The sequence below is a fragment of the Triticum urartu genome, chromosome 1 (genome assembly GCF_003073215.2).
Source record: "Triticum urartu cultivar G1812 chromosome 1, Tu2.1, whole genome shotgun sequence".
NCBI lineage: Eukaryota > Viridiplantae > Streptophyta > Magnoliopsida > Poales > Poaceae > Triticum > Triticum urartu.
In genome coordinates this window covers 546,156,794-546,300,972 of record NC_053022.1, presented here as the reverse complement: position 1 = coordinate 546,300,972, position 144,179 = coordinate 546,156,794, and the positions used below count along the sequence as shown (strand labels likewise).

Genomic DNA, 144,179 nt, shown 5'->3' with positions numbered 1-144,179 from the left:
TCAGTTTGTTGTTTACACTACAACCTATTTAAATATTTCTTGAAAAATTCCACCAAAATTAGGGGATGTTAGTAGTAATGTATAATTCAACTTTGTGAAAAGACCCATTGATGTTCTTTGAGAAATTTGAGCAAATCATCCTCTTTTGCTCTCTGGCCCAGTTGGGTGTTTTCTACTGGAACCCTAATTATTTTTGCTCTAATGACCATGAGCTTTTTACTGCTTCTAGTACACCCTACCAAACCCTTAAGTCCAGGAGATTGGACCCATTGGAAGATTTTGGTCCAGGAAATAATACCCTTTTCTTTCTGTCCAGAATTGGTTTTCTCAAAGATTTACACTAACAAGTTTCTGGTCTTGACCAACTAACCTTGCCACCATCACCTACACCTAAAGAGACACTGATCTGGAGATTTTGGCCACCCCAAGAGTTGCCTAGATGCCCTTGGCATTCTGTCAAGCACCTTGAGTGCATGGACAGTTTTGGCATGATTTTATTTTAGCACTGTGATCTTGCCCCTCTGGACAAACTAGCATGTCCACTAAGCTCCTAGATGACTCTAACCTAGACCTGTTAATCCCCAGCCCCACCTAGGCCTCCTGGCATGCCTTGGCATTATGTTGAGCACCTGGCGTGCGTGCTCTGGGCGCGACCAGAGCGCGCGTTTTGCACGTGCGTGCGTCCGAGTCGCCGCGTCCCACATCTGCCTCCCCCGCGCCCGTTCTGGTCCCTTCCCGCTCCCAGCGAACGCGCCCCGACTCCTCCCTTGCCGCAGAGCCTCCCTGGCCCCTCCTGGCGCCCCACAGCACCACCACCGCAAGCCGCCACCGCCGCTCCGCCAGCTCTGCCATGGACGGCACCGCCCGAGCCACTCCAGCCCGCCAGCTGCCCTCTGGAACAGCTCGAGCTCACCCACGAGCCCGTCCGCTAGAGCCCGTCGCCGCCACGTCGCCCTACAAGCTACATCGAGGCGGTTCTCCGATCTTATCTCCGGCCGCCGCGGAACCGACGTAGTCGCGCTATAAGAGGAGACCCCGAGCTCGACCAAGCACTCAGGCAACCTCGTACCATCCTCCTAGTGCCCCCATGCCCAGCAATCGACGATGGGAAGCCGTCTTCCTCGTCTCCGGCCAGTTCGGCCGCCGCCACGCTCCGGCTCCATTCGTCGCGAGCAGGCCCTCTCCCGTCCATCCAACGCCACCACCCGACCCCCCCCCCCCTGATCCTGCGGAGCCACCCAAACCCTCAGCCTCGACTGGGAGCCACCGTAGCCCAAACCCCCAGTTACACCCGAAGCCACCTCCGCCGAGGAGCTCGCCGGCGGCGATTCCCTTCGTCCCCGCCAGCCAGCCGACCACCGGAAGGACCGTCCCGGACTGGCGGATCCATCCCCGCCCTCAGAACCCCGCGGGGAGCCGCCGTTCGTCGACGGCGATTGCCGAAGCCCCGCCTCGGCTCGGCCAGAGGAGAAAGAAGAACGCGAGCGACTGGTCAAACCTGACCAGTGGGCCCAAGGGACCCACTGTCAGTGACCCCGAGCCGGCCCGCGCTGGTTTAAGTGGAGACGTAAAACCCAGAGTACGCCTTCTCTGCCCGAAAAACGTATTCTCATTCGAACCATTTTCTTTTTCTGTGTTTATTAAAAACAGATTTTTTGAATAAACTTTGACTGGCTATAACATTTAAAATATAAGTCCAATTGAGTTGATTCTTTTTCTGTTGTTTCTAAAATTTGGTCTAGTTTATTTTCATATTTATTTGGAAGTTTTCCAAACAACTTTTTGTACTGTTTTTAAACTATGTGTTGATTCAAAGTTTCTTAAATAGGATTTTTGGAGAGAGAAGGCAACTTTCAAAAAGTGCACCCCCACTTGCATACTCTTGAAGGCAAGCATTCTGAACCCTGGCATAATATTGTTGTGTGTTGTTTGATACGGTACAACACCATCTTGACACGAAGTATTCGTTATTTTATGTGACGATATGATCATACTCATGAGTGCGCAAATGAAGATTTCTTGCGGTTAAAATTTGATATGCTTGTGATAGTAATCACCCTCTTAAGCCTTTCATGCCCACCGGAAGGAATCCGGGAAAGCCTCTGTCTTGGGTAGACACGAGCTTGTCCCTAGTTTTTCGTCGAGACGGTTATGTCCGGTAAGGCATGGTGGGGTACGATGAGCGGTGATTCCGTCTGATTGGTATGAAATATACTTCTTATGCTTATCATGCAGGTAATGCTTTAACCTCCTGAGTCGACCATAGATCGAGTCTTGTTCCAGTAACTCCCATACTTGTCTCGTACTACCACTTGTCCTTGTCATAGGTAGGGTACGGTTCAGACAGTTGTCAACCCCTTCCTAGCACACACCGTACAAAGAGGCCATGGTGGAAGATACCAGCTGCATTCGGTAGGCATGCCACCTGGTCCGGGGGCATGGGTGTTTCGGTTGGAGCCGAAGGGGGTAGCTCCCCTAGTTTGCGCACGTTATAAAATTTGTGATCCCATGCTAGTCGAGGTTGTAGTCTCCCCACTTAGAGTTTCGCTTAACGGGTGTCGTGGGTGATTCGAGACACCGGTAAAGTTAAGCTGGTGTGTGTGCGTCAGATGTGTTTTCAATTAAAAGACCGTAGACGGAATTAGTCCCAATGGACTAAAGGAATCCGTTGCTCGTGGGTAAACAGTACACCCTCTGCAGAGATTATATCTATTCGAATAGCCGTGTCCATGGTTAAGGACTACAGTCTGGGATGTGTCAAGTATCGGTCTTAGTGTCGGTCTTCGGAGGAACAATTACTAAACCAGAACATGGATCATGACTTGTGACTCAAGATGATTATGATTACTATTATTATGGACTAACCATTTACATTATTTGAATTATTGAGTGTCCTTGGGACGGTTCTACCTCCTGGATGTTCACTGTGATTACTCTCATATAAGCTCTTTATGTGGTGTCGCAGAGACGCCCGACTGTGGCATGCTTGTTATTCATTTACCTTATAAGCCCTTTATGTGGTGTCGCAGAGACGCCCGACTGTGGCATGCTTGTTATTCATTTACCTTATAAGCCCTTTATGTGGTGTCGCAGAGACGCCCGACTGTGGCATGCTTGTTATTCATTTACCTTATAAGCCCTTTATGTGGTGTCGCAGAGACGCCCGACTGTGGCATGCTTGTTATTCATTTACCTTATAAGCCCTTTATGTGGTGTCGCAGAGACGCCCGACTGTGGCATGCTTGTTATTCATTTACCTTATAAGCCCTTTATGTGGTGTCGCAGAGACGCCCGACTGTGGCATGCTTGTTATTCATTTACCTTATAAGCCCTTTATGTGGTGTCGCAGAGACGCCCGACTGTGGCATGCTTGTTATTCATTTACTTTATAAGCCCTTTATGTGGTGTCGTAGAGACGCCCGACTGTCGCATGCTTGATATTCATTTACTCTATAAGCCCTTTATATGGTGTCGCAGAGACGCCCGACTGTGGCATGCTTGTTATTCATTTACTTTATAAGCCCTTTATGTGGTGTCGCTCAGACGCCCGACTAAGGCATGCTTTATATTATTATCCCTTCGAGGCATCGCTTCAGACACCCAATTGGTGCATTCTATTTCTTCTCCTTTATTACATATTCATGTTGTGTATGAATAACCTGCTTGCGTGCATCATGGATGTTTATTTTGTGACTGACGTGAGATCATAGAATATGTCAGAGCACAATTATCAAATGTTTTTATTATAACTGTGTCCATAATGTTTGCGAGTACATTCAAAAGTACTCACTGGCTTGTCCCTGGCTATTGTCTTGGCCAGATTTCTTGCATGGAGAGGAGCGCCGCGATGACAACCCCGGAACCTACGTAATGGTGATAGCAGCCTCGTGAAGATAGGAGTTATCCAGGTCAACTGTTCCTGTGGGAAATGGAGTCCCATAGACGCTGATGATCCGCAAACCGCTTCCGCCATCAACCACTAGAAACCATTTGTTGTACTCATAGGCCAGAATGGTCTTGTACTACATATCTTGTTTTTTTGCTTGGAGTTTCTGTATCAAGTTGGTGCCTCATCAGCTAACAGTAATCCTGGGGCTGGTGAGCACAAGGGCCATTTTCTGGGAAATTAGTATCCTGAAAACCCGGCCCTGACAACCTTGGTATCAGAGCCAGGCTGACCATTGGCTAATCCTATCTTGGCCAGGTCAATAAACCAAGGTAAATCAACCCACCAGACCTTAACCTCACCCCGGCCAAGCTTCTCATGTAAGATAGCCACACAGTGACCCCGACACCTTTTGGCAGTCGGTGCCCAACCTATCAGCCTAGCCTGTCGATCACACGCCAGTGACCGACACCTAAAATGTCTCATTCGCAAGCGTGTGAAGGAAGACTCCGTCCCCTTTTTCTATAAAAAGGGCACGCTAGCCCCAACCCAGCACAGCACAGCCCCTACCCCAAACCGAGCTAAATGCCGGGACCCATTGTTCACAATGAGACCATAGCAACCAACCTTGGAGGTTTTGTGACCATGCTAGCAAACCTCACTCGCCGTGCTTTTGCATTAGAAGAGCCCCCATAATATGTTGTGTACCAAGGGCTCATGAGTGGTGAGAGCCGTCGATTCTAGGCCACTGTGCACGTCTATGGTAGGGGTCTATCGCCAGAACGCTCCTACAGGTTCACCGGAAGGACAACTTCCTTTGAGCCACAGGCCATCCAACTAGCTGCTCGAGAGGCTATAGTTCAACTCCGGCACTTGTCACCAAGAGTTAACTGTCGCTCGTTCTATTACTACCCCAGCCGTGACGGGTATGGTAGGCCACCCCAGGTTGCCAACAGAGATCACGAGACGGATCTTGCATTGTTGCATTTGGTGCACTATGTAAGTGCACTAGAGGAACTATTCGATCAAATCACCCTTGATCTGATCGCAGCCCGTGGAGAACTGGTTCGCTGAGCCCCGGCAAGAAGAGAAGATGAGCCCGACGCCGACAACCCAGTCGTGCTATTCGGACAACCGATCGAGTCCTTGAGGTCTGCCCCGGCCATTGACCAAGGTGCTTTGGTGTCCCCAGAAGTGCTTCGTCGCCTTTTGGGAACACGCTCCAATGGGATCGTGGCCAACAACCCCCGCGATGGTCATCATCGCTACCCCGACCCTGCAGCTCCTCAACCCCCTCCAGCTAACCCCGACGGTGAAACCCGTGGAGAAGCCTCGGCGTCCACAAGGCATGCCCGCTTAAATATAAACAAGGTAGACTATGTCACTCAAGTAGTACCGAGTCGTAGTATGTCCACACCATGTAATTGTGTGATCTTGTATCGCCGTAATTAAATAATGTCTGCTTCTGCGCCCATATTTTAAATAATAGCCATACATGAGTATGTTGGCGCACGATTGCATTTTTAATTCCGGGCGTAGCTTCCAAAAAACCACCCCCGACGACACCCACAGTAATACGTCACTTTTGTGAGATATGTGTATCTGTGGCATTCACCCCGACCCCATAGAGCAGAACCGACAAACTGATGGCCCCTCACCGCGATAGATAACCCAGCCCAGTTGCTATATAAGAGACCACCTCGTGACCTTGCCAGGTATCCCTCATCCTGTGCACAACCCTCACAGCCATTTCCTTGCCATGTCGAGCCCTAGTATTTATCTGAGGACTCCAGATGCAACCCCAGGTAGTTTTGTTAAAATATCATGGGACTTTACCTGCAGTACCATGAGTGCTACCCATCCACCCCAGTACAAGTTGCTCAAATCGAGGATCACCCCTTCCACCTTGAAATATTGGGCAGTAGCGCACATCCCTCCCGCAAACCCAAACCAAGACCCAACGGAAGTCTCCTTCGTGGGGAAATCTATGCCGACTCCGCATATGGCCACAGAAGCTGCTGCGTACAAAGCGCTTGCTCGTCTTCGATTCGCAGTGCCTTATGCCAGTGAACGAGGGTATTATTACTTCCCGAGTCATGCAGCACCCGGAGAAGTAACATCCTTTCCCGGTGGATGAATTGAGAGAGACCCAGTACTGGCCAACCTTTCCCAGTATGTCATCGCTCAAGAGCATCTAACCCAGCGAGTAATGGGTTATCTCTAGAGCCTCGCCGATTTAAATCCTCAGATCGCCATTGGCAGACCACTGAGGCCCGACCAGGAGAGATGCATTCATTGACTAGTCAATCCGCTTCCCCCGATAGAAGAAGAATGTGCCCCAGTACCAGAGACATTTTATCAGGACCCTGTACATTTACCACTTTCATTGTAGACGTCATTGCTATGTTTATTGTCCCAACATTTATTTATGTGTTACAACTTATGTGTGGCATTCTAAATTTGTGCGATGAGTCAAATAATTGGTTTCAATTATTGTGAAGTAGTTTTTACTGCTGTTAATTTTAATTAACTGTCGTCGCTCTCGGTAATTTCGGAAATGAGATTTTTCCCTGAGTTGTTGCGGCATATATCTCTTCACGACATAGATTTTTATTCACGCAGCACCATGACAGCGGACTCACAACCCCAAACCACTCGACCACATGCAGTAATTGCAAACCCGCGTGCACTTGTTGGATCTAACTGATTTTTCCTCCCTAACACACCACAGTCTCTGAAGGAGGAATTGTGGGTAATTATTCGGGTGCAAGTTGCCTCCAGCACACCGACAACAGTTAGCACCCAACACCACACCTAATCCTCGTGATCGCCGCCGCCGCAGAGTGCCAACACTCGAGCGGCAGCATCACGACAATCATCGAGGATCATCGCGCACAAGAGCACGGAGAACCCCAGCAATGTCGCCAACCCTCCGCACACCAGGATCATGTACCAGTCCGGCATCACCTCCGCCATTAGAGCCTCGTCTCGAGCTCCTGCAAACCGAAATGGACGAGAAGGAAGGAGAAGGAGAAGCGAGGCCAGGTGTGAGGAAGAAGAAAGGAGCACCTCAGTCATTTTATAGATCGAGATCGGTGTACGGTGGGCAAAGTCCACCAACGCCGCTCGTCGCTCAATTGCTGGTGTTCGGAGGCGAATCCGCGAGCAGTGCCGACAGCGCACTAGCCCGCGAGGTGAGTGCACGCTGCACCGGCAGCCAGCACGCCACGCACTACCGCGGTACGGCCTAGATGCCCTACGTGCTAGACGTCGCCGGTGGAGAAAGCGCGGGAAAGCACACGAGGGAGAGGAAGAAGAGAGAGCCAGAGGTAGAAGAAGAGACTGACAGTGGGCCCCGGGTCCACCCGTCAGCCAAAGAGAGCACTATGCTCTAGGGTGCGACCAGCGTATTTTAGAAATTTAGAATTTAATTCTAAATTTTCTATAACCAAAAGTAGAAATATCTTGTTTTCCCCCCAACCATGGATTTTTCCACGCAGTGCCAGTATTTCCACACTGTAGTCTTGCACCACTTATTTGCCCACTCACTGTAGCCATGTTTTATTGCGTGAGTGGGGTGGTTATTTTAGTATTATTACTTTGAGATAGTAGGAGTAATTCTTTTCAAAACAGCCCTTAGCAAATCTCGAGAACGAGATTTTTCTTAAGGGGGGTAGTGTTGTAACACCCCAAAAATTTTAACCATGTTTTGTTTATTAAAACTAGCAAAAGGGCTCGTGCGTTGCAACGGGTAACAAAACTGTGGTCTTCAAATCAAGCCATTGACGAGAACATAATAACTCTACGAAACATGCATGTGTGTTGCAACAAGAAAAAACATCACACGCTACTAACCGCATAAGTATGACGCAAGACTCTCTCCCAAAAAGAAAACATCACACGACTTAACACTCCATCCACCCACCCCGGGCGCACACACATAGGCACATGTCCTCCATTTCAACATGCTACCTCACCCATGTTGCCGCTTGTCCTCCTCCCCGTCGTAAAAAAAAGTTTAATGTTGGTGTTGTGATTTACCCAAACGATAAAAACATAAGAAGTAACATACTCTAAAAATAAATAAATAAACAGGATTGAAGCATACACAGTTGCTATACATTGATTTTCTGAAAAATTATGTATTTTGTGGCAATGGAGGAGAAACTCAAAAACCTAAAAAACCTACGGAGAGGCAAATCAATTACATGACTACATATGTGGAGACTCAAGTCGAATCTACAATCGCAGATCCAATTTCATTGCAATAAATAATGCAACCATATCGACATTGGCAGTAATTAAAATCATTTATATGTTCGAGATAAAGATTAGTATCCTATTTGCAATCCACATACCCATACTAAAATATATTATGTTTTCTCATGTTTTTCTTATTATGAGTTAGATTGAAACGGTATATTTTATCTTTATTACATTATATCTAAAGAAAAACATTCGCACTTGATCACCCCCTGTTAGCATTTCTAGATAAATGTTGTGCTGTTAAATCCACATACATACAGTTGAAGATGCTATCATGTGGAGCCGCAGGGTCTCATACAATTGGTGTAATACGGATGGCATTGGCTTGAGGTTAAAATATCATTCAATTTTAATAGGTTTCATACCTTGTATGCTTTTGCACCAACACCATCTAAATCTCTTCGAGCATGATACTTCCGGTCAACCGATACCCACCTGGAAATTGCAATTGCAAATCAGCTAAAGGTAAGTAGTGAAGAAGAAGACATGATGGCAAAATTCTTAAAAATTCAGCAGAGCAGAGACTTGATGGGAATTTTGCCAAAAGTCTTACGTTGCCTTATATGGTTATATTGCCAATTTTCTCAGATTAATCGGCCTTTACCAACAACAGCAACATCGCCAATAAAAAACCCCTGCTCTATCACCAGTACGGAGATGATGAAGGTGCAGGTGACATACATACAACAACCATAAGGATTTACAGGAGGTGTGATGGTACAAATAAAATAATAGGCAAATCATGCATGTACACTAACCCGACAAGCTTAAACTATTGTCTCGATTTGTATGCATCGTGCAGTTCCTGGGTTGAGTGACTGTTGTTGTGCCGCTTAGGGACGATGTTGTACTGGCGTGCTCGCGCGCTTCATCGTCTCCTCTGCCACTCGTTATGGAACGTGGGTTAGTGCTGAGCGCCCCTGGCGCCGATGGTCCATCTTGAGATCGTTGTTGGCCGGAGGCCTCTGTCCGTGTGCCATGGAGGGCCATGCCAGGAGGGGCACCCGCTCAAGGAGTCGCGTCTGCCTTGGATGATCCTGATGCCGTCGCTGCCCTGGGCTGGAGCGCGTCGAAGGTCGTCATCTAATGGGCACAACATCAGTCTCAAGTTTGGAGCGTGCTCTGCCTCCTGCTCGTCTCTGCCTCTACTCGAGGGTAGCGTCGCTGCGCCCCGGTAATTCCAACTTCGATTGGAGAAGTATCCCCGTAATGTTCCCGTCGTCGTCTGCCTCCACCTCTAGTGCGACTCCCGCCTCCTTCGTCGTTCTTCAGTAGCTTCGGCCACCAACGCCAGGATCTCTCCTGTCCTTGTGCACACCATGAGCACAAGAAGGTCCGACCCCGTGCTCGCCTTAGCGGAGGACAGAGCTCCGGGAAGAGCGCGTCATGTCCGACGACGATCGAGATGTGTGCCATCGATGATGCCGCCGAGCACTGGCCTCCAACTGCGGGCACGAAGTCGACGATCTGCCAAGCATCAGGCCCCTCCCCTCTCTTTTGGATCCGGCTGTCGTGGAGGGCTTAAAAAGGAAAAGAAAATAGAAGGAGTCAGGACTTTGAGTCGTATTAGACTGGAGCAAGGCCTAATTTAATGCACTGGTGGGCCGGGTGAAGGCCCAATGAAGAGATCACGTCAGCTGGTCACACAGACCGAACGCAAGGAAATCGAGCGCGGCGAGACAAAATTTAGTACCACCTCGAATATGTTTTAAATACAAACTGAAAGCATACAATCACGGAAAAAAGTGTATTGTGACGGTGAACCCACGGAGTCAATCCGTGCTTTATTATTAGGGTAAGATTTTGCCAAGAAATTAAATTTTCATTTTTTTTGAATTTATCTTTTGATTTCAATACTACTCTTTTCTTTGATATTGTGGAGTTTTCACCCCAAGTGAAAGCTTTTCAAAAGTATTGTTGGACTTGTTTACCCTCTCAAGAAAAACATTTCTTTTATCACTGGATTTATCTGCATAATTATTTTCCCTGAGCCTTATTGCTTTAAAAATGATTTTTCATAAGTTTTGGAGCCTCTTTTGCACTACAACCCTTTGGTAAAATTAGTTATAAGTTTCACCAAAATTCGGAGATATCATGTGATGCTCCCACATTACTTTTATGCAAAAATATCTTTTAGTCATTTGGAGATTTTGAGCTCTACCTCAAGTTTTCAAATCTGGATCAGTTTGTTGTTTGCACTGCAACCTATTTAAATATTTCTTTAAAAAATTCCACCAAAATTAGGGGATGTTAGTAGTAATGTATAATTCAACTTTGTGCAAAGACCCATTGATGTTCTTTGAGAAATTTGAGCAAATCATCCTCTTTTGCTCTCTGGCCCAGTTGGGTGTTTTCTACTGCAACCCTAATTATTTTTGCTCTAATGACCATGAGCTTTTTCTTGCTTCTAGTACACCCTACCAAACCCTTAAGTCCAGGAGATTGGACCCATTGGAAGATTTTTGGTCCAGGAAATAATACCCTTTTCTTTCTGTCCACAATACACTAACAAGTTTCTGGTCTTGACCAACTAACCTTGCCACCATCACCTACACCCAAAGAGACACTGATCTGGAGATTTTGGCCACCCCAAGAGTTGCCTAGATGCCCTTGGCATTCTGTCAAGCACATTGAGTGCATGGACAGTTTTGGCATGATTTTATTTTAGCACTGTGATCTTGCCCCTCTGGACAAACTAGCATGTCCATTAAGCTCCTAGATGACTCTAACCTAGACCTGTTAATCCCCAGCCCCACCCAAGCCTCTTGGCATGCCTGGGCATTATGTCGAGCACCTGGCGTGCGTGCTGTGGGTGCGGCCAGAGCGCGCGTTTTGCACGTGCATGCGTCTGAGTCACCGCATCCCACAGCCGCCTCCCCCACGCCCGTTCTGGTCCCTTCCCGCTCCCAGCCAACGCGCCTCGACTCCTCCCTCGCCGTAGAGCCGCCCTGGCCCCTCCTGGCGCCCCACAGCACCACCACCGCAAGCCGCCACTGCCGCTCTGCCAGCTCTGCCATGGATGGCACCGCCCGAGCCACTCCAGCCCGCCAGCTGCCCTCTGGAACAGCTCGAGCTCACCCACGAGCCCGTCCACTAGCGCCCGTCGCCGCCACGTTGCCCTACAAGCTACAGCGAGGCGGTTCGCCGATCTTATCTCCGGCCGCCACGGGACCGACCTAGTCGCGCTATAAGAGGAGACCCCAAGCTCGACCAAGCACTCAGGCAACCTCGTACCATCCCCCTAGTGCCCCCACGCCAAGCAATCGACGGCGGGAAGCCGTCTTCCTCGTCTCCGGCCAGTTCGGCCGCCGCCACGCTCCGGCTCCGTTCGTCGCGAGCAGGCCCTCTCCCGTCCATCCAACGCCACCACCCGACCCCCTTGATCGTGCGGAGCCACCCAAACCCTCAGCCTCGACCGGGAGCCACCATAGCCCAAACCCCCAATTACACCCGAAGCCACCTCCGCCGCGGAGCTCGCCGCCGGCGACTCCCTTCGTCCCCGCCAGCCAGCCGACCACCGGAAGGACCGTCCCGGACTGGCGGATCCATCCCTGCCCTCAGAACCCCGCGGGGAGCCGCCGTTCGTCGACGGCGATCGCCGGAGCCCCGCCTCGGCTCGGCCAGAGGAGAAAGAAGAACGCGGGCGACTGGTCAAACCTGACCAGTGGGCCCAAGGGACCCACTGTCAGTGACCCCGAGCCGGCCTGCGCTGGTTTAAGTGGAGACGTAAAACCCAGAGTACGCCTTCTCTGCCCGAAAAACGTATTCTCATTCGAACCGTTTTCTTTTTCTGTGTTTATTAAAAACAGATTTTTTGACTAAACTTTGACTAGCTATAACTTTTTAAATATAAGTCCAATTGAGTTGATTCGTTTTCTGTTGTTTCTCAAATTTGGTCTAGTTTATTTTCATATTTATTTGAAAATTTTCCAAACAACTTTTTTGTACTGTTTTTAAACTATGTGTTGATTCAAATTTTCTTAAATAGGATTTTTGGAGAGAGAAGGCAACTTTCAATAAGTGCACCCCCACTTGCATACTCTTGAAGGCAGGCATTCTGAACCCTGGCATAATATTGTTGTGTGTTGTTTGATACGGTACAACACCATCTTGACATGAAGTATTCGTTATTTTATGTGACGATATGATCATACTCATGAGTGCGCAAATGAAGATTTCTTGCGGTTAAAATTTGATATGCTTGTGATAGTAATCACCCTCTTAAGCCTTTCATGCCAGCGGAAGGAATCCGGGAAAGCCTGTGTCTTGTGTAGACACGAGCTTGTTCCTAGTTCTTTGTCGAGACGGTTATGTCCGGTAAGGCATGGTGGGGTACGATGAGCGGTGATTCTGTCTGATTGGTATGAAATATACTTCTTATGCTTATCATGCAAGTAATGCTTTAACCTCCTGAGTCGACCATAGATCGAGTCTTGTTCCAGTAACTGCCATACTTGTCTCATAATACCACTTGTCCCTGTCATAGGTAGGGTACGGTTCAGTCAGTTGTCAACCCCTTCCTAGCACACACTGTACAGAGAGGCCATGGTGGAAGATACCGGCTGCATCCGGTAGGCATGCCACCTAGTCTGGGGGCATGGGTGTTTCGGTTGGAGCCGAAGGGGGTAGCTCCCCTTGTTTGCGCGCGTTATAAATTTTGTGATCCCATGCTAGTCGAGGTTGTAGCCTCCCCACTTAGAGTTTCGCTTAACGGGTGTCGTGGGTGATTCCAGACACCTGTAAAGTTAAGCTGGTGTATGTGGGTCAGGTGTGTTTTCAATTAAAAGACCGTAGATGGAATTAGTCCCGATGGACTAAAGGAATCCGTTGCTCGTGGGTAAAGAGTACACCCTCTGCAGAGATTATATCTATTCGAATAGCCGTGTCCATGGTTAGGACTATAGTCTGGAATGGGTCAAGTGTCCGTCTTAGTGTCGGTCTTCGCAGGAACAATTACTAAACCAGAACATGGATCATGACTTGTGACTCATGATGATTATGATTACTATTGTTATGGACTAACCATTTACATTATTTGAATTATTGAGTGTCCTTGGGACGGTTCTACCTCCTGGATGTTCGCTGTGATTACTCTCATATAAGCCCTTTATGTGGTGTCGTAGAGACGCCCGACTGTGGCATGCTTGTTATTCATTTACTTTATAAGCCCTTTATGTGGTGTCCTAGAGACGCCCGACTGTGGCATGCTTGATATTCATTTACTCTATAAGCCCTTTGTGTGGTGTCGCAGAGACGCCCGACTGTAGCATGTTTGTTATTCATTTACTTTATAAGCCCTTTATGTGGTGTCGCTCAGACGCCCGACTGAGGCATGCTTTATATTATTATCCCTTCGAAGCGTCGCTTCAGACACCCAATCGGTGCATTCTATTTCTTCTCCTTTATTACATATTCATGTTGTGTATGAATAACCTGCTTGCGTGCATCATGGATGTTTATTTTGTGACTCACGTGAGATCATAGAATATTTCAGAGCACGATTATCAAATGTTTTTATTATACATGTGTCCATAATGTTTGCGAGTACATTCAAAAGTACTCACTGGCTTGTCCCTGGCTATTGTCTTGGCCAGGTTTCTTGCGTGGAGAGGAGCGTCGCGATGACAACCCCGGAACCTACGCAATGGTGATAGCAGCCTCGTGAAGATAGGAGTTATCCAGGTCAGCTGTTCCTGTGGGAAATGGAGTCCCATAGACGTTGATGATCCGCAAACCGCTTCCGCCATCAACCACTAGAAACCATTTGTTGTACTCATAGGCCAGAATGGTCTTGTACTAGATATCTTGTTTTTTTTGCTTGGAGTTTCTGTATCAAGTTGGTGCCTCATCAGCTAACAGTAATCCTGGGGCTGGTGAGCACAAGGGCCATTTTCTGGGAAATTAATATCCCAAAAACCCGGTCCTAACACACATCGACCGCTATCCAGCATGCATCTAGAGTATTAAGTTCATAAGAACATAATAACGCATTAGGCAAGATGACATGATGCAGAGGGATAAACTCAAGCAATATGATATAAACCCCATCTTTTTATCCTCGATGGCAACAATACAATACGTGTCAGTTCCCTTTCTGTCACTAGGATCGAGCACCGCAAGATTGAACCCAAGGCTAAGCACTTCTCCCATTACAAGAAAGATCAATCTAGTAGGCCAAACTAAACCGATAATTCGAAGAGACTTGCAAAGATATCAAATCATGCATATAAGAATTTAGAGAAGAACCAAATATTGTTCATAGATAATCTGGATCATAAACCCACAATTCATCGGATCTCGACAAACACACCGCAAAAGAATATTACATCGAATAGATCTCCAAGAACATCGAGGAGAACTTTGTATTGAGAACCAAAGAGAGAGAAGAAGTCATCTAGCTAATAACTATGGACCCGAAGGTCTGTGGTAAACTACTCACACATCATCGGAGAGGCTATGGTGTTGATGTAGAAGCCCTCCGTGATCGAATCCCCCTCCAGCAGATGGCCGGAAAAGGCCCTAGATGGGATCTCATAGGTACAGAAGGTTGTGGCGGTGGAAAAGTGGTTTCGTGGCTCCCCTGGATGTTTTCAGGGTATAAGAGTATATATAGGTGAAAGAAGTAGGCCGGTGGATCTATGAGGGCCCCACGAGGGTGGGGGAGCACCTACCCCCTGGGCGCGCCCTCCTGCCTCATGGCCGCCTCATTGCGTCTCTGACTTCCACTCAAGGTCTCCTGGATTGCGTTTGTTCCAAGAAAGATCCTCGCGAAGGTTTCATTCCGTTTGATATTCCTTTTCTGCGAAACACTAAAATAGGCAAAAAAACAGCAATTTGCATTGGGCCTTCGGTTAATAGGTTAGTCCCAAAAATAATATAAAAGAGCATATTAAAGCCCATTAAACATCCAAAATAGATAATAGAATAGCATGGAACGATGAAAAATTATAGATATGTTGGAGACATATCAGGCCGCCTCCCGCACCACCTCTTTGCTCTATAAATACCCCGAAAATACTAAAACCCTAGGGGAGTCGATGAAACACAATTGCAGCCGCCGCAAGTTCCAGAACCACCAGATCCAATCTAGACACCAACACGGAGGGGTTCATCATCCTCATTGTTGCCTCTCCGATGATGCATGAGTATTCATTATGGACCTACGGGTCCATATTTAGTAGCTAGATGGCTTCCTCTCTCTCTCTCTCTTGATTCTCAATACAATGATCTCTTGGAGATCTATTTGATGTAACACTTTTCGCAGTGTGTTTGTTGGGATCCGATGAACTTTGAGTTTATGATCAGATCTATTTTTATCCATGAAAGTTATTTGAGTTTTCATCTCTTATATGCATGATTACTTATAGCCTCATATTTCTTCTTCGAATCTTTGGCTTAGTTAGGCCGACTAGATTGATTTTTCTTGCCATGGGAAGAGGTGCTTTGTGATGGGTCCGATAGTGCGGTGTTCTTTCCCAGTGAAAGAAGGGGCAGGAAGACACGTATTGATCATTGCTATTAAGGATAAAAAGATGGGGTCTATTCCTACATGAGTAGATATTGACTACATCATGCCATCGTTCTTATTGCCTTACTCCATTTTTCCATGAACTTAATACACTAGATGCATGTTGGATAGCGGTCGATGTGTAGACTAATAGTAGTAGATGCAGGCAGGAGTAGGTCTACTAATCTTGGACGTGATGCCTATATGATGATCATTGCCTGGATATCATCATAATTATTTGAAGTTCTATCAATTGCCCAACAGTAATTTGTTTACCTGCCTTATGCTATTTTTCTCGAGAGAAACCACTAGTGAAATCTACGTCCCTCGGGTCTATTCTTTATCATATTTGCTTTGAGATCTATTTTTATTTGCTTTTGCTTTCTGATCTATTATTCTAAAAACCCAAAAATATCTAGCTGCACTTTTATTTATTTATTTTATTTTGTTTCATCGCGAGATCTATTTATCCAAAATCATACAAACCAATCTATCTTTTACCCGAGAGGGATTGACAACCCCTCTTACGCGTCGAGTTGCAAGTATTTGTTCTTTGTGTGCAGGTACCATTTAGATAGTGTTGCTTGGTTCTCCTACTGGTTTGATAATCTTGGTTTCATAACAGAGGGAAATACCTACTGTAGTTGTGCTGCATCATCCCTTCCTCTTTGGGGAAATACTGACGCGGACACGAGCCATCAAAGACACCCCGAACAAACCCCTCAAAGGATGGTTTTTCATAGTAACAAGTGACAATAAATTTCAGCGCGTAATATAAATGTTTCCTTACCAATTTCCACTTACCAAGAGAGCTTCACTCCCCGGTAACGGCGCCAGAAAAGAGTCGTGATGACCCACAAGTATAGAGGATCAATCATAGTCCTTTCGGTAAGTAATACTGTCGAACCCAACGAGGAGCAAAAGGAAGTGACAAGTGGTTTTCAGCAAGGTATTTTCTGCAATAGCGGTAACAAGTAGTTTGATAGCAAGATAATTTATAACGGACAAGTAACAGTAACAGTAAATAAAGTGCAGCAAGGTAGCCCAATCCTTTTGTGGCAAAGGACATGCCAAAACAGTTTCTTATAATAAGTAAAGAATTCTTGAGGGTACACGGGAATTTCATCTAGAGTCACTTTCATCATGTTGGTTTGATTTGCGTTCACTACTTTGATAATTTGATATGTAGGTGGACCGGTGCTTGGGTGCTGTTCTTACTTGAACAAACATCCCACTTATGATTAATCCCCTCGCAAGCATCTGTAACTACGAGAAAAGTATTAAGATAAAATCTAACCATAGCAATAAACATTTGGATCCAAATCGATCCCTTATGAGCTAGCGCATAAACTAGGGTTTAAGCTTCTGTCACTCTAGCTGAGGGAGTCATGTTCGCTCGTTTTCATTGAGAGAGCCCCAAGAGACAGTACATCACTATTGGGCCAGATTCCTCCTTGTAATGAGCAAGGTCAAGGACTGTCGCGAGGAAGACACAATTTCATTCTTTTGCAAAAATTGCACGGACAAGGGAATCCTCAACGCCATAAGTCACCGTGACATAGCACACTTTGCTGACTTGGCGGCCATAGTATGGAAGTACTGTGCGATGGAAAGTGCTTGCAAAACCCAAACAAAATTCTGGGACCGTCCGGCTCTCACTAAACCCCCCGTCCGAACTAAAAGGGTGTACTCTCGTAAGTCACTCGATCCAATTACAGAGAAACAAAAGCCCACTACATGGCGTAGAACTGTATTGGAGGGATGGCTCAATGGGCCATGCAAAATTCACAGTACAGCGGATACCATGCCAACACACAGCCTTAGAGCATGTTGGATACTCCTGCAAGTGGCCAAGAGCGGCGAGGATATCCTCATCAACAATACAACAAAGCACCATCCCGGGGTAAATAACAATACAGTATTGACAGTCTTTGAGACCTTCGCCTCAAATAATAGGCGCAAGCGAACACTCTGCAGCATTGCCGAAGTCTGCCACATTGCAGGAATAAATCCATGGAACGACACGGCCATAACCTTCAATGCTAGTGACGAACCCCAATTCTGAACAGCCCGAGCACCAGCCGCTTTGGTCCTTAGTCCAATTGTGGACGGCTTCTGGCTTACTAAAGTGCTCATGGATGGTAGCAGCGGATTAAACCCCATCTACGAGGAAACTCTTGGCAAAATGGAAATAGACAAGAGCCGCATTGAGCAAAGCAGCACGACCTTCAGAGGAATCATCCCTAGTCGGGAGGCACGATGTGCGGGAAAAACACACTAGATGTGGTATTCGGCACACCAGAGAATTATAGGTCCGAAGAAATCACATTCCAAGTGGCCCCGTTCAGTAGCGGATACCACGCCATTTTAGGGCGGGAGGCATTCATGATCTTCCAAGCTATGCCCCATTATGGGTACATGAAGATCAAAATGCCCGGGCCCAATGGAATCATCACTCTGGCTAGTGATCCGACATAGCACTCCGCGCAGAAAATAAAACCGCCGCACTAGCCCTCGAGGCGTTATCCGAAGCCCTTGCGGCCGAAGAACTAACTGCGATGCGCTCCACGGTGGATAGGGACGACGTGATACTCGACAAAAGACCCAAATCCACCTCTTTTAAACCAGCGGACAAAATAGTCAAATTCCAGGTCCACCCATCGGACCGTACAAAAACAGCATCCATCGGGGCACAGCTGAACCCCACAACAGACTTCGCACTGCGGGAGTTCTTGTGCGAGAATTGGGACATCTTCGCCTGGCATCCTTCAGACATGCCAGCAATCCCACGCAGGCTGGCCGAGCATAGCCTTAACATTCTAAAGGGGTTCAAGTCGGTCAAGCAAACTCTTCAGCGTTTCTCTGAGCCTAAGCGACAAGCCATGGGAGAAGAGCTAGCCAAGTTACTCGAGGCCGGATTCATTAGAGAAATAAAACATCTGGACTGGCTAGCAAACCTGGTGATGGTACCAAAGAAGGACAAATCCTGGCGCCTGTGTGTCGATTTTAAGGACCTTAACAAGGCTTGCCCCAAGGATCCCTTCCCCCTCCCCCGCATTGATCAAATTATCAATGCTACCACAGGACACGACTCATTGTGTTTCCTCGACGCATACTCCGGATACCATTAAATTAAGATGGCGGAGCCCGATCAGGCCGCAACAGCATTCATCACTCCATACGGCCCCTTCTGTTTTAACACCATGCCTTTTGGGCTCAAAAATGCCGGTGCAACCTATCAACGCATGATTCAGACATGCCTAGAAACACAAATCGGCAAAACAGTGGAGGCATACGTAGACGATGTGGTCATTAAAACAAGACACGTCGAATCCTTAATAGACGACTTGAGGCTCACGTTCGACAATCTCCGAACATATGACATCAATCTCAATCCGGAAAAATGTGTTTTCGGCATGCCCGCTGAAAAGCTCTTGGGCTTCACCGTCTCCAATAGAGGAATTGAAGCAAACCCGGCTAAAATCCGAGCTTTGTCACAGTTGGCTATCCCAACAGACCTCAAGCAAATCCAGAAATTAACTGAATGCGTGGCTGCCTTAAGCCGCTTTATCTCCCGATTGGGAGAAAAGGCACTACCTCTTTATTGCCTTCTTCGACGCACCGAACACTTCGAGTGGACGGATGCGGCCACGGCCGGATTGGAAGAAATAAAAGCCGTATTGGCCACCAACCCAATCTTGGCCGTGCCAAATGTCGGCGAATCAATGATGTTATATATAGCGGCAACACACCAAGTTGTAAGCGCAGTGCTCGTCGTTGAACGAGAGACGAACGGACATAAGTTCCCGCTTCAAAAGCCGGTATACTAAATATCCACCGTCCTAACTCCATGCAAATCACGGTACCCACATTATCAAAAGATAGCATATGTGGTCTTCATGGCATCCCGGAAACTACGACACTACTTTCAAGAGTGTTCAATTATGGTGGCCTCCGAAGTACCACTCAACAACATAATAAATAACCGCGATGCCACGGGCCAGATTGCTAAATGGGCTATCGAGCTCCTCCCGTTCGACATAACATATAAACCACGGCGAGCCATTAAGTCGCAAGTAATGGCTGATTTCATCGCCGAATGGACGAAAGCCGAACTCCCTAAAGAGTATGGCACGTACTCCAATTGGATCATGCACTTTGACGGCTCTAAGATGCTGGCTAGTCTGGGGGCAGGCGTCGTCCTGACATCCCCCACCGGAGATACAGTCCAATACGTACTCTAAATATTATACACAGACTCCAACAATGCAGCAGAATATGAGACCCTGTTGCATGGTCTCCGGATGGCAGTCTCCATGGGAATTCAACGCCTAGAGGTGCGGGGGGATTCGAACCTCCCAATATCTCAAATAAATGGGGACTTTGATGCCAAGGACCCAAAAATGGCGGCTTACCGCAACGCCTTCCTCAAAATGTCAGCTCGGTTCGAGGGCCTCGAATTCCACCATGTGGTCCGAGAAAAAAATCAAGCGGCGGATATCCTCGCTCACATCGGCGCTAAGCGCGACTCTGTCCCACCTAATTTCTTCTTGGAAAGACTGTTTAAGCCATCCGTGGTGTGGGAAGGGGAGACCGGCAAAAACAGACCGGATCCGGACACAACACCAGACCCCGAACACTCTGACGTAATTGGAGGCTCTGCCACCGAAATAACACCTTCGGCCCACGTGATTATGGCTGTCATCGCCACGTGGACAGAACCCTTCTTGGCTTACCTAACTAGGCAAGAACTCCTTGATGACCCAAACGAGGCACGTTGCATTGTGCGGCGGTCTAAAGTCTACAAGGTCCACGAGGGAGAGCTTTATAAGAAAAGCGCTACCGGAGTACTTCAAAGGTGCATCTCCGAAGAGGAAGGACGACAACTTTTGGCAGAAATTCATGCTGGACTTGGCGGCCACCATGCCGTAGCTCGGGCCCTTGTAAGCAAGGCCTTCCGTACAGGTTTTTGCTGGCCGACAGCCCGAGCAGACGCACAGGATCTCGTTCAACGTTGCGTCGGTTGCCAGCTTTTTGCAAACCAAATCCATATGCCACCTACCGCTCTCCAAACAATCCCCATTACTTGGCCCTTTGCGGTCTGGGGGCTTGATATGGTCGAACCCCTTAAAGGGGGAAAAATACCCATTGGTCATGGTGGATAAATTCACCAAATGGATAGAAGCCAAACCAGTTAAACGGCCGAGTCCGGACCAGTGATAGACTTCATATCCGGGGTTGTACACCATTACGGCGTCCCCCATAGCATCATCACCGATAATGGCTCAAACTTTACAGCCGACGATGTAAAAACTTGGTGCGGCAACATGGGCATTAAGCTCGATTATGCCTCTGTCTATCACCAGCAAACTAACGGTCAAGTCAAGCGAGCAAATGGTCTTATCATGAGTGGCATTAAACCCAGATTAGTGCGATCCTTGAAGGACTCAGATACGCACTAGGTGGAGGAGCTTGACTCCGTACTATGGGGGCTGCGGACCACACCGAATCGAACTACCAGATACACACCGTTCTTTATGGTGTACGGCGCAGAGGCGGTACTGCCCTACGACATCATTCATGACTCACCTCGAGTGCGCATGTACGAAGAGAAAGAGGCCGAGCTTGATCGGCAGGACAGTTTGGACGCCCTGGAGGAGGAGCGTGACGTGGCAAAAGCCCGCTCCGCATTCTATCAGCAACAGGCTCGGCGGTATCAAAGCAGAGAAGTACGGGCCAAAACTTATAACATTGGCGAACTCGTTCTACGCCTACCGAAGAAGAAAAAGAACAAGCTCAAGCCCAAATGGGAAGGTCCCTTCATTATTGACAAAGTTCTGACCAGTGGAGCGTACCGTCTGCGGGATGCATCGGACAATCGACTCGAGCCAAACCCATGGAACGCAGCCAGACTCCGAAGGTTCTATGCCTAGTGTCGGACTCGGTGTTCGTCTCCTTACCTCCGTCAATTTTTTATATATCCGTTATCTGTCTTTTCTTTCTTTCTTCCCTTTTTCTTCACGGCCTTAAAAGGTTAAAATGTGTCTTGACTACACAATCTTGACACGCTAGGCATGCTCATTATACCTGGGGGCTTCCTATACAAAAGCTTAATATAACTATGTTCCGGGCTCTATTCCCCCCCGCACATTTGTTACTTTTCCACATGTACCTTTTTCTTCGCCATTATATGCATCGATGTGACTTAAGTTTTGGCCAATATGGGTTGCCTGGCTCTTGTGTTTATGCCCTACGTTCCCGTTAATTCGGCTAGGGCATAAGGGGAGCACCTCTGCGATTGTTACTGTTGGGTTAGCCAGATGTGTACCTCAGACTGGGTGAAGCCGAAAGCTAGCGTTCTTAAGGGAATATTCGATAGGTGAACAAAAGATGACTTTTATTTATTGTAATGCATGCCCCCACATGTTTATATCATGCGTCTCTTTGCACATTAATGAATGTGTACCCCGGGAAAGGAACCCTTAACGGAACTATTCTCCCTGGAAGATGTTTCTTACTATCCATGTAATATAACATAGCTAGTTGGGTACTTGTCTATTCAAGCACTTATGACCCCTACGCCTGGTTTCCACACATACCCCGGTTTTTACATAACTGAGCAAGTATTCAGATACACTACGGACTGTCGGGTCCAGAGGTCGAAGCGAAAAGGTCCGCCATGACAAATGATTTACAATCCGGCTAGGGACAATATATGTCACTTGAAGTACACAGTCACTTAGACTGACTAAATTCTTCTTCTATACAATCCAACAGCCTGTCTAGCCTACAATCCTGTTGGGAATACTTTACGGCTAATTTCACCTAGTCATACACCAAACTGACAGGGATCTCTTTCCCATCAGACCCCACAGGTCCGACCTTAGCCGTGTGGTTCGGGTCAGCCTTGGTATATCGCGTCTTCACCATGGCCCAGGCTTCCCTTGCACCTTGTCGGCAGGCTGATATCTTCCATAATCAGAAGCGCTGCCGCGCTCCCTTGAGCATCTCTACAAGCTCCCCCCATGCCTCCTGGCAGGGAGGCGGATGGCCACAAGGCTTGGGCAATGCCTTGCATCACCTGCCGAACTTGTTCGTGCAGTTGTGAGAGCTCTGGCAGAAGATCGCCCGCAGACCCGGGCATCTCCTCTGCGGGACGACCCGTCAGCATACCTACAGATATAACTCTGTTAGCCGGTTTCTTCGCCGAACTCTATAAAAGTTCGTTCAAGCACTTACTAAAAATGCCGCGTCGAAGCCTCTTATTCTCCTTTACGGAGTCAGCAAGCTGGGCCCGAACATCTTTCAGTTCAACGCCCAGCCGGGTATTGGCATCTTGGAGATCGTTTTTCTCCCGCCTAACCTGCCTAAGCACGCGCTTGCCAGCCTTTAGCTGTCGTTGAGCATGTTGCTCATTCCCTCGCACGACCTCCGGATTCACTCCGGGATCATCTGCATAATCTATTGTTAGATTTGCATGCATGCCGAATACTAATTGGTACATGTCATTCTTTTAGATAGAAACACGTGTTACGAGATGGGGCCTTCTCGAACTCCTTCATTGCGGCAACTGTGGCCCGTAGCTGGGCTTTGCACTCCTCCAGCTCTTGAGATAACTAGGTATTCTTCTCTGTAAGAACCTATGCAAACAATGATCCTTAAATCAGTTGTGCCAACTGTTTCAAGTCTCAGGGGCTACTGATATACATAATTATTAGATTTTCTTACCCGTATATCCTTTACATACTCGTCCGTGGCTCGGGCAAGACCATTTTGAGCAGCTCGGATGTACACGTCTCCTGAGTTGAACGCATCGAAAGCCTCTTGAGAGAAACAAGCATCGCGGAGTATGGCCCATCGACGCCTGTGATTCATGGCACTCTCCACTTTGGAATTCGCACCGGACAGCCTATCCGCATCCTCTATAGGCGGAACATCCGGTGTTGGCCCCACGTTAGCGTCTGCCTCTAAGTCCGGCTCTGGAGCCCGGCTGGTGGAGGCTTGGCCAGCAGGCTCTCCGGATATGGTCCGGCGAGCATTTTTCCTGCCAGGAACCATGGACGTTATTATATTTTAAAAGACGACAACCACAGAGCGGGGTTCTTTTTCATACCTCTCCGACGGCGTCTTAGTCCTGACCGCCTTCCTTTTAAGCCTACCCGGCTTCGGTGCCCCTCGTTGGTGAGTCACTACGGGTTCGGCATGGCGTCCCGAGGGCCTTCCCTGTAAGACACCATATGTGTGCGGTAGGTGCTACCTCTTGAGAACTTGCATTGGTTTTCCCTTGAGGAGGAAAGGGTGATGCAGCAAAGTAGCATAAGTATTTCCCTTAGTTTTTGAGAACCAAGGTATCAATCCAGTAGGAGGCCACGCACGAGTCCCTCGCACCTACACAAACAAATAAATACTCGCAACCAACACGATAAGGGGTTGTCAATCCCTACACGGTCACCTACGAGAGTGAGATCTGATAGATATGATAAGATAATATTTTTGGTATTTTTATGATAAAGAGAAATAAAAGATGCAAAGTAAAATAAATGGCAAAGGAAAAAACTAAGTGTTGGAAGATTAATATAATGGAAAATAGACCCGGGGCCATAGGTTTCACTAGTGGCTTCTCTCAAGATCATAAGTATTTCACGGTGGGTAAACAAATTATTGTTGAGAAATTGACAGAATTGAGCATAGTTATGAGAATATCTAGGTATGATCATCTATATAGGCATATCGTCCGAGACAAGTAGACCGACTCCTGCCTGCATCTACTACTATTACTCCACACGTCGACCGCTATCCAGCATGCATCTAGAGTATTAAGTTCAAGAGAACAGAGTAACACTTTAAGCCAGATGACATGATGTACAGGGATAAACTCATGCAATATGATGTAAACCCCATCTTGTTATCCTCGATGGCAACAATACAATACGTGCCTTGCTGCCCCTACTGTCACTAGGAAAGGACACCGCAAGATTGAACCCAAAGCTAAGCACTTCTCCCATTGCAAGAAAGATCAATCTAGTAGGCCAAACCAAACTGATAATTCAAAGAGACTTGCAAAGATAACCAATCATACATAAAAGAATTTAGAGAAGATTCAAATATTGTTCATAGATAAACTTGATCATAAACCCACAATTCATCGGTCTCAAAAAACACACCGCAAAAGAAGATTACATCGAATAGATCTCCACAAGAGAGCGGGAGAACTTTGTATTGAGATCCAAAAAGAGAGAAGAAGCCATCTAGCTAATAACTATGGACCTATAGGTCTGAGGTAAACTACTCACACTTCATCGGAGGGGCTATGGTGTTGATGTAGAAGCCCTCCGTGATCGATGCCACCCTCCGGCGGAGCTCCGGAAAAGGCCCCGAGATGGGATCTTGTGGATACAGAAAGTTGCGTCGGTGGAATTAGGGTTTTGGCTCCGTATCTGGTAGTTTGGGTGTGACGCCCCCGATTCAATCGTACACTAATCATACACGCAAACGTGTACGATCAAGATCAGGTACTCACGGGAAGATATCACAACACAACTCTACAAATAAAATAAGTCATACAAGCATCATATTACAAGCCAGGGGCCTCGAGGGCTCGAATACAAGAGCTCGATCATAGACGAGTCAGCGGAAGCAACAATATCTGAGTACAGACATAAGTTAAACAAGTTTGCCTTAAGAAGGCTAGCACAAACTGGGATACAGATCGAAAGAGGCCGCAGGCCTCCTGCCTGGGATCCTCCTAAACTTCTCCTGGTCGTCGTCAGCTGGCTGCACGTAGTAGTAGGCACCTCCCGAGAAGTAGTAGTCGTCGTCGACGGTGGCGTCTGGCTCCTGGGCTCCAACATCTAGTTGCGACAACCAGGTAGAAGGGAAAGGGGGAAAAGAGGGAGAAAGCAACCGTGAGTAATCATCCAAAGTACTCGCAAGCAAGGAGCTACACTACATATGCATGGGTATATGTGTAAAGGGCCATATCTGTGGACTGAACTGCAGAATGCCAGAATAAGAGGGGGATAGCTAATCCTGTCGAAGACTACGCTTCTGGCAGCCTCCGTCTTGCAGCATGTAGAAGAGAATAGACTGAAGTCCTCCAAGTAGCATCGCATAGCATAATCCTACCCGGCGATCCTCTCCTCGTCGCCCTGTTAGAGAGCGACCACCGGGTTGTATCTGGCACTTGGAAGGGAGTGTTTTATTAAGTATCCGGTTCTAGTTGTCATAAGGTCAAGGTACCACTCCAAGTCGTCCTGTTACCGAAGATCACGGCTATTCGAATAGATTAACTTCCCTGCAGGGGTGCACCACATAACCCAACACGCTCGATCCCATTTGGCTGGACACACTTTCCTGGGTCATGCCCGGCCTCGGAAGATCAACACGTCGCAGCCCTACCTAGGAACAATAGAGAGGTCAGCACGCCGGTCTAAATCCTATGGCGTACGGGCCTGGGTCCATCGCCCATTGCACACCTGCACGTTGAGAGGGCGGCCGGAAGCAGAACTAGCCCCCTTAATACAAGAGCAGGCTTACGTTCCAATCCGGCGCGCGCCGCTCAATCGCTGACGTCACGAAGGCTTCGGCTGATACCACGACGTCGAGTGCCCATAACTGTCCCCGCGTAGATGGTTAGTGCGTATAGGCCAGTGGCTAGACTCAGATCAAATACCAAGATCTCGTTAAGCATGTTAAGTATCCGCGAACACCGACCAGGGCCAGGCCCACCTCTCTCCTAGGTGGTCTCAACCTGCCGTGTCGCTCCGCCACAAAGTAACAGTTGGGGGTCGTCGGGAACCCAGGCCCACCTCTACCGGGATGGAGCCACCTGCCCCTTCAGCCCCCATCTCCGAACAGTAACACATGTAATGTAATAGTGTAAAGTATATAGTATATGCCCGTGATCACCTCCCGAAGTGATCACGGCCCAGTAGTATAGCATGGCAGACGGACAAGAGTGTAGGGCCACTGATGATAAACTAGCATCCTATACTAAGCATTTAGGATTGCAGGTAAAGGTAACAACAGTAGTAGCAAGGACAGGCTATGCATCAGGATAGGATAACGGAAAGCAGTAACATGCTACACTACTCGAATGCAAGCAGTATAGAGAAGAGTAGGCGATATCTGGTGATCAAGGGGGGGGGGCTTGCGTGATTGCTCTGGCAAGAGAGAGGGGTCGTCAACACCGTAGTCGTACTGGGTAGCAGCGGCGTCGATCTTGGTGTCTAGAGAGATAAGAGGGGGAAGAAACAATAAATATAATGCAAACAAATGCATGACGATGCATGACATGACAAAGCGTGATGCTAGGTGTGCCCTAACACGGTACGAGGTGGTACCGGTGAAGGGGAAAACATCCGGGAAAGTATCCCCGGTGTTTCACGTTTTCGGGCAGAGGAGCCGGAGGGGGAAAGTTGCATGTTTGCTATGCTAGGGATGCGTGGCGGACGAACGGGCTGCGTATCCGGGTTCGTCTCGTCGTTCTGAGCAACTTTCATGTACAAAGTTTTTCCATCCGAGCAACGGTTTATTTTATATTAATTTTAAAAGATTTAAATCAATATTAGGATTTATTTAATTATTTAAATCAACATTATCCAGAACAGTGTTTGCTGACGTCATGTTGACATGGTCAACCTAACATGTGGGTCCCGTTCGTCATTGACTGTTTAGTCTAATTAGGGTTTAACTAATCTAATTACTGTTTAATTAAACTAACTAGTTAATTAGATTAGTTAATTAGGATTAATTAACTTAATTAATTAGTTAATTATTTTAATTATTATTTATTTATTTTTATATTTATTTATTTTTAATTCGTTCTGGGGTGCGGGGCCCGGCTGTCAATGGGCCACAAGCCTTAGCGGGCGCACGGGTGACGGGCGCGCGGGCGTGACCATGAGCACCCGATGGGGCAAGCTCGGGCCCTGGCCTCGGGCGAGACCAGCGGCGCGGCTGCCAGAGCGCGACGAGGCTCGGACCGGGCGGCATCGGTGACGCAAGCGAGTGGGGCGAGCAGATGGGGAAGGAGGCGACAGCGCGGGTCATGGGCAGCGTGCAGGGGCAGCGGTGCAGCAGCAGCGCTCGGCGATGCAAGACGCGGCGCGGGGGCGAGCGAGGGAGTGTGCGAGCAGCAGAAGCCAGCGATGGCGGAGCATAGGCGAGGCACGGTCGCGGCCGCAGGCGACGTGAAGCGGCACAGTCACGGCGACGGGTCGCAGGCGAGGTGCTAGTGCGAGTGGGGGCGCGGGATGTGGTGGCCGAACGCGGGCGCGCGTGGGCAGGCGGCGAGATGCGTGCACGCGGCCGAAGCGCGTGCGGGGCGGTGGTGGCTGCGAGTGGGCGCCGGAGCACGTGCGCGACAGAGAGGAGGGGAAGGCGGTGAGAGGGAAGGAGAAGGGGAGGCCTCACGGGCGATGCAGGGGGAGGCAGTGGGCTCGGGGAGGTGGCCGCAGTGTCGCCGGCGATGGGGGCGGCGGAGGGCGGCGCCGTGCGGGAAGGTGTGGTGTCGGGGCCGAGCGGCGGAAGGCTCGGGGCGGTTCCAGCGGGGAGGAGGTGACGACGACGGCGGTCCGACGAGGAAGCGGCGCCGGCGAGGTAGAAGCGGGGCGACGGGGGTCGCCTGCCCCCGATCCAGATCGGGTCCGAGAGGAGGGGCGCGAGGAGAGAGTGGGGAGAGCGATGGGGTCGTGCGCCCTCTCCTGTGACGGCGCTGGAGGGAGAGGATGGGATCGTGGGGGAAAGTGGGGTGGGGCTCTAGGGTTTCGGGAGCAGTGGGGGGATATGGGCGCGGCTGGTGGGCCGGCCTGGTGGCCTGCTGGGCCGGTTGGCCCAATGGGGGGGGGGCTTCTCTTTTTTTGAGCTTTGTTTTCTGTTTTCAATTTTCTTTACTCTTTTGCACTTTATTTTAAAAGCAAATGCTTTCAGTTACAGATAAAACTTGGTACATAAATGCTAGGCAGTGTAATGAGCTAGCCCAGAAGGTTATGATTTATTTTGAACAATTTACACATTTGTTTAAATTGTAAGGTCCTAATATAATTGATGTTGGTTCAATTTTAACTGGGTTAAAGGCATTTTAAATATTCAAATAATTTTGGTTCTTATATTTTAATTACTTAGAGAATATTTGCAACCCGCTGAACATTTTTATTTTACATGTTGAAGAATTATTAATTTGACTTGCCATTTGAATTTGACTTTGAACTCGATTTGAAACAAGTGAGGTTTGAACAAAAAATATATTAATTATGATGACCTGACATCATCAGTCATAGGATTACTGTAGCTTAATTATCCGGGCGTTACAATTCTCCTCCACTACAAGAAATCTCGTCCCGAGATTTAAGAGGTGGAGTAAAGGAGAAAGTTCTGGTTACGAAATTCTAACGAATCTTCTCGGTCTTGGTTGCTCTTCTCGAAGAAGTTGACCGCTTTCATTGGTGTCTTCATTCCTCTGTTTCAGGTCATCAGGATGAAGCCGTCCTCCTTTCTTCGGAAATTCCGTCGTACTTACGAATAGGTAAGGGGCTACTCTAAAACGATAGAATGGTATAAGGGGAAATCATCTGGGTTATCCTAGGAGTGAACACATGAGTATCTCTATTGTTGAACAAATGAAACACATCAAGAGACAAGTAAGAAGGTACCATAAGAAGTTTAAAGCGGATAGCAATCATTCGTTGCCTGAAACAGAGTGTGAAAGGGGTTCAGAGCAATGGAAATAAGTATTGTGTTTCATACTAGAATTGATGATCTCTCAGAAGGTGGCTCATGAATTACATACGAAGCCAAGCGTGAGGAATTGCTTTGGAAACAGGGGGTGTACAGGAGAGTCAGGTTTCGATCCTGTGGGATTGTGGGTTATTGGCCCACCATGTGGGTTAAAAGTAGGAAGGACGTTGACAACTTGCATGGTCATGATAGCAAGGCATGTCGGAGAATAACATGTCAGTTATGTCGGCAACAGCGTCGGTACCAAGGGCGAGGGATGAAGAGAACCATTTTCCTGCTCGTTGCAACAAGGCGGACCAATAGGCAAAGTTCTCGTCCATCGGTGGCTACCAAAATATCATCAACAATAGTAACAGGGTCTTGCTGACGGAATTGTACACCGAGGTGCTTACATAAGTAGTGAATCTTTACTGCTTAGGTTATATAGATCACAATAAAGGTCAAACAAACCAATGAAAAGGAAAATGTGATCATCAGGTTAAACAGAACAATGGAAAGGAAAATGTGTTTAAACACATATTTCAGGGGTATATCCTTCCCAATGATAAGCAGAGCATGGTATCCATGACAGGTTATAATGTAGAAAACTCTTTGGGTAAGGGGAGAGAAATTTCATGACTTTACCCATACAACGGTGTTTGGATAATTGAGCAAGAAACATTTAGCATTGGGCTTCAAATGTTCTTGTTGAAAATCGGAGTACCACAGACATGCTTTGAGATAGCATTGACATGGTCTTCAAGCAAAGGTCGGACTTGGATATACAAAAGATTCATCAGGAACAACTTATAGAATAAGTCTCACAATTTCCTCATGGAAGAATGGTTAAACTTGCTAAGATGGAAACTATAACAACAGGTCCTCCGGCCGGGTGTGCTAAGCACGACATCTTGGATATAAAAGATGGTAATACTCCAAGGTAAAGAAGAACAAATGTTGGATAGCAAGGAACTCAAGGTATAACACAAAACAGGAACAAGTTTGTGTTGGAGGGAAGGCAATAAAGTTGTCGATGATAACACAATTCATCGAGGGGCAGGGATGGTGTTTCTCATCATGACTTCGATTGATATCCTAGAAGAGCTCAGAATGCTGATGATGATCACAACACAATTGTTGAGATATTTCATGAAGATGTAATCGATCGACGATGGCATCAAGTCAAAGAATGATGAAGCGAATGGCTATTGGAACCACTAGTACAATACAAACTCGGAATCAAGCTTGTTGTTCGAGGTGAAATGACAAGACATGGAAGATCAACGTAAGCTTAGCTCATCGTCAAAAATTGTGCTCTGGGAAGAAAGACCAGGTAGCACAGTTAAAATTTAGCACAAGAATGATATAGCCGATCAGGCTAGGAATGACTTGAAGGATTATTAAACTCATAAGCAACAAAGATTACTTAGAGTTATCGAACCAGAGTGCGGAGTCGATTCACTATTCGGTGTTCTTGGTTGACGACAACCCAGAACCTAGGAACAATTGGATCCGGTGAGTGATAATAGTTTATGAAGAACCCATAAGAAGTTATGATGTCCCATGATATTCTCGAGATACCAGGGGGTAATACTCGACGACGGATCAAAGTAGAGGTTGGACTAGGGTAATGCTCTGCAGAAGACAAGTGCTCAAACTTGCACGAGAAATGGAATCAAGGAGAAACATGGTTGGAATCAAGTCCACAGATACAAGATGAACTTATAACAAGGGGATAATTATTTTAAGAGAAGCTTCCATGATAAGGTATACATCGGGTCCATGGGCATGAACACCGGGTTCAAGGTCGACTCCCACTTCTTCAATGCATAACCTTTCATTTTACTTCTCGCCTTTGATGGAGCTGTAGTGTAGAAATTATATCTGGCAAAACAACAAAAGAGTATGACTCAGGAAAACTTCCTGGTTCATACAGTTTGGGGAAGGCATAGGTTCAATCCATCGGGGCATCTTAGGACCATATACCACAATTTTCAGGAATAAATAACACAAGCTCGATAGTAGAGCATGCGTGAGAAAGCAGATGATATAATTTATCAAAGGCATTATGTATCCAAGGAAAGGATCACAAGCTCATTGAATATGAAGGATTTTGTCGAACAAATCCAACAAAGGATCTGGTGGTCCACAAGGGATCTGATGTGAGCATCGGTACTCAACCAGAGGAAGAAAGAAAGCAAAGGCATCAGATTATATAAACAACTGACTAATTCAAAGCTCAATTGCAAAGGAATTATGATTTACAAAGCAAAGGACCAGAAACAGACGCTCTGGTCAAGGATGGATAAGTTCAATAGACTCAAGGGCACAACCGACGGTAATTGATTGGCGAGAACCAGCTCATGTTTAAAATGGCGTCTGAGCCGAAAGGATGAATTTCAGGATCTAATTGAGGATTGCGAGCATTCGCAACCTATTGAATCAACGGGCTTGAAATGATAATGACAAAGGATGCCAATAATACTACGAGACCTATGAGATTAATCATAATGCAAGCAAGCAAGAATTTCAAGAGTAATAGTCGGATGAGGATTTTCGAAAGATCGAATGGTATTTCAAAGACTTTTGTGAAATACTTGAATCAAATGGGATGAGCGGATACTCGGTAAGAGCGAGGAATTATCCACATTGGTATTCATGTGGCAAGGAACTGCAAGGCAGTATGCTCAAAGTATTCTCGGAACAATGAGAGGAATTCGTGGTATCTTATAATAACAAGGTCACGGGGAATGATTGTACGAATGGCAAGTGTAAGTAGTCATCCATAAGGAATTTTCGAAAGTCGGGAATAACAAAAGTGGTGCGCACAAAGTCTCGAGAGAACATCTGAGAGTAACTTCGGAATCTTCTGGTGTAGTAAACGATCATCGTAATAAGGTTCTCTCCAGGTGGAAGTAGTTACGAGAACCTAGAGTCAGAGTTAGTAAATTCATTTTAACCCGAATAGAAGAGAGATCAGAGTCCCAGAGTACGGATCGAGGAGTAAAAGATCCTAATACCACCCATATGGCGATGTGGGCCCGTAAGCCGCACAACCATGTTAGTAAAAGTTTTTCAATGACTAGACTCGACTTCGGCCAAGGAGTTGGAAAGGGGGATTCCTACAGGCAGTCGGCTCTGATACCAACTTGTGACGCCCCCGATTCAATCGTACACTAATCATACATGCAAATGTGTACGATCAAGATCAGGGACTCACGGGAAGATATCACAACACAACTCTACAAATAAAATAAGTCATACAAGCATCATATTACAAGCCAGGGGCCTCGAGGGCTCGAATACAAGAGCTCGATCATAGACGAGTCAGCGGAAGCAACAATATCTGAGTACAGACATAAGTTAAACAAGTTTGCCTTAAGAAGGCTAGCACAAACTGGGATACAGATCGAAAGAGGCGCAGGCCTCCTGCCTGGGATCCTCCTAAACTACTCCTGGTCGCCGTCAGCGGGTTGCACGTAGTAGTAGGCACCTCCCGAGTAGTAGTAGTAGTCGTCGACGGTGGCGTCTGGCTCCTAGGCTCCAACATCTAGTTGCGACAACCAGGTAGAAGGGAAAGGGGGAAAAGAGGGAGAAAGCAACCGTGAGTAATCATCCAAAGTACTCGCAAGCAAGGAGCTACACTACATATGCATGGGTATATGTGTAAAGGGCCATATCTGTGGACTGAACTGCAGAATGCCAGAATAAGAGGGGGATAGCTAATCCTGTCAAAGACTATGCTTCTGGCAGCCTCCGTCTTGCAGCATGTAGAAGAGAATAGACTGAAGTCCTCCAAGTAGCATCGCATAGCATAATCCTACCCGGCGATCCTCTCCTCGTCGCCCTGTTAGAGAGTGACCACCGGGTTGTATCTGGCACTTGGACGGGTGTGTTTTATTAAGTATTCGGTTCTAGTTATCATAAGGTCAAGGTACCACTCGAAGTCGTCCTATTACCGAAGATCACGGCTATTCGAATAGATTAACTTCTCTGCAGGGGTGCACCACATAACCCAACACGCTCGATCCCATTTGGCCGGACACACTTTCCTGGGTCATGCCCGGCCTCGGAAGATCAACACGTCACAGCCCTACCTAGGCACAATAGAGAGGTCAGCACGCTGGTCTAAATCCTATGGCGCAGGGGTCTGGGCCCATCGCCCATTGCACACCTGCATTTTGCGAGGGCGGCCGGAAGCAGAACTAGCCCCCTTAATACAAGAGCAGGCTTACGTTCCAATCTGGCACGCGCCACTCAGTCGCTGACGTCATGAAGGCTTCGGCTGATACCACGACGTCGAGTGCCCATAACTGTCCCCGCGTAGATGGTTAGTGCATATAGGCCAGTGGCCAGACTCAGATCAAATACCAAGATCTCGTTAAGCGTGTTAAGTATCCGCGAACGCCGACCAAGGCCAGGCCCACCTCTCTCCTAGGTGGTCTCAACCTGCCCTGTCGCTCCGCCACAAAGTAACAGTCGGGGGCCGTCGGGAACCCAGGCCCACCTCTACCGGGATGGAGCCACCTACCCCTTCAGCCCCCATCTCCGAACAGTAACACAGGTAATGTAATAGTGTAAAGTATATAGTATATGCCCGTGATCACCTCCTGAAGTGATCACGGCCCAGTAGTATAGCATGGCAGACGGACAAGAGTGTAGGGCCACTGATGATAAACTAGCGTCCTATACTAAGCATTTAGGATTGCAGGTAAAGGTAACAACAGTAGTAGCAAGGACAGGCTATGCATCAGGATAGGATAACGGAAAGCAGTAACATGCTACACTACTCTAATGCAAGCAGTATAGAGAAGAGTAGGCGATATCTGGTGATCAAGGGGGGGGCTTGCCTGATTGCTGTGTCAAGAGAGAGGGGTCGTCAACACCGTAGTCGTACTGGGTAGCAGCGGCGTCGGTCTCGGTGTCTAGGGAGAGAAGAGGGGGAAGAAACAATAAATATAATGCAAACAAATGCATGACGATGCATGACATGACAAAGCGTGATGCTAGGTGTGCCCTAACGCGGTACGAGGTGGTACCGGTGAAGGGGAAAACATCCGGGAAAGTATCCCCGGTGTTTCACGTTTTCGGGCAGAGGAGCCGGAGGGGGAAAGTTGCGTGTTTGCTATGCTAGGGATGCGTGGCGGACGAATGGGCTGCGTATCCGGGTTCGTCTCGTCGTTTTGAGCAGCTTTCATGTACAAAGTTTTTCCATCCGAGCAACAATTTATTTTATATTAATTTTAAAAGATTTAAATCAATTTTAGGATTTATTTAATTATTTAAATCAACATTATCCAGAACAGTGTTTGCTGACGTCATCATGACGTGAGCATGACGTCAGCAGTTGACCTGGTCAACCTGACATGTGGGTCCCGTTCATCATTGACTATTTAGTCTAATTAGGGTTTAACTAACCTAATTACTGTTTAATTAAACTAACTAGTTAATTAGATTAGTTAATTAGGATTAATTAACTTAATTAATTAATTAATTATTTTAATTATTATTTATTTATTTTTATATTTATTTTATTTTTAATTCGTTCTGGGGTGCGGGGCCCGGCTATCAATGGGCCACAAGCCTTAGCGGGCGCACGGGTGATGGGCGCGCGGGCGTGACCACGAGCACCCGATGGGACAAGCTCGGGCCCTGGCCTTGGGCGAGACCAGCGGCGCGGCTGCCATAGCGCGACGAGGCCCGTACCGGGCGGCATCGGTGAGGCAAGCGAGTGGGGCGAGCAGATGGGGAAGGAGGCGACGGCGCGGGTCACGGGCAGCGTGCAGGGGCAGTGGTGGAGCAGCAGCGCTCGGCGATGCAAGACGCGGCACGAGGGCGAGCGAGGGAGTGCGCGAGCAGTAGAAGCCAACGATGGCGGGGCACGGTCGCGGCCGCAGGCAACGTGAAGCGGCACGGTCGCGGCGACGGGGTCGCAGGCGAGGTGCTAGTGCGAGTGGGGGCGCGGGATGTGGTGGCCGAACGCGGGCGCGCGTGGGCCGGCGGCGAGATGCGTGCACGCGGCCGAAGCGCGTGCGGGGCGGTGGTGGCTGCAAGTGGGCGCCGGAGCGCGTGCGCGACAGAGAGGAGGGGAAGGCGGAGAGAGGGGAGGAGAAGGGGAGGCCTCACGGGCGATGCAGGAGGAGGCAGTGGGCTCGGGGAGGTGGCCGCAGTGTCGCCGGTGATGGGGGCGGCAGAGGGCGGCGCCGTGCGGGAAGGTGCGGTGTCGGGGCCGAGCGGCGGAGGGCTCGGGGCGGTTCCAGCGGGGAGGAGGTGACGACGACGGTGATCCGACGAGGAAGCGGCGGCGGCGAGGTAGAAGCGGGGCGGCGGGGGTCGCCTGCCCCGATCCAGATCGGGTCCGAGAGGAGGGGCGCGAGGAGAGAGTGGGGAGAGCGATGGGGTCGTGCGCCCTCTCCTGTGACGGCGCTGGAGGGAGATGGTGGGATCGTGGGGGGGAGTGGGGTGGGGCTCTAGGGTTTCGGGAGCAGTGGGGGGATATGGGCGCGGCTGGTGGGCCGGCCTGGTGGCCTGCTGGGCCGGTTGGCCTAGTGGATTTTTAGCTTTGTTTTCTGTTTTCAATTTTCTCTACTCTTTTGCACTTTATTTTAAAAGCAAATGCTTTCAGTTACAGATAAAACTTGGTACATAAATGCTAGGCAGTGTAATGAGCTAGCCCAGAAGGTTATGATTTATTTTTGAACAATTTACACATTTGTTTAAATTGAAAGGTCCTAATATAATTGATGTTGGTTCAATTTTAATTGGGTTAAAGGCATTTTAAATATTCAAATAATTTTGGTTCTTATATTTTAGTTACTTAGAGAATATTTGCAACCCACTGAACATTTTTATTTTACATGCTGAAGAATTATTAATTTGACTTGCCATTTGAATTTGACTTTGAACTCGATTTGAAACAAGTGAGGTTTGAAGAAAAAAATTAATTATGATGACCTGACATCATCAGTCGGAGGATTATTGTAGCTTAATTATCCGGGCGTTACATTGGGGTACGTAGGTATATATAGGAGGAAGGAGTACGTCGGTGGAGCAACAGGGGGCCCATGAGGGTGTAGGGCGCGCCCCCCTACCTCGTGGCCTCCTAGTTGATGTCTTGACATGGGGTCCAAGTCATCTGGATCACGTTCGTTCCGAAAATCATGTTCCCAAGGTTTCATTCCGTTTGGACTCTGCTTGATATTCTTTTTCTGCGAAACTCTGAAATAGGCAAAAAAAACAACAATTCTGGGCTAGGCCTCCGGGTAGTAGGTTAGTCCCAAAAATAATATAAAAGTGTATAATAAAGCCCAATAATGTCCAAAACAGAATATAATATAGCATGGAACAACCAAAAATTATAGATACGTTGGAGACGTATCAAGCATCCCCAAGCTTAATTCCTGCTCGTCCTCGAGTAGGTAAATGATAAAAACAGAACTTTTGATGTGGAATGCTACTTGGCATAATTTCAACGTAATTCTTCTTAATTGTGGTATGAATATTCAGATCCGAAAGATTCAAGATAAAAGTTCAATATTCACATAAAAATAATAATACTTCAAGCATACTAACTAAGCAATTATGTCCTCTCAAAATAACATGGCCAAAGAAAGTTCATCCCTACAAAATCATATAGTTTAGTCATGCTCCATTTTCATCACACAATAATGCTCTCATCATGCACAACCCCGATGACAAGCCAAGCAATTGTTTCATACTTTAGTAATCTCAAACTTTTTCAACCTTCACGCAATACATGAGCGTGAGCCGTGGATATAGCACTATGGGTGGAATAGAATATAATGATGGGGGTTATGTGGAGAAGACAAAAAGGGAAAAGTATCACATCAACGAGGCTAATCAATGAACTATGGATATGCCCATCAATTGATGTTAATGCAAGGAGTAGGGATTGCCATGCAACGAATGCACTAGAGCTATAAATATGTGAAAGCTCAACAAAAGAAACTAAGTGGGTGTGCATCCAACTTGCTTGCTCATGAAGACCTAGGGCATTTGAGGAAGCCCGTTGTTGGAATATACAAGCCAAGTTCTATAATGAAAGGTTCCCACTAGTATATGATAGTGACAAAACAAAAGACTCTCTATTATGAAGATTATGGTGCTACTTTGAAGCACAAGTGTGGTAAAAAGGATAGTAACATTGTCCCTTCTCTCTTTTTCTCTCAATTTTTTTTGGGGGGGCCTTCTCCCTTTTTTTATGGCCTTTCTCCTTTTTTATTTTTTTTCCTCACTTGGGACAATGCTCTAGAAAATGATGATCATCACACTTCTATTTATTTACAACTCAATGATTACAACTCGATACTAGAACAAAGTATGACTCTATATGAATGCATCCGGCGGTGTACCGGGGTATGCAATGAACCAAGAGTGACATGTATGAAAGGATTATGAATGGTGGCTTTGCCACAAATACTATGTCAACTACATGATCATGCAAAGCAATATGACAATGATGAACGTGTCATGATAAATGGAACAGTGGAAAGATGCATGGCAATATATCTTGGAATGGCTATGGGAATGCCATAATAGGTAGGTATGGTGTCTGTTTTGAGGAAGATATAAGGAGGTTTATGTGTGAAAGAGCATATCATATCACGGGGTTTGGATGCACCGGCGAAGTTCGCACCAACTCTCAATGTGAGAAAGGGCAATGCACGGTACCGAAGAGGCTAGCAATGATGGAAAGGTGAGAGTGCGTACAATCCATGGACTCAACATTAGTCATAAAGAACTCACATACTTATTGCAAAAATCTACAAGTCATCAAAAACCAAGCACTACGCGCATGCTCCTAGGGGAGTAGATTGGTAGGAAAAGACCATCGCTCGTCCCCGACCGCCACTCATAAGGAGGACACTCAAAGAACACCTCATGTTTCAAATTTGTTACATAACGTTTACCATACGTCCATGCTACGGGACTTGCAAACTTCAACACAATTATTTTTCAAATTCACAACTACTCAACTAGCACAACTTTGATATCACTACCTCCATGTCTCAAAACAATCATCAAGCATCAAACTTCTCTTAGTATTCAACACACTCATAAGATTTTTTTACTAGTCTTGAATACCTAGCATATTAGGATTATTTAAGTAAATTACCATGCTATTTAAGACTCTCAAAATAATCTAAGTGAAGCATGAGATAATAATATTTTCTATAAAACAAAACCACCACCATGCTCTAAAAGATATAAGTGAAGTACTAGAGCAAAAACTATATAACTCAAAAGATATAAGTGAAGCACATAGAGTATTCTAATAATTTCTGAATCATGTGTGTCTCTCTCCAAAGGTGTGTACAGAAAGGATGATTGTGGTAAAACAAAAATCAAAGACTCAAATCATACAAGACGCTCCAAGAAAACCACATATCATGTGGCGAATAAAAATATAGCTCCAAGTAAAGTTACCGATGGAAGTAGACGAAAGAGGGGATGCCTTCCGGGGCATCCCCAAGCTTTGGCTTTTAGGTGTCCTTAGATTATCTTGGGGTGCCATGGGCATCCCCAAGATTAGGTTCTTGCCACTCCTTGTTCCATAATCCATCAAATCTTTCACCCAAAACTTGAAAACTTCACAACACAAAACTTAAAGTAGAAAATCTCGTGAGCTCCGTTAGCGAAAGAAAACAAAACACCACTTCAAGGTACTGTAATGAACTCATTATTTATTTATATTGGTGTTAAACCTACTGTATTCCAACTTCTCTATGGTTTATAAACTGTTTTACTAGCCATAGATTCATTAAAATAAGCAAACAACACACAAAAAACAGAATCTGTCAAAAACAGAACAGTCTGTAGTAATCTGTAGCTAACGCAAGATCTGGAACCCCAAAAATTCTAAAATAAATTTATGGACGTGAGGAATTTATCTATTAATCATATGCAAAAATAATAACTAAATATCACTTCTCAAGTAAAAATGGCAGCAATTCTCGTGAGCGCTAAAGTTTCTGTTTTTTACAGCAAGATTAAAAAGACTTTCCCCAAGTCTTCCCAACGGTTCTACTTGGCACAAACACTAATTAAACACAAAAAACACAACCAAAAAAAAGTCTAGATAAATTATTTATTACTAAACAGGAGCAAAAATCAAGGAATAAAAATAAAATTGGGTTGCCTCCCAACAAGCGCTACCGTTTAACGCCCCTAGCTAGGCATAAAAAGCAAGGATAGATCTAGGTATTGCCATCTTTGGTTTTCAAATTTTTTAGTGGAATCAAGCTCGAATCCGGGAGGTTCTTTACGTTTCCCTTCATATTCAGAAAATTTTAGATCTAAAGAATCCAACCGCTTGTTGCAAAGGGTAATCAACATATTCATGCGGTGAATATTTCCGCTAACACTCTTAAGAGGTTCAAGAGACTTTTGTAAAAGGGACAATTGCATTTTTACCCCTAGTTGGTTCCTACCCACGGGTTTTGCCCTTACTTTTCGAGCTTGCTCAGTTTTTCCCTTACTTTTTCCGTCGTGGTCCCTCGAATGCCCTTTGACCATTTGACCAAAACTTTCAAAAGTCATAACTAATTCATAAGAACTCATAAAATGCAAATAAGATATCAAAATGTTCAGATAAACATTAGCTTTATGTGCATATCATTTGCATTCAGGACAAAAGCACCCTTTAAACAACCTGAGGTAATTAATGTTATTAACATTATTAAAAATAAAAAGGTATAAACCATATTTTTTTCATGAATAAAAATTACATGCAAATGTAGGTGATGTTTTCTGAACATCCAGATATCTTATTTGCATTTTTCTAAGTTCGTATCATCTTGTTACGAATGTTCTAACGACTTTGACCATTATTTAGAAACTTTATAACAAATTGATACGAACTCTGAAAAATGCAAATAAGATATCAGGATGTTCAGAAAGCATCACCTACATTTGCATGTAATTTTTATTCATGAAAATAATATTGTTTCTACCTTCTTATTTTTAATAATGTTAATAACATTAATTACCTCAGATAGTTTAAAGGGTGCTTTAGTCCTGAATGCAAATGATATGCAAATAAAGGTAATGTTTATCTGAACATTTTGATATCTTATTTGCATTTTTCTGAGTTCATATGAATTAGTTATGAATTTTCCAAGTTTTGGTCAAACGGTCAAAGGGCATTCGAGGGACCTCGACGGAAAAAGTAAGGGCAAAACTGAGCAAGCTTGAAAAGTAAGGGCAAAACCCGTGGGTAGGAAACAACTAGGGGAAAAAATGTAATTATCCCTTTGTAAAATCTTAGTTACTTCACAAAAAAATTCAAAAACTTGTGTCTCTTCCTGGGTATGTTGTGGCCCCTTTTGTTGAGGTAGTGTTCCCACTACCCCTCTATGATTTCATGCGCAACACTGGGATCAATTTCAATAAAATTTCCTTTGGCAACACAATCCAAGAGTTGTCTGTGGGACATATTTAGTCCAACGTAAAAACTGCGAAGCAACATTCTAAAATTCACCTCTAAGGTGCAATTACGATAAGATTCCATCATCCTACACCAAGCATCTTTTAAATTTTCTCCTTGTCTTTGTTTAAAGTGAAGAACTTCAAACTCAGGGGACAAAGGAACAGATAGGGGACTAGCCATAACGACAAGCAAACGATCCGACACACAAGAAAACAAGAAACGGGCAAAAAGAGGCGAATAGAGAAAGAGAGGGAGGATGGAGAGAGAGGGCGAACAAAACGGCAAGGGTGAAGTGGGGGAGAGGAAAACGAGAGGCAAATGGCAAATAATGTAATGCGGGAGATAAGGTTTTGTGATGGGTACTTGGTGTGTTGACTTTTGTGTAGACCTCCCCGACAACGGCGCCAGAAATCCTTCTTGCTACCTCTTGAGCACTTGCGTTGGTTTTCCCTTGAAGAGGAAAGGGTGATGCAGCAAAGTAGCGTAAGTATTTCCCTCAGTTTTTGAGAACCAAGGTATCAATCCAGTAGGAGGCCACGCACGAGTCCCTAGCACCTACACAAACAAATAAATCCTCACAACCAACGCGATAAGGGGTTGTCAATCCCTACACGGTCACTTACGAGAGTGAGATCTGATAGATATGATAAGATAATATTTTTGGTATTTTTATGATAAAGAGAAATAAAAGATGCAAAGTAAAATAAATGGCAAAGGAAATAACTAAGTGTTGGAAGATTAATATAATGGAAAATAGACCCCGGGGCTATAGGTTTCACTCGTGGCTTCTCTCAAGAGAATAAGTATTTCACGGTGGGTAAACAAATTACTGTTGAGCAATTGACAAAATTGAGCATAGTTATGAGAATATCTAGGTATGATCATGTATATAGGCATCACGTCTGAGACAAGTAGACCGACTCATGCTTGCATCTACTACTATTACTCCACACATCGACCGCTATCCAGCATGCATCTAGAGTATTAAGTTCAAGAGAACAGAGTAACGCTTTAAGCAAGATGACATGATGTAGAGGGATAAACTCATGCAATATGATGTAAACCCCATCTTGTTATCCTAGATGGCAACAATACAATACGTGCCTTGCTACCCCTACTGTCACTGGGAAAGGACACCGCAAGATTGAACCCAAAGCTAAGAACTTCTCCCATTGCAAGAAAGATCAATCTAGTAGGCCAAACCAAACTGATAATTCTAAGAGACCTGCAAAGATAACCAATCATACATAAAAGAATTCAGAGAAGATTCAAATATTGTTCATAAACCCACAATTCATCGGTCTCAACAAACACACCGCAAAAGAAGATTACATCGAATAGATCTCCACGAGAGAGGGGGAGAACTTTGTATTGAGATCCAAAAAGAGAGAAGAAGCCATCTAGCTAATAACTATGGACTCGTAGGTCTGAGGTAAACTGCTCACACTTCAACGGAGGGGCTATGGTGTTGATGTAGAAGCCCTCCGTGATCCATGCCCCCTCCGGCGGAGCTCCGGAAAAGGCCCCAAGATGGAATCTCGTGGATACAAAAAGTTGCGGCGGTGGAATTAGGGTTTTGGCTCCGTATCTGGTAGTTTGGGGGTACGTAGGTACATATAGGAGGAAGGAGTACGTCGGTGGAGCAACAGGGGGGCCGCGAGGGTGGAGGGCGCGCCCAGGGAGGGTAGGCGCGCCCCCTACCTCGTGGCCTCCTGGTTGATGTCTTGACGTAGGGTCCAAGTCCTGGATCACGTTCGTTCCAAAAATCACGTTCCTGAAGGTTTCATTTCGTTTGGACTCCGTTTGATATTCTTTTTCTACGAAACTCTAAAATAGGCAAAAAAATCAACAATTCTTGGCTGGGCCTCCGGTTAATAGGTTAGTCCCAAAAATAATATAAAAGTGTATAATAAAGCCCAATAATGTCCAAAATAGAATATAATATAGCATGGAACAATCAAAAATTATAGATACATTGGAGACGTATCAGTAGGTGAAGTGCGAAAAAACGATCCTTCTCAGAAGTTGGGACTCCGGTTTAACTTACATGCGATGCAGGGAGCAGTCCAGGATAATCGGCTATGATGGCCACCAAGGCACCGTCACGGCTTAACTGATAGAACGTCCTGTCGATGAGCTCCACAAATGTGTCTGGATCTTCTTCGAGTCCAGGGTCGAGGGCCCGGTCAGGGTCCTGTGGTTGTGGAGACGGGTTGTGGACCTCCCTCACAGCTTTTTGAAGTTCCTGCTATGAAATAGCAAGGTAAATACTTATGACGAAGAATGCGGGAAGGTCTGGTGAGGGAGTCCTGGATTAGGGGGTCTCCGGACAGCCGGACTATATCCTTTGGCCGGACTGTTGGACTATGAAGATACGAGATTGAAGACTTCGTCCCGTGTCCAGATGGGACTCTTCTTGGCGTGGAAGGCAAGCTAGGCAATACGGATATGTATATCTCCTCCTTTGTAACCGACCTTGTGTAACCCTAGCCCCCTCCGGTGTCTATATAAACCGGAGGGTTTTAGTCCGTAGGACAAGATACAATCATACCATAGGCTAGCTTCTAGGGTTTAGCCTCTTTGATCTCGTGGTAGATCAACTCTTCTAATACTCATATCATCAAGAACAATCGAGCAGGACGTAGGGTATTACCTCCATCAAGAGGGCCCGAACCTGGGTAAACATCATGTCCCCTGCCTCATGTTACCATCCGCCTTAGACACACAGTTCGGGACCCCCTACCCGAGATCTGCTGGTTTTGACACCGACATTGGTGCTTTATTGAGAGTTCCACTGTGTCGTCACCATAAGGCTTGATGGCTCCTTCAATCATCGCTAGCGATGCGGTCCAGGGCGAGGTTTTCCTCCCCGGACAGATCTTCGTATTCGGCGGCTTCGCACTGCGGGCCAATTCGCTTGGCCATCTAGAGCAGATCGAGAGCTACGCCCCTGGCCATCAGGTCAGATTTGGAAACTTGAACTACTCGGCCGACATCCGCGGAGACTTGATCTTCGACGGATTCGAGCCCATGTCGGACGCGCCGCGCAGTCACAACGAGCATGACGTAACTCTGTCATCAGATAGTGTTCGCGAGATTGCATCCGCAACTACTCCGGCCGTTAATCCGGAGCAAATCGCGCCATCCGAGGGCGGAGGGATAGACCCCGCCATGGAGGCCGCACTCTCAGTGGCGATAGAGCCAGACACTGACTTCACCCCTTTCAAGAGCCGCGTCGCCGAACCACTGGATTTACCTCCGGCCACGGACTCCGAGCCGCCTACATCCGGGCCCGTCGAATCCGACGGAACGCCGATCATGGAGTTCACCTCTGCGGATATCTTTCAGCACTCACCTTTCGGAGATGTGCTAAATTCATTAAGGTCTCTCTCCCTGTCAGGTGAACCTTGGCCGAACTATGTCCGGCTAGAATGGGATGCGGACGACGAAGAAATTCGCTGCCCACCCACCACCCACTTAGTAGCCACTGTCGACGACTTAACCGACATGCTCGACTTCGACTCCGAAGACATCGACGGTATGGACGATGATGCAGGAGACGAATAGGAACCACCGCCCATAGGGCGCTGGACCACCACTTCATCACATGACGTATGCATGGTGGATACACCCAGAGAGGGCAATGGCAAAGAGACAACGGAGGATGCCCCCTCCAAGCAACCCAAGCGTCGACGTCAGCGGCGCAGCTCTAAGTACCGCCATAGCAAAAACAGTGATAACAGCGCAAGAGGAAATAACAGTCCCGTCAACTCTAGAAGAAACGACGACTGCACCACCCCGGTGGTAGAGCACGATCAAGATGCAAACTGCAAACATAGTACGGATCTGACGTCCGAACACGACGACGCCTAGGATAAGCCTCATCAAACCCCGTCTGGGGAAGAAAACAGTCCGGACGAAGATGCACACATCATCCCGGAAACGCACTCGGAGCAAGAGAACCTCCGCAGAAGGCTTATTGCCACGGCGAGGAGCTTGAAGAAACAGAAGCAAAGGCTCAAGGTCGCACAAGATACGCTCAACAGCAGGTGGAACAAAGTAACAAAGTATGGTGGAAGTTACCATAAAAATAGCTATCCAAAGCGCAAGCTATTACCGGAATTCGACGATGAGGCCTTAGAGCCCATACAGCCGAAGAATGATACGGCCAACCGGCCGGATCCACCACCTTGTGAGCGCGATAGAGCGACTAACAAAGTCGCGCATAAGTCAACACACGATCTACGTGAGAACTTGCGTCAAAAATCCGGCGCGACCAGATCCATCTATGGATCTAGGAAGCGCGCTACGGTACAAAACCAACACTAAATACTACAACCGTCCGAACACCATGGCACATCCCAATACAGGGGTGCCGCACACCCCTTATGTTTCACTGATGAGGTGCTGGATCACGAATTCCCAGAGGGATTCAAACCGGTGAACATAGAGGCATACGACGAGACCACAGACCCTGGAGTCTGGATAGAGGACTTTATCCTCCATATTCATATGGCTCGTGGAGACGATCTCCATGCCATTAAATACTTGCCCCTCAAGCTTAAAGGGTTAGCTCGGCACTGGATGAAAAGCCTCCCCGAAAACTCAATTGGAAGTTGGGAGGAGCTCGAGGACGCTTTTCGGGCCAATTTTCAAGGGACTTATGTCCGACCTCCGGATGCAGACGATTTAAGTCATATAATCCAACAGTACGGAGAGTCTGCCTGAAAGCTTTGGAACAGGTTCCTCACCAAGAAGAACCAAATCGTCGACTGTTTGGACGCTGAAGCCTTAGCAACATTTAAACACAGCGTGCGAGACAAATGGCTCGCCAAACACCTCGGCCAAGAAAAACCGAGAACAATGGCAGCCCTAACAAGCCTCATGACCTGCTTTTGTGTGGGCGAGGACAGTTGGTTGGCCCGTAGCAGCACCAGCGACCCAAGCACATCCGAAGTCAGGGATGGCAATGGTAAACCACGACGCAACAAAAACAAGTGTCGAAATAAAGAAGGTAGCCCAGATAACACGGCGGTAAACGCCGGATTCAGGGGCTCCCAACCAGGTCAGCGGAAAAAGCCTTTCAAAGGCAGCAGAGAAGGACAATCTGGCCTAAACAAAATTCTTGACAAACTCTGTCAGATTCATGGCACCCCAGACAAACCTGCAAATCATACCCACAAAGAATGTTAGGTCTTCAAGCAGGCCGATAAGCTAAACGCCGAACACAAAGGGGAAGAGACACCAAGCGAAGACGAGGATGAACCCCGCCAGCAAAGCGCCGGAGGACAGAAAAAGTTCCCACCAGAGGTTAAAACAGTAAATGTGATCCATGTGACAAAGAGGAGAAGCAAGCATGCACTCCGAGGCACACGCGCCATAGAGCCCGTCACCCCTAGGTTCAACCCCTGGTTGGCCTGCCCGATCACTTTTGATCGTAGGGATCACGAGACAAATATCCGGCACGAAGGACTGACGGCCTTGGTGTTAGACCCAATAATAACTAGGTACCATTTCACACGAGGCCTCATGGACGACGGCAGTGATCTAAATCTGATATATCAGGACACAGTCCGCAAAGTGGGGATAGACCCGACACAAATAAGCCACAGTAATTCTACCTTCAAGGGAGTAATACCAGGCCAAGAGGCCCGCTGTACGGGCTCTCTACTACTAGAGGTGGTATTCGGTTCTCCCGATAACTTCCGAAGTGAAAGGTTAACTTTTCACATCGCCCCATTCCGAAGTGGTTATCAAGCACTACTCGGAAGAACGGTTTTCTCTCGTTTTAACGCAATACCGCATTATGCTTTTCTCAAGCTTAAGATGCCCGGTCCACGTGGCATCATCTCAGTTAGTGGAAATACCGAACGTTTCTTACGTACGGAAGAGGATGCGGCGGCTCTAAAAGCCGCAAACTAGACGGCCTCACCAACCAGAAAAAATGGCAGGTCGTCAAGACCACGGACACGGTTAAACGAATCTGGCGTTCCATCATATATACATGAGATCGGTTCGATGATCAAACCCTCATAAATGACACCAGGGGCTTCCCGCGTGTAATCAGGGCCAGCCCGGCTCAACTTGGCTTCTCTTGAATTTTGATAGTTCATTGATAATAACCAATTCTTCTTTTTGGCATGGCAAATTTCACCTAAGTTCTTTCCTTTTACGGATGACAATCGTGCTACACCCGTCCAGGACACGGCACAATGGAGACACAGGCGCACACGTGCAGCAGGGACCCACCCAAATGTTTCTTTTTAGATTAAGACCCTGCATAAACCTTTTTTATTGTATCTTGTTGCTCACATCCTCCGGATACTCCACACAACCGAGAAGGATGCTGGCGTTATTGGCATGTGGCCACATCAGGATTTTGCACGTACCTGGACACATGGGGTTTCTTATTAAGGGCATTTTTTAGCCCGGTATATGTTATAAAGACCGAACGCCTTAGGGAGTGTTCGGCGTCGCGAGTTTGCCCCTATATGCATCAGCTCTGAATCATGCCTTTGGTCACATGTTGGGTTTTCCCGGCTCCCATGTTTTGGTACCTCACGTTCCGTTATATAGGCTAAGGTAGCACTGGGAGAACTACTGCGATTGTGCCCTGGTTCATCCGGATGAGCACCTCAGTAGAGAAAGCTGAAAACTGACTGTCATGATATAGCGAGAGATTGGTCAACCACTCGATGACTCATCGGAATCTTTGGGATTCCTCCGCATTAACGAAGGGCTGTTTCCCGGCCATGTACGTACGTGTCCCGTATTCGGACGAGCGCAGAAGTACCAGGGGCTATATAGTAGCCCCACTGTCAAACTCCTATGGCTAAGTGAAAGTGTTAAAGCAATATAGTCTGATTGCCTCGTTCGCTGTGCTATCACCTCCTTAACGGACCAAGACGTTGGATCAAGTGTGGATATGCATTTTCTGCGAACACCCCCGCATTATATGCGTGGGGGCGGAAGCCGACGACTGCAAACTTTCAGGTTATATACATATATACATAAACGGCCACACAGGAGGCATCATTGTACTTTCGGGAAAAAGTATAAATACAGCCTTGATAATTCAATAAAACATTGTTTTTACAATGGGAATACATGTCACTAGAACATAATATTCTTCGAGCACTGAGCCTCTATCGAACGAGCGCCTTCAAGAACTTCTTCAAAGTAGTGCTCGGCAGCCACTCGGCCTACGGCCGAACCCTATGTCGCAACAGTGGTGGCCTCCATCTCCGCCCAGTATGTCTTGACACGGGCAAAGGCCATCCACGCACCCTCTATGCATGACGATCTCTTTACAGCATCGATGGGTGGCACAGCACCAAGGAATTGTTGCACTAAACTAAAGTAGCTATTCGGCCTTGGCCCTCCCAGACACAGGTGACCCACAATGGACCTCATGGCAAGTCCGGACAACCTATGGAGCTCGGCCCACTCGGCCATTCGCTCATTCAACAGCAGCGGACGGACTAGAGTGTGAAATTGTGACCAGAACAGCTTTTCCACTTCGGGACCTTTCTGATCCTTGAAGTACTCGGCCGCATCAGCAGCACTTGCAGCCAAATCCACGTAGGCATCCGCGGAACTCCATAGCCGGTCCAGAGGAGCATACTTCGGATCTCTGAACTTAGTCCGCAACAAGAAGGGCTTCCTAGACACGATATCTGCAGCTTGATTCAGCTCCTCCTTCGTCGCTCTAATTTTGGAGCGGGCTTCCTTGGCAGCCACCAGGGCCTTCTCCAGGTCCGTCGCCTTCGCCCGGTTTTCTTCTTCGAGAAGCTGGTAACGGTCAGCGGCATCTTTTAACTCTACAGCCATCTTGGCTATTTTTTCCTTGCTCTCACAATGCGCGGCCTGTTCAGCCCTTAACTCTTCGGCCGCCTTTAGAGCGGCCGCATTGCTACTCCTTGCTTGCTCCTTGGCTCGGGCAAGCTCCGCCCGAAGGGCCTCCACGATGGCAGCTCCATCTGCAGTCACAACATATTAAAGATACTGGCATCATGCTACTCTTATTATGTGACGATCACCAGAGAAATCACTCGCCCTGTGCCTCGTCAAGCCGCTGGTTAACAAGCACGATATCGGCATCAGCTGCATCAAGTTGCCGCTTTAGCTCGGTAAATCCATCAGTTCGGCTAGCCACCGTAGCCTCAGCCACCTGCACATAAAGGCAGTCGAATTATTACCTGGGTATATGATCCTCTGGTTGCCGCCGTTGTCGACGACAACTAGAGTCTCAGGGGCTACTATCTGCATAGGGCACACCTAACGTATGCGGTAGTATCAAAAACATACACTATCTCACGTACCTTGAAGCCTTTCAGCAGACTCATAAAGGCTTCATGCAAACCGCTTTCAGCGGATGAAATCCTTTCAATTACCGTACCCATTAGCGTATGATGCGCTTCCAAGACGGCCGCTTGCCCCAGAAGATCCTTCAGCGCGTCCGACCACACACTGTACGGACCCTTGCTGTCGCTCTCCTTAGGAGCCGGATACTGGGGATTCCGGGTAGCCCAAGGGTTATCCTCTGGCCTTAGTGGATCCGGAGATACCCTTTGCGACGACACTTCAATGTCGCCCGCTTCATGAGGCGGGGTGTCAGGGGGAGGCGTTTTGCTCTCCATCATCTCTGGAATAAGATCCCCCGAAGACGAACTCTGTCGAGAAGGGCTATGATCCGGACAATAATTTATAAGCATCGGTTATTGTCTTCGGAAGTAAGGTAGGATGTTTCCACTATTAAGTACTTTTCGATTACTTACAGCTCGGTAGAGGGCTGATCCCCGCGCGGACATTGTGCGGCAAGAATACCCTTCGAGGCAGGACCCTCTGATGAAGATTTATCCTCCCGTTTGGAAACCTTAGTTTCCGGATCTTCAGAGGTAGTCCTCTTCCTTCCCCGGGGAGAGAGAATGTCAGATTCTTCCCTTTGGTTGTCCTCCCTTGGGGAGGTGCTCATTCCCCCGGCTGGAATAAGTAGCGAGTGAGGCCCGCTTTCGCCCTCTCTATTCCCCCCATCATCTTCCTTCGAGGGCACTGGATAAGGCGCCGGCTCGAGCATCTTGTCCAGTACCGGATTGTCCAAGCCCTCAGGAAGGGGGTCGAACACCTGATCATCATCGCCTTTGTTATCCAGTCCTAGTCAAAGAGCGGCTCTTTAGAATGATGCCATGATAAATAAAAGGACAGTAGGTTCAACATGGGATTACTTACTTGGGCAGCGGGGCGGTTGCAGCTCAGACCCACGTCCTCGGTGGTGTCCGGACACTCTATTTGGGGTCCGAAGAACGATTTGTACATCTCTTCAAGCGTTATGCCGAGGAAATGCTGAATAGCTCGCGGTCCTTCCGGGTTGAATTCCCACATGCGGAGGGGCCGGCATTTGCAAGGCTGAACTCGACGAACTAGCATAACTTGCATTACCATAACCAGACTGAAATCTCTCTCAAAGAGATCTCGGATATGGCTCTGCAGTATTGGCACATCCTTTGCTGGACCCCAGCTCAGCCCCCCGCTGATCCATGACATCAGTTGCGGTGGGGGCCCGAGCGAAAGGTGGGGGCAGCTACCCACTTGGCACTTCGGGGAGCTGTGATGTAAAACCACTCCCGCTGCCACAATTCGGACACCTCTGGGAAGGAACCCTCTAGCCATGGAGCATCGGCGATTTTGCTTATTAAAGCACCTCCGCACGCTGCGTGCCGCCCCTCGATCATCTTCGACTTCACATCGAATGTCTTGAGCCACAGGCCGAAGTGAGGGGTAATGCGGAGGAAGGCCTCACATACGACAATAAATGACGAGATGTGAAGAAGGGAATCCGGGGCCAGATCGTGAAAATCCAACCCATAATAGAACATAAGACCCCTAACAAAGGGATCCAGAGCGAGGCCTAGTCCTCGGAGGAAGTGGGAGATGAACACAACGCTCTCGTTGGGTTCGGGAGTAGGAATGACCTGCCCTCGGGCAGGTAGCCTATGCGAAATTTCAGTGGTCAGATATCTGGTCTCTCTCAACTTCTTGATGTCCTCCTCTATGACGGAGGAAGGCATCCACCGACCTTGAAGGTTGGATCCGGACATAGTTGAAGGTCCGAAGCACCTGACCTGAGCTTTGGGTGTTAGAACTGGAGGCAGGGGAAGGATTCGATTGAGCACAGGAGGGAAAAAATAAAAAAGCATCGTCCCCTTTATAAAGAGGGTGCATATCAAGCGTCCTCCTCGTGGCCGTTTGGGACTTGCCTAAGATCTAGGAGTCATCCCAACATGCACGGTTGGGTTACCCACGTTTGTATTGATGAGAATCCCGTGATAAGGGGGAAACGATCTCTACTTTGACAAGACGTGCCAAGAAAACCGCCTCGCGCTATGTGTGGAGCTGGTTGAGAAAAACGGTTCGAATAATGACTGGGCCATGGCGTGATGACATGCTGTCAAAACGTGTCAGCAGATTAGATTTGTAGTATTATTCTCTCTACAGTGGTATGTGGAACTTATTTTGTAGGGTCGGGCACTATCCTTGTATTCAAAACTCTTCCATGGTGTATGTGTAGGAGGAACCCGCCTTGCAATGCCGAACACAATACTGCGCGCCGGACTCATCGTCATTGAAGCCTGGTTCAGGGGCTACTGAGGGAGTCCTGGATTAGGGGGTCTCCGGACAGCCGGACTATATCCTTTGGCCGGACTGTTGGACTATGAAGATACGAGATTGAAGACTTCGTCCCGTGTCCGGATGGGACTCTACTTGGCGTGGACGGCAACCTAGGCAATATGGATATGTATATCTCCTCCTTTGTAACCGACCTTGTGTAACCCTAGCCCCCTCCAGTGTCTATATAAACTGGAGGGTTTTAGTCTGTAGGACAAGATACAATCATACCATAGGCTAGCTTCTAGGGTTTAGCCTCTTTGATCTCGTGGTAGATCAACTCTTGTAATACTCATATCATCAAGAACAATCGATCAGGACGTAGGGTATTACCTCCATCAAGAGGGCCCGAACCTGGGTAAATATCGTGTCCCCTGCCTCCTGTTACCATCCGCCTTAGACGCACAGTTCGGGACCCCCTACCTGAGATCCGCCGGTTTTGACACCGACATCTGGAATAGAAAGTAGCAGCTCACCCAGTTTGGGGGGTTGTACATGGAGAATCCATCCTGTGGCTTAATGCGGATGAACTCATCTTCCTCTCCTTTATATAAATCGGACAGTATTTTCGCTAGAGCAGCGACGGAGTCCGGTCCCTTATGACTACAGCGGGTGGCATCGTCTTCTCCATTAAAGTGCCACATGGTTGTCCCCGATATTGAAGTGGCTGCACCCCCCGCATTATACATATTGACATAACCTCAATTATTGTCAATCCTGATTTGGCCAGCGTTTTTATCCGGCCCATCAGGTAAAGGACCTCTCTGTTATCTTCCTCCTGGGGGCTCCGAGGGCGCCAGTTGCGGCGTTTCTTAAAAGGGGCATTATTGAACTCAGGAAGGCCCATCCGAATAGGGTCCGGAAGGGGGACGTCATACATATAAAACCACTCCGAAGGCCAGTCTTCGGATGTCTTCTTCGGAGTACCGGACAGGTATCCGGGCCCGGCGATGGGCCATATCTCGGCTCCGCCCACTTGATATATTGACCCCTCCTGTGTACGGGGTACGAGGCAGAATAGCCTCTTCCATAGCTCGAAATGAGCTTCGCAGCCCAAAAATAGCTCGCAAAGGGCGACGTAGCCAGCGATGTGTAATATGGAGGTGGGAGAAAAGTTATGCAGCTGGAGGCCGTAGAACTCCAGGAGCCCGCGAAGGAACGGATGGATTGGAAATCCAAGCCCCCTTAATAAGTAAGGGACAAGGCATACCCGCTTCCCCATGGATGGGTTGGGAAAGCTCTCCGCTTGCTCCCTGCCGTTGTAAGTGGAAAGTCCGGCTCGAACGGGGACCATATACGCTGGAGGGAGAAACCCCTGGGTCTGTAACTCTACTAATTGGCTGTGGGGGACGGAACACTTCTTCCAATTGCTTGGCTTAGGGCTACGGGAGCGAGAGGAGGAGCTGCGATGGCCGGCCATGATGGGATGGACTTCTCCGGGCGCGCTCCGATGGATACTCGCTGTGGGAGGATGGTGTGATCTGAATCTGAGGATCCCCGTCTCTTTAAATAGACGATTTACTCACATGGTTAGGGTGGCAAGTGTAAAAATGCCCCGACTTCTCGCATTCGCTCAGCATGTGGAGGATAGCCATTATTAGGCACAGAAGCCAAGGAGTGCAACATTCATGGGAAGCCGAACACTACTCGACAGGTATTCGGAATTTGGAGAAGAACCCGCCTTGCAATGCCGAAGACAATCTGCGCGCCGGACTCATCGTCATTGAAGCCTGGTTCAGGGGCTACTGAGGGAGTCCTGGATTAGGGGGTCCTCGGACAGCCGGACTATATCCTTTGGCCGGACTGTTGGATTATGAAGATACAAGATTGAAGACTTTGTCCCGTGTCCGGGTGGGACTCTTCTTTGCGTGGAAAGCAAGCTTGGCAATCCGGATATGTAGATCTCCTCCCTTGTAACTGACTCAGTGTAACCCTAGCCCCCTCCGGTGTCTATATGAACCGGAAGGTTTAGTCCATAGGACAGCAACAACCATAATCATAGGCTAGCTTCTAGGGTTTAGCCTCTACGATCTCGTGGTAGATCAACTCTTGTAATACTCATATCATCAAGATCAATCAAGCAGGAAGTAGGGTATTACCTCCATCGAGAGGGCCCGAACCTGGGTAAACATTGTGTCCCCTGCCTCCTGTTACCATCCACCTTAGACGCACTGTTCGGGACCCCCTACCCGAGATCCGCCGGTTTTGACACCGACACTAGCAACTCATCATCTAATAACTACTCCACAATGCATTCCCTAAGGCCAAATACGGTGAAGTGTCATGTAGTCGACGTTCACATGACACCACTAAGGGAATCACAACATACATATCATCAAAATATTGAACACATATCAAGTTCACATGATTACTTGCAACAAGATTTCTCCCATGACCTCAAGAACAAAATTAACTACTCAGAAATGATAATCATGCTCAAGATCAGAGGGGTATTAAATAGCATAATGGATCTTAACATATAATCTTCCACCAAATAAACCATATAGTAAGCAACTACAAGATGTAATTGTTGGAAATATGCCCTAGAGGCAATAATAAATCAGTTATTATTATATTTCCTTGTTCATGATAATTGTTTATTATCCATGCTAGAATTGTATTGATAGGAAACTCAGATACATGTGTGGATACATAGACAACACCATGTCCCTAGTAAGCCTCTAGTTGACTAGCTCGTTGATCAATAGATGGTTACGGTTTCCTGACCATGGACATTGGATGTCATTGATAACGGGATCACATCATTAGGAGAATGATGTGATGGACGAGACCCAATCCTAAGCATAGCACAAGATCGTGTAGTTCGTATGCTAAAGCTTTTCTAATGTCAAGTATCATTTCCTTAGACCATAAGATTGTGCAACTCCCGGATACTGTAGGAGTGCTTTGGGTGTGCCAAGCGTCACAACGTAACTGGGTGGCTATAAAGGTACATTACAGGTATCTCCGAAAGTGTCTGTTGTTGGCGCGAATCGAGACTGGGATTTGTCACTCCGTGTAAACGGAGAGGTATCTCTGGGCCCACTCGGTAGGACATCATCATAATGTGCACAATGTGACCAAGGAGTTGATCACGGGATGATGTGTTACGGAACGAGTAAAGAGACTTTCCGGTAACAAGATTGAACAAGGTATCGGGATACCGACGATCGAATCTCGGGCAAGTATCGTACCGATAGACAAAGGGAATTGTATACGGGATTGATCGAATCCTCGACATCGTGGTTCATCCGATGAGATCATCGTGGAACATGTGGGAGCCAACATGGGTATCCAGATCCCGCTGTTGGTTATTGATCGGAGAACGTCTCGGTCATGTCTGCATGTCTCCCGAACCCGTAGGGTCTACACACTTAAGGTTCGATGACGCTAGGGTTATAAAGGAAGCTTGTATGTGGTTACCGAATGTTGTTCGGAGTCCCGGATGAGATCCCGGACGTCACGAGGAGTTCCGGAATGGTCCGGAGGTAAAGATTTATATATAGGAAGTCCTATTTCGGCCATCGGGACAAGTTTCAGGGTCATCGGTATTGTACCGGGACCACCGGAAGGGTCCCGGGGGCCCACCGGGTGGGGCCACCTATCCCGGAGGGTCCCATGGGCTGAAGTGGGAAGGGATCCAGCCCAAAGTGGGCTGGGGCGCCACTTCCCTTATGGCCCATGCGCCTAGGGTGAAGGGGGAACCCTAAGGAAGAGTCCCAAGGAGGGAAGGCACCTCCTAGGTGCCTTGGGGGGGAGGGAAACCTCCCCTGGCCGCCGCCCCCTAGGAGATTGGATCTCCTAGGGCTGGCGCACACCCCCCCCCTTGGGCTCCCTATATATAGTGAGGGTAGGAGGGCCTCTTGAGACACCCCTTATGCCTTTGGTGCAGCCCCTCCCTCTCTCCTAAGTCCTTCTCCTCTCCCGTGGTGCTTGGCGAAGCCCTGCAGGATTGCCACGCTCCTCCACCACCACCACGCCGTTGTGCTGCTGCTGGATGGAGTCTTCCTCAACCTCTCCCTCTCTCCTTGGTGGATCAAGGCATGGGAGACGCCACCGGGCTGTACGTGTGTTGAACGCGGAGGTGTCGTCCGTTCGGCACTTGGTCATCGGTGATTTGGATCACGACGAGTACGACTCCATCAACCCCGTTCACTTGAACGCTTCCGCTTAGCGATCTACAAGGGTATGTAGATGCACTCTCCTTCCCCTCGTTGCTAGTCTCTCCATAGATAGATCTTGGTGACACGTAGGAAAATTTTGAATTTCTGCTACGTTCCCCAACAGTAATCAACACTACTAGTCACCCACAAGTACCAATCTGAGGTTCCGGTACAAAGATTGAACACAAGAGATGAACTAGGGTTTGAGAGGAGATGGTGTTGTTGAATATGTTGATGGAGATTGGCCTCCCAAAGATGAGAGGGTTTTTGGTGATGACGATGGCTTCATTTTCCCCCTCCGGGAGGAAAGTTCCCTCGGTGGAATCGCTCCGCCGGAGGGCAAAAGTGCTCCTGCCCAAGTTCTACCTCGAGATGGCGGCGCTCCGTCCCGAAAGTCGTCTCCTTATTTTTTTTCTAGGTCAAAGTGACCTATATACCAGAAGATGGGCACCGGAGATGAGCTGGGCTAAGCACATCCCACCAGGGCGCACCTGGGGGGCCTAGCGCACCCTGGTGTCTTGTGCTCACCAGGTGGCCCCTTTCCGATAGTTATTTGCTCCAGTATTTGTTATATATTTCAAAATAATTCTCCATAAATTTTCAGGCCATTTGGAGTTGTGCAGAATAGGTAACTCTGACGTAGCCTTTTCTAGTCCAGAATTCCAGCTGCCGGCATTCTCCCTCTTTGTATAACCCTTGCATATTATGAGAGAAAAGGCATTAGAATTACTCCATGAAGCATTATTATGCATAAAACATTATAATTAACAATAGGAAATCATGATGCAAAATGGACGTATCAGAGGCTTCTCTCTTGAAAGAAAACATACGATGGGTGAACAAATTACTATTGAGCAATTGATAGAAATGCGCATAGTTATGATGATATCCAAGGCAATGATCATGAATATAGGCATCACGTCCACGACAAGTAGACTGACTCATGCATGTATCTACTACTATTACTCAACACATCGACCGATGTCTAGCATGTATCTAGTGTATTAAGTTAACAAGAACGGAGTAACGCCTTAAGCAAGATGACATGATGTACAGGTATAGATCCAATCAATATGGTAAAAACCCCATCTTTTTATTCTTAATGGCAACAATAAAAATACGTGCCTCGCTACCCCTACTAAAAGTGGGCAAGGACACCACAAGATTGAACCCATCACAAAACACCTCTCTCGTTGCAAGAAAAATCAATCTAGTTGGCCAAACCAAATCAATAAATCGGAGAGAAATGCAAAGCTATCTTAATCATGCATAAGAGAGTTCAGAGAAGACTCAAATAATATTCATAGATAATCTGATCATAAACCCACAATTCGTCGGATCTCAACAAACACACCGCAAAAAGAAGATTACATCGAATAGATCTCCAAGAACATCGAGGAAAACATTGTATTGAAGATCAAAGAGAGAGAGAGAGAATAAGCCATCTAGCTACTAGCTATGGACCCATAGTTTTGTGGTACACTACTCACGCATCATCGGAAGGGCGGCAAGGTTGATGTAGAGGCCCTCCGTGATCGAATCCTCCTCCGGCAGAGTACCGGAAAAGGCCCCAAGATGGTATCTCATGAGAACAGAAGCTTGCGGCGGCGGAAAAGTATTTTTGGTGTGCCCTCTGGTGTAGGGGGAATATTTTGGTATTTATGGAGCAAAGATTAGGGTTGGAAGAGCTATGAGGGGCCCACAAGCCTGCCCCCCCCCAAGGGCGCCCCTAGGGCTTTTGGCCTCCTCGTGGGCCTTCTAGCCTCCTCCCAAAGCTTCCTAGGTGTCTTCTGGTCTAAGAAAAATCATCGTAAAGTTTTATTCCGTCTGGACTCCGTTTGGTATTGATTTTTTGTAAAAGATAAAAAACAAGGAAAAACAGCAACTAGCACTTGGCACTGGGTTAATAGGTTAGTCCCAAAAAATGATATAAAATAGCACCAAAATGCATATAAAGCATCCAAGATGGATAATATAGTAGCATGGAACAATAAAAATATATAGATACGTTGGAGACGTATCAACCGGCACCCCCCATATAAGGCCAAATATGGGGCGGATAAGGGGGCACCCGGGCATACTTGCCACGTCGGACCCGACAGCCCGACCCCACCCCAAATTGCATCAAATCCACCAAAGCCTTCCTCCTCCTCCCGTCACCTTCCAACCATTCACGTGCCCGGACCCTCACCGTCCTCCACCCTTGCTCCCAATCCTCACCTTCGGTCCAATCCACCATCGGATATCTCGTCCATCCCGACCCACACCGCCATGACAAAGACGCAGCCCACCTCATCCGTCAGTGGTGTCGATTCGTCGGTTGCGACTTGCAAGGTGGAGAAAGTCTCCCACAAGTTGCGACGACGTCGGCGGTGAGAGAGGGAGGCAGTGGCGGCGTCACGGGGAGGTTTGGACATGGTCAAGCAATTGTCTCTTCCTCCGCGCCCGGATCCCTGCACCCCTTCCTTCTGAGAGCCTACGCGGATTATGTCGTCCGACCGCATTGGGATAGAGGATGATCCAACCGCCGGCTGGGCCATTCTGGAGAGCTTTGCAACCACGCGAATGCCGGCGGTCGATGTGTGTAACTCGCCACAGCTTGTTCAGGCGCGGATGAGCACGGGCTCTGGCAGTGCCCAGGCTGCCCTTGACATGTTTGACAAAATGACCGAACAAGAGTCGGTGCATTTTCTTTGCTCTTGTCCAATCAGATTTTAGCATAGACCACTAGTTCATTTCGCTCATGATGAATGCTTGTAAACTATAATCATGTAGGTGGCGTTCTTGTCGAACATGATCAATGACAATGAAGATTCGACCGAAATGGAGTATGAATTGGAGGCCACCACGCATTTGAAGTTGGGACAACATCCGATCCCAATCCGAGCAAGAAGAAGAAGAAGACCAAGATGCCGAAGGCAAGAGGTCTGACATTCTCAAGATTTGAGGACATCTTGTTGGTCAAAGCTTGGTTGGCCACAACGATGGATCCAATATGCAGCACCGAGCAAAAGGGGAACACCTATTGGACGAAGATTTGGAAGGAGTATCATGATCAAAAGGAGTGTGTGGAGCCGCATCCTATCGTGACCACTCGCAATGTGGCATCTCTCTAACATCATTGGGGGATCATTCAAATGGAAGTGAACAAGTACGTTGGCTACTATTCACAAGTGACCAAATGCCCTCAAAGTGGGATGGGGGTCGCAACTCACGTAAGCTCGATTGCCTCATCTTTTCGTCTATTGCATATGGTTCTTGTGTTTGCATTCTCGTGCTCATACATATACTGTTTGCTAGACGGCGGTGGCGGCCACTTTGTATCACGAGGTGGAGAAGAAGCCATTTGCTTTTAGCCATTGTTGGGTCATATTGAATGGCAAGCCGAAGTGGAACCAACTTGTGGCCGACCTCAAGTCCGCCAAGAAGAGGAATGATGGCTCAAGCTCCAACCAATCAATTGGGTTGGACGATGAAGAGGACGATGTTGTCATGATGAATGGAAAAGCCACCGTGCCAAAGGACAACCGCCAAGTCATGGGAAACAAGTGGGAGAAGGCACGTGGCGCTCGTGATGCCGCGGCTACCAAAATGTCGTCCACATGGACGGGCATTTTTTTGGTGAGGGAAAACTAGAAGGAGGAGAGGTACAAGCTCATGTTGGATGCGCAAAAGGAAAGGATGGAGTGGGACCGGAAGAGGGCAGAGAAGAAGCTGGAAATTGAGAGGGAGAAGATCGAGTTGGAGAAGCAACAAGCGGCGATCAAATGCGAACTCGAGAAGGCCAAGACATTTGGTGACATAGAGCTTGAGAAGGAGAGGTTGCAACTTGCACGGGACGTGGAAGATGCGAGGATCATGTTGGCAGACGAGACCCTCTTGGATGAGCATGCGAAGAAGTGGCTTGCGGACAAGAAGGAGATAACGATCGTAGGGAGTACGAGGCGGCGAGGGTGGCTGTGGCCCGGATGCAAGCGGAGGAGGTGGCCCGAATGCAGGTGGAGCAAGCAGCCCGGCTGCAGGCGGAGGAGACTATCCGGATGCAGGCAGAGCAGGACGAGTAGGACGTATTCCGCCTGGAGCAAGACGCCTTCCGCTCAGAGCAGGCGCCCAGCCAGTGATCTGAGGCCATCCGTCACACTCGGACATTAATTTGATTTTGCCATGTCCGGTTTGTTGAACTATGATTTAATTTGCTTTGTTTCGAACTTTGGCATTCAGACAGTTTGTACCGTATGATCGACCTGCATGGATTTGAGGATCGGAATTTATGGTATGTGAATGTACGGCGCAACATTTGAGGGGTGTTCGGTCAATGCCCGGGCGCGTCTGCGGGCGTTTGAGGAGCCGGATTTGACAAGTCCGGCTGTAGATGGATGTACTTTCTTTGATATGTACACCAAAAGAACGAACGTATCCGGGCCACAGCCATACTTTCTTTTTCTTTTTATTTGCAAAAGAATATACTTTCTTTGATATGTACACCAAAAGAACGAACGTATTCGGCGCCACGGCACCACACTGTCGGATCAGCAATGCAGCCGTGTGCGAGCCGTGGACGTGATGGATGTCACGGTGATGTTATGTGAACAATGGCAGACCTAATGAGGGTACCAAAGTGCGATCTAAACTCTAATATATATACTAATGCTAATCATACAACAATTTAATGCTATTGTGGAGTATTTGCTAGGATTATGATGACATTTAGATCAAATTGTGCTATTTGGCACCCCAAGACAACGATTGGTCTGCCCTGTATGCTATCCTTATATAAGTCTAAATTTTTTTTCTTAAATACGCACGAGTGTGCATACTATATATTAAAGGAAGAGGGGGACAAGAACCCCTCCACGTTGGCGGTTACATGTTACAATGATACATGTGGACCAACTCCGCCGGCATAGCCGGAAACCACTCTAGCCTAACTTCTCCCCTCAGCCCACCTGACTAGCCCTCCGAGGAGAGGCTCTACATTCCCTTTTAAGATGCCAGCTTGCTTCCATGCACGTCCCTCGGTATCAATTCTGTTCGTGAGCACCCTCGAAGAGAGGGGGGCACCATCGAAGACAATCGCGTTTCGGTACTTCCAGATCTCCCATAGCACGAGTAGTAAGATTGCACGCGTGTCCTTCACCCCTTGGCCATGAGTAGATGTGACGGCGCACCAGTCTCACAGCCTCGAGTTCTGGCTCGGCGTCCACTATGGCCTATCAAGTGCTTTGCAAATAATAGACCAAACTTCTCTTGCGCCCAAAAGAAGATGACCGATGGTCTCTTCGTGTTGATTGTAGAAGGGGCATGCGTCTTGGTGATCTAATTCGTGCCTAGCAAGTCTACCGAGGTCCAACATCTATTATGCATCACAAGCCAAAGAAAGAACCTGCAAGATAGTGGGGCCTTGGACTTCCATGTAAATTCTGCTGTTGGCTCCACCTCCCGTCCTACGAATTTGGCCTCGTATGCTGATTTCGTGGAGTAGTCCCTGTTGGCCTCCCAGTTCCACCTGATGTGATCCGTCTCCTTCGGCATGAGCATTGTACTGGTCACCTGGCCCCATAGGAGCATGTACTCGTTTAACTGTTGGCCCGTGAGGTTGGGCCCAATGTCCAAGGCTCATTCACCCGTTGAGACTGCCTGGTAGACTGTCCGAGATGTCCGCGCGCTGGGTGCAACAATGGCGTTTTTTAACGGGGCCATGTCCTGGACCGTAAAGCCTGCAAGCCACCGGTCTTCCTAGAAGCGAGTGCTCATGCCATTTCCAATCACAGCTTTTGCCGCAGCCCTGAAGAGCTGCCTTGATTCCTTTGGGACTTTCATTTGAAACTCAGCCCACGAACGGGATTGATCAGTACGTTGGAACCATAGCCATCGGGCTTGAATGGCGATGTTCAGCCACCGGAGATTTGGAAGGACCAAGCCTCCCGCCCACTTTGGCGTGCACACGGCCTCCAAGGCCACCCTGCATTGTCCACCATTCGCGCTGTCACGCACACACCAAAGGAAGCCTCGACATATTTTCACCATGGTCGTGAGTACTTTCTGAGGAATGTCAAGTGCCATCATAGCATGTATCGGGGTGGCACAAAGGACCGATTTGATCAGTAGTAAGCGGCCACTCTTTGGCATGGAGGATGCCCTCCAAGTTGGCAGCTTTCGCGCAAGGCAATCCACATGTCTCATGAGCTGAGCCAACGTTTGATTTCTTATCGTTAGCGGGAGGCCGAGGTATTTGCAAGGATACGAGCCCGTCGGACATCCCAGGATTTCCTCCACCCTTTCCATTTCAACTGAAGTGCAGCGAATTAGCAATGCCATGCTCTTAGAGAGGTTTACCACAAGACCCGATGCCTCACCGAAGCTATGGAGGATCCAAGCACTGGCCCGCAAATCAGCGTCATTTGGTTTGATAAAGAGCATCACGTCGTCAGCAAACATCGAGAGCTGTTGTTGCATCCCTGATCTTGCCAACGGTGACAGGATAGCACGGGATGCCGCCAGCTGAAACATTTTGTGTAGCGGCTCCATAGCTAAGATGAAAAGCATCGGCGAGAGAGGTGCTCCTTGCCTCATACCCCTGGCATTGTATATGGGCCTGCCGGGATGCCCGTTCACCATAATCCACATAGATGAGGTGGCCAAGAGTCCACAAACCCACTCCATCCACTTCGCGCCAAAGCCCATCGTCCGTAGGACCTCAAGGAGGAAAGGCCATTGGACCGTGTCGAAGGCCTTCGTGATGTCAAGCTTGAGCATCACCGTGGGTTCCCAAAGGGCATGGAGCCGACGTGCCATGCATTGGACCAACATGAAGTTATCGTGGATCGACCATCCTGTGATGAAAACGCTCTGGTGAATGCCCACAAGTGTGGACAGCTCGGTAGCCAACCTGACGGCCATTGCCTTGTCAAATATCTTTATTGCCCCATGCATGAGGCTGACCGGTCGGAAGTCCCTAAGATCCACCGCTCCCTTGATCTTGGGAAGGAGTGTAATATATAGTCTGCTGATATACCGCTCCGTTTGTCTGAAGCAAGCAAGTAATACTGTTCTTATCCAATGCTCACTAATGTTAATATATATGCATTCATTCTTGTATGGCAGCCGAAACCTAGTACTACAGGGGCTCAGGAAGAACTGGAAATGCATTACCAGAAGAAGAAAAACGAGTTGTTCGATGTGCTCGTGGAGTTGACAAGGACAGGCACGTACCCAAGTCTCTCCTGGAAAGGCTTCCAAGTTAATCGCCTGATGACTCAGCTCTCTGCGCATGTGGAGCCTAGGCCTCATGACTCTTACTGGTATATATAGTCAGTCTCAAACATTCGTTTTATCGTTTTTCTTTCCTATTTATCTTTTTAAGAGCTTATTATTGTCGTCACTTGCAGGCGCAGTTATCGGTTTGATGCCAGACTCAGTGACTTCACAATTTCATACTTATTTATATATTATTTATATATGGAATACTTTTGGGAACCCAAAAAGAAAGAAGATGGCGTGACAAGCAACAACAGTGAAGCCAAGATCCTCCCTGACGGCAACAAAGACCCAAATAATCACATGAACTAGTACCACTTATGTAATACTATGACGTTCTATCCTAGTTAGATTGATTTCCATTGTTTTGCTAATGTACTGGCTCTCTCCATCTTGGGAAAGAGCCGGCGGAGGTTAGATGCTGATAGACTCTGAAACTCGATTTTCCAGTGTGGTTTTCTGTAGCTCAGGCTACATGATACCTTTTACCTTTGCCATCTATTTATGCATCGTGATTCGTGCAAACGCATTTGTCTTCTTTATTTCTCTCAAACGACACAACATATGAACTTCAAATTTTGCAGAACAACAATACATTCTAACTACAATCTGGGAAAAAACTTTCAGATGTTTATGCATTTTAAATACTTAAAATAATACCTTTAGTCAAACAAAATATCATTTTGTATATTTATATCAGACCAAAAAATCTGAAAGTTTTTTCACACATTGACGTTCTAATATTTGTTCGGTCTGCAAAGTTTCAAGTTCATATGTTGTTTCATTTTAGAGAAACAAAAAAGAAAGATCTTCTTGCTGTAAGTTAATTGAAGAGTACTGATCTCAAAGCAAGGCTGAGGGTTGAGGATAAGAGGTTTCATGTAGTCTGAGCTACAAAGAAACTTTGCGATGAAGTTCTAATTTGTGGAAAGATGTAGATTGGTCGTATTGACAGTCCTGGAGACATATGGAATTCTCCACATGATTTGCATCGCTGAGGCAGGAAGGATACAAAACATACCTTCCGCACATGAAACCCAACATAATGCATCCCTACTCTTTTGAAGCAAAAGAAAAAAAGGAAAAAACTGGTCATAACCTAAGCTGTAAAGGGAAAATAACGCTAACTTTTTTTTAGATTAACTAGATTTCATTACTGTGCAAGATGCACTCAGGTGATACGTGAAACCAAACTTACATAATTCCTGGCTAACTCCCTCTTCTTATTGCCAATGTTTCCACTATTTGAGGGTTCGTGATGTACCTGAAGATGATCGTCGAGGCGCCAAGATACACTCCATCACGATCCCTGCAAATCGCAGCCACATCTCCATATCTTCCCTGAGTTGATACAGCTGCATCCACATTAATTTTTGCACACCCCGCGTCAGGAGGCAGCCACCATGAGGGCCTCGGTGCAGCCAGCACCAACGGTTTTGGAGCACTATTGTTGACAATCTGAAGCCCAGACAAAAAGCTCATGATGAAGCCATGGGTCGCATGGGGAGACTGAAATATGTCCTCGTGGATGGCCTTCCTCCTAGCTCCCCATATTGCACATGCGGTCAGGACCAAACGAGCAAAGGTCAGCCTCTAGTATTTCATATAGAGCAAAGAGCCACTCCTTTGGACTTCCTTCCATGTGATCAATGATCTTCTCGACTAACTCCTCAACCGCAAGGGCCCGGCCTCTCCTTGACATGGGACAAGTGAGGAGAGCGTGCATCCATGTACCCCGTGCACCACACAAACAACAAGTATCCTCGTCGGCCGTATTATGGTGGTTGAGTACTTCTCCGGTAGGCATCGATTGCCTTGCTAAGCGGCAGACAAACATATGAAGTTTCAAGGGCACCCGAATATGCCACATTGCACTCGATTGTTTGTTCTCCTTAACACTGGAAGTGCCTTCGTTCTCCTGGAGCCAATCCTTCCTACTAAGCTTCGTTTGCATAATCATGCGGTAAGCTGAACTGACGGTAAAATTACCTCGATTCTCTTCATGCCATGCCCAGAAATCCGAAACTATCCGTGTACACAGGGGGTATCTTCAAGATCCCATTCACATCAAAAGGAGTAAACATAGACCGAACCAACACTTCGTTCCATTGTGCCCTTGTTGCATCAATAAGTTCAGCAACTTTCTCAACTGGGTTAGGAACTAGAGACGTGATGGGTCGCTTGAAATTGTCTCACGGAATCCAGTTGTGCAACCATATGTTAATAGTTTCACCATCAACAGAAATGGATAACGGTGACGGTAGTATCAAGTCTCATAAGACTACCCATAGTAGGTAGTAACTTAGACTAGTAACATGCATATATTACTAATCTATGTTACTACCTTTATAGTGAGGAGTAATATATATGTGGTATCATATAACACTTTATTTATTAGGTTGTAGACTCATCTTGTTTTTGTATGTGTGGTGTTACCTATAGTATGGATAAAACTAGCTATGCTACTTAAATCAATTGTCAAAACAAATTTACTGAGTTGGATCATATGTTACCACTGAAGTTACTCCAATGTGTAGTCTAAGCCAACGAGTGGGCTGTTGGTTTTCTCGCGGCCTTCTGTACATTTGTACATTTGGACACATTCGTCGCGCTCGCTCCAGCAGCTCACACACACACACACAAAGCCCACCCGGCGCCGAAGCAACACGCGCACCTGCCGCTTGCCATGTCGTCCGCCGCGCCGGCGCCGGAGGAGCAGCCGCCACGCCCTGTGCGTTTCGGCATCATGGGATGCGCCTCTATCGCGCGCAAGCTCGCGCGGGCCATGCTGCTCGCCGCGCCCGCCTGCGCCGTGACCGCCGTCGGCAGCCGCTCCGAGGCCAAGGCCCGCCTCTTCGCCGCCGACAACGGCCTCCCCGCGGAAGCGCGCCTGCACGGCTCCTACGAGGCGCTCCTCGACGACCCGGGCGTCGACGCCGTCTACCTCCCGCTCCCCACCAGCCTCCACGTCCAGTGGGCCACCGCCGCCGCCGCGCGGGGCAAGCACGTGCTCCTCGAGAAGCCCACCGCGCTCTGCGCCGCCGACCTCGACGCCATCCTCGCCGCCTGCGACGCCAGTGGCGTCCAGTTCATGGACTCCACCATGTGGATGCACCACCCCCGCACCGCCAAGATGCACGAGCTCCTCCCCGCCGACGTCGGCGACGTCAGAGTTGTGAGTTTTTCAAACTGATTTCTTGCGATAATAATTTTGCTCTCCAACTATCTAGAGAAATATACTACTATCCTTGTTGATGTGGTCCATTGCATTTGTGTTCTAGCCGGCCTAGATGGAGATACATTACCAATAATTTGTGGATCTTGTCAGGTTGCCTTAATATTCTATTGCATCTGCTTAAGCGCCAAAAGATTCTCTAGATAACTCTGAACTAGTTGCAGTTTGTCGTAGTATCCAGCCAACAAGGGCTAGTTAATTGCCTCTTGGTAACAAAAAAACTGAATTTGGTCTGTGAGATGATTTTGCCTTTTGAACAATGTGATTTTTTTGTCAGACATGGTGGTGGAAGATAAAATGATTTAGTTCCAAAATCTCTGTGCGAGGGGGTATCACTTACTGAGCAAAATTACATTGCAAAGTACTAATCTCGTTTGTTTGTAGCCACTTAATGTTCTTAAACTTCCCTGCAACAATTCTTACTAAAAATCATTTAAATATGGGATCTGGTATGAGAACAAATGCTTATTGACAATGAGCAAGCACACTGACAACATAAATCATGATAAAAATTGGGAGGATGCTCATAACATCAGAAAGGAAAATGACAAACTGACAGTGCGCAAAAACCAAAGACATGAAATAAAAAAATATGGAAACGTTATTAGGCAAGATAGGACAGCTACCTTCACATGATTACCTGATCTAGCTGCCAAATTGACCAGGATGAAAGTGCAGTGAATCATATTGTGTTTCTAGCACTTGATACCATATCATCTTACTTGAGGTGTAGGCTCTGTTCAATTTTCTCCTTCCCCCGAACTATGCGTAAGTTCTTTTCTCGTCGAATCCTATGTATTAGACAATTGATAAGGCTGTTATTAAGCAAAGCACGTCAACTAGCTTTCGATATATCAGTTGCCTAATTATTGAGTTCAGTGAAGATGAGTGACATTTTGTTGCTAGCAATTGGAACTAACCCGTCATTGTGTACCTCAAAACCAATTTGGCGGAGCCTTGATTAATAATTGAATATAGCATCTACCTGTCCTTGCTTAGTTTACTTGAAGGGGACAATGATGTCTTGTTTCCTGTTTCTTGGACTTCTCTCTTGATTGAGCTGTAGATTTTTGTTCATTCTGAGTTGTCCTCTACAACTCCTTGAAAGTCATTATCATGACCATCAATTTAAGATTAGCCAGTACAAATATTACGGTGACCAGGTTCCACGATGACTGTTTCCATTCAGTAGCAGTGTGATGTTACCTTTGTTGATGTAACTTCATAACTCTGGGCAGAACATATAGCAACAGCACCGATGTGGTTCCTGGTTTATGGCAGGGAGAAGTTTTGGTAAGGCCACAGGACCCTATAGCACATAATGGATTCCAAAATGCTTATGAAATGATCTATTTCCCATTCTGTGCGCCTCAAGTGTTTCGCCACTGCAGTGTGATGTTTCCTTCCTTGATAGAACTTCACAGCTGTTTGCATTCAGTTAAACGTGGACACTTCTACGGTTGTCACAGTTAGTGAAAATAAATCAAATGTTTTTTTGTTCTGTTGCTGCAGGTGAACAGTCTGTTCAGCTTCCGAGCAAACGAAGATTTCCTCCAGAATGACATCAGGGTAAAGCCAGACCTCGACGCCCTGGGCGCGCTCGGCGACGCCGGGTGGTACTGCATCCGCGCGATCCTGTGGGCCGTCGACTACGAGCTCCCGAAGAACGTGATCGCGCTTCCTGAGCCTGTCAAGAACCAAGCCGGCGTGCTCATCGCCTGTGGCGCGACGCTCTACTGGGCCGACGGCAAGATGGCCACCTTCCACTGCTCGTTCCTCACCAACCTCACCATGGACCTGACCGTCGTCGGCACGGACGGTACTCTCCACGTCACCGACTTCATCATCCCGTATGAAGAGAAGTCCGGCCCGTTCAGCGTGGCCTCCAAGTCGAACTTCGCCGAGCTCAGCAACGGATGGGTTCCGCAGCCGAGCAAGCACGTTGTCATGACAGACCTGCCACAGGAGGCCCTGATGGTCCAGGAGTTCTGCAGGCTGGTGCAGGGCATCAGAGACGCCGGCGCCAAGCCTGAGAACAAGTGGCCGGCCATCACCCGGAAGACGCAGGTTGTGCTGGATGCAGTGAAGACTTCCATTGACAACGGATTTGGGTCTGTCGATGTTGTGAGCTAAAATACAACACGCAGCTGGTCGTATGTCTTCCAAGCCATGGCGCATAGCTGGCCATTCCTGTGATCTTCCAGGCCATGGAGTGTAGGTTGTATGTTTGCTCAAATCGTACTTGTACGCAGCGCAAAACTGCTTATATTGGAATAATAACTCGAATGATTCTTGTCATATTATGAACACACAGTTGAATGGCATATTATTATGGATTTATTGTGTGATATACTGGCAATATGGATGTGACACCCACGATGATCGGTTATTGCCCAACGGGGACGAAACCCATCGGGTTTTGCCTTCCCAAACTCATCCCCACGAGAAAATCGTAAACCCGTCCGCGTCCCCATCACCGTGCGCGGGGCTAGTTTTCCGCCCGTCCCCTAAACCCATCGGGTTTCGGGGAACCCACGGGAAACCCATAAGAAAATCAAAATATTTAAACAAACATAGTGACAACAAAGAATAACATTTCAGCAGCAAAACAAGCACATTTCAGCAGCATAACTTGATCAAATTTCAACAAAAAAATATAGTAGATGGTTCAACAGATATATAGAGTGTATTTCGGCATCATGATACCACATTTCAGCAACAAAGATGATCATATTTCAGCAACAAAGATGGTCAGATTTCAGTTCCATGGCTACTAGAACTGAACCTCAAAGAAGATTGGCTCAATGTTTTACCATTGCTATGGACCTTCTTCATAGTACAAGCCGCCAAATGAATATGAAGATGCTTTGTCCCATTCTTTGATTCCCCTCCAAGTTTCTTCTTACAATGAAGACATTGTGCCTTCCATCTCCCATGGACCTTCACTTTCTTGAAATCAACCCAAACAATTGATGTGAGCTATCTCTTGGAACCAACTGCATGTCCTTCCTCAGCCCCATCCTCCTCTTCATGCTCAACCCAACTGCATTTCGCGGGTACTGCTGGGTTTCGGGTTCGGGGACTACCGAAACGGGTGTAAACCCACGAAACGTGTCGGGTTGTATAATGTGCCCAACAACAGCCCCGCGGGGATGAAAAGATGTCCATCCCCGTCCCCTAATAGGGTAAAAACCCACGGGGACGCGGGTTTCGGGGCCCCGTTGCCATCTTGAGTCACGTACGCTGGGATGTGGGGAATTTCTGATTTGATGGTCTTGAGGAGGAAGAAAGTGTTCAGGGAGAGAGGGGGTTCAGCTTAGCTGTTTACACATCACACGCACACCCATTGCCCCTCCAGCCGGTGATATGCTCTTAGGCCCGTCTTCTTTGCCCGCTTGCGTTCCCTCCTCTCCTTGCCATTTGCTTCCTGCGCCTAGAAGGTTGTGGCAGGATGTAGTTCAATAGTTCATCTTGAACTCAGGATTTGTGGATTTTAGGTTTCTCTCTAATGTTGCTTGAGGAAAGGCTTTGCGATGTGATGGATGCAGTTCACAGGCGCAATCATCTAGTGGATTTGGACACATAAACCGAACTACCAAAATGCCTTACATTAGTGTACAAAGGTAGTATACCCAAAGATGATCGGGATTAATTCAGTCGCTTAACGATATGCGTTTCACCCTAGCCAGACACATGGCGGCTAGGGTTTATATCCAGATACAAGGAAATGAGCTCTATCTGCTCCGATCCATTGCTTGTATATAGCCTAAAAGTTGGTAAAAGTAAAGAAATGAACTGAAAAGTAAAGTATAGAGCTACAACGTTCATTGTCGGAATTTAAACAGGGCGGGTGAATCTCAGGAGCACCGTAAATTGGTAAGCAGCCATTGGATGGGAATCGGATGGCTGAGGTGAGCCGCAGATGGCGCGCTCGATGGAGGTGTTAAAATCTTCTCCAGATCCAGATTAAACAGAGCAAGTATTGATTTCGTCATACATGCTTCAGGGCCTAGCACTAGCAGCAGTGAAAGCTTCCATGGAAAATGGATTGAAATCGGATTTATTGTATAATACTTGGCGTGAAGAGGGTCCAACTCCTAGCTAGGAGAAAGGAGAGGGGAGCAACACCTACATGAAGAGAGATTACAAGAGGGACACGGTGATTGGGAGAGGTTTCGCGAGGTCGGCGGTGTGGGAGAGGGAGGTCCAAGGGGGTGCCTCATTGCCACGGCAGCTCGGTTGATCAATCTTGAAATGGTCAAACATGGACAGGTCATGAGAACATCGCAGAGTTATACACGGTCACCTCAACTCAAAGCCATTTTTTCCCACTTGGTGACCATTATGCCTCAGCTCCCTGTCTCAGATCAGGTTTTTCCTGATTTAAGTTGGTATACTTAACCACATAATTTAGTTTGAAGGAGTATACATTTTTATCATAATATAATTACTTAACCACATCATTTAGTTGGTATACTTAACCAGTATTTTGTTATCAGTTGTAATATATATCTCTGATTCAGTAATGTCTCAAGTTATATCCGGTCACTTTATTTATACCAAACATTTATATTTATTTATTTTATTTTCATGATACAACAATTTTAAGGAGTATACATTTTATTATTTACTTAGTATAGTTAATCACATAATTTTATTAGTATATTAATCAGTGTTGTTTGATGTATCTACGATAACTTTGTATACTTCAAGTTCAATGGTGTCGCTGAAATTATCTTCGAAACATTTTTGTGACAATTACACAAATTATATCATGCACACATACATTTTTTGTATGTGATTATGTTCATGTATATTTTAGTTCCATTAAATATCATAATAGAGGTTTCTAAACAATAATGTCCAATGTCCAACTAATATCTTAATAGTGAATTCTGGTGTATTATTAGATTTGTATATTCATAGAACATTGTAGTATAAATTGTACTAAGAGTAAAGTAATGTACTGCACAACTCAACAATTTGGTGTTGGGATTTGGCAAGTAAACTACACTGAAAAGACGTATGAAGTAAACCTGCTTAACAAGAGTTATGTGGTGTTCCTTGTGAATATGCTTGTGTGGCTATATTTAGGGCCAAGGAATGGCATGAGATTATGTTGATGATTTCTTCAAGTTCGAAACTTACTGGAAAGCATATGAACACATGATATACCCTTTTCCACATGAACCTAAGTGGGTTAAGCCATCCAGACCAGATATCGAACCACCAGGGTACATTGCTCAGCCATAAATGTCAAAGTAAATTGGAACAAAAGGGCCTAAGGAGAGTGGTACTACGTATGCAAGAGAAAAGAAATAACATTACGGTGTGAAAATTGCAAGGAACTTGGCCACGATGTCAAGGGATCCAACAAGCCACTCAAAGCATATCTTTGCTCTTATGGTTAGAAAACATGTGATAAGCACTCTCTTTTCCTTTAGAAGCAATTACATTACTAACTTGCTGTAGTTATTTTACCACTAAAAACCTATTTTACTCTACAATGCAAGCCTTTGGCAACAAGGACATATGGGAGCAACGTGTTGGGGAACGTAATACAAAATAAAATTTACTATACATACGGACATGCATGGGAACACTATGAAGAAGCATGGATAGATCAACCTCACCAACACAATGCAGCGAAGATGGTGTTTATGTTGATGAAGATTTACAGATTACTGCATCTACGTATTACCTCCCAGGCGCGAGAATTTTCCTGACTGAGAGTCAAAAGCACGACCGCTCTATGGTATCCACCCGTCCCGTATCAATGATTTGGCTGCACTTTAAAGAGACACCAAAGAAGTAGAGGAACAACAGCCTAGCAATGTATCGATCGAACCAAGAGAGAGAGAGAGAGAGAGAGAGAGAGCTTGCGTAGGGGGCGTCTCTTTTGGACGTGTGTGTTTGGAGGGGGCGCACCTACCATCTATTATATGGTTGGGGAGCGCGGCTTGGAGAGGGGTTGCCCCCTCCTAGGGTTGGCATACCAAGGGGAGGAGGGTCCTCCCAGGATCGCCTCTCATATGAAGCATCTTCTTGGCTTGGCCCCCAAAGCTTGGGGGTGCATTACCACTTATGGGCCCTATAGCCCATGTGGTTGCTTCCCCTTAGGCTAGCTAAGGGTGCATCCCACTTTGGAACATTATGGAAACTTCAATAGTCTCCCAAATATCTTTTAGGACCTTACGAGACACTCCCGGATTCACCTGGACATTCTCGAAACCCCTCGGAACATTTCCGAAAGGGGTAATTAGTTTTGTGTTCACGGTTGGATCCCACCCGTTTGTTTTTTCCCAAGCGTGTTTGCTTCTCTTATGCTTTTGCCCTTTGGCCGTTTGAACGTCACTTTTAAAACTTCATAACAAATTCATATAACTCGGAAAAATAAGATATCAAAATGATCAGAAAGAGATCACCTATATGTGCATCTCATTTGCATTCATGACAACAGTCTTGTTTAAGCCACATGAGGTTACTAATATTATTAATGTTATTAAACCTAAAAAGTTATGAACAACACTTGTGTCATGAATGTGTTTAACCTGGCTAATGGCGCTAAACGGGTGCCACACCATCTTAAAAATCCCTTTCCTTGTGTGCTCGAGTCATCAAGGCAACCTTGGACGTGCTAAATGATGAAGCCAGGCTTGAGCACGGTACCATATGCAATAGAAATTAAAGTCCTTAAACTGGGTTTAATCACGAGGGTGGGAATGGCGTGGACATTGATATTTGTGAGTTAATTGCATAAAGGTACCACAACTGTGGCTAGTTACTGAATTAGTACTAGCTTTGAATTTTTATGCAAATCAGTACCGGTTTCGATCCAACCATTATGTTCTACAGCTCGATCATAAGCTTCACTTAATTTGAGCTCGCTCGAATTTTCATATGAGTTGAGCTGAGCCAACTCCAACTCGCTCGAGCTCGACTCGTTTGCAGCCCTAACTGTGGCTAGTTAACGAATTAGTACTGGTTTTGAATTTTTATGCAAATCAGTACCGATTTTGGTCCAACCATCACATATTGGACTGATCCTCATTTGATCACATTTTGACAGATAAACCTGACAGATGGGCCCCATTGGCCAGGGATGATGTGGCAAAAAAACGCGTAGACATATAGTTGACTCATCGCTCTCACACTTCCTTTTATTTTCTTCCAACTGAGGCATGCCAGCGCTGCCGCCGCCCAACCTTGCCGGCCAATCAGTGCCGCTGCTGCCCCTGTTTTTCGTGCCTACCAACGTCGCCCAGCCGACCAGTGTCGCCGCTAGCCCCATTTCCCGTCGACCAGCGCAACCCAACGTTGATTCGGAGCACCGAGTAGCAGCGATGGAGCAGACCGTTGATGACGGGTTAGAGTGGGCCAGCGCGGGGACATAGCCGAGACGTGCGTGCTGGCGGAGACGCGGGCCGTCGTGCCGCCGCCGCCACAAACAGCTTGTGCGGACGCCAACAAATAGTCGTCGGTCGGTTCCTCATCTACCACGATGGTCGCCTTGGTGTTCGCCTCCCCAAGCTCTGCAAGGCCTCGGGAATTTTGGCGAGCACCCTGCATGCGCCAACCAACGAAGATGCAAAGCGCGAGAGCCTTTGCAGCTCCATCGAGTCGTACCGCGTGCACCGATGCTAAGCCATGCCGCCTGTTAGATAATAACGAGATAAAAGAGACACGAGAGCATACAGATTTTTATATGGAAACCTTCGCGGGAGAAAACCACGGACGCATGAAGGCGCAATCACTATGAGGAGGAGTATTACAAGCACGAGACGACAGGCCGTCTGAGGTGCGACTACATGGGGTATATATGAGGGGCAACACATAGGAGTCCTTATAGGACAAGTAAACGAGTTGTACTCATACGCGTCGGTACCAACGCAAAAGGCCCACACCGTATGTACTATGTCTAGTCTAATACGGTACTAGAATTTGGATCACAATTTAACAATCTCCACCTTGAGCCAAATTCCCTCCATTAGTCGAAGAAAGTGAATAACTCCATCCAAATCAGCTTAAACACCTTGTGCGTCAAAGTCCATAGGACTAGTGAGAAATACCAACTAAGCATGAGCAAAGCTCAAACTTATTGGTCGGAACTGGCTTTGTCATCATATCAGCTGGATTATCATGAGTACTTATCTTGCATACCTTCAAATCGCCTTCAGCAACAACGTCTCGAATATAATGAAATCTGACATCAATGTGCTTTGTCCTCTCATAATACATTGGATGCTTTGTAATATATATAGCACTTTGACTGTCACTAAATATGGCAGGGCAAGATGAATCTCCACAAAGCTCAGAATACAAACCTCTCAACCAGATAGCTTCTTTGCATGCCTCAGAAATAGCCATATACTCGGCATCAGCAGTGGAACAAGCCACAATAGACTGCAAAGTTGCTCTCCAACTCACAGCACAACCACCAATGCTGAAAACATAACCTGTGAGTGATCTTCTCTTATCCAAATCACCAGCAAAATCAGAATCAACAAAACCAACAAGTGATCATCTCTAGTTTTCCCAAACTGTAAATAAGCATTAGAAGTACCACGCAGGTATCTGAAAATCCACTGAACTGTTTTCCAATGCTCTTTTCCAGGATTAGCCATGTATCTACTGACAACACTCAATGCATAAAATAAATCCGGACGAGAACAAACCATGGCATACATAAGTGAACCAACTGCACTCGAATAGGGAACTCTAGACATGTACTCAATATCTGCATCTGACTTAGGACATAAAGCTGATGATAATTTGAAGTGTGCAGCTAACGGAGTACTTACTGGCTTGGCATTATGCATATTAAAACGACGAAGAACTTTATCAATATATCCCTTCTGACTTAGATACACTTTTCCAGACGGTCTATCTCTGGATATTTCCATGCCAAGTATTTTCTTTGCTGCACCCAAATCTTTCATCTCAAATTCATTACTCAATTGCTTCTTTAGTTCATCAATATCTGACATACTCTTTGCAGCAATTAGCATATCATCAACATAAAGGAGCAAATAAATAGTTGAACCTTTGACAGTTTTCAAGTAAACACAACTATCATAATTAGACCTTTTGAAACCTTAAGAGAGCATAAAGGTGTCAAATCTCTTGTACCACTGTCTCGGGGATTGCTTCAATCCATAAAAAGATTTCTTTAACTTACAGACAAGCTTTTCTTTTCCAGGAATAACAAAACCTTCAGGTTGTTCCATATAAATATCCTCTTCTAATTCTCCATGTAAAAATGCAGTTTTAACATCCAATTGTTCAAGCTCAAGATCATGCATGGCAACAATACTAAGTAAAGTGTGAATAGAGCTATGCTTCACAACAGGAGAAAAGACTTCGTTATAGTCAATACCTGAAATCTGACTGTAACCTTTAGCAACTAACCTTGCTTTATATCTTGTCTCATCATTTGGAGAAACACCTTCTTTCTTTTTGAAAACCCACTTGCAACGAATAGGTTTCTTCTCTCTAGGTAATTTTACTAAAACCCAAGTGCCATTCTTTTCAAGTGATTCCATCTCATCATGCATAGCGGTCATCCACTTATTACTATCACCAGAAATAATAGCCTTGGAATATGAAGAAGGTTCGGCATTACCTTCAATTTCTTCTGCAACAGATAAAGCAAAAGAAACAATATTGCACTCTTCAATTAACCTGTCCGGTTTATTAATACCCCGCCTGACTCTGTCACGTGCGAGATTCCAACTGGGTGGAACAATAGGCTGATTTGGAGTGGGAGTGACATTATCATCATCAACGACGGGTTCATCATGTGCATCAACAATTTCATTACCAGATGTATCACCTGAATCAATAACATGCTCCACCTGAACAGTAGGCTGCTGAATAGGAGGCTGTTGTTCACTCTCAACAGGAACATTAGTAGATGAAACATCATGTAACATAGAAGATTCATTAAAGATAACATTTCTGCTAATAACAACCTTCTGGGTTTCAGGATTCCATAATTTAAAACCTTTAACACCAGACTTATAACCAAGAAAGATGCACTTAACAGCCCTAGGCTCCAATTTTCCATTATCAACATGAGCATAAGCAGTGCAACCAAAAACTCTCAACTGTGAATAATCAGCAGGTGAACCAGACCATACCTCAATTGGAGTTTTCTTATTAAGAGCAATAGATGGTGAACAATTAATGAGATAACAAGCAGTGGAAGCGGCCTCAGCCCAAAAACGCCTATGCAAACCTGCATTGGACAACATGCAACGGGCTCTGGAAATAATGGTCCTGTTCATGCGCTCAGCAACACCGTTTTGTTGAGGAGTATAAGGAACGGTGTAGTGTCTGACAATGCCTTCAGACTTGCAATAATTCTTAAATTGCTTAGAACAGAATTCCATACCATTATCAGTGCGAAGTATTTTTACCTTCTTTTCAGTTTGTCTCTCAATCATAATCTTCCACTCCCTAAAAACTAAGAATGCTTCATATTTATGCTTCAAGAAATAAGGCCAAACTTTTCTCGAATAATCATCAATAATAGTCAACATGTAACTAGCACCACCTAGTGACTTTCTGCGAGATGGTCTCCATAAATCAGAATGCACATAATCAAGAATACCTTCAGTTGTATGGGTCGAAGTATTGAACTTCACCCTCTTGTGTTTGCCGAAGATACAATGCTTACAAAATTTCAGTTTACCAGGTTCATATCCATCAAGAAGACCTCTCTTTTTTAACTCTGCTAAACCAAGTTCACTCATATGTCCAAGACGCATATGCCAAAGGTTAGCAGCATCACAATCAGAATTCTTTGAAACAACCGGAGTAGCGTTACCTGAAACGGTAGAACCTCGAAGGTAATAAAGACCATTGGTCGAACTTAAGTCACCTTTCATCACAACAAGGGAGCCTTTGGTGACCTTCAAAACACTATCTCCACCTGAATACTTGTACCCCTTTGCATCAAGGGCACTCATAGAAATAAGATTTCTCTTCATCTTCGGAATATACCGAACATCTGTCAAAGTTCTGATTATGCCATCAAACATCTTGATTCGAATAGAACCTATGCCTTCAATCTTGCATGGTGAATTATCAAAACCCAAAACAGAACCAGCAGAAGTTGTGGAATCAAAAGTATTAAACCAATCTCTATGTGGACACATATGAAAAGTGCATGCAGTGTCAAGTACCCACTCATCATTGGTCTCAGCACATCCAGCAATAACGACAAGAGCATCATCGGAACTATCATCACGAGCAACGTTAGCAGAATTTTCACCTTGTTTGTTACCTTTCCTCTTTCCTTGTTCTGCAACTTGAAACACTCAGAGATGTCATGACTGTCTCTCTTGCAATACCTGCAATACTTCTTGTCTCTAGATTGCGACCGGCCCCTGTAGCCGTTCTTACTTTTGCCTCTGTTTCCATTATGTGAATTCTTCTCCTTTGTCCTGCCACGAACAGATAATCCCTCGGCTTGGGATGAACTTGAACCATCATGAGGCACCATTAATTTCATCTTCTCCTTAGAGTTCAAAGCTTCATAAACTTCATTAAGTGTGAGAGTATCACGACTGTATAATATGGTGTCTCGAAAATTGGTATAAGAACTTGGCAGTGAACAAAGTAACATTAGAGCAGTATCTTCCTCTTCATACTTAACCTCCATTGCAGCTAGATCAGATATAATCTCCTTAAATTCTGAAATATGATTCAAAACATTACCTCCCTCGGGTAACCTGTGCAGGAATAATTTTTGCTTCAGATGCATCTTGCTGGTGAGATATTTAGTCATGCAAATCCCTTCCAGCTTTAACCATAGAGCAGCGGCAGTTTTTTCGCTCAAAACCTCCTGCAAAATATTATTATGCAAATGGAGTTGAATTTGTGACAAAACCTTACAATTAATTCTTTTCTCCTCAGCAGTCCAGTCCTCAATTCGGTTTTTCCCAAAACTATCCAGTGCTACATTATAGTCGGCCTGTGCCAACAACGCCCGCATCTTGACTTGTCATAGGGTAAACCTTGTGTCACGGTCCAACAGCGGAAAATCATACTTCATGGATGCCATGAGTTGATAAACTGTGCACAAAGTAGTACAAGTCGGAAGTAAAAAATTTTAGATAGAATTAATTCGCGGGACAAAGAACCAGAAGAATAGCACCTGGTAGCTTTCTGGCGTAGATGTAGCGACTGGAGTTGGAAACACAGGAGCCCGAACTAGCAGGCTCTTGTCTTCACGTGAAGAGAACCCAACTCATACTCTGTAGATGAAAATTGGCTTCGATCGTGGGAAGTACTAGGAGCACTAGCGATTAATTAAAAACGCGTGAGTAGTAGCAGCAGCAACGCGTAATCTCCTCGGAACTTGAAGCCGTACGTGGAGAGGCAGCCGAACTCGGCGACTTGCTGATTTGCTTTGGAGCCTCGGGACTTGAAGCTTGCACCGATCAATCTCAACTTGATCTGGACACGGGCGATTGCTTCGATCTTCAAGTGGAGTTAGTGGCGGCTGATAGTTGTTTACCTCGGGACTTGAAGCGACCAACACCTGTAACTCGGCGGAACGGCCAGGGACGGCTCGATTGATGTAGTAGCAGCGGCAGCTCACGCACCAGCGACGCTGCGTGTGCCTGACGGCAGCGGATTTCGATCGGCTCAGCTGAAATCTTGTCGAACTCGGCTTCCTGCTAGGGCGGTGTAGCAGAAATCGATCCGGACGGATCGCCTGGCCGGCGTGCGGCGGTGCACGCGGACGAAACCCTAATCTCTCGATCTCAAATCTCGTATCTGTAACCTCAGCTCTGATATCACTTGTTAGATAATAACGAGATAAAAGAGACACGAGAGCACACAGATTTTTACGTGGAAACCCTTGCGGGAGAAAACCACGGACGCACGAAGGCGCAATCACTATGAGGAGGAGTATTACAAGCACGAGACGACAGGCCGTCTGAGGTGCGACTACATGGGGTATATATGAGGGGCAACACATATGAGTCCTTGTAGGACAAGTAAACGAGTTGTATTCGTACGCGTCGGTACCAACGCAAAAGGCCCACACCGTATGTACTACGTCTAGTCCAATACGGTACTAGAATTTGGATCACAATTTAACACCGCCACATCTGCTCCAGGCTCCCGCCGTGCACGAGCTCCGGCCATCCAACACACGCACGCATGGAGCAACAGGCAGAAGCGGTGGTTGGGACAACGCAGGCGAGGCCACAGACGCGGGTCAACTGTGATGCATTGGTTGTGTTGGTACTACGGGTGCTGGCCGATGATGCCATGAATACGTTTGTGCGGCGCAGGTGGAGTTCAGGCGGTGAGGTACTGCCTGAACTCATGTGGAGTTCAGGCGCTGATGATGCCATGAGATCGTATCGGTGCTGTGGGTGCGTGCAAGGATACGATCTCATGTCTCATGTGTTTCTTGTAGACGTGTTTTTTTGCCACATCAGCCCCGACCAATGGGCCCTAATGATTAGGTTTCCTGTCAAAACGTGATTAAATAGGGATCAGTGCAATGTGTGCTGGTTGGACCCAAAAGACGGTGTACGTACCTTTATGCAATTATAACTCCATGGCTCCATCAAAACAAATACTCCCATGTCCCAGCCATCAAAGCAGAGTAAACCAGTCGCACCAAAGCAATAGAACCGACAACACATAATAGCACCTCCCATGTCCCAACAAGCCTCTCTTTGCAAAGATCATTCCTTTCGAGTTTGGACGGCAGATGGGGATGGTGATGCTACTGGGGGTCGTTCCCTTGTTAATTGGTATGTGGTGTGCCGGCCAAAGGATTTGGGTGGCCTTGGCATCCTTGATTCCGAGCGTTTTGGGAGGGGCCTTCATCTCGGCTGGCCATGGTTACGGTGGACTGCCCCGGACCGGCCTTGGCATGGTTCTGAGCTTCCTTGTGATGCCATTGACATGGACCTTTTTCGTGTGGCAACCAAGATTGAGGTGGGCTATGGGATGAAGATAAGTTTCGGGTTTGATCATTAGTTGCATGGTTGCACCTCTAAGAGATCGCTCCTTCCCTGTTTGCTATTGCTCGGCGCAAACGTCTCACTGTTTTTCAAGCTCTTCGCAATAATCGTTGGATACGGACCTTTGGAATTTTCTCTCCGACTATTCAAATTTGTGAGTTTCTTGGCCTATGGATTTCTCTTCAAGATGTGCATCTTGACCCGGCTACTCCGATGCCATCACTTGGACGGCTTCTATGTATGGTATCTACTCTGCGGCTTCAGCCTATAGGTTGCAATTTGAAGGTAAGTCGACTCCTTTGAGGCACACAAGATTTGGGAGGCCAAAGTTGAGCCAGAGTGCAAGTTGTTTGTTTGGCTCCTCCTTTACCGGAAAGCGCTAACCACAGATCGTCTGGCTGTCCGTGGTTGGCCTCACGAGGAGGTTGGCAGTCTATGTAACACTGAATTTGAAACAAACGAGCATCTCTCTCGGGGATACCTTTTTGTCCGAAGCGTTTGGGGTACCATTGCTGGCTGGTCCACGATCTTGCCAAGCTCGGCCCCGGTTTTTTCCACACTCGAGGACTGGGTGGAACAGAAATGTTGAGGCTTTGGACTCGTCGAGGCGGAAGCATTTTGGCAAGGTGCTCATTTATGTGTTGTGGCATGTATGGAAGGAGAGGAATCCGAAGATTTTCCATAATGCTTCTCTGTAGGTGTTAGATGTTGCTTACCTCGTCAAGGAGGGCCTTGTCCAGTTGGGTTTAGCTATGGCAAATGAAATGTAAATTCTAGGGCTTTTTTGTCTTGTAAATATCGTTTGACACTTCTTATTTTCCCCTATCTATATGAAGTCTGGCAAAGCGCCTGCCTTTTATCTAAATAAAACTCCCCAAGAAAATCCCAGCCAGCCATGGATGATGTTGCTCGAGCTAGGCAGTGAACTCTGACAAACCAATGTTTGCGCTACTACTTGACATTTTCCAAATGTACTACTATCTATTACTAGCATTCCCAAATCAACTAGCAAGACTTGAATTAATAAATTAAGAACATACAAGAGCTAAAGTTAACCTATACTTGAATAAAGGGACAAGGACATCAACTCATATCAACATCAAATTCATTCCCTCCCGCTCTCGGATGAAATTCATCAGTCACTGTCCTCATAATACACGGGGCAAGATGCAATAAACTGATTCTCACCTAAATTGAACTTGTATTAATAAACTAAGCACTCTTTCCTTTGATATGTCACTACAGGTGATGAGAATGGGGGTTGGACTGATTGAGTTTGTTTTTCAGCTTGCTTGTCTGCATATTGTCTATTAGCTTCATAGTTGAGTGGCCAATACCCTCATGCTTGGAATAATTGAGCTCGTTCTTCGGCTTGTCTTCCCGCAAATTTTATATCACCTTTATGGTTGAATGGATAAAATCCTCCAAGTATCTCCTGCCTAGATAGAAATATCAGAAACTCTGCCTATTAAGAATTCTAACATGGTAGTGGTTCACACGTGTATGCAGTGGGGATGGATCCAAGGAGCAAGGGGCTCCTTTTTTGCAAGGGCATGCTGGCCATAGGTTTATTGCTCATGTTATTGTAATGATAAGCTAATTAATTAATTAACTCTGACAATGACACAAACGAACTGCTCTGACAGTAGCTAGCTTAGTTTAGCTTTCATCTGATCGATAGTGTGTAAGGTCTGGGCCGTCTCCAGGAATTTGAGGCCCCGGAACGAATCACAAAATGGGGCCCTAAAATTTAAAAAAACTATAGAACTTAAGAACTATCCCCAAAATACAGCATAGCTTTATAAGAAATACCTCACAAGAAAGCATACAAAAATCTACTGGCTGCACAATATATGTAGAACTGAAACTATCTAACAAACTAGATTAAACATGACAAAAAGATACAAATAATATTAATGGATACAAAAGAATACTAAATTAATAGCTTGCTTCATCTGTGCCTCCCCACATGTGTAGACACCATCTTCATCTTATTTTTCTGTAAGATGAATTCATCAATTTGAGTCTAATACATACATATACACGGTGATTTTCAAATTCAATATAAATTCAATTTCAAAGGCATCAATTTAGAAATCAACTTATACAGCATCCAAGTTCAAATCTTGTCTCGGACCAATAAATTACCCAAGATTAGTGGCCAAGGCAACGAGCATTGTGGTTATTTCTCGGCTTTGTAGGTGCTGGCAAGTCCTGGACGTAGCGTTGGCATGGCCAACGCCCGTAGGTAGAAAGCACGATGGCTGGGGCGGCCGGGGAGCACTGCCGGGAAACGGTGCGGTGGCGCCAGCGCAGAGCAGCTAGCGGGTGGGGCTGGTGTAGAGGAGAGCGGCCAGCGGTCTGCAGCAGACCAGCAGTCATCGATTCGTTGCACCGGAGCATGGGAGAAGATGCGAGAGAGGCGGCGCGCGCGTGGGTGGGACTGGGGGCGGGGCTGGGGAGGGTCGACGCCCTAGGGCTCGGTGCGCAAATTATGCAGAACATCGTCGAACCATCGATACTTGGAGGCGTCCGGGACAAAACTGAAGCGCAGTAACTCTGACTTTCTCTTCGATCGGGGGCCCCTGGTTTTTGGGGGCCCCGTGCGGTCGGCCACTTTGGCCCTCCTTGTCGACGGGCCAGTAAGGTCAGCCATATGAAGATCGTACAAGGAACAAATACTTGTGGGACAATCACAAATGAATTTCTTCATGTTCAAGTGTGTATGCTGAGAAGTTGTTTGAACGAAATGAATTATTCACAAATTCTTGCTACAATTGTTTACAAAGTTCATTTTTCATTATAATCTCATAATCATGGTGGCATCCTCACCGCCTCAACGAGAAAGTAACCAAATCTATCAGATACGGACAGATACATGCGACCAGTCTCAGGAGAGTTTCCAGCAAAGCAATTATTAACCTACTACTGATTCAAGAGTGAGGTGTGTCACTCAGCGTTATTCGGCATCAGGGTCTCAAACTTAGACAGATCCTTACTTGCGCCCCCAAGCTCACTACTATTCACTTCCTCCACATGCTCCGGTGCCCTAATCAAAACAAGCACGATGATGTGTCAGTGACTATTGTGATGAAGACGGTGGAAATATATCTAGGATTTGTTGGCATTTTCTATTTTTTCCCATGAGAAAGACAGTGCAACAAATAGTTGCTACATTGTGATTTCTGACGGATATCGCCACAAATGTGGGAGATCAATTGTTTAGTGCAAATGCCTTTGACTCGCATTGGCGACTTGAACTTGTAAGAATGCGGTGTACTAGGTGTAATTGTGTGCTGGATGCAGTGCTGAACTCCTGTTCATAACTCGCCGATCAATGGATGGTGCTCTGTTTTTTTTTCTCTTCATGCTTCTTGACTGGGCAAGAATACCAAAATGTTGCAGGTTACAGCACGACACGAGCATCGCGTAGAAGAACGGCTTGGCCCCCAGCTACTACCCGATGACCAGCAGGTTGCGACAAAGGCTCTCGAGGATGAGTTACACCCGCAGGCGGACGGGTGCGCCAGGATCCGTACATGCGGCGGTGGACGGACCGGAGGACCCAGAGGAACGGGTGCCCGCTGCCCTCCAGCCCCGCGGCAGCTTCGTCATCTGATCGGCATCGACGCTGTTATGTGATGCAAAGGATGTGTACAGAGTGGAGCACGTTGTTGACGAGGAGCGCGTCGGCCAATGTGGAGCTCCCTGATTGCCTGACGGGGGTGGCTTGCTCGGTGGAGTAGAGTGACTGGAAATGTGGAACCATGGAGGCTCATCTTTCAGAAAGACACAAGTTTAACAGCAGGTTATATGCAGAGGCAGCAGCAGGATGGAGAGGGTCATTACGCACTAATGAATTGGTCAATCAAGCTAGATTGTGCGTAAATGAAAAAATGGCATATTCAGAGTACTACTGTATGTTCCAGCAGAAGCATATATTCACATAATGGACCCAATTCTATGCAAGAGGCACAACACCAACGTCCAGGGGCAACTTTGGCTTTAATTACTCAGGGGTTACTTTCTGGACTTATATAAATATACATCATCAGCTATCCTTTCTTGGAAGAATGATGAGAAGCAGAGACGAGGATGCAGAGCTCACTCAGGCCCTATCTTTCGACTTGCTTAAGAGCATCTCCAACAGCCGCGCTAAACTAGCGTCGCGCCGCAAATTAGGCCGTTTTAGAGTGCGCGCAACGCGGCGGGTCGCTCCAGCGGGCGCGCAAAAACGGCGCGCGCGCTATAACGGGTTGGGCGCGCGGTTAAAAACACTTACCCGCGCGGCGTATTTCGGGCGCCAGCTACAGCGCACGGCACACTCGAGCACTCGCGCCGCACTCTCTCCTCTCCTCATCCTATGCCCCGCGCGCGCCGGCGCCGGCGCCCTGCCACCCACCTATGGACGCGCACACCGGCGCCCCGCTCACCCTGCTGTACAGCCGCGACCCCCCCCCTCCCCCGCCGCCGCCGGAAACCCTAGCGCGGGAAGCGCTGGCGTCGCCACCGCCGGAGCTCCGCCGAGCGTCGGCCTCGCGCGCAGCCTCTTCTTGCCGCCGCGGATGAGCACGGCGCCGGGTGGCGTCGCGCCGGCGCCGTCCCGTGCCGCCGCCGCACCGTCGAAGAAGGTCCCCAATGCGTCGCGGACGAAGAAGGGCAAAATATCCGCGAAGAAAAACAAGGCGGCGGACGGCTCCGGCACCACGAAGGCGAGGGGAAAGAAGCTTGCAGGGCGTTCGACGGCCGCGGCGGCTACCAAAGCGCCGGCGAGCTCACTCGTTGAGCCGGCCGCCGACGCGCACCACGTGTTCGACGAAATGCCCCCAAGGTGAAAAAATTTCCAACTTTTCTTTTCTTCTTATTTTTTCAATGCATCATCATCACATATAGATAGCTTATTTGCATTGTTCAAAAAACTTTGTAGTCTCAACGATGATGCATACATGTCCACTATGGGTGTTGGGTCCAACAATTCGCATTGGTCTCAAACCAATGACATCCATTTCGAAGACCATGAGTTTGAGGTGGATGAGGAGGGTGAGGGAATTGTTGAGGCGCCGAAAGAAAGAGCGGGCAATTACTCAACCAACGATGACAAGTTACTATGCCATACTTATTTGCAAGTGTCGAGGGATCCATCCATTGGAGGAGATCAAAGTAGAGACGCGTATTGGGGGCGAATGAAAGAACACTTTGATGCTCACAACTTGAGTGGAATTGACCGCTCCGAGAGATCACTTCGGTCCCGATGGTCGAAAATCAACTCGGATTGTCAAAAATGGGCGGCCGTACAAAAGGCAGTTGACAAGATTAACCCAAGTGACACAAATGAGGATGATCGAGTAAGTGGCATCTCATATATGTTCATCATACTTGTTTTTGGTGACCGAAGTGCTAACTTGTTTTGTTTTTCTTGTAGAACAACATTGCACAAAACTTGTTCAAAGAAGAGATAAGGACAACCAAGAAGGGGAAGATCAAGAAAGGCAGGGTCTTTACCTTGCCTCATTGCTATGAAGTGTTAAAGGATGATGAGAAATGGAAGAAGCGTGATGGTTTGGAGGATTTGCATTTGAGCAACAAACGGAAGCGAGCAATTGAGATGAATGATGAGGAGGAGGATGATGCATCAAGTGATGACGGCAAGAGAAGCCCCACACCCAACTCGGTTTCATACTCGAAGCCAAAACGACCGGATGGGTGCAAGAAAGACAAAACCGAAAAGAAGAAGAGAAAAGGAGATGATGAGCTCAAAATGCTATGGAAGCTATTGTGAAGGCAAGGGTCGAAGCCAATGAGGTGAGGAAAATGGCAAGGAACCAAGATGCCGTGGCCGAGGAGAGGAGGTTGGCGGCCAAGGAGAGAAAGGTGGCTTTGGAGGAGAGGAAAGTGAGCAACGAGGAGGGAGCTAAGTTGTTGGAATGGGAGAAGCACTTGTTATTCTTGGACACATCTAACCTCAATGCGGCGCAAAAAGAGTATGTCAATCTTGCCCAACAAGAAGTCTTGATTCAAAAAAAAGCCTTGGTTCGTGCAATGGGTGGCGGTGGCCTCGGCGCCATGGGTGGCGGTGGCTTCGGCGCCATGGGTGGCGGTGGCCTCGGCGCCATGAGAGGCATGGGTGCACCTCCGGCCGCCATGGGAGGCATGGGTGGCTTTGGAGCACCCTCCGACGCTATGGCCGCCATGGGAGGCATGAGTTTTGCTTCTCTCATGGGAGGCATGGGTGCAATGTCTTTCGATGTGCCTTCTCACACACATTCCCATGAAGATGCCGTTGAAGATCTTGCCAACACCGTCGGAGCTTCACATGATGCGGTACGTGATGCGGTGCGTGATGAGGAGAGGGAGGAAGATTCATCTTCGGAGGCGGAAGAGTCGTCTTTGGAAGATGAGGACGAAGACGAAGACGAGGAAGATGAAGATTGATGTGTCTTTCATATCTTGAACTTTAGTTTGCATTTGAACTTGGTTGGATGAACTTGTGGGCATGATTTTGAACTTGTGGGCATGAACTTTTATTCATCAACTTGTTTGTGTCAAATTTCACATGTTCATTTTTGTCCAAAATATTATATATGCAAAATACCCGGCGAGTCGCGCACGCTGTATTTTTGCGCTCTGCTGGAGCGGCGCGCGCGCTGCATTATAGCGCAGCTGCTGGAGCCAGCGCAGGCGGGCGCGCAAAACCAGCCGCAGCGCGCGCGGTAAACATGTTTTTTGCGCGCGGCGCTTAGCGCGGCTGTTGAAGATGCTCTAACACAAGTACAACATGCCGCATCAGCAGTCCCTCACACGGCGACAGGTAACTACTCTACATAGCAGAGCAATTTTCAACAACTCAATGATAGACGGCGACTTTATCTTCCAAATCCAGATTAGTGTCGAGGATCCCTGGGTCTAGAGAATTGTCCCTCATGTGATTTTTCGGCCCATGCTACGAGATCGCCTCCCAGTTATATTGGTCGCACAGGTGCACGACCTGTTAGCAGCTCCAACAGCACAACGCCATAACTGTGTGTCAGATTTCTCACCAACCATCATGGTGTACGCATATTCTGATCAAATGACAAGAGCTGGATCAGCCCTTTGTACATCAGCAAACCAGTAAAAATTCCTGAATAAATGACAGTAAGGCAGGGCCAAAAATCCATTGGAGCTGAGTAAGGCAGGGCAAATCCATTGGACCAGTAAAACAGAACTACAGCAACTGCTCTTTCATAACTCATACGTAGAATGGAGCTCTTAACAACAATCTACAGTAGGATTTACTTACTGGTTGGTCAGCTGCGATGTACTTACAATGGTGTATGTAAACTGGAAGGTGATCTTGCAGACGCGATGGTGCGGACTGACCATGTTTCATCATCACAATGTAGTTCTTGCTTGAAGAACCGAAGTTCTTTCTGATTGACAACTCATGCATTTCCTGTACTAACCAACAAACTGGAAGAAGTTCATATACAAATTTGATCGACAATCATGTACACTGGAGACTGGACACCCTATCGCCACATCAAGAAGTTTAATTCAGTATAAATCGGTAAAAAGCTTGATCGAACCAACCGTTATAGAAATGCTCTCATGTATCACCCGGCAAGTTTACTCTCTACACTATATCTTAGCTATTACTTCAGGTAATCAGTACCCAAGCAGAGTAAAAAATTGGTGGGGTGGTAAATCCAAATTCAAAACTGATGCATTATAGTGGTAGAGATATTGATATACACATAAGACAGAACAGGAGACTGCAATGATCAAGTAGTGCTGTAGTTTTGTAGCACAAAAAGAAGTGAACAATCCGGTGATCCAAGTCTGAAGCCAGAGGCTCAATACAGAACTTAAGAAATTAGAACAGTAAGATATAGTGGATTATTAGGTTCAGTCACACAGGTCTGAGAATACAGGGAGTAGACAGTCAAATGCAAAGAACTTTGAAGCTCCCCTCCAGCTGATTTTCCAATTGCATACCAATAGAGTTTAGGCTCTGTGGCCTGTGCGGCCTGTGCTTGTGACGAGGCAAAGGAAGGAAGATGATGTAAGAAGAACAAACCTCAACACACGAACGGGGCAGAGGAAGCAATCCATCGCCGCAGACAGAACGAAACCACAGGCGACCGAGAGGTTAGGGGTTCAGTGAGATCCAAACGGTAATTCACTGCATATGAAGAAAGTAACATTTTATCAACACTATTTGGTCTAAACTCTGAAGTGATTCAGTAACAAAGAATATGCTAATGGCGCACTACCAAAATCTCTTATACCACTTGGATATTACAAGGAATAACCAGTGGTTGTAGTACACACTTCACAGAAAATGGCAATATGGGCATATGCATCCAAACGACCATTGTTAGAAAGAAGCATATATACACATGCAAGCGGGCAAACGACGTACAAACAATTGCATGGATACACACGGACAGAGACGGAAAAAAGGTAACGACCTGATCCCATGGCAGCATTTCTGTCATCTGTGTCGTCTAAAGAAACGAGCGGGACTGCAGCAGCTAGCTCACTGGAAAAAGAATAGTCACATCCAACTTAGATATAAGCACAGACGACACACGTGGACAGAAGAAGATCAAGGGCTAGAAGAATCACCAACCTGTAAACCCAGGCAGCAAGTTGCAGCAAGATCATTACCTGCAAGTAAGAAACTGGAGCACCAGAGCACCCAGATTAGTAGAAAATCTAAGAGAAAGGAACTAAAATAATGAGCTCCAGAGAACAACGGTCAAGAAAAAATCAGTCTAGTTACTAGACGTTACTTTGCGTAAATTATTAGAACTGAAGAAATGGAAATAAATCTTCAGGATGTTCAATATATCATGTATGCCTCAAATAGTATAATAATGTAGAAGTAACTACAACCGAGAGGAGCACAACACAAACCATAGGATAGAAGATGAGCTGCGACCAATCATCCAAAACCATGGACATCATAAGTCAAATTAGTAGAAGCAGGACTCAAAATATGCAAATCCAAGTGTATCTGTGGTAGAAAGTAGGGCATAAAAAATAACACTATGATTCCATGGTGTTCCCACCTAGAGCAATGAATCACACATAGTTTGGGGAAAATTATCCCATCTAGGAGACATCAGCCATAAATACTTGCTGATTGATGCTGTTCCAATTCATAATACGAATGCATGCCTCATAAATATCTGTAGGTCATCATCTCAAAAAAGTATCTTTGGGTGGTAATACCCAGGGGATCCTTCATGGACAAGTGGAAGTCAAAACTACAAACAATTCAGAATATCTAGACGCAGTTTAAGGAAGAAGAGAGAGACGGGGTCTACCGTTTATTCACTGTAATCTATATATCCTCTAAAATGATCTGCATTATAAGGCTGCTTTAAAACTGAAGGAAGAAGCAATTAAGATGAAAATGCATTAGAACCATTTTGACCCAATTGATGCATCAAGTAGTGTTCAGACTTCAGAGAACGCGGAAAATGAATATATAAGCATCTAAAAGTTAGGATCTAAACGCTCTTCTATTTCTTTACAGAGGGAGTATATACCAATGAAAAAGGAATCCGTTCTCTGTGGGAGAAAAAAAAGCTCTGCCGTTTCAGCAGCAGAGTCACCCCTTTCCTGCTGCACCGAAATAGACCAAGAGCTTCTGAAGAGAAGGGAATGGCAGAGTTAGGATCTCTGTCTCTCTATGGCGAGGCATTTCATCGAGCAGAGAGATATGGAAGTCCAGCACACAATATATCAAGTCACAAGTGATTGATCGCCGTAATTAGATATGAAAGCATGAATTCTGTGTTATTCAAATTGGATAAGCACATGAAGTAAATAAAATGTTGGTAAATCATTCTTTGGTTCTATACCTGCTGACTGTCACAGATGTTGGATCATGTAATAGTCCAGATGACTGTCAAAGATGAGTACCTGCTATCCAGAATCATCAATAAGCTACTATTAAAAGGGTGCATTATTGAAGACAGACCAACACGTGAATGGTAGTATCAGACTCGCACAAAATTGTTGCATACCAGATGGATTACAAAAGATGAAAAGAAAAACAGTTCCACATAACTTTTACCACAAAGGTTTCAGCTACTAAAATCTGAAGAAACTACCTCCAGAAATTCCCCCTCGCCCCCGTATTACACCCAGCAGTATAATCTCAAGTGCAATCTCCTAATACAAAACAGAAGCAGATTCGACAGTAATCATATTAACCAGCTTAACTATGCATGGAACATGCAGCTTGGTCTCAATTCAAGAGATTGGCATTCAACTGACAAGCATCAACTTCAGGAAAAACAACTACAGCCTTAGACCCTTGCCCTGGATCTCTTCATCTTATCACCACTTGATTTCTTCCCCCTGCTCTTCTTCTCTTCCTTGTCAGCTATAAGGGCAGCAGGAGTGCTTTCCCCATCAAAAAGGATTTCACCATCATCAGAATCACCCTTCAGGCTCTTCTTCTTCTTCCCTTTATTCTTCTTGCTGCCAACATCCTCCACCTCCTTGGGTGCTTGCTTGTCCTTACTTTTCTTGTTGCTGGCTTCCTTCGATGCATGCTCACTCTTCTTACCCTTCTTTTCTGCAGGACTGGCATCATCCTCCACCTCCTTGTCCAATGCACGCTTCTTATCCTTGCCCTTTTTTGGGGTCTTCAGGTCTTCACCAGCAGAAAGCTCCTCAACCGACTCCTTCTTCCTCCTCTTCTCAGTCGCCTCTGGGGCTTCTTCCATCACAGCATCTTCAGTCTGATCCTTCTTGTTCCTTTTCCTCTTGTACTTCAAACCTTCAGCTCCACCATTGGCATCTTTCAGCGCCTTCATCTTCTTGTCCTTGCGCTTGCTGCCAGTCCCAACTTCTGCAGCATCGATGACCTCTCCGGCACCAACTCCTGCTTCCAAACGCGCAACCGGAGCCTCAATCTTCATGCCCAACTCCGGCACAACCTGGTAAATTGGCAGGGCAACCGAATCCACAGCCTTCAAATGCAGAGCCCTCACGTTTTCCCACTTCTTGGGCACCTTCTCCACGGCGGCCTCCACTGCCGCCATCACATTGTCAACAATCTCCTCCTCCTCCATGTCCAGCCTGCCCACCTTGATCCCCGAGCAGGTCCCGGTCCGCAGGTACAGGAAAGTGGAGCTGAGGACCTTGCGGACCTGCTCCGGCCAGCCGGCGCGGGTGAAGTCGACGGCGATGGGGGCCTTCTTGGTGGAGTAGAAGGACTTGCCGAGGAGGCGGGGCAGCATGGGGAGCAGGGCGCGGTCGGCGAGGAAGAGGTCGTAGGAGGCGGCGAAGCGGCGGCGCGACTCGTAGGGGCGGTAGTCGGTGCGCAGGGCGGAGAAGGGGACGACCTCCGAGACGGGCAGCTTGAGGGACCTGGCGGCGTCGAGGATGGCGGCGGCGGCGGGGGAGCCGGAGCCGGCGCGGTCGTCGGAGATGACGCAGACGGAGGCGGCCGAGTGGGCGACGACGGGGTGCGGGAGCGGGAGCAGGTGCGGCTTGGTGGTGGGCTTGGGCGGGACGCGGCGGAGCGAGAGCTGGAGCACGACGAGGTCGTCGCGCTCGTCGGCGAGCAGGTTCGGCGGCGCCTCGGCCGCGCGCTGCCGCATCCACTTGGTGAGGGACGCCACGGCGCTGGCCGCCGTCGCGCGCGGCACCTCGTGCGCCGCCTTGTCCTTCAGCTGCGGCTGCGGCGGCGGCGACATGGCAGCGGCTGTGGCGGCGGTTTAGGGTTTAGAGTGGCGGCGGGAGAAAGACGAGAGGAGGACGGGAGGAGCCGGGCTGCGATGCGAGACCTTATTATATGTGAGACGAGACTGCACCTTACGCGGCCCATCCTGCGGGAATGGCCCAGCCCAATTGCCCAAAGGTCGTTCGGACGTACCATTAGCTAGCCCAGCCCATTTTGTTAGCCCCCTTTCCGATCGAGAAGCCTCTCGCTCTCCTCCTTCGCTGGCCGGCTTCATCCATCCGCCCGCGCCCGCGCCGTCCCTCGCTCCGGCGTGAAGAGTTCTCAAGGGAACCGCGCAGACTCCACCATTGTGAGTGTCTCATCTCCTGGCGTCATGAGCTTTGGTGGGCGAATCTGTGCATGGCATTGGGCTCGCACCTGACCTGTTCGATGAAATGCGCATGATGTCTGCACCTTGCTTGACTTGTGCCGCCTTGTGTCACCTGCAGTGTTGGTGCTTTGCAAGCGCCGGCATCAACATCTGGATCCTCAAGTGCTTGGGAAATGAGTGCGGGTGAGGACGCGTCTTTCCGATTCATCTCCTATGCAATGCTCATGTCATGCATGTAGTGGGTTCATGCTCACTCTTGTTACATTTAGATATCTGGCGGTGGCCAACAAATTTGTGCTCCGTCAGCGTGTTACCCGTCATCTACCCCATCACTAACTTGACATCATAGATCGTATACCAGCCGCTGCATAACCTTGTGACTTCTCACAGGCGGCGCGTTTGGTGGAAACAGGGGAGCGAGGCCTGTACCTCCTGAAAAAGGTGTATTCCCCCTCGATCACTTGCATGAGTGCGACCTGGTAAGTTGCGATCACTCTTGTTTTTCTCGTAGGGGTGTAATGTTTAGCAAGTGTTATATGAGAGTTGCCTGTTCAAACAGGAGAAGAAGGACTATCTTGCTTGCCTGAAATCGACAGGAGCTCAGTCTGAAAAATGCCGGATGTTCTCGAAGAAATACTTGGAATGTAGGATGGAGAGGTTACCATGCTTATCCCTCTGTACTAATTTCAGAACTACTGTACTGTAGTGATGTAGCTGACTCAACCTGTTTTTATTTCGCACATCCACCAATTTATGTGTAATGATTTAGGGTGCACTTGCCTCGAAAGCAAACTTAATATTGACCTCACCAGGCAAGGACAGGTGTTTGGTACTTCAACAAAAAATTAACTTTGCCAAGCAAGCTAGCATGGGCAAGAAAATCTTGCCACAGTAGAAATACAGTTTATTTATTGCCGCAACATCATGTCCTGAACCGTTTTTAGTAGTTGAGTGAGGAAACAGTTTATTGCTTCATTAGCCTACAGCAAACCAAGCCTGGACTCCTTACATGTTTGGTTATTTGCCTCCTCTGGCGCAACACATGTGTAATGTGCTATATCCAGGTTTGTCTACTTGTTTTAGCCTTCTAGGAGATGTTTAGTGCTTGCAGTAGTCGATATTTCTTATGAATGTTATAAGCTCAAGTTCTGACTTGCATTGTGAAGGGTTCTTGCCAACTTTGACATCTGAAATTCACTGTTCAGGCTCATAAGCAAGATGCTTTTCATTTTTCATTTTTGGTTTGATGCTGCTCTATCTAGTAGGATTTCTAATCACGATATTCTTTTGCAATCCAGGAACCTGATGGCAAAGCAGGATATGTCGGAGCTTGGGTTCAGTAACACAGACGTTGTGGTTACACCTTCCGAGAAGAACAGCAAACTGGAGAGCCCAACAAGTGATTCAAAAGAGAAGAAATAGCTGTTCAATTTGCAAGTTCCTTATCTGACGGTTAACATCATTCGGTACTTCAACACAAGTTTTGGGAAGCACTGCCTCCAGAAATTAAGGAGTACCTCCGTCTTAAGGGCAAAATGGTAACCATGAGAGTATGTAATTCCTTGGATTAAGATTAAATAAAAAAGAAAAATAACTTACTTACTAGTGTTGCTGAACCTAATAATCATGAGTTGCGGAGGTGACCAGACCACCGACAGGCTCGAGAGCGTTCCTAAAATCAGCACCTTCCGTTCATGGTTGATTGTTTTTTTTAAGAAATATCTAAATTTCCTATGGCATGTATTTTCAGCGGCATAATAAAGTCTGGTAGAAACTGATGGTAACCCCTAAACAATGACACGATAATACGGCAGGCCACCATGCCTCTTCATGGTGGCTGGTACTGGAATTGATGTGCTAACTGCTTATAATTTTGTATCGAGGAAACATGTTATCCGTGGTCTCTCTGCAGTTATTTTTTGACCCCGTCGGTCCGATGCTTTTCCTTGCTCCTGTAAATCTGTTTCAGCCACATTCGATGATATTTCCATTTTGGGGGTGAAAATATCTGTCGTGTTTTTTTATATCTTGGCGAAAATCAAATCTCCTAGCTGTACCAAATAATATTTCCATTTATTGGGTTTGGACTTGTGTACTCTATCAGAACTAGAGTATAAATACCACCAGATTTCATAAGGAGCAGCTCAATGATCCAACCATTAGTCAATACTCTACATCCTTCTCAATGATCCAACCATTAATCAATACTTGTCATTTAGTAGCATAGTTTTCTAATCCGGAAGGTTGTAAGTGACAGATTAAAAATGAGCACGTTGATTAAGCCCAAGTTTACTGCCAGCAAGGCACAAGCTTCATTTACAGAGGAAGCACACCACACCCAAAACACAAAGTAGCACAAACAAATTCACTTCACTTTATTTACAGAGGAAGCATGTTGATCGTTTTGCTGCACCTGACTGGGCTGATTAGTTCCATGCAGCATGCAGCAAGATCACAATCACTCTGACAGTCGAAATTAACCTACTGTCTGTACAGAAACTAAATGTTGGTACTGCTCTTGCTACCTCATCTGACAGACGCACCGATCATTGTCAGATCAAGCCACACCAGATAAGCTCCAGATCAGAGCTGTCCCAGAGCTAGGATTTGCACATGCAGATCTAAGTAATGCAGAACGATACTTTTTTAGAGAAAAGGCCTTGGCCCGACTTTATAAATAAAGCCACACGGCAGCGTCACAGACCCGAATAACCCAAACAGTTAGCGAAACACCGCGAATTCAGCGAACGAAAGCCTGGAGCAGGCGAAAGAAGTTTCAGAACGATACATGGCACCCAGCCATACCCGGCGCGCAGGCCGGAAGGGGAAAGGAGACTACCACCAAAGAGACAGAACCACCGCAGCAAAGATCATCCGTTTGGGCCCAGCCCTGAGAAGAAGGATGCCGAAGCCCGAATTTTGGCGATGAGCACGTCCAGGGCATCCCGATCGTCTTCTTTAGTCAATAATCTCCACTGCTGCAATATGATACAAGATTTGAGAAGAACGTCAGCAGGTTTAGATGGAAAGATATGTTCAATAGTAAATTTGTTCCTAATAGTCCAAAGAGCCCAACATAAGGCACCCAATCCAACCCAGAACACCCTCTTGGTGATCCCAACCAGAACCTTGGCTAGGGTCCTAAGCTCAGAGAAGGACGAGGGATTCCAAGAGACCTGAAGCCATGAACTGACACAGTTCCAAACGAACTTAGCCAGGACACAATGGAAAAAGATATGATCCATGTTTTCCAAAGCACCACAGAGGTGACAAAATTCCGATCCCGGACCATTGCGCTTGTGAATCTGGTCAGCCGCAGGAAGCCGGCCTCTGAAAGCTTGCCAAAGAAATATCTTAATCTTAGGAGGCACTTTGGACTTCCAGATATTAGAGAATCTATTCGAGGGGGTACCTCCGATTAGCCTAGAGTAAAGTGACTTGACCGAAAATCTGCCAGAAGATGAATGAGGCCAAACAATAGAATCCGGAGCCTCCGAGAGCACAAGGAAGAGGGCAGAAAGACTTTGCCAATCCTCCAACTCTTCAGGAGACAGGGAGCGGCGAAAAGTCAGGTCCCAATTATTATCCGCCACCTCTGCGATGGAGATGTCCGGCTTAGGACAGTAAGAAAACAAAACCGGGAACTGAGCAGCCAGAGGAGCATCCCCACACCACCAATCCCGCCAAAAACAAACAGACCTACCATTGCCCACGATAAATTTAACATGCTCCAAAAAAATTGGTCTGACTTTGACAAGGTTCTTCCAGAATTGAGACCCTCGTCTAGCAGAAGCAAACAAGGGGCTAGATTGAGGGAAATACTTGGCCTTGATGATAGAGTACCAAAGAGAATCAGCCCCAGTAGTCATAATTTTCCACCACCACTTAATTAATAAGCATTTGTTCATCACCAACGTATTAATAATGCCTAACCCCCCAAGGTTCTTAGGCCGACACATAAGCTGCCACTTGACTAGTCTATATTTCCGCTTATTATCCGCCGTATTCCAATAAAATGCACCTCTGTGTTTGTCAAAGCCAGCGTGAGTGCCAGCCGATAGGAGATAAAAGCCCATAAGGAACATAGGAAGGGATGAAAGACAGGAGTTGATTAAGGCCACCTTGCCAGCGTTAGTATTGTATCTGCCGCGCCAAGGAAGGACCCTGTTCCCCACTTTAGCGACAGCCGGGGCAAAGTCCTTAGCAAGAAGTTTAAGAGGGGAAATTGGGAGGCCCAAATATTTGAATGGAAAGGAACCTAAAGAGCAGTTAAGAAGCCTGGCCACACGCAAGGCTTCCGCATCATCAACACCAGTAACTAGAACCTCACTCTTGGAGAAGTTAATCTTCAAGCCAGAGACCGCTTCAAAGCAAAGAAGGATGAATTTCAAATTGGCAATACACGCATCATCCAGCTCAACCATAATGATCGTATCGTCGACATACTGAAGGTGAGAAACCCCTTCTGGAATTAGATGAGAGACCACCGGACTTATGTGACCACATTGAGCCGCCCTCATGAGGATACAGGAAAAGGCATCAGCCACAAAGTTAAAAAGAACAGGGGAAGCAGGATCCCCTTGACGAAGACCCCTGCCATTGGCAAAAAAATTGCTAATATGCCCATTCACCGACACGGCAGTGTGGTCCCCAGTGACCAACTGCATGATACAATGCACGTAAGCTCCATCAAAACCTTTCGCGAGCAGGACCTGCTTCAGAAAAGACCAACTGACCGAGTCGTATGCTTTCTCGAAATCTAACTTAAGAATAATCGCTTTAGAGCTCCGAGAGTGCAGATCATGCACAATTTCGTGCAAGGAAAGAATACCATCTAAAATAAAACGACCCTTAATGAAAGCAGATTGGAAGGGGCTAATAACTCTATGAGCAACAGGAGAAAGGCGGTTAGCAAAGCCCTTAGCCGGGAATTTGGCAAAATTATTAATCAGAGCAATAGGACGAAATTGAGAGATTAAATCAGCCCCCTTGACCTTGGGAATCAGAGTAATGACGGCGTAGTTCAAGCGGGAAATATCGATATAACCAAGGCAAAAGCCCTGTATGACACTGCAAACCAGCTGCTTTAACTGAGGCCAGAATTTTCGGAAGAAAGGGATAGAAAAGCCGTCAGGCCCGGAGGCCGCATTCGGGTTAGCAGAGTTAACAATGTCCCAGATTTCCTGATCAGATAGGGGGATCATCAACGAGGCGTTGTCCTCGGCCGAAACTTTTAAACCCATGTTCCAGAGAGAAGGGGAGATCGAGAAGCCCGAAGGAGGTTTCGCCCCAAGCAAAGAAGAGAAGAAGTCCCGCACGTGATCCATAATAACAAATTGGTCCGAAGACCGCGCACCATTGATGATGAGATTGTTGATGCCACAACGCCTCCTCCGACCGTTCGCTATGGCAAAAAAATAGGCAGTGGGGGAATCACCTTTAACCGTCCAATTGAGCGTACCCCGCTGACGCCAATACACCTCAGCTTGATGGTGCAACTGCAGTAAGGCAGCCTCGAGGTTATACCTCACAGACCACCCATCCTCGGATAGTCCAGCAGAGTCGACAGTCAAGTCTAGGGCCGAGATTTGGGTCTCGAGAAACTCTTTGGAGCGGCGCTCCTCCGCCACGCGATTCCGAGACCAGCCTCTAAGAAACTTACGCATATTGTAGGAGCAAGAGTGCCAATCATCCAGAGGACCGAAAGAGCGCGAATTAGAGGAGAGCAGGTGGGATATCTTCACGGCTAACATATCACAAAAATCATCAACGAGAAGCCAAGAGGCATCAAATTGAAATCTGGCCGGGGGTCTAAGGTTAACAGAGCCATCGTCAACAATTAGAGGGGTATGGTCAGAACCGACAATACATTTGGCACCAAGGGAAGCCCTAGGAAAGAGGGAGTCCCACCTAGGACATATGAAAACTCTATCCAGAACAGATCTAATAGGGATAGCCTGGTGATTGGACCAAGTAAAGCGGGCTCCAACCCGGGGAAGTTCACGAATAGCATTGGAGCTAATAAACTCGTTAAAAGCATTCGCCAAAGGCCAAGAGAAAATATCGTTGCTTTTATCAGAAGGGTAGCGAAGGAGATTAAAATCACCTCCGATAACCATCGGGAGGTTACAAGATTCGATCTTCACAAAAAGTTCGTTAAGAAACAAAGAAGCAATAGAGTGGTCAGCAGGCCCATATACCACGATTACCTCCATGAGCGTATTCAGCGCTTTAAGACAGAGTACAGCACTAACCCAAAAGATCCCATGGTCATAGGCAACAACATCAAAAATGCCCTTATTTGAACCTATCAAGATCCCACCCGAGTGGCCCGAGGAAGGTAAGACATGCCAGTCAAATCTATCCATACCCACGATAGCAGAAAGTTCATTAGGGGAAAATGATTCCTTAAAAGTTTCAACCAACCCCACGAAGTCAATAAGGTTCGAGCGGATCATATGTCTAATTTGGTCACGACGCCCCCTAGCGCCGAACCCTCTAATATTCCAAAATAAAGCTTTCATTTATATGAAAGATTCTTAATGCGGAGACTAGACCTGCTAGGAGCCGCGCAGGTTTTAACTCTTTTAGAAGTGCCCCTCCTGGAGGAACAGGGCTGGGGCTGGCCATAACCAGCACCCACACCCGCCTCCGGACCTAAAGGATTGATAGAAACAGTAGCGTCAGAGGCAACGGCCTCTTTGGCTTTAGCAATGGCCGCCTGAGCCACCTCGTTAGCCCGAATACTTGTAAGAAGAGAACTAGGAGAACCAACATTAGGATCAACCACCACTCCCACATCCGACATGACTTTAAAAAGATGATTATCTGAGAGAGTAGGTAAAACCAGGCGAACCGGAGAAGAACCAACGGACTGAGAGGGATGAGTACCTGGGGTAGGAAGATCCTTCGCGACAGCCCGCTTTTCCGCCCGCTCCAGAACAGATCCACCCGAGTTGGCCACCCTCCGGCCTTTCCGAGCCGTAGACACCGGCGACCGAATCGCCTGCGCCCGCGGCAAGGGGGAGGCTGAAGATGGACCAGAGCGAGACATGGACCCGAGATCCTTGTCGAGACAACGGCAGACACCGGTAGTGGATTGTTTAGATCCCAGAGAATTCCTGCTCTTAGCTGAGAATTTGCGCACCGAGGATTTCTTCTTCCGCTGAGACTAGGCACCCACCGCATCACGCTCAGGGGAGGCAGGCAGATCCTCAATCCCGGAGCGAGTGGGGGAGATCGGGCAAGCCGGGAGGTTGGAGCAAGCACCAGACATGGGGGTAGCCGACACTGGCGGGATCTTCAGAGAAGCATCATCAGGAGCATCCACCATGGAATCAGAAGGAGGGATCGCCAAAGCCTCCCGAGGGCCAGCACCAGAGGGAGCTTGAGACTGGAACAGTTCCCTTTCAGACTCAGCCAAGCCATCCCATTCAGATTGGGTGAAACGGAGATTGGAGCCATCACTCTGGTTGTTCCCACCCATCTATCCATCCCCGTCCTTATCGTGTTTATCCGAGGGATTAGAAGGAGGAGAAGGGGGAGGAGGGGGTTGATAGGCAGCCGCCCCCTCCACCCGCACCCTGGGCCTGATACCGTTGGGAGAGGGGGAAATGTCGACCGAACCATGAACACGACCCGGATCCAGACACCAAATCTTCATCCTAGCGGGGCCAACCTTATTCAGAGATTCCATATCCACCTCCACGGGCTTCCCAATAAGAACCCCCACCGCCATGAGAAAGGCAGATGAGCGGAGTCCAGCTGGTAAATCATCAATTAGAACCCAGACCTGAGAAAGAGGGCCAACCGCCGTACCATTACAAGATGTCGGCTTGACCGAGACGACCAGTTGGTTGAGGGGAAGGTAAAGCTAGTGCAGGAAGCAATCATCCGCAGAAACTCCTTGGAAGGGAACACGACTGAAAACTCATGATCAGAAATCTGGGCCACTTGCCAATCCCATCCAGCCTCATCCAAGATCCGGAGCCCATTGAGTAAGGTCTGGGGAGAGATCTTCTGGTCCTTCACCGAAACAATAGCAGCATTCAAAAGCGAGGGGGCCACCTCCAGAGTAGGCAGATCGGAATCAAAAGCAAAGAAGGCACAACCAGGGAGGCCAGTGCCAAACTGGAGGAGCGAGGGAGGTTTTAGTCTATTAGAGCAGTTGACCGTGAGGTGCCCCTCAGATCGGCAAATCAGGCAGAACGGGGGGTTGGTACAACGAGATTGAAAGTGGTTGGGTTGGTGGCAGGCGAAGCAGGTGAGCGCCGAAGAGTTGCTGTTGGAGGCAGATGAAGGGCGGGGATGCGGAAGGGGAGGAGGAGGAGGCAGGATCCCGTCCCCCACCACCGGAGGGGAGGAAGATCCAGGGAAGGGGCCGGAGGGGCGCCGCGCCGGCCCCATGAATGACCGAGGCGGCGGACGGGACCCCATGCCCGCACCATCCGGACGAGGGGGAGGGAGGAAACGCCCCGGGGCAGGCGCGCCACGCCCCGCGCCAGGCACAGGCAAGGATCCCGAAGAGGAAGAACCCCCACCACCAGAGGCCGCCACCACATCCCATGGATCCACCACAGGAGGAGGAGAAGGACCAGACCCAGGACGCGGAGGGCCAGAACCAGGGGCGCGTCCCCGCTCCGAGCGCTGCGACCACTCCGGACCCGCAGTCCAGGCCGCACGTTCCCGAGCCGCCTGCTCGCGGGCCGCCTGCTCCGCCTCCAGCTTGGAGCGAAGCTTGGCCTCGAACTCCAGATCCACCGCCGACGCAGGTGACGCCTCGCGCGGCCGCTTACTGCCCGACACGGCCTCGCACGACGAGCCCCGAGATTTGTCCATGGAGAGCACCGCAGTAAAGGAGAGGAGAAGGGGGGAGGGCTAGATCTGACGAGACGGCGGATGGGAAAGCGGTGGCGGCGCAGATCTGCAGCGGAAGCCGGAAACCCTAGCAAAGGGCGAAATGAGCCATGAGGGATCCATAAGTAGCCGGTCGAAGCCGTGCCCACCTGGGCCCGGCGGGTTGAATGGGCCAACGAAGAGGAGGGAGGAGGCAGCACAACGGGTATCCTAACTGGGCCAGTAGAAATTAGAGGGGGAAAATCGACGATGGACGAGAGAGGGGAAAGAGAGGGCCTACCTGGTGGGACAATAGCGAGAGGCCCAACAAGCCCACCAGAGGGCGCATCCAGCGGCCCACTAGCCAATGAAGCGGCCACCAGATCTAGGTCAAGCATCATCGGCGGCACCAACCGTCCCGGGAGCACCGCCGCCGGCGGCGCAGCAGACGGGGAAGCACCACCGGAGGAAGAGGATGATGGGGAGCCACCAAGCACCCCATCAAGAGCGGCGCCCAGAATCCCCGAACTAGAAGAGGCAGCCGAGCACTTACCGAACTTGCACCGACGACGAGAAACCCGGATCCAGCCAGCATCGGGCTCCGCAGTCGCCAGAGGCCGTCCCCTCCCACCAGGAGCAAACTTGCGGGGACGGGGCGCAGGAGGAAGGGCCACCTGCCGCCCCGGATCCGCCGGCGAGCAGCGCGGGGAGGGAGGAGCAGACCACGGCTCATCCTCAACGGAGGCGAGAGCCCAAAAGCGAGATCCCAATGCGGGCAGAGAAGAGGGAGGAGGGGAAGACAGCACCGACACGCGGGCAGGGGAAAGGGGGAGGGTCGCATCAGCGGGGGGAGGGGAAGACGCCCGGGCCGCCACCGGCGACGGGGAGGGGGATGGAGGGGTGGGGGTGGATGGAGAGTGCCTCGGGCGAGAGGGGGAGAAGGGAGAGCCATTGCCCCAATTTGATCGCAGTTGGTCTTTGCTATCCCCCAGAACGATACTCCCAGTCCCAGATAAATGCTATTCATGCTGTGAAAGTTTGCAGGTAAAAAATTAGCCCAAAACAGACGAGGCTATAATTCATCAAGCAACTTTTCCTACCATCACCATCCCGTCAGTAGGCGTGGCATTCATGTACTACGATATATTGTGCACGACTGAATCATCTCTGCATGCAAATGCAACCAAAGTAAGAAAAATAAAGGCCGACTATTGACGGACCCTTGGCATATCACCTGGTCTCCAAATTGCGCCTCACAGGCTTGTAGCAATAACAGCTACGGCGATGTGCAGACACACTGGACAAGGTCAGAGTCAAATTCTTTGACTTGCTACACAGCCTTAATTAACCTACTGACTTCAGAAACTAAACACCCTGTCAATGCTCTTGCTATATACTACTGCCTTATCCGGCAAATGCGCCAATCATTTGCCAGATCAAGGAACACAAGCGAAACTCCAGGCTACAGCCAAACAGAGCGAACAGCGCCCTACTACAGACCAACCAGTAGCAAACTCTCCCGTTGCAGCACAACCTTGATCAACATTCAGCATTAGCACCATCGCCGGTCCTCAACTCACCATCTGCTCACAGCGCCTCCGCGCCATGTTCCATCACCGCTTCCTCAGTGCCTGAGCAAAAAAGAACAAACTGTAGGTTTACATTGGGCAACACTTGGTGAATCGCTTAAGAGGAGAACGTTGGAAGAAGCAGAATAGCTGAGGTAAGATACTACGGCTTAATACGAACCACACACAAGACATGGGAAAACAACCTTCAGAGCTCTTTTACCCATGTCCCATGGTCCAGCACTCGCTTAAGGTGATTCCTTACCATTGTAATTTGCAGTACAAAAGTAAATACATAGCCACACCAAGGCATGTAAACATTCAGAAATGGATCATAGAAGAATTTAGAAATCATCAGAGAGATGGTGGCGTCATGCCACAAGACTTCAGTATACCAAATTTCTAACTTAAGTCAAGAGAAACATACTCAGGGATCTCAGTAGTGACAATCAACAAAACATGTGTGTCATGTACCATTCCAGAAAGACTGATTACTTGCATATGGCACACGCCTTGTAGGACTGAGATAAGGACACGTGAGAAGCTCAAACTATCTAAAAAATATGGTTGCCTTGTCTCTAATTGATCTTGTGAAGCTTATATCACATCAAACAGTTCCTGAGCACAAGCTATTTTTGCAGTTTGAATGGCAACACCCCTGAGCAATTTTTTGCGCAATTATAGTCCCATGAGAAATTAATCGAGCTCACCAGTTCAATATATGCTCACATACACAAGAGATGCATTAGTGGTAGAATTGTTGATTTTATTTGCAACCATATCATCTATGCTTCCTTATCTTAATCGATTAAGAGGAAAACACGGGAAGAAGCAGAATAGTTGAGGTAAAATACTATGGCTTAAAACAACCTTCAGAGCCCTTCTGGACATGGTACAATTGGTAATATTGACCGCAAGGCGCAAGCATTCGCTTTTATATGTTTAGCCTTGTAATTTGCAGTACAGGGGTAAATACACAAGACACATGTAAACATTCAGTTCAAAGAGGGCATGTAAACATCCAGAAATGAATCATGGAAGAAGTTGAGGGTCATAAGAGAAATGGTAGTGTTATGTTGCGGGGCTTCATAAGTTACAGAGAAGTATTACTAATTTTCTAATTTCAGTCAAGAAAAACATACTCAGGGATCTCAGTAGCGACAAGCAACAAACTACGTGTCCTCTGTCATTCTAGAAAGGCTGATTACTTGCATTTGGCATATGCCATGCAGGACTGGGGTAAGGACAGGTGAGCAGCTCAAACTATCTAAATAACATGTTTGCCTTGCCTCTAATTGATCTTGAGAAGCTTATTTCAAATCAAAAAAATCCTGAGCACAAACTATTTTGCAATTTGAATGGCAACACCATTGAGCAATTTTTGGGGGAATAGTAGTCCCTTGAGAAATTAATCAAGGTCGCCCCTTCAATCCATGCTCACATACACAGGAGATTCATTAGTGGTAGAATTGTTCAAGTTTTTATTTGCCACAATACCATCCATGCTACCTTATATCTATCTGGAATCAACATGGCAGAATAAATATGTAGGTGTAAAGATGACCAAAGGGATTTTGCTAGCTACCTCATTATATCCAACAAAAGAATAGCAGACAAGCTAAGTCCCGCTAACTGGAATAAATCTTTCCAAGGTGGAAAAATCCAATGATGCACACAATTTTAAATTTGTATTCCTTCTCACAAGGTCCGTCTCTGTAGTGTAAAGTAGTACTCCTTACTTGCTGTCTAACTGCTGAAAATATATGCCCATGTAGACACATTACAAGGTGATTTGGAAATGGCATTGCCATACAAATGACCACCCTATGCAGAAATCATTTCATTAGCATGTAGGTGCAACTAGCATATTTCTTTCCTTTCTTAATTACACCACCGAAGGAGCTCTCCTAGAACAAGTAGCTAAAGCATAATCAGCAGTCTTAGCCGACCCAGGTTCGAATCTCCAAAAGCATAAACGTTGTAGTGCGCGTGAATAGCTGTAATGAAGCATAAAAATATGTCTTTTTTACACAAGCCACAAAAGATGTCCTTCTTCATCGAAACTTGGTGCACGCACATATAATGTCCGGATTTACACGCGAGATTTTTTCTCAATTTTTTTTAACTTTTTAAAATGTGTATTTAGACAATTGGTGCATATACACCTATGAGTCAAAGTGAATTTCCGCTATCATGTACGTAGTTCTGTCCTCTGACAGCAAAATGTACACTATCTAGACAACAAACCAATTTTTTTTCAGTGGAAATAAATAGTTTCTCTACAACAAACGTAAAACTATTTATTTCTCTATAACAAACTGACATGTACAAAAGGTGTGACAGCGACCTCTCCCTACGGGTATTGAGACACAGTGCGACATTAAACAACGGCCGTATTGCTCCCATTAAACAATGCCGCGCCAATCACGAGACCGAGACGTGTGGTGCTGATTACGGGGGGCATCTACCGCCCGGTTCCAAACGTTTGCTCCCCCTCAAGCACTCGCTTTATATTTTTGCCACTGGAATTTGCAGTGCAAGAGCAAATACATAGCCACACAAAGGAATGTAAACATCCAATTCCAATAAGGCATGTAAACGTTTAGAAATGAATCATGGAAGAACTTACAGATCATAAGAGAAACTGTAGCATCACTCACGTTGTGGGACTTTATAAATCACCTAGTAGTATACCAATTTTCTAAATCAAATTAAGAGAAACATACTCAGGGACATCAGTAGAGACAACCAACAAACTACATGTGTCCTCTGCTATTCTAGAAAGACTGGTCACTTGCATTTATCACAAGCCTTGCAGAACTGGTATAAGGACAGGCGAGAAGCTCAAACTACCTTTAAAAACATGGTTGCCTTGCCTCTAATTTATTGAGAAGCTTATTACAAATCCAACAAATTCTAAGCACAAGAGATTTTTGCAATTTGAATGGCAACAACCATTGTGCAATTTTGGGGGGAATAGTAGTCCCCTGAGAAATTAATCAAGCTCACCCCTTCAATCATACATAGGAGACGCATTAGTGGTACAATTGTTCAGGTTTTTATTAGCAACCATACAATCTATGCCTTCTTATATATATATATCTAAAATCAACGTCGCACAATAAATATGTAGGTTAAAAATGACCAAAAAGGACTTCGCTGCCTCATTATATACATCAAAAGAAAAGCAGACAAGGTAAGTCCTGCTAACTGGAATCAATGTTTCCAAGGATGAACATAATTTCAAACTTGTATGGTTGTATTCCTTCTCCATTAGCTTGACAAAAAAATTGCTTCTGCAAAATAATTGTTGTGATCTTAGTGTTTTGTTCGAGTTCACAATGTCTCAAAAAAGGTGCATGTAGTGTTTAAGATCCTTTCTCTTGTCTGATTACCTTAAAGTAGCACTTAGGACAGGCTGAAAAATAAATTACAACCATGTTCCATAGCTTGATCAGCTTTGCAAAAGTACAGAAGTAACAACTACCAAACATGTACACAAGAATTAGTGATCACAATAACTAACTATCAAACATCAAGATGTAAGATAACTGTGGAAGACAAGGGAATAACTAGGAAGCAACAGAAGGTTTACCACTTGGTACTGTCGGTGACGACAACGATGATGGATAGTTGCTATATTCATGGTCATCCACTGTGTAAGCACAAACTCTCTCAAATTGTAATGTTCTGATGTCCAACGTGCATAAGCCTGGCCCAAGCAATGAGTTCCCCCAGTGATTCAGGACCAAGTACTTCCCTATTGAACGTCTGAGCACATACCCAGAGCCCGGTGAGGGTGAGATTATCTTCTCCTTCTGCCAATGGCTGGAACCCCCACCATTGTTTCTCCAAATAGTATACACGCGGTCAGATGTGTCATGTCCACGGACAAGCATCCCAGGCCTGCCTTCTCCTGCCTCCACCATAATTATATCAAGACCCGATGCACATTCGAATTCGGATGGGGGGTCAGCAATGGAGAACTCCATCCTCTGGGTGTCGAGCACCAATATTTTCATTTTGTACTCGAACATTGTACTCTGGGCGTGCGACAGCCAGTAAAAGCAGCCATATGCGTATTGGCGCCAGTAGAAGAGAGTCTTCTCTGCCGACAAAGCACTGCAGCTGTGGGATGCAATGGCTCGCCATTGTCTGGTGCTGGAAGAGAAGACAAAGGCAATGAGCTTAGCTTCACACTGCACCATACACATGACTCTGAATGATGTCTCTTCCGTATCTGCTGCTGCCTCGTCTTCATCACCGGAAATCAGGAAAGCCTCTCTCAAGAATGGTTCCTCCACCGTAGCAGCTAGGTGGTGAGGGATTGGTGGAAGCAGAAAGGTATCGCCGGTGCAGGGGGTCGCACACCGCCATGGCTCCACAAAAATATCCTCGGGGGCCGAGGAGGACGCGGCCGTCGCGGATGTCCTGGATGAACCAGCAGGTAGTGGGGGCTGGGGAAGGGACGAAGGAGAAGGTGAAGTCGGCGGCGAGGGCAACGGCGCCGGCTACTGACGCGGAGGGGTGAGGCGGCTCAGCGGGGTGGAAACCGGTGTTTGTACTGAGGAAGCCGAGCAGGGGCGGGGCGTGGAGCTTGCGGTACTGGCGGAGGAAGGAGCGGTCGGCCACGACGCGGCGGAAGGAGACGCAGGCGGCGGAGGCGCGGAGGAGGTCGGTTGGGGTGGGCAGGTGGAGGAAGATTTGAGCCAGGAGCTCGTCGGGGATCGGCAGAGAGGCCGTGGCCTGTGGGCCATGCCGCCGCGGATGAGTAGGGGGCTGGCAGCTGCGCTCGAGGATGGCAGATTCCAGGCGGTGGGCCGCCGCGTTGCCGCCCATCCCGGCGCCGGCGGTGAGAGAGAAACCCTAGTCTGCTGGTCTCGGCTGTGGACTGCGCGAGGGAGGGATTTTGGAGGAACAAACAAGACGGGAGGCGCTTATGACCGGAATTTGGACATTTTGAAGGGCCCTTTGGCGAATGTACAAGGTTCCATTTCATCCCGTTCCTACAAGTTTGTGCTTTTTTTCCCCTCAAATATGCACGAGTGTGCATATCATATATACTGGTATTATAAAAGAAAGGAGATAAGAAACCCCGTCACAAGTAATTTACATGCTATGATTGCAGTGCAAATCACACCTTACTCCACACGTTACAAAACTCTGGGGACTACTCACTATGTGCCTACTCTACGCCGCTACAAGAAGACGTCTAACTCTTCTCGCAACACACGTGCTTGTTGCCAAATCCTACATGTAGTCGCTCTACGGCGCAGTATCTGTTGTTGTCACGGTGTCACTCCATCAAATACTATGGCGTTCTGATGCTTCTACATCTTCCATGTGCTAAGGAGACAAATGATGCGCACCATCTTCTCCTGGCGGCCCTGATGCCCCTTCCTAGTGCGCCACTCCAACAATGACTCTCTCACTTGTGACGCGCCTTGTACCATGCCTAAGGCCGAAATGACCTTGGTCCACACTTTTCGAGCAAAGACGTAATCAATGAGGAAATGGTCGATTGTCTCTCCGTGTTGGTCACAGAACAAACATGAGACTTGATGCAGGAGGCCTCTGCACGCCAATCTATCTGGAGTCCAACATCGGTTCTTGATTGCAAGCCATGTGAAGAAAAGACATCTAAGTGGAGCTCGCGATTTCCATGTGAACGAAGCGGTGGGCGATACTCCATAGCCGCAAATTTTGTTGCATAGGACGATTTGGCAGAGTAGTGGCCTTCTTTCTCCCAAGACCAAATAATACGGTGTCTCTTCTGATAAACGAGATGAACCGTCGCAACCAAAGGCCAAATGGTCATATACTAACCCATAATTTCCACGTCCATTAATGGCACAACATCCCGTGCCCATCTGCCCTCGGTTGGGGCTTTGAAGATAGTACATGAGCTCTTCGTGTGATTGGAAACTCGTTCATACGCTTGCGGTGCTAGCTCCTGAATTCGAAAGCCATTGAGCCATCGGTCCTCCCAAAACAGTGTGTCACATCCATCGCCCATCTCAGCTCGAGCTGCCGCTTGGAATATTTGCTTTTCTTCTTTCGGAACCGAGAAGATGAACTCAAACCAAGGCCTACTCCAATCCGCCCATTGCAACCATAGCCATTTGGCCTGCAGAGCCACATTCATCCAGCGCATATCGAGCACACTGAGGCCACCAGCCCACTTTGGCCTACAAACTATCTCCCAGGACACAACACACTTGCCCCTTCCAGCCTCAGCCTTGCCGCACTAAAAAAACCTGTGACAGATCTTAACCAATGTTGCAATTGTCTTCAGAGGGAGGTCCATGGCAAGCATCGAGTGAATCGGGATCACATAGAGGACTGACTGTACCAACAACTGCCTACTGCTCTGCGGTAGCGTTGCCGCTTTCCAGTGAGGCAAGCACACGGCAAGGTGACCTACGACGCCCTTAAACTGAGCCACCATTTGCTTCCTATGGATAATAGTAGACCGAGATACTTGCATGGGAAAGTCATGCCAGAACAGCCAAGTGTTCCACATACCAAGCTCATCTCCTCCTGAGAGCAGCGGATCGGGATGGCTGCACTCTTTTTCATGTTGATAAAATGAAAAAAAAACATTACTCTTGAAGAATGAAGTTTCCTATGAAATAATGAATTAGTGGCATCGATATAACTCTTGAAGAAGAAAAGGGAAATGAAAAATAGACAAAAAAAGTTCCTTTTTTTCAAAGGTGAATTAATTAGTGGCATTGGTTTTACACTTCAAGAAAAAAAGTAAAGCAAATAATGACAATATTTACACACAATTTACACATAAATTGCATTTTTTAATAATACGCAATAAATAAATAATAGTGAAATTTTCATGAACAGTTCTTGAATGAATCAGTGGCACTGGTATTACCCTTAAAGAAAACAAAATGCGAAAACATCACTCAACTTTGCACTTGTATTGGATTTCTTTTTATGCAAAGAATACTCATATAATAATGCAATTTTCACACATATTGTATATTATTTGTGTGTAAACGTTTACAGTGACCTAACATCTCAAAAATACCCACAAAATTAAAACATCAACTAACAAAGAAAAGGGAAAAAGAAAAGAGAAACACGTAAAAATAGAAAACAGAAAAAAGATAAAGGGTGAGAGGAGAAGGGTAGGAGTCAGATGGGCTAGATAGAGGCAGCCTGTGAAGGAATTGACTGACCCAAAAAATGGTTCGGTAAAAAAAATCAGCCCAAAACAAGACTACACCACACACAACAGAGAAAAAAAAACATGAATCTTTAAGCAACAATCAACGTTCAGAAAATCGATTGACCCAAATTCAATTCACAGAGGATTTACATATAGCTAAAGTGTTTTTAAATGTTGATGCAGACTTGGCATTCATTTTTAACGGATATACTTTACATCATGAGTTTTTTTTAGAAAACCCAATGGCTGTCTTCTGTTCCATAATTCTTGTCGCGGTATTAGTTTAAATTGAACTAAAATCATGACAAGAATTATGAAACGGAGGAAGTACTTTGGTTTACCAATTCCATGTAGATAATGTCCTCTAATTATGTGTTTCTAATTATACGAGCATTTGTTACACCAGATGAGTATAGCATATGGCTCACTGTGTGACATGTTTCTTTTGTCATCAGTAGATGGCATGGAGAATACAACTATACAAGAACATGTAGTTTCCTCTACTAGTATTTTGTAGATGCTCATGCCAAGAAATCATCTGTTCTTTTGCCATGTGATTCTGTATATATGTTATCAACTATCAAGCAAGGTGCAAGTGCAACCAATCACAAGCAGAGTAGAGTAGATGGCATAAGATTCCGATAACTTCTGTCAGAAAACTGACATTCATTCATACAATATCCTGTCTTTGAGAGGGAGAGGGAGAGTGTGTCATGTGTGTCACTGACGAAATGAGTGCTTCTTCTAGCTAGCAGACACACGGGGAGGTGCAGGTGCGATTGCAGCAGCGATATGGATTTTTTTTCAAAAAGGGGGATTCCTCGGTCTCTACATCAGAACGATGCATACAACCATATTTATTAAAAATAGTAAATAAGGTTTAACAAGGTCTTAAAGTCTGCAGACAAAAAGAGCGGCAAGCTCACCAAGAGCCTCCATGCCAAAACAGAAAGTCTAAGAAGCCACAACCGGCTGGCAAATTAACAGATAGGTAAACTAATCGCCTATCCTATTACATGACCGCCATCCAAACCGGTTGAAGATATCCCGCGCTACCATCTCCCACCGGACAGATCCAGTAACCAAGCGCTTCCTGGCCTCCGTCGGAGTGAGTAAGGACCATATACGGATCAGCGCAGTAGCCCGAAATAAAACCTGCAAAAAATGAATAGTTGTTGTTCTGTTAAAAGCCAAATCATTTCTGCAGTTCCAAATTGCCCATAACAACGCACAAACTCCTACACGAATGTGTCTAGCTGTTTCGGAGTCTATCCCAGCAAGCCACGTCCCGAATAACGTGTTGTTCGAATTCGGGGGAGTAATGTTAAAGGCAATTTGCACAGAGCGCCACAAGCCTCGTGCCAACGGGCAGTCAAAGAAGAGGTGCTTAATGGTCTCCTCCCGATCACAGAAACTACACCTAGTAGAACCTGTCCAGTTACGCTTAACTAGATTGTCCTTTGTTAAAATTACTTGTTTATGTACAAACCACATAAACACTTTAATCTTTAAGGGGACCTTAACTTTCCAAACCTCTTTGGAACTAGGAATCACACTTGAGTTAATGATATCAATATACATCGATTTAACTGTGAACTCCCCAGATCTAGTAAGCTTCCACCACAACTGATCGGGCTGAGGATTTAACTGAACCCCCATCAATCTCTGAACCAAGTGAAGCCATGCTTCCCATCGGTCCCCCACAAGCACCCTCCTAAACTGAATGTTGAGCGGAATGGACTGCAGAACCGTGGCAACAAGAGCCTCACGGCGCTGAACAATACGATAAAGGGACGGATACTGGGTCGCCAAAGGCTCATCGCCAAGCCACGTATCCTCCCAAAATCGAGTGTCATTACCATTCCCGACAATACGTCTAGTTCTGTTAAAGAAGGTAGCTTTGATTCTCATGAGCCCCTTCCAGAACAGCGAATCATTTGGTCTCATAGTGACCTGGGACAGGGTCTTGGACTGTAAATATTTACTGCGTAAGATCTGTGCCCATATTGCCTCCGTCTCAAGTGCCAACTTATACAACCACTTACCGAGCAAGCATCTATTCTTGACTTCTAGATTTTCAATACCAAGCCCCCCCTGGTCCTTTGGTTGACAGATAATATCCCATTTGGCCAGTTGGTATTTTCTCTTAAGTTCATCACTCTGCCAAAAGAATCGGGATCGATAGAAGTCCAGCCGTTTCCTAACCCCAACTGGGACGACCTCAAAGAAGGATAAGAGGAACATAGGTAAACTCGTGAGCACCGAGTTAATAAGGATCAACCGGCCTCCATACGACATGAGTTTTCCTTCCAGCAACTCAGTTTCTTCTCAAACCGATCCTCTATGCACTTCCACTCGCTGTTTGTTAGCTTACGATGGTGAATGGGAATACCTAGATACGTAAAAGGTAGAGCCCCAACTTCACACCAAACAATTGTCTATATGCCTCTTGTTCATCTTTGGCTCTACCAAAGCAGAACAGCTCGCTTTTATGGAAATTAATCTTAAGCCCCGTCAATTGTTCAAATAAGCATAACACTAACTTCATGTTTCTCGCTTTGCCAAATCGTGTTCCATATAAAGATGATAGTATCATCAGCGTACTGCAGGATGGACACACCACCATCTACCAAATGAGGCACCAAGCCACCCACCTGACCGGCCTCTTTTGCCCTTCCTATCAGGATTGCCAACATGTCCACCACAATATTGAATAATATTGGAGACATAGGATCGCCTTGTCTCAATCCCTTATGCGTTTGGAAATAATGACCTATATCATCATTCACTTTGATTCTAACACTCCCTTTTTGCGTGAATGCTTCCACCTGGCATCGCCAAGCTTCATCAAAGCCCTTCATGCGCAAGGCCTGTTGAAGGAACGGCCATTTGACTTTATCATATGCCTTCTCAAAATCCACTTTGAAAATAACCCCATCAAGTTTTTTCATGTGGATCTCATGGAGCGTTTCATGAAGGACCACAACCCCTTCCAGGATGTTCCTGTCCGGCATGAAAGCCGTTTGAGTAGGCTGTACCACGGCGTGCGCAATCTGTGTTAGCCTATTCGTCCCAACCTTGGTAAAAATTTTGAAACTGACATTCAGAAGGCATATAGGCCGAAATTGCTCGATTCTCACGGCCTCTGTTTTCTTAGGAAGCAGGGTTATTGTTCCAAAATTAAGCTGGAAAAGCTGCAAATGTCCCGAGAACAAATCATGGAACATCGGCAACAGGTCCCCTTTAATAATATGCCAGCATTTCTTATAAAACTCAGCCGGGAAACCATCCGGACCGGGTGCCTTATTATTTTTCATCTGGGAAACGGCCTCGAAAACCTCCTTTTTCGAAAAAGGGTCGGTTAATATATCGTTCTCCACCGCAGTGAGTTGAGGTACATCTTCGATTCTAGACTCATCCAGAGACACATAGTTCTCCTCTGGTGGTCCGAACAATCGTTTGTAGTATTCGGTAATGTAAAGCTTCAAATTATCCTGCCCGATAATCGTACCCTCATCTTGTTCTAGCTGGAAGATTCTCTTCTTCCTATGTTTGCCATTTGCAATCATATGGAAGAATTGAGTGTTCGCGTCCCCCTCGACCACTCTTCGAACCTTGGCCCGCAGAACCCACTTTAGCTCTTCTTCCCGAAGTAGTTCTTTCAACCTCTTCTCAGCGTCAAGCTTAGTATGAAGCTCGGTGGCTGGCAACACCGTGGTTTCTGCTTTTACATCTAAGGACTGAATGAGGGCAAGGAGCCGTTCCTTTTCAACCCTATATATCCCACTTAAATGTTTAGCCCATCCACGTAGGAAACTTCTCAGATGCCTAATCTTATTCTGCCAGCGCTTAAGCGCATTCCTACCGCCTGCTTCCTTAGCCCACTCTCTGGCTACGAGATCCAGGAAGCCTTCTCTTTCAAACCACGCAAGCTCGAATGAGAACAAATTCTTGTTGCCCGAGTAGGTAGCCCCACCAGAGTCAAGAAAAAGAGGCGTGTGATCAGAAATCCCGCGAGAGAGAGCCTGAACAGTTACTAAGGAAAACTTATGTTCCCATGCGACACTTGCGAGTACCCTATCCAGCTTCTCAAACGTTGGATTTGGCATGGCATTGGCCCAAGTAAACTTCCTACCTAAAAGCTCAATCTCTCTCAGATCCAAGCTTTCAATGATAGTGTTGAACATAAACGACCATCTCCCGTCAAAATTATCATTGTTCTTCTCATCACGCCTCCTAATAATGTTGAAATCACCCCCAACGAGAATGGGGAGCTGCTCAGAACCACAAACTCTAACTAGGTCGGCCAGGAAGTCCAGTTTGAATTCTGCCTGCGCGGCGCCATACACCGCCACCAAAGCCCAGTCAAAACCGTCGACCTTGGATCGCACCCTGAATTTTACAGCAAAATCTCCCATGACCACACTTCGAACTTCGAGAGACTCGCATCGAACACCAAGTAAGATCCCTCCCGATCTCCCTCACGGCGGCAGACAATGCCAGTCAAACTCAATACCCCCCGATAGAGTGTTAAGAAAGTGTGGTGAGAAATTTGCTCTACCAGTTTCCGACAACGCAATAAAATCCAATCGATGCTCGACGGATGCATCTGCAAGAAATCGTCTTTTAGCCAAGTCCTTAAGACCTCTGCTATTCCAAAAGATTCCTCTCATATCTCGTCGTGGAATTTTTTAGCAGTGCGGATCCTAGCACTCCTACGCACAGCAGACGTTGGGTAAATCTTGCGCTTCCATGTGCGCTTAGGGCCGGTCCTCGCATCTACCCGGTCCTCACTCCCCGCTACAGGGGGACCAACAACATCCATCTCTACACTCTCATTCTCCTCCTCCTGCTCCGGGAGGGGAGGTGCGAGATCGGCACAAAAATCATCGAGCACCCGAACTCCCAAGGCATCAATCTCGGAATCATTCATGGGTTTGACGGCAGCTAAGTTTCGAATCATATCTAAAGCCCTCTCGACTTCTAGATCTAGCAAATCATTGATGGAGTTAGAAATTTCACCCTCATTATTACCTAGTGAAATCCCTAGTTGGTTCGCATTATCAACAATCTCATCATTCGAAAAATGCAATATGGAATTAGAAGTATTGACCGACATACCAGTAGTGACCTGGACGTCACGAAGCTTGGCCGCCCTCACGGCGCACCGTTGCTGCATGTCGTCCACCTCCGGACGGCCCTGAAGACGGCAGCTCACCCGTCGGCCCTCGGATGCCTGGTCCGGAATCCCGCCGAACTGTATAACCTCCTCCCGAGTGAAGTTGCCCGGGGATTGACCGCCTGTCACCCCCCGAACAAGCAGCTGTTCCCCACGGTTGTGGGAGGGCACCGAGTGAGCTGATGGGGAACCAAAGGCCACCTGCCCCCGCTCCCCATCCACCCCAGACCTTCGGTCAGGAGTAATCACCGGCGCCAACGGTGGGGCAGTCCCCCTGGGCGCGGAAGGTGAGGGTGAAGAGGGTCCCGAGGCCACCCGCCCCAAGCTCCCTCCATAGGCCGGTCCGGCCACCTGCAGATCGGCCCAACGACCGGTGAAGAGGGCGCCGAGGCCACCCGCCCTGACCCCCCTCCCGAAGGTATCTCCACCCTCACGGTCTCATCGACCTGAGCGAGAGGAGAAGGGGGCGCCGAGACCACCTGCCTCGACCCCCCTGCACAGCTCGGAACCACCACCTGAAGTTCCGCTGTCTGAACACAATCCGGCGAAATCTCTATCTCCGGAATCTCCTCCGCGCTAGACTCCTCCACGCCCGGGCCCTCAAAGTCCAAAGCGGGTAGAGAGTGCTCAAAATCATCAAAAGACTCCACTCGCTCGCTCCAAAGCATGGGAGGTGCAGTAGCAGGCTCAATAGATCCAAACCTCAGAGTGGTCGACGGCACTGAAGCAGAAGGCGCCGTCCCATTTACGGTCGTCTGATCAACAGACCCCGGTCCCTTGGACAACTCTCGTCCAGGATCAGCGGCCGGAGTCTCCTTAGCTCCTGCACTCTCATCATCCTCGTGCATATCAACATCAGTGGCAGTAGGTGCCTTAGCAAACAAGTTGACATCCTCAAACTCAATCTTAAGGTTGTAAACCTGGCCTCGATAAGCCCACTTGACCACATCAGGCACAAACTCAATGTCCAAAATACTGACCAGTAAGCGAGCAACCCCATGAGCTCTAGTAAAGGCCATATCCACACGGTCAGGCTTTCCCACCATGATGCCCAAACTCGCAACTACCCTAGCATCCTGCATAGGTTTGGAAGGAGCTCCCGAAAACCGTAACCAAGCCTGGGTAAGAGGTGTACCCTGAGGTTCAATCAACTTCCACTCATGGAACTCAAGAATGCCCTCAGTACCTGGCACTTTGCACATCCCGAAACTCAAGAGCCTCTGTAAATCCTCCACTGTCGGGAACTCAACCCTGAACAAGTTCGCCTCTAGACTGACAAGCTCCCAGTGGAAATCCCCTGGGGCCAGCTCCCGGAGCCGCTGCACAATCTGGGTCTCAGATACTTCTCCTTTAGTTACTTTAACAATCCCAGTTGTCACACACTGAACCTCATCAGTAACCTCCCTCTCGGTCGGAGACTCAAAGAATGTGAGCTCAGCACAGTACACTCCATACATCATAAGGTTCGGTACCTGCTCCCTCATAAGCGGACAAACCCCCGACTGATGGGCTGGCTTGCCACACGTATCGCATAAAACAGCCACACACTCAGCAATGAAATGGCCCTTATCTCCACAACGGTAACATAACATCCTTTCTTTCTTGCACGCATACTTGGCCGCTCTGTCTTCTACGGACATAGACCCAATATCTCCATTAGCAGGGACCACCACGTCAGCCAGTGCCGTCACCACCTCCATAGCCCGGCAAGACAACTCAGGTTCCACAGTAACCTCGCCAACAGGTGTCTGGTCCACAGTAACAGGATGCTGTCGTGGACGGTAGCGGCCACCATGGCCACCTCGGCCGCCACGGTTACCACGGAAACCACCGCGGTTACGATGAGCCGGTCCAGACGCCCCTTCGACGAAACCGCCCGTTGGTCCCAGGAAGGGCCTCTCAGCCGAGCCATCGCTCTGCCCGGCATACCCCCGTCCACCACCCGTAGACGAGGATCCCCGGTGTTGTCCCTCTCCATACGCATTATACCCATCATCACCCCACTGTCCACGAGGCGCCGATTGAACATCTCCACTAGCAGAAACCTGCAGCGCTTGTGCCTGCTGCAAAACCGGCCCTGTCGAGTTGTGCGCCTGCTTCGCCACGAAGTGCGGCGGTCTAGCCCCGGCCTGAATCGCCAACGGTCGCTGGCCATTAGAGGCTGGAGGGGGCGGCCTTGGGGTCGGCACACCGCGGCCCGCGACAGCCACAGGGTTCGGCACCGGCGGCCGAGGTCCACCTCGACCCGCAGTAGGCTGTGGCAACACCGGCGTGGTTGGTCGTGCACCGGCAGCACCAAACCCGCGGCCAGCAGAGCCAGCCCCACGCGCGGCACCAACTAGAGGCGGTCTTGGGCCGCCTACGTCCGGCGCCGCACGGCCGGTTCCAGCGCCCGGAAGCGATGGCGCACCGCCCCGGCCAGCCCCGAGCGGCCCACCCGCGCCGCCGCGACCCGTCCCCGCAGGCATACCACTACCGCCGCGGCCACCTCCGGCCGACAACGTTGGCCCTCCATGACTGTCAGCGCCCGGAGCGGCAGGCATGGCAGGGGGGACTCCTCGACCGGCCATGCCGCGGAGAGGGGGGATGCGCCTGGCACGCCCCGCACCACGATCAGAGAAACTCGGTCGACGCCCAGCACCGCAAACCCTAGGTCTTTCCGATCGAATCCACAAAGGAGAAACGTCGATGCATGGGGGTGTAGACGTATGTGCCTGGTCACACCGGGCCTCATACCCGGCGACCATAGGCCCAGCAACGGTCAGGCCCGGTTCACTCAGAACCGGCCCATCCCCATGCAAACCGAAATCGCGGCCCAAGAGCGCGTTCAAACGCGCCTCCCGCATGCCTGCGATCCCGATCGGCCGCCCCGCCGGCGACTGCGCCGTGGCCGTCGCCGATCTCCGGGATGCAGCACCAGAATGACTCGATCTCTTCTTCCTCTCAACTTTAATCCACGAATCCGGCCGAATCAAGTCAAAAACGGTGAGGTTTGGAAGGCTAACCTTCGGAAGGGGTCCTTTCCATGGCCGGACAGCCGTCGCCGCCGTTCTCCAATGTACGACGCGACGCACCATCTCCTTTCTATTGTCCGCGTGTAGCCCAACCCTCGCCGGATCGTCCACCGGCAGGATCCTGTCCACCGTAGAGGCAACCTCATCCTCATCATAGCCTGAATGAAATAACTCACAGAATAGATCAGATGGCGTCGGCGTTGGCGGAGAGGATGCCGGCTCATCCCCATCCTCGTCCGCCTCGTCGTCTTCCGATCCGGCCAGCGCCCAGAACCGGCCACCAACCCGTTGATGAGCCACCGGCCCCAAGGACCGAGTTCCGGTGATCGCCGCACCGCATCCCGCGGGGTATCCCGCCTTGTCGCCATCCATCCCTCTCGGTTTTCCATGAAGCCTCGTATCCGTCAGGTCAATCAGCTCCGGTCTCTTCGGACGAAGATCCACCTGCACATAGTCACCAACCAGCACGTTAAATCCATCAATCTTGAAACGATGCCCTACCTCGATCGAGTCGCCGTCCGGCCAGAAGTCGCCGGCAAGGATGTCATTCTCCAAATCGAAGAGAACCAGCCAACGCGAATGAGGAGTAAAACGGACGCGGCCTTCAATCCAGATCGCAGGAACCGTCTCGGCGCAGAAATGAACACGCCATTGCATGAATTTCCCCTGGCCCCGCCCGATCTCAGCTCGTGATCCCGCCTCCGTCGCCTTTTCGCCCGACGCGAGGTCGGCCGGCGATGGCGGGGCGTCCGCCGGGACGCCGCCCGGCTCCGCCTCGAGATCCCTCATCCCCGCCGGCCCTTGTGGAAGGGATGGATGGGATGTCGCCCTTGTGGAAGGGCGTCCTCTGCTTGACACTGTTCGCCGCATGGCGGGCGCAGGTCGAATTCAGGGCAAAGACTTCGCCATCGCGGCGCCTGCTTGACTGCAACCAGCGCTGCCCTTGCAGCGGCCGGAGCTACCTCGACGGCCCTTACCACCATGCCGAGGCGCAACCACGCGACCCCATGCTTGCCACGGTGAGGCCCTTCGCACCAGGTGGCGACTATGACTATGTGCCCGTGGGCGCGGCGCTAGGCAGCGTCGACGCGGGCGGGAAGGCGTCGTGCCTGCCTCTCGCCAGGGAGGTCGGCGTTAGGGCGGCGGCCGGCGGGGGAGCCAACTTCATCGTCTCGCCGCTGTCCATCAACGCGGCGCTCGCGCTGGTGGCCGCCGGCACGCGGGGAGAGACGCGCGGCGAGCTCCTGGCGTTCCTCGGGTCGGCGTCGCTCGACGACCTGCACGGCGCGCCGGCCACGGAGCTGGCGCGCAAGCTCAGCGGCCTGGCGCAGACGTCCTTCGCCTGCGGCGTGTGGGTCGACCGGAGGCAGGCGCTGCAGCCTGAGTTCGTGGCCACCGCCGCGTCGAGCTACACCGGCCGCCACCGCGGAACCCGTGGATTTCGTCCAGGGCGCCGAGCAGGCGAGGCGGCGAGTGAACGCCTTCGTCGAGGGCGCGACCAGCAACCGCATCCGCGACGTCCTCCCTCCACGGTCGGTCGGCTCGTCCACGGTCGTCGTCCTCGCCAACGCGCTCTACTTCAAGGGGGCGTGGTCCACCACTCGACCAAGTCGGCGACCTTCGTCGGGCCGTTCCATGTCCCGGACGGCACCACCGTGCGCGTGCCGTTCATGACGACGGGCCGGTTCGAGTTCAAGCAGCACATCGCCGTCTACCCGGGCTTCAGGGCCCTCAAGCTGCCCTATCACAACGACGGCGACCACGCCGCCGCCGCATTCTAGTGACTGGGAGTGGGTATAAAGAATTATGGTGACTGCAGTCTCCAGTGGCAATATACCATCCAACTTGATAACTGCAATATTGTCCTCAGTGTGACAAGAATCATTTGAGTTAGTTCAGCAAGTAGTTTTGGGCCACGTGTCCAAGTATAAAGGCCACTTCTTTTGCTGGCTTCTTGAAATACCTAATAAGTATTCTCTCCATCCCATAATATAAGACGATTTTTCATATTACACTAGTGTCAAAAAAGATCTCACATTATAGGACGGAGGAAGTAGCTAATAGGTTTTAAGAATAAATTTTGATTGAGCTTATAGAATAAGCTGAATAAAGGACACCTTATTCTAAAAGTCTAAAAAAGCCACCAAAAAACTGGTCCTAAATGGTTCGAGACAACATATGATCTATACGCCATATCGTGTGGAAGACGTGTTACTGGAATGGCCAGTTACGTGCTGCATTAAGCTGGCGACTTCGACCGATTTGAATCCATTGTCAATGGAGAAAGTACCCAAGCTTTCGCTGCTGTCTGTCAGGCCCTGAAGCGCATCTGACGAAATCAACACTTCCCCTGTTTAGTCTGAAAGAAGATTTTGACACCTCCATTGAGGGCGCCATCTCCGACTTGCCTTAGGCGTCTAATTCCCATCCAACGGTTGCTTACCAGTTCGTCGAGGAGTTACGACGCTCCTCAGCCTTTCACCGTGCATTTCCGAAAAAAGCGCTTTATTACTTAAAAGGTTTAAGTATTACACTCGGCCTCTGCATAATTAAGATACACATAATCAACAAAATTCTCATGACAAGCGAAAATAAAATAGGAAGGCGAAATACAAAGAAAAATGTATATCTGTATAGCGCATAAACCGTCGATAGCCCAATCCTAAGATCATGCTACCACCCATGTTGGGTAAAAATATCCCTCGTCGTAGCTTTTAATTGTGTACACATCTCCGTAAACAGGCCTCGATTCTTCACTTGTTGTAGAGTCCCGATACATCTGTAGATAACCTGCATAAGCGAAGTACTTTTATCGTTAAAAATCTTATCATTTCTACATAGTCAAAACGATCAAATCACGGCAAGCGCTCTCACCCTAAGTAGAATTCTAAACCTGTGATCAATCCCATATAACTAGTTGTCAAATATATTAGCAACACTACAAGGAGGATACAAGCCAAAAGCTATTTTGATGGCTGGCCTTATAGAACAAGACAATTTACATTGAAAGAACAAATGTTTTATTGTCTCATCATGTGGAAAAAATACACATTACGTATTTCTATGTCAATTCCTTTTAATAAGGTTATCTTTAATAACAATGACTCCGCCGTGCATGGGACGGCTCTGCTGGATTCACCTGCCCTGTTTAAATTCCGACAACGAACTATGCTTTTACTTTTCAGATCACATTTCCTTACTTTTACCAACTTTCCGGCTATACAAGCCACGGATGTGAGCAGGTAGAACACATGTCCCTATATCCGGGTATAAAGCCTAACTGCCATGTTCTGGCTGGCGTGAAACTTGTATCCTTCAAGCGATACGAATCATTCATGATAGTCCTGGTATTTTGCTATTTCGTGCTGGAATTTTGTCTACTTTAGCCTAGTCCAATAGCAGTTTTAAAAATTCTTAATGAATCCTAGAGGCCCACGCAGCTCATTCGTGCATGGCAAGAGATGGAACTAAAATTTAGTCCCACATTGTTAGTTTAGAGGGAGTTGGACCTTTTTATAAGGGAGGTTCTTTCCCCACTAGTATGAGCATGAGAACAAAAGGGGCATCCATGCGCGCTTCTCCTCCGCCCGCCTCGTCACGGCGCGGGAAAAGATTTTTGCGAAAGTGGAGTTCGAATGCGAACGGTGCAGCCCTTCGGCTGCTGGCTGTTCGCTTTATCTCCATCTCTTCGTTTCACCTCCCGTCGTTGCCCTCTCACCTCCTTCTTTTGCGCCTATAAAGGGGAGGTCGCTCCTCCCAGAGAGACGCACCAGAACCTTTCTTTCTCTCGCTGCTACGTTCTTCCCCATCCCTGCTTGCGGCGTGCACCACGTGTCGGGACAGTAGGCCTCCGAAACCGCACCTTTTGAGTCATGTACGGGAAAAGGGTGATGATGTTTTTGGGGAGCGCTCAGCGCGACTACTGACTTCTTCGTCACGGATGCCCCGGACTCCGACGACTTCTTCCCCGACGTTGACGACCTTCTCGGCGACATTGCTGGCGACGACACCAACCCCAAGTCCAATGCTACTGCTGCTGCTGTCCCGTACGTGTTCTTGCTCTTTCTGTTAAAAGTTCTCTCGCAGTTCTTTGCTTTAGTGTTTGTCCTACATATGTTAGGTTCTACGCTATCTATGCAACCTGTTCTACTATCTGCTTTAAACATGTTTGGTTGCAGTTCATACTAGATGACTGATGGCGCGCGTTGCTGCGTCCGTCTCTTTTATTGTGGAATGTTAGGGTTTGATGCCATTACATGGAGTATTTTATCTCGATGCTAATGCAATAGTAATATTATATATAATTTTGCTTAATCTCATTTACCTAAAACTTAAAACAGTAGTATTGTATATAAATTTATGTAATTTCAATCTACCTGAAAGTTAATGCAATAGTAGTACTATCAACAAGGCAAGGAGAGAATTCTGGACATGCAACATGAACACCAAGAATTCTCCTCTCCCTCTCCTAATACGGAAGCAAGCATGACAGAGTCTATTTTTATGCAGAGAATCAGTCTGCTAAGCATACCATGCATGTGGAATTTCCGCAACAGCTGTTGCAACAACGTCACAACAGACCCTGATAAGCTTTGGTCACCTCATCACACACCCTCTTTCCAGTAGAAATTATTATGATTTTGGATCGAAGCTATGCAAGACCTGAAAATTAGCATGAATCTCATAAAAGAATATCTACTAACACAGAATCTGCGCAAATCTTGGTATTTCACTTGTTATTGGATGCAACGTCATGAACCCTATGGAATACTGGTTCGGCTATCTTGGTACCAGTTTATGTAGTGCTTCCTCAAGACGGGAAAAGGGTACTAAAAGATACTGAAATGAATTTCTCCAAAAGAAAAACAATTGAAACACGTATGAGCATGTAAAAATTGTCAATATTGTGGACCCTTTGGGCATGGTCGAGTGAAACTAAGAATTCCACTGCCAATGACAATTACTATAGAAAAAATAGATCCTCTAGAGATGAAAATATAGCAACTACGGTCATGTACGTGCAGATGAAATCGCTTCCAAATCTTGCTTATAAATACCATGAAACAAGAAAGCATCACTACATTTGGAAATTCAATAATTTCAAGCACAGAGGACTCGTCTTATTTCACCAATAATATCACTTGAATATTTAGACTGGTTACACAAAAATAATCATCTATACAGAAGAAGGAAAGCTTCTATAGCGTCAAACGCTTAGGTAACAAAACAGGGAGATAAATGACTTACAGTCAGTGTTTAGCATTAACGTGGAAACTCTCCGGCGCCATTTCTGTCATGGGAGTATATTAAATAAAAGAGGAGCACGTTAACAACAAAATAACCTTTCTTCGGAACTTGTCCACTTCAATCAGAAGAAGTTGCATTCATCTGCAGTTCTGCACACTACAAGTCTATAAGGCAAAAGGTACTTTAAATACACACATTGGAGCTTGATCATGCTAATTTCAGAGAGACCATGCAGCTAGTTTGATAAATTGAAACCACTTATTTATGGCCAACTACTGAGACTGTGATGAGCATATAAAGATACATAGTTTTCAATAAGAAATTGTAAAAAGGTTATTCAGATGTATATATAGGGCTCCGGAGGACCTTAAGTCCATCAATTCAAGCATCCACACCAGTTCAGTTGCCTACCATGTCTTCTTTAGAGCCACTGATAGCAAGATAGATGAAATTTATTCTTGTGATCTGTGTTGGTTGTCTTGTAAACTACTAAAAAGATGATGACATCAGAGAGGCAAAGTTTAGTCATGAACATGAGTATTAACATGGATAATTTTCACGAGGGATAAATTACCTAAAGTGTCCCGTCTAGGCACTGACATCATATTTGCACATTACCTGGAATTGACATCAGAGAGGCAAAGTTTAGTCATGAATAGTGAGTATTAACATCATATTTCCACCGTCACCACTGACGCCATGAGCCGCCTTCACAGGAAACCAATGAACCATAAGAAAGGGAGGAACCTGAACAGATAGGGCAGCAAATCAATTTATACCTTGGATTTGGCAGAGTTGTGCACTGCACGGGAATAGAGATTAGCAGCAGCAGAAAGAACAAGTAGTCCTCAAGAAATAAAGGAGAAGGAGGTGAGCCGGCAGTAACGTCCACCACTACCGACGGGAAGGAGGCCCGGGAAATATTAGAAATATATGGGCTCATGAAATACATTATACTCGTACAAACATAACCTTATATTAATCAATAATCAATGAAAACCTCATATATACTTTGGTAAAAATATAAAGTTGACATATACGTACAAATTAGCTTGGCATGTAAATAGAACCAATCCATAATGCCAAGACGGATAATAAGCCGGAGCAAAAGTAAACATGAAACAGGAGACATAAATTGTCACTATAGATTGTATAATCTTCACATGCCTCTCTACCGAAAGGGCCACCATGTTCCGCAACAAAGAAGAATTAGGCGGGCCTAGTGCACCTAGACATTTCTTGTATGGAGTACATCACATTCACTGAGAAGACTGCTAACAAGGATTTCATTTCGTTAGGAAATCAAATAAACAATATCCTAAATACCATACAAGCAACTCAAGGGATTGAGTCAGCAAAATGGGCTGTCTTTGGTGGAATTCAGTAGAATAATAAGAATGTCTTTAAACAAGTATAACTGAATTCAATTTATATTATCAGTGGAACACTTGACTTCTTCATTTTACATACTCAAGTTTAATACTGATTATTTGTCGGGCTGTCCTCGATTTCCATCCACTGTAGTCAGGCTTCGCGTGTACTCATGGCACCTCTCCCAAGGCCTCTGACACAACCACCTATGATTTTTTTTAATGTCTCATAAACTGGATCATGATTCTAAAACATGATTACAACCATAGAAGGTAAATGGAGTTGCACTTGGTCAAACATTACAAAGTTAATTATATGAAAGCGATGTGAAGACTTACCACGACATCGGCTACAATATCAATTGAAATTTTGTTGATTCAGTGGACGCATAGCAATCACCGGCACTTGAAGGTGCAGCGTCATCTAGCTTTCACTTAATCTGATAAAGAAAAAACACGTGAGAACTAAACTAAAGATGCAATATAAAGAATGATATAATTTGTACACGCATGCTCTTCACATTACCACTACAGTAGGTTCACAAGAAAAGAAAACGCATATCACCCACTATAAGAAGAGGAAATTACCACTATTGTAGGCCGCCTTTTTATGCTCAACAATTTCTTTCCAGTCCTTCAGAAATTGTTGTGTTCGCCATCCACATGTTTCCAGTAGTAATAAGTAACAGTAGGCACAATTACATATTCGAGAAAATATTATTGAAGTTCAATATGTACCTTATTATAAGTCAATTTTGATAGAGGCATATGACAATGATCTACATTATTGGCATTTTTACCCACTACTGTCCTCCAGATATCAAAAATCAACAGATTGCCTCTAACCATGCATAGCAAGATTATCTATTTATCTGCATTAAGCAATAGAGAGCTCTCATTTTTAGGTGAACAGTTTATGCGAATAGCATATCCTAGCTGCAATGCAGATGTTTCAGGCAAAAAAAATTATTGGCACATAAGAGGAAAACACATATTTGAGAATTGCTTATGCTAGCAACAACAAAGATCTATGTGTTTTTTCTCAATCATCTTACAACTTGGAAATACTAATTGTCATTGATGCATCCTATTAGCAACAAAATTTTGCATCATGAGCCCTACAGCTTGGGATGGGCCTAAACTTGTCAATTATATGTACACATGCCCAAGTAAATTCAAGCCAATGTTATACAGTAATCTTTCTCCTTTTCATACTTAAGACCATAGGAAATAGAAACATAAAAGAAATATAAAAAAACACAATACAGAGAGACAAGTACCTTTCACGGGACACTTGACTGTCCTGGTATATAAAAATCTTCATCATTGTCATCGTCGTCTTCAATCCGTTTAACATAATCTTCTAAGTTCTGCAATAACCAACAGCATGACAGGGTTAGAAATAATTTCAAATGCAAGTTTGCACATGCATGTACATATGAAAGTTGACATAGAGGATTACTCTGAAAGTGATTGATTTGATGAGTTCTTTGTCTTCTTCATCTAGTTCTGTTACTGTTTTTTCCTCCTGTAACCGCACACAAAATGACCAATATTAGAGAGAATTTTTTTTAAGAAAATGATGCCACAGGACCACCATGCGTGCTACATATTACCCAAAATGTGAAGCGCTACACTAAAACTTTTATGAAATATATAGAGAAAACAAAGTATGTGAGATCTTTCCTTTTGATGAGCGGAATGCTTCAAAATTTCATGCATCTGGTCAACGGAGACTCCAACATGTCTAGACTGTATACAGCACAATAAAACAATGTCAATAGTCAATAAAGTCAAAATTTCATGTGCATGTACAAGTACAGGTTAACTGAACTTAAAAGAATGACAAGATGCCTAGATCGTACTTTCACCGACGGCATCTCTTCCAAAGCGGCAAGTATGTCCATGTCTTGCTTTGAATACATTGCTTTGTTCTCCAGTGCTCTCATTGCATCTCCCATCTCCCCCACTTCTTGCTTTCTATTCTCTTTATCCACAACCTGAACAATGGAAAATAAACCAATATTATGATTAAATTGAAGCAAGCGTGATGTACCTACAAGGCTGCAACTCTGCAAGGGGGCGCGTGCTCTGGCATCAAGAAAGGTGGGTTGTGGCTCGAAAATCCTATAGATCCTTCACCCACATCCTCTCCCCTAGTGCTGCAGCTTCAGGGGAAAAGACAGGAGAAGGAAGTCGGCGGCGGCTGAGGGAAGACGAAGGAGTCGTTCCACCACCGATAGGGGCGATCAAGGACTGCTACGCCATGGCATGTGAGCCGAAGGAGATGGCGAAGATAGCGACGCAACCTGTATCGCAGGCGAGTGGATGAGAAAAGAGAGAGATGAGAAGTCTGGGTGGAATACCTAGCAGACGAAGGAAATACCAATAGGCAGCGGCGGCCTGGAGAGTCTAGGCGGCGGGGAGACGGCAGCGGCGAGCGACTCCCGTCTGCGGCGGCGGCGGCGGCTGCTCGTTCGTGCAGTCGCCTAGACCACTGTTGTCGTGCGAGCGAACCACGCAACTGTCAACCGATAAAGCAGCAGTGCACATGTGGAGGAGGCGGCTGGAGCGGTGCTGGTAGGCCGGGGAAGAGCGGCGGCCGAGGAGAAGAGGTAACCGATCTGAACGCGGAAGGAGGAGCCACGCACTTTTTTTATAGATGTGTGCGTATGGTCTGTTCTTTTCCAGATGACTTGGGCCAAGCCCATTTGCCCAAGTTTACGACATACGTCTGAATTTGTTACCGGAGCAGCGGCCCATTAAAGTGCAGCGCTCGGTGCTCTGCGGAAAAGCCCATGCGGAATTGGAATGGCAAAATGTTAATGGTCTGAGAGAGCTTGATTAGTGCTCAGTTTTAATATATCTAAATATGAAGATGTTATTTACCTTCTCTCTGTCAGATTGTATGACTATTTTTTATCCATGTTATATTAGTCATGCTTTATTTAATATTTTTATTCATAAAATCATTTGGTAAATTGCTCATATTTTCAACATTTCGTGTTCAAATCCACTGGTAGTTGTTAGACAAACCAGTTGAGCCCGTCAACTGCATCCATCACACCGCTAAGCCCGACCCCCTCGAGTCACTTCCCCAGGCCGTGATTTGTAAACCATAAAATAAAGTCAAATGTTGACTAATCAAGCGCCAACTTCATCAAGGTGGTAAATACATTTGCAACCTGCCATACTTACTTGGCTAGCTTGCTAGCTAGGAGAAAATGTTCATGGTTCGTAAGTGAGATGGCAGGTCAATCTCCAACAACGGTGAGCAGGAGCCCCACTACGCATATCCTTTGTCTCCAAATCAAGAAGTACACACGCCCGATTGCGTACCCGCAATACAAATACAACCACGTCTCCGTCCATGGCTTAGGATTGGGTGAGAGGCGGTCACGGCAGAAGGACATGGCGGCAGGTGTGACGGGCTGGACCACAGTCAGGCGAGGTTCGTTATAGGTGGAGAGGTAGGCGAGGATGCAAGGAGCCGCCTCTAGGGTAACGCGATGCATGGATAAAGGGCGGGCTTAGGATGTCACGGCGGAGGTACTTGCAGAGGGCAGCGCAGCGGACAATGGTGAAAACGTCGGTGCGTGCCACGATCTTGAGGAGGAGATCGGCTGGGGGCGTGAACACTGAGGCAATCTCTGGCGCCGGCTCCTGCGTCGGCACACATACGTTGTTCCGTCGGTGTTTCCCTGGCGCCATGGTTCGTGTGCCTTTGAGTACGTAGAGGCACTATCTGTCGTGGTTCTAAATCTAACAGTAGAATGGAGGGTCGGAATAGGAATGTAGAGGCAAGATCCTAGCTATGGAGGAATTGTACACGCGAGTTTTACGAGTTCAGGCCCTTCTCGGAGGAAGTAACAGCCCTACGTCTCGAAGCCGAGAGGCGGTCGACTGGATTATATGCGTGTGAGTTACAGGAGGTGCGAACCCTTGTCCCAGAGGAGGGGGTGACTTATATAGAGTGCGCCAGAACCCCAGCTCCCCTCCGTTACACAGGGTTCAATGTTCATAAAGAGATAGCGTTATAGGTAACGTCTGTAATAAAGTGCTACGAATGATTATTAAATATATGAGTAAATGCCCGACCGTTGTTGTGCAGAACGGCTTTAGGTCTTCTTGTACGTCGAGTGGTCTTTTACATGGTCGAGTGGTTGAATAGTCGAGTGACTCAAAGAAGTAGTCTCCGAGTGAATGGTAGGTCGAGTGGATTGCACTCGACGCCTTTATTGGGTCCACTTTGTTTACTCTTGAACTTCTTTGCTTCTAGGGCAAGGACCTTAGGTAGGGCGTATAGGTCAGGCCTATTACCCTCCCCCAGGTCTATGTCCTTATCATTAGCCCCCGAATGGATTGAGGTCTGAGTGAAAAGAAGGTTGAAGTTGATCTTGCCTTGACTCTTTTCTTTCTCAAGAATTCATCTATGAATGGAGGCCAGTGTTGGAACTTTCGGCTTCGTTTCAGTCGCCTTGATCGATTCAGCAATTACCGATTGGTTTTTATAATGTCGCATGTCGAGTGTCATCTTTGATGCGAAATCTTTGGCGTGATCAATTGCCGAGGATCCCGGATTTCGCGGGATTCGAAATTTCGGTAGGAGCGCGCCAAACGGAACGTGCCGTGGTAAGCGGAGTGGATAGATAGGGCGTTTTGATTTCCGCATCACCTTTTTCGCCACGTATCCCGCGCGTGACTGTTTGAGGGATTTGACAGGATCGCCCGGACCCACGCGTCAGCCACTCGGAAGTGGGCCTTTAAAAGCGACGAGACCGATGCGTCCGCACTGTGCGTGCCCATTCTCCTTCTTCTTTCTCTTGCTCCTTCACCCCATCCGGCTTCTCCGCTCTCGACGCCACCGCTTCGCCGCCATGGGGAAGGAGAGAACGGCAGCGCTGGAACGCGCGAAGAAGGCGACAGGGGCGGCGAAAAGCAGGAAGACGAATCGGGGGTCTTCATCGCGCTCGGGGCTGCCGTCGGGTTGGATCCAGGGAGATTGGATCCGATCTTCGCTTCGACAGGAGGACTTGGACGATACTGCCGAGTTAGGGCTGATCGTCCACAAGTCTGCGCGGCTGCCGGAGGGGGAAACGGAACCGCAACCGCGACCAGGTGAGTGCGTTCTGCTCGCCACCCATGTCGACCGCGGCTTCTCGCTTCCTTCCTCCACACCCCTTCTTTCGGGGTTTCTTGAATTTCTTTGGGGCCCAACTCCATCATTTTACTCCCAACACCATCACGTATCTTGCCGCGCTCGTATCCATGTGTGAGAATTTCCTGGGGTGTCGACCGCACTGGGGTCTTTTCAAGCACATCTTTACCATTCGCTCCCAAACAGTGAAGAAAGTGAACTCGAACGACGAGAAAACCCATGTTATCCAGATGTGTGGGGGTCTGGGTATTCAGAAGAGGAAAAGAAGTTCTTTTCCCTCGATGACTCTTCCGGAGTCGGTCAGGGGCTGGCAGTCGACCTGGTTCTACTGCCAGGACATCATGACGCCAGGCCAGTCGACTGGACTTCCCCCTCTCTCTTTTGATCATGTTCAAACTCCATCTTCGTTGAAAGTGACTGCCGCGGAGAAGGCGGAGACATGCATGCTCGTCGAGAGAGTGGTTCAGTTGATCAACCAAGGTGTCACTGGCATGGATCTACTAGAGGTGTTCCTCAGTCGGCGCATCCAAGCACTCCAAGCTCGTGACCACTCCATGTGGATGTACTCCGGGGCTGGTGACACCACTCGGGTTCATCCGGAGGAGGTGGCGGCCAAAACAGTGGCCTAGTGGCTGAGGGGTATCACCGAGAACAAGGACAACCCCAGGGGCGCCAGGAGAGTCAACCCTTTCAGCGACAGAAACCGACCAGACAAGGTTTGGCCCTTTCAACTCAGCTTTTAGACGTGTTTTCCGACTGTTTGTTGATCCGACTGACTTGCAGTCGTGTAGCGCCCCGAGACCGATGTGCCAGGTGTCCTCCAGTTATTCGCTGTTGTTGCCTTGTCATTGCTTGCGTGTCATGCATTGCATATCATGTCATCATGTGCATTTCATTTGCATACATGTTCGTCTCATGCATCCGAGCTTTTTCCCGTTGTCCGTTTTGCATTCCGGCGCTCCGTTCTCCTCCGGTGGTCATTTTTACCTTCTTCTCGTGTGTGGGGATTAAACATTTCCGGATTGGACCGAGACTTGCCAAGCGACCTTGGATTACTACCGGTAGATCGCCTGTCAAGTTCCGTACCATTTGGACTTCGTTTGATGCTCCAACGGTTAACCGAGGGACCGTGAAGGCCTCGTGTGTGTTGCAGCCCAACACCCCTCCAAAGTGGCCCAAAACCCACCTAAACCTCCTCCATCATCTCGGTCGTTCGATCACGATCGCGTGGCCGAAAACCGTACCTCATTTGGACTCTCCTAGCTCCCTCTACCTATATATATGTGATCCCTTCCAAAATTCGCGGATGAAACCCTAGCCTTCCTCTACCTCGCGCCCGGACAAAAACCCCCGCGCCACCGGACATGTCCGCGCCGCCGCGCCGGACCAATCGGGTCTCGCCACGTCAGCGCTGCCACCCTCTCTCTCCTCCCGCACCGCGCCCGGCCCGCCGGGGCCCGGATCGGGCCCCCCGAGCCCATCTCGTCGCCGCCGCCTGCCCGAGGCGACCACCACCTACCTCGTCGCATCCTTGCTCATCCCTGCCGCCTCGGGAGCTCGCCGCCGTCTCCAACCTCGCGGCCTCGCCCACCGGCAACCGCCGCCGCCGCGCGAGCTCGCCGGCGCCCGCTCGCCGCCCGGCCGATTCTCCGCCACCACCGCTCCTTCCCGCCGGCGCCGCCCTTCGCCGGTGCGGCCCCGCCGCCGCCACCGAGGCTCCCCGCCGCCAAGTCGCCGGAGCTCCACCGTGCCTCGCCGGAGAGCGCCTCGTCTCGCCGGAGCCCGTCCCGGCCGGATCCACTCGGGGTGGATCAGATCCACCCATTCATCCATCCAAACATGCATCTCCCGATCCGGATCTCGCCATCCCGCTCCGTCCGGTCCCGTTGACTTTTCGTGGAGGTATAATTTCACTAAGTCCCCGAGATTGCCAGATTCAAATGCCCATGTTCATCATGCCGTAACTTTGCATCCGTAGCTTCGTTTTGTGCGTGTAGCATATCAAAATGTTCGTCTCAGAGAGTACATAATTTCATCTCATCGCATCATTTTCATTTGAGCTCATCTTGATGCCCGAAATGCTGTTGGAAGAGTGCTATTTGAGTTAATTGTCAGATCTGCTGCATCAAATAGCTATTTGTCATTTTTGCCATGTTTAATGTGTGCAGGATATGCTCATGAGCTCTACATGTGTTTTGTTATATGCTTTGCCATCTTTCCAGAGGTTCTATCCATGTATTTTTGTGATGTGTGTGGTGACTAGCACAAGATTGCAAAGTGGTGCATTCGTTAATGCTGATTTCAGGGACTTAGCAATTCCACTAAGTCCTTGATCTGTTTTTATCAATATGCCATATGTTCATGTTGTTTCCTAGTGATCCGTGCCTCTTTTGAGGATGATCAGTAAGGATGATTTGTTAATCTTGTGGTGCTCTATCCATCCATGTCTTTGTTTGCAATTATGGAGCAACCTAGATTGAGTCAATCGAGCTCTACTTTTGCTATTTCGTGAATCTGGGCAGATTGTCTACTTGTTAGCGATTTTGCCAAGGATGTTGTAGTTGATCCATGCATGCTATGTTGTTGTTCTTGCCATGTCTAGCTTATATTATGTGTATTCTTAACGGGTGTATGCTTAGTTTGTCATGCCTTGCTCTGTAGTAAGTACATCGAGCTTGTAAACATGCCTACTCGTTAACAGATTTCCATGTTAATGCCTTGCTCCGTAGTAAGTACATCGAGCTTGTAAACATGCCTACTCGTTAACAGATTTGCATGCTCCAGTTTTTCACTAAGTCTGTGATCTGTTTAAGTTTTTGCCATGTTCACATGCTTGCAATTGTATTTTCTGATCCCTTTTGTCTCAAGGTCACTAAGGTACTTTTGTTAAGCTCTTTGAGTAGCTCCATGCCATGCCTTGCTTTGCCATGTTAAGTTCCTGTAGCATATTGTTTTATTGCTCAAAAGTGTGCTACCTGATCTGAAATTGCAGACAAGTGTTAATTTCACATAGTCTGAAATCTGTCTACCAATTGCACTTTTTCCATGCTTGTTTGAACCTGTTAATGGATGAATTGGCCGTAGCTCAGTGTTCATCTTTTGTTAAGCATCATGAGTGGATCCCTGCCATGTATTTTGTTGCCATGTTTGGGTGCTGTAGCATAATTATCTTGTTGCATTTAGATGGCTACTTGCTGTATATCGCAGACCGGTGCCATATTTGTTTTGCTTGCCATTTCCAAACCGTGCCTCCGATTCCGGCGATCTTTATATCGATTTCAACCAAAATCACCTCACCTTTCCGGAGGCACACTTGGATTTCCAAGTTGAGGCCAGGTCCAATCATTCCTTTGCAAATCATGCATATGCATCGCATACCGCATCCCGCATATCATACCATGTTCATGTGTTGGTTGTTTACTATGTTGTGTGCTTCTTTACGGTGTTTGCTTCTTCGGGTTGATTCCGGTAACGTCGTGATTGTGAGGACCCGTTCGAATACGTCCGTTTGTCTTCTTCATGGACTCATTCTTCTTCCTTGCGGGATTTCAGGCAAGATGATCATACCCTCGAAATCACTTCTATCTTTGCTTGCTAGATGCTCGCTCTTTTGCTATGCCTATGCTGCGATACCTACCACTTGCTTATCATGCCTCCCATATTGTTGAACCAAGCCTCTAACCCACCTTGTCCAAGCAAACTGTTGTTTGGCTATGTTACCGCTTTGCTCAGCCCCTCTTATAGCGTTGTTAGTTGCAGGTGAAGATTGAAGTTTGTTCCTTGTTGGAACATGGAGATGTTGTTCCTTGTTGGAACATGTTTACTTGTTGGGATATCACAATATATCTTATTTAATTAATGCATCTATATACTTGGTAAAGTATGGAAGGCTCGGGCTTATGCCTGGTGTTTTGTTCCACTCTTGCCGCCCTAGTTTTCCATCATATCGATGTTATGTTCCCGGATTTTGCGTTCCTTACGCGGTTGGGTAAATAATGGGAACCCCTTGACAGTTCGCCTTGAATAAAAGTCCTCCAGCAATGCCCAACATTGGTTTTACCATTCGCCCCCTAGCCTTTTCTTTTCCCTTGGGAGTCGCGCTCCTGAGGGTCATCATTATTTTAACCCCCCCCCCCCCGGGCCAGTGCTCCTCTGAGTGTTGGTCCAAACTAGAGCTGTCGTGGAATTGTCACGGCAGATGTCCTTAGTGTCAGGACTTAGTCGCGAGGCCAACGCATCTATGTGGTAGCTTGAGAGGGGTTGAGCGGAACGAGAGACGCGATGTTTTTACTCAGGTTCGACCCCTCATGGTGGAGGTAAAAGCCTACATCCTGCTTCATTGATATTGATGATGATGATCACAGTTACAAGAGTGCTCTATCTCGAGAGCTATTGTCTAAACCTAACTTGTCCAACTTGTGGAACTTGTGAATCTCGTCCCCTTTGGGGAGCCCTGCCCCTCCTTATATATGTTAGAGGGGCGGGTTACATGTAGAGTCCTATTAGGATTAGGACTAGTCTATCTCTAATACAAACCGGATATAAGTCCAGGTCTTAACTCGTTGTAGGACAAATATTCCTCATGCCTTTCCCCTTAAACCGGCCCACCGTTAAACATGAACCGGCCTTCTGGGCCTTGGGCCTTGTCATCCGTTTGTCCCGCATGCCGGATCACCAGCGAGTCATAAAATCAGGTGGGTTACTTGTAAACCGCCAGGTCAGGGCGGGTCGCCAGTAACTCGCCAAGTGTCAGCGGGGTCTTCAGATAAACCGCCAAGTCCGGCTGGGTTAACTTCCGGCCGGTTTACACCACGGGGTATATCCCCGACATTAGCCCCCAAGGTTTAGCTTGGATTTATTCATGGTAAACTTATACTGCAAAATAAACACAAGAACAAATTTGACAGGTTATGCTCCGGGTTAAGAATTTTTGTAAACCGGTACCTGATCATCCTTAAGTCCTTGTTATTTCCTCCTTCTGGGAAATCCGGGTCAACAGACCAGCTTCATAATCAATTTGCCGACATTGGTTTCTCACAGAGAAATCTTGTGAAGAATAATCCACTTGAGTCGGCTTCCAAAGCACTGGTTTAAGAAATATGGGTCTTGAAATACTTATCTGATATTCAGCCGGCTTGAAGATGTAAAACTTGCCGGTTTAATATTACCAAACTGGTCGGTTTATAAATATTGATGGCACCGGGTCATGTAATTGATCTTCCTGATTTGCTCAAAACTGATAACATGAAGATGTTCCTCCTTATATATGCATAATACATGTAGCCCCCAAGTCTTAAGAGGACAACATAGTGATAACTTAAGACTTGCTCCAATAAGTGTTTCAACCTTGAAGAAATCCGGTTTGTTCATCTCAATCATATAAACTGAATACTCCATATATGTAGCCCCCAAGTGCCGGGTTGTCATGCTTGCAGCAACCTGGGACTTGTAATTGCTTATAAAACTTCAATCAGTGTAACCCCCAAGGGCCGGGTCATTATGCAATAATGAGCAGGGACTTTGTAAATATAAGCATGTAGATTTTAGCAGTGATGTGTAGCCCCCAAGGACCGGCTCAGTAAGATAATATTGAGTTGGGACTTGATATGTACTTCAATGAAAATAACATCATATGATATAACCCCCATCATGGGGCTTGAATCCACATCCACAGGGTTAAGAGCCTTGTGCTTTATCAACTGAGCAATGTACCCTTTAATATAATGGATAAAAAGCTTTGTACCTTGAATTGTTGATAGGAGCAATTGGTAGCCCCCAAGGGCCGGCTCATTATAATATGATGAGTCGGGTCTTTAATAAGACTAGTAAAAATGACTTTGCATTAGCCCCCAAGTATCATGGTGCATGCTTGCAGCGACATGATACTTGTGTATTGGATGTAATCCCAACTTGAATAATGTAGCCCCCAAGTGCCGGGTTGTAAGCCTGCAGCGACTTGGGACTATTCCTTCCATTGCAGAATAAATCATATCCATTGATAAAATAATAGTCATTGCGCTAAAGCGACTTTGAAAACCTCAGTAATACTGGTTATTAATAACCATAAAAATCCAGCCATGTTGGCTATTCAAAATAACATAATCCAGTGAAAACCTTATTCATTCAATATCATAATGAAAATTCAGCCAAACTTGGCTATTTGAATAATATAACCCAATGGTTTATAAGCGCATGATTCCAATGGCGCAATCCAAATATATATATACTGGCGACTTATAGTCCAAAGCCAGGACGGTTTAACAAACCTGTTTCTGCATACAACAAGTTTAAAGTGTCCTGGCGGTTTACCGCCGGACGGGTCATAATGCCCAACATATAACCCGGGTTTATAACCAAGGCTGCACTTAAGAATAATCAAATATGAAATAGATCATACCTGTGACATTGAATCACATTGTTGATTTTACCAACTTTTTGTAGTAAGGGTGATAACCCAAATCTTGAGTACTGATAACTCCTTCCATATTGTGCCGGTTTATGATAAAACCGTGCCGGGTTGTAATAAACGCCGGTTTAACCACATATAATACTGGCGACTCATAGTCAAACCAGACCGGGCTGATAGTCTCCGGATTATAACTTGATCGTGTACTGACAACTTGTAGTTGAAAGCCGAGCTGGGTTGATAAACACCAGTTTACTCCATAATAGGATGGTAACAGAAAATCAAACCGGGCAGATAGCCTCCAGATTAAGATTTGACCGTGTTCAGTCAATTTGTAATTTGATAGTCGAACCGGTTTAAGAATTGTCGGTTTAAAAACGCAACAAAAGAAATATTTATCAAAACAAAATTTCAAGCAAAGGCAATGACAAAACCGTTTTGCAAAAAGAAGCTTATTTGAGCCGATCAGATGGCGTTACCATGGTCGGACACGACCAAGCTCCCGATAGGTGTAGCTATGGTTCAAGTCAGCCAGGTCCCCAAATGAAACCGTGGCATTTATGCCGATCAAGTGGCATGGCAATGGTTCGGGTTCGACCAAGCCCCCAAGTGATTCTGTGGCCTTAGGCCGATCAAGAGGCATGACTGGTTCAGACGTGACCAAGTCCCCAAGTGATCTGGTGGCTCTCGCCTATCAAGAGGTATTGCATTGGTTCAGACACGACCAAGCCCCCAAGTGATATAACATGATGCTTTTGAAAAGCTAACTCAAGGGGTAAACCGGAGGCCCCTTTAGAACAACTCCGTGTAACCACACATGATGTAAAAGAACAGAAACCCCGCTTTATGAAGCAGAAGCCCCCATGTGATCAATAATATCTCAGGCCAGTAAGGCGGGATACCCATGCTTGAACCGCGCATCATGGCAGCAGGTCCTCTTTGGCAATTTTTAACTTTTTGCAAGAGATAAATTTTTCTTGAACCGGGATCTTGAACCGGATATTGAGAGCTTCAAAGCTTTGTGGGAGACATCTTTCCCTTGAACCGGATTTTAAACCGGAATCTTCATTTTCAGCCGAAAAATTTTCTGACGGCCTTTAAACTCGAACTTGCGAGAAGTTAATTCCTTTTTGAACCGGACATTGTTAAACCGGATTTGAGCGCTCCAGAGCTTTGTGGGAGAACAGATTTCCCTTGTACCGGATTGTAAACCGGAATCCTTTTCTGATGACCCGAAACTTCTTCATTGAGCCGGGATTTTGTGACTGTCATATACTTTCTAATCCGGAAATCTTCTGACAGCACGATGTGAATCCGGGACCGGGTTATCTTTCCCTCCAACATATTGGGGTTCTTGACTTCACTGAAAACCGGCAACGTTTGCTAAGTCATATCATTGTAGCCCCCAAGTCTCAAGGTGACTCGAGGAGTTGGCTTGAGATTCTCCATATTTGACCGTGATATAAACTGGCATAACTTGTATATCATTGGCGCTGATAGCCCGATGTGAATCCACAGAAGGTTGAGGTGACTGCGGCGGGTTATAAATGATCACGTATGAGCTATGTCAGCAATTCGGCCAATGGTTCCTTCCAACTGGCGATTTGAAGTTAACCAAACTGTAGTGGTGGCGACTTGTGCGCCTACCCATTGAACCATCCAGTGCAGACGGCGGCTGATAATATATGATAATTTACCTCCAATTTGTTGGAAGAAAACCGGGCTTCCCAAGTAGTGACTTGCTCATAGTCAATAAACAGTTCATCCAGACAAGTGCGGCCCGGTATGTTGTTGTAGACCAGGCCGCAAGAGACGGATGACAAGGACGACCGCAACATCAAAGGCAGTTCGGACAGATGAGTCGGCCGCGGCATTGTAAGCTGGTGCGACGGGGAAGATCGGCACCGGTGTCGTAAACCGGCTCGGACGGGCGAGTTAATCGCGGGCGCGGTCCCGGCAAGCTGATGTAAACCGGGCCACAGGGACGGCGACCTTCTCACGTTCATTCATCGGGTGGTAGGACACGGACGAAACGCCAGTGCAGAACATTGCTAGCACGTGCTCCGTGCCCGTAACATAGCGCCTCATTTGTAATGAACAATTGTCCTGCATAAACAGTATTGCAGACCAAGGTAAAGATAAACTGCTCTTTGATAAAAATAATATGTGCTAATAAAATATATTTCATACGGGTATCACCTGATGTGTTTAGGCCGAAAATAACCCGCCATGAAGTTGATGATAACTGTATGAAGCTGAAATTAATCACGGGTGAATCGGCCGCAGTGTGGTAAACCGGTGCGGACGGGTGAGTCGGCCGTGATGTTTGTAAACCGGCGCGGACAATGAGTCGGCCGCATGCGTGGACGGATGTAAATCGAACAGCGGGGGCGGCGATTTGCATGTGTATCCGTCGAGCAGCATGGCCCGAAAGAACTCCACTGTGAAACTATGCTGGCACGCGCTCCATGTCCGCGGTATAACAATACATTTGTCATAAATAATTATCCTGCATAAAAACATTGCAGCAAAGATAAATTGTTTTTTGACAAAAAACAACATGTGCTAATAAATCAAACTTGGATGGATATCACCTGATTTGTTTAGATGACGGATGACCGTTCAACGCGACAGAGACAGTTTAGACAGAACCCCGGTGGCTCAACACAGCAGAGGCGGCTCAATGCGGTAGAAACAGTGCTCCCGGCGGCTCGGACAGATGCGTCGGCCGCGGCATTGTAAGCCGGTGCAGATGGGTGAGTCGGTCACAAGCACGGTCTCGGTTAGTCAAAGTAGTCCGGGCCGAAGGGCGGCGACTTGCGCGCATCCGTCAGGCGCAATGTTGCCAGTACATGCTCCGTACTTGTGGTATAAACCACATTTGCAATGAACAATTATCCTGCGTTCAAAAACTACAGCAGAGCAGAGTAGTTGTTTCTTAAAGAATACTTAACAAAATATATAGGATAAATATCACCTGATTTTAGGCGACGGATGATCACCATACGGCGTCCGTAGATAATCAAGATTTTTTTTGCGTTGATCCTTTCAAGGTGCAGCGGGGGAGACCCCATCACTGCTCATGGCGCAGCTTAGCGGGTCAACGACGCGGGTCAACAAAGGAGCCCGAGCCCGTGGAGAATCTGCTTTGTCTCTTTCACTGCGCGCAGAATCTGCATGTGATTTGCTTTGTCTCTTTCGGTTGCCACAATACACTCTTCCACTACATGATGTTTCTCCTTGAACCATGTGGAAGTATACGCTTTGATTCAGCTAGTTTTCCTTGGACCGTGACTTCCCTTGCCTAGACTACCTAGACTGCCAGCGGCTTGGAGTCAGATACGGAGCAAGGTGGGTCACGGATCGTGGGTGGCTCTCCAAGTCGTAGCAAGTTTGACTCATGCACGCCCGGCTCTCCCTTGACTTCGTGAGGAGCGCTGGGCGCAGTGGGCTCAAACCGGCCCCCGGCGAGTTGAAGCGGAGCTGACTTGAGGCGCGGCTGCTGCCATGTAGTGGTGGCTCGAAGGTGACACCGACGAGGTGAAGCGGTGCTGTCGGCGGGTCAATGGCCAAGGCAAACCGGGCGGCACGGGGCGCTGTTGCAGCTATAGTGAAGGCGGAAACCACAGCGATTGATTACTCTGAGTCCCCGTTCTTCTCCGGGTCATGGTTGTTTTGACTTTTCCTTCTATGACCAGGTCTCGATGAACATGGCTAGCAGATTGCGGATCGCTTAGTGCAAGTACTATTTGATTCCTTGGATTTCTGCAGCTAGATTGAACAATCATCACTAGCCTTCATCCGTACTGATGTGGACGTGGACCCAAAAAGATCAGCAATCTGATTCAATTGCGAGTTTCTCGATCCCTGAGAAAGATCCCTTCAAGAACTCAACACCACCGTGCGCAGGCCCCACGATGGGCGCCAACTGTCGTGAAATTGTCACGGCAGATGTCCTTAGTGTCAGAACTTAGTCGCGAGGCCAATGCATCTATGTGGTAGCTTGAGAGGGGTTGAGCGGGATGAGAGACGCGATGTTTTTACCCAGGTTCGGCCCCTCACGGTGGAGGTAAAATCGTACATCCTGCTTCATTGATATTGATGATGATGATCACGGTTACAAGAGTGCTCTATCTCGAGAGCTATTGTCTAAACCTAACTTGTCCAACTTGTGAATCTCGTCCCCTTTGGGGAGCCCTGCCCCTTCTTATATATGTTAGAGGGGCGGGTTACATGTAGAGTCCGATTAGGATTATGACTAGTCTATCTCTAATACAAACCGGATATAAGTCCAGGTCTTAACTCGTTGTAGGACAAATATTCCTGATGCCTTTCCCGTTAAACCGGCCCACCGTTAAACGTGAACCGGCCTTCTGGGCCTTGGGCCTTGTCATCCGTCTGTCCCGCACGCCGGATCACCAGTGAGTCATAAAATCAGGTGGGTTACTTGTAAACCGCCAGGTCAGGGCGGGTCGACAGTAACTCGCCAAGTGTCAGCGGGGTCTTCAGATAAACCGCCAAGTCCGGCCGGGTTAACTTCCGGCTGGTTTACACCGCGGGGTATATCCCCGACAAGAGCCCCTTGCAGCGCCACCTCGGGGAAACTCGAGGGCTAGTTTTAGTTGTACGGACTGCTCATCTGAGTGTGCCCTGAGAACGAGATATGTGCAGCTCCTATCGGGATTTGTCGGCACATTCGGGCGGTGTTGCTGGATTTGTTTTACCATTGTCGAAATGTCTTGTAACCGGGATTCCGAGTCTGATCGGGTCTTCTCGCTAGAAGGAATATCCTTCGTTGACCGTGAGAGCTTGTGATGGGCTAAGTTGGGACACCCCTGCAGGGATTTGAACTTTCGAAAGCCGTGCCTGCGGTTATGGGCAGATGGGAATTTGTTAATGTCTGGTTGTAGAAAACCTGAAGTTGACCTTAATTAAAATGCATCAACCGCGTGTGTAACCGTGATGGTCTCTTTCTGGCGGAGTCCGGGAAGTGAACACGGTGTTGGAGTTATGCTTGACGTAGGTTGTTATAGGATCACTTCTTGATCATAGTTCTTCGTTCGTGCTTTGCCTTCTCTTCTCTCTCTCTTTTGCGAACAGGTTAGCCACCATATATGCTAGTCGCTTGCTGCAACTCCACCTCATACCTTTACCTTACCCATAAGCTTAAATAGTCTTGATCGCGAGGGTGCGAGATTGCTGAGTCCCCGTGGCTCACAGATTACTTCCAAAACCAGCTTGCAGGTGCTGATGAGTCCGTGCAGATGACGCAACCAAGCTCAAGGAGGAGCTCGATGAAGATCTTGTCCTTTATGTTGTTCCGTTTCCAGTTGATCAGTAGTGGAGCCTAGTTGGGGTCGATCGGGGTCCTTGTCACATTTGGGGTTCTTCTTTTATATTGGTTCCGTAGTCGGACCTTGATTGTATCTGTTTGATGTAATGCTTTATTCATGTAATTGTGTGAAGTGGCGATTGTAAGCCAACTATGTATCTCTTTCCCTTAAGTATTACATGGGTTGTGTGAAGATTACCTCACTTGCGACATTGCTTTCAATGCGGTTATGCCTCTAAGTCGTGCTTCGACACGTGGGAGATATAGCCGCATCGAGGGTGTTACAAGTCGGCTCCTTGTTTTGTAGATTTACACGGAGATGTATTCGATGCCCAATGGTGAACAAGCTCTGGAGCAAGACTAAGAGGGCAAGGACAGTGCGGAGGAGAGCGGCGAGTGGGAGTCACCGGCCGACGATGATGAAGATGAGAGCGATGAGTCGGGCGATGAGGAAGTAGCCGACTCACCGCCTCGTTCTGAACGTCGATCCAAGCAGCACCATGATCCCATGGGAAGGCGCGGTAAAGCTGTGGCGTCGAGTGCTCCATCTCAAAAACGCGCTCGGTCTCCGACTCCAGAATTGGTTGAGAAGGTCACCAAGCAGCCCAAGGTCAATCCTTCGAAGGCTCGGAAGACCTTGCCTAGAATCAAGATGGACGTTCCTGTTGCTTCTGGGTAAATGTTCTTCCTGTATTTTCTTGTTCCGACCGACTTTTTTGTTCTGACCGAGTGGATGATGAACCTTTACAGCCCGACCACGGCTGCGACTGACATGGACATTGACAAGAATCCGGTCGACGAGGAAACCAACGACGCAGCTACCTCCAAAGCCAGTAAGTCTGCCCGATTCGAATTTATTTGGATAATTGGATTGTTTGTCAGCTATCCATACGACTTTCTCTGTTTATTGCAGTTCCACGGGACGTTGTTGTGCTCTCGGATGATGAAGAAGAAGTACCGCTGAGGGGGAGGAGGAGGAAAGACAAGTAACTGGGCGGGAAAGCGCATGAGGTCCAGGTTCTTCAGTCGACCGTGACGCCTGGGGCGGCAGTCGAGCAATCGACAGATTCGTCTCGAACCAACGTCACCTTCGTTGTCCCGCTGTCGACTGGTTGTCCATCAGGATCAGCTGCTCAGACTTCTGCTGCACCAATACAACTCCACGCTTCAGATCCTGCAGCTGCTTCGACTGCTCTGCCAGCATCGTTTTTTACTGTGTATCAGACTCCGGACGACCCATCGACTGCTGCCAAGGAAGCTCTTCTTCAGTTAAATCTTGTGATGGGGAAAATGAAAGTGGTGCATGAGACCAGCCAGGTGGCCTTCAACGCCGGAGCTGCTCTGCAAACCAATGTCCAGGTTAGTTGGTCATATTTCTCGTTTGATCACCCACTGGGGTGTGGCTGTTTTGAAATTGTATAAGTCACTTTGGATCGACTCAAGCTGAATCTTTGAACTAGCGGGGGCACTCTGAGTGCACCCACTGGGTGTAGTCCCCGAGACCATAGTTGACCGCGGGCAGTCGACTGTGGTCTGAGAATCTGAACTTTGTTTTTTACAACTCGCGTTGGGCGGACCATACCGAGTGGAACTAAAACCAGTGGGGGCACGCTAAGTGCACCCACTGGGTGTAGTCCCCGAGACCATAGTTGACTGCGGGAAGTCGACTGTGGTCTGAGAATCTGAACCTCTCTTTTTTATTTTCTTTTTTTTTTATTCGATGGTAGTCTTGGAGTAGCTGTCGCAGTGATGTCTTTCATTTCAGTCGACTGACAAGTCTTATGTGTTGGCCGCAGAAATCTTGTGATCTCGGTGCTCAACTCTCTACACTGAACCAGCAACAAATCAGCCTCAACCTTGATCTGGAACTGGCCAAAAAGAATCTCAAGACTGCTCGCGATGAAGTAGCTGCCATGGGAGGTAACCGATTATGAACTATTTATCTTACTGTTGCTGGCACTTTTCCTTTCCGTTTTTTTTAACCGAGTGACTCCACTCAAGAAGATGTACGTAGTGAAAACCGTCAAATCCAAGCCCGTCTGAAGAATGTTATTTCTTTAGAGAAAATGAAGTAGGCTTTGGAGAAGAAGGATCTGGATCTTGCTGCTGCACAGAAGGAAGCGCGAGAGAAAACTGCGCTTGCCAACAAGAAGCTTGCTTCGGTCGACAAGCTAGAAGAAGAGAATTCCAAACTGAAGACTGTTGTTTCTGATGCCAATCGGGAGGTCGAGCGACTGAAGAAGGACAAGGACAAGCTGACTGACGAGCTTGGGAGCCTCAAAGTTAAGAAGGGTGAGTTGGAATCTTATCTGGGCCAGCTTGCTGCAAAGCTGGTCTTAAACCTTGAAGGTACTGATGGTTGACTGACTTGTTTCTGTCGACTGCCAAGTCTAATTATATCGTCGACTCACCATTCACTCGACTGTGCAGAGTTTTGTCAAGACTTTGAAGCGGAAACTGGGCGGGTCGAGACGGGTCTTGACCCCATAAACTGTCCAGTCAAGGATGATGTTGCGATGAATGTGCTGCGGCTGGAATCTCGCATGGACAGCGCGGTTACTTATCTTGCCTGCCTGAAAGCGGCAATGACTCGGGTTGATGCTGAACTCTGGCCTCAGGCGGAACTGTCCCAAGATCTCGAGTCCCTGATGGCTCGACTGAATCAAATCCCTGACCGAGCGCAAGAATGG

General features: G+C 47.4%; 2 protein-coding genes and 2 pseudogenes across 2 annotated transcripts; 3 read left to right on the top strand and 1 right to left on the bottom strand.

Annotated features, from left to right (window-relative positions):
- Positions 1-35,190: 35,190 nt before the first annotated feature.
- Positions 35,191-68,442, top strand: LOC125533106 (annotated as a pseudogene).
- A 21,654-nt stretch (positions 68,443-90,096) lies between these two features.
- On the bottom strand, positions 90,097-91,907 carry LOC125528674 (ribosomal L1 domain-containing protein 1-like). The gene has a single exon (XM_048693120.1). It carries the CDS (start codon positions 91,835-91,837, stop codon positions 90,440-90,442), a length of 1,398 nt encoding a protein of 465 aa, XP_048549077.1. The 5' UTR covers positions 91,838-91,907; the 3' UTR covers positions 90,097-90,439.
- Positions 91,908-92,017: 110 nt separating this feature from the next.
- LOC125538696 (cytochrome c oxidase assembly protein COX19-like) lies at positions 92,018-93,799 on the top strand. Its single transcript, XM_048701971.1, has 5 exons — positions 92,018-92,173; positions 92,313-92,377; positions 92,585-92,673; positions 92,754-92,851; positions 93,493-93,799. Exons 2-5 carry the CDS (start codon positions 92,368-92,370, stop codon positions 93,614-93,616), a joined length of 321 nt encoding a protein of 106 aa, XP_048557928.1. The 5' UTR covers positions 92,018-92,173; positions 92,313-92,367; the 3' UTR covers positions 93,617-93,799.
- Positions 93,800-118,788: 24,989 nt separating this feature from the next.
- On the top strand, positions 118,789-119,757 carry LOC125533105 (annotated as a pseudogene).
- The last annotated feature ends 24,422 nt before the right edge of the window (positions 119,758-144,179 follow it).

Coding starts and splice junctions, on each gene's coding strand:
- LOC125528674 (XM_048693120.1), bottom strand. CDS start 91,837: ATGTCGCCGCCGCCGCAGCCGCAGCTGAAGGACAAGGCGGCGCACGAG.
- LOC125538696 (XM_048701971.1), top strand. Junction 92,674..92,753: donor ACTTGCATGAGTGCGACCTG/GTAAGTTGCGAT, acceptor CTGTTCAAACAG/GAGAAGAAGGACTATCTTGC. Junction 92,852..93,492: donor TTGGAATGTAGGATGGAGAG/GTTACCATGCTT, acceptor TTTGCAATCCAG/GAACCTGATGGCAAAGCAGG.